This window comes from Mustela lutreola, chromosome 2 (genome assembly GCF_030435805.1).
Source record: "Mustela lutreola isolate mMusLut2 chromosome 2, mMusLut2.pri, whole genome shotgun sequence".
Classification (NCBI taxonomy): Eukaryota; Metazoa; Chordata; class Mammalia; order Carnivora; family Mustelidae; genus Mustela; species Mustela lutreola.
In genome coordinates, this window is record NC_081291.1 from 26,954,235 (window position 1) to 27,081,133 (window position 126,899).

The 126,899-nt window shown below is 43.7% G+C and overlaps 4 protein-coding genes and 1 pseudogene across 19 annotated transcripts; 4 read left to right on the top strand and 1 right to left on the bottom strand.

Annotated features, from left to right (window-relative positions):
- The first annotated feature begins 3,353 nt into the window (after positions 1-3,353).
- Positions 3,354-14,245, top strand: RPP14 (ribonuclease P/MRP subunit p14). 3 transcript variants are annotated; one of them, XM_059161319.1, is made up of 6 exons: positions 3,354-3,434; positions 7,785-7,882; positions 7,980-8,064; positions 12,552-12,628; positions 13,108-13,186; positions 14,108-14,245. In XM_059161319.1, exons 2-6 carry the CDS (start codon positions 7,785-7,787, stop codon positions 14,162-14,164), a joined length of 396 nt encoding a protein of 131 aa, XP_059017302.1. In that variant the 5' UTR covers positions 3,354-3,434; the 3' UTR covers positions 14,165-14,245. The 3 variants fall into 3 exon arrangements, with proteins under 3 accessions (XP_059017302.1, XP_059017301.1, XP_059017300.1); XM_059161318.1 differs by having other exon boundaries at positions 3,419-3,557; XM_059161317.1 differs by lacking the exon at positions 3,354-3,434 and adding an exon at positions 3,632-3,846.
- Positions 14,246-14,283: 38 nt separating this feature from the next.
- Positions 14,284-15,022, top strand: HTD2 (hydroxyacyl-thioester dehydratase type 2). The gene has a single exon (XM_059161316.1). The coding sequence runs from the start codon at positions 14,284-14,286 to the stop codon at positions 14,788-14,790; it is 507 nt and encodes a 168-aa protein (XP_059017299.1). The 3' UTR covers positions 14,791-15,022.
- Positions 15,023-23,636: 8,614 nt separating this feature from the next.
- PXK (PX domain containing serine/threonine kinase like) lies at positions 23,637-104,706 on the top strand. 14 transcript variants are annotated; one of them, XM_059161335.1, is made up of 20 exons: positions 23,637-23,848; positions 51,423-51,473; positions 53,738-53,785; positions 63,592-63,778; positions 70,442-70,519; positions 71,066-71,139; positions 71,794-71,868; positions 74,986-75,090; positions 75,633-75,734; positions 77,193-77,354; positions 77,767-77,884; positions 79,151-79,229; positions 82,304-82,352; positions 88,996-89,073; positions 89,608-89,694; positions 90,345-90,414; positions 92,953-93,015; positions 99,615-99,644; positions 102,134-102,161; positions 103,421-103,462. In XM_059161335.1, exons 1-18 carry the CDS (start codon positions 23,747-23,749, stop codon positions 99,629-99,631), a joined length of 1,545 nt encoding a protein of 514 aa, XP_059017318.1. In that variant the 5' UTR covers positions 23,637-23,746; the 3' UTR covers positions 99,632-99,644; positions 102,134-102,161; positions 103,421-103,462. The 14 variants fall into 14 exon arrangements, with proteins under 14 accessions (XP_059017318.1, XP_059017320.1, XP_059017313.1 ...); XM_059161337.1 differs by having other exon boundaries at positions 92,956-93,015; positions 103,421-103,458; XM_059161330.1 differs by having other exon boundaries at positions 99,612-99,644; positions 103,421-103,457.
- A 686-nt stretch (positions 104,707-105,392) lies between these two features.
- On the bottom strand, positions 105,393-111,346 carry PDHB (pyruvate dehydrogenase E1 subunit beta). The gene is made up of 10 exons (XM_059161340.1): positions 111,239-111,346; positions 111,106-111,159; positions 109,086-109,193; positions 108,932-108,994; positions 108,796-108,831; positions 108,370-108,655; positions 107,644-107,754; positions 107,031-107,122; positions 106,234-106,375; positions 105,393-105,934 (listed from the first exon to the last, which is right to left on the bottom strand). Exons 1-10 carry the CDS (start codon positions 111,278-111,280, stop codon positions 105,789-105,791), a joined length of 1,080 nt encoding a protein of 359 aa, XP_059017323.1. The 5' UTR covers positions 111,281-111,346; the 3' UTR covers positions 105,393-105,788.
- A 589-nt stretch (positions 111,347-111,935) lies between these two features.
- Positions 111,936-112,011, top strand: LOC131826078 (small nucleolar RNA U3; annotated as a pseudogene).
- Positions 112,012-126,899: the final 14,888 nt, after the last annotated feature.

Here is a 126,899-nt window from a genome sequence, read left to right on the forward strand (position 1 = left end):
CTCCAGGGGGGTTTCCGGACAAAACACAGGCTGCCCAGCTAAATTTAATTTAGCATAAGGACATCCTATTCACTGTGTATCTGAAATTAAAATTTCACTGGGCAACAGTATTTTTATTTGCTAAATCTGGCGACCCTACAGCTGGCCGTCAATGACAGGGGGTGGGGGTGAGTAAGTATGATGAAGGCTTTCCCCCCTTACCTCCAAGGCTGGATGCTTGCTGGTTATCATTCATGCTCCAGGGCTCCCTGTGGGATCAGCCTGAGGCTGGACTTCAGCTGAACCCACATCTTTGCTTAGCTTCTTCCCCTGCCCATCCTTTCTTCCTCCCTTGCAGGTTTCCCATGAGAGCTGCCCCCAATAAATTACTTCCACGAGGATCCCTGTCTCACGCTCGGCCTCTGGGGACTAAAAAAAAAAAAAAAAAAAAAATGCCTCCCTTTCAATTTCCTTTGAGGGTTGCCTCAAGGAGCAACTTCCAGACTTGCCATCCCATGGGTTCTAGAGCTTCTCACCACCTTAGACAACTCTGTTCTCTTTTTTCATCTGTGAAAGGCAATAATGTGACATTGTGGGGTAGATGGGATAATGTGAGCACGCTCTTCGGCATTTGGCAAGTCTCCCTAAATGGAAACAACAGCTGTCATCCCGTAGCTTTTAGCTCCTGGTCCTTTTCACGCCCTTTGTCCTACCACCTCAATCTGCTGGCATCAGTGGATATGATTCCCATGAGTCTGATGGAGATTTGTGGCTGTAATCCTCCTTACACCCCCCTCTTGCCTTTTCTTCCCAACATTAGGAAAGCACCAGTTTTATCAAAAGCCATTTGGCACCAGTTCACAAGGCCCAGAGGGGAAAGCTGAACACAGCAGGGGTGGGGGGTGGTGGAGCAAGTGTGGACTCAACTCTTTCTTGGCTGCCATAGCTTCCAGGGACATAAAACACTCCCCGACCTGCCCCAACAACTTGGCTCTGAAATGTCAGAAACACAGGGTCTGGAATGGCCATCTTGGGCCAAATGACTCCACCAATGCAATGCTGGGCAACGTCTATAAAGACTGAGGCAGGTTCGTGTGTTGTGTTTTGGAGTGATGTTAAGGTATATGGTTAAGAGGGGCACCTGGGTGGCTCAGTCGTTAAGTTTCTGCCTTCGGCTCAGGTCGTGATCGCAGGGTCCTGGGATGGAGCACTGCATAGAGAGAGAGCACCGCCTGCTCCATTACAATGGAGAGCCTGTTTCTCCCTCTCCCTCTGCCTGCTGCTCCCCTTACTTACGCTCACTCACACTATCTCTGTGTCAAATAAATAAAATCTTTAAAAAAAAAAAAAAAAGAGGATACATTGTTAAGAAGGGAAAGCGCCCCCTACCCTATCTCTGGAAGGACACTTAAGAAACTCCTACCAGTGGATACCCCTCTGGACAAAGGCTGGCTGGGTGAGGATTGGGAGGAAGACTTACTTTTTATTGTTTATCCTGTCCTACATACTATTTGAAATGTAGGCCACATGCCAACAGTATCTTCTAGGAAAATAGATACAATTTAACTGAGAAAAGTCAACTACTATCTTTATCATTCAAAGGCATCTCTTTTATTCTAAATTCTGAATTAATAAGGCAACACTGAGAAAATTCAGGGAACTTGGAAGGCACTTCATTTTCAGGGTTTGGTGCAGAAAAGTGAAAATTACCCAAGTTCTTTGAAGTCTAAAATACATGAGCTGCTCTGGTTTTTCTGGGCTGCAGCCTGGTAGGTGGGTTTGCCAGGTGGCTGGTTTGGGGGGACCTCTCCCATTGCAGAGTGTTTCCTGAGCCCGATACTTCACACCCACCATTTTTTCCTCACAACTCTGGAGTAGATGCTACTAATCTCTCTGTGTGACAGATGAGGAGGATGAATAAGTGGCAGAGGATGTACTTGAAGTGAGTTTGGGCAGTTTCTGAAACCCAACCTCTTTTAAGAAAGAAAATGTCACTGTCTGTGGGGTCTGTGTTGATTTCCTCTACCTCTCCCCCAATATCGAACAAGTCCTGTCTCTTCTGAGGAAAGAAGGAAGGGAAGCAGAGCCACAGAACCAGAGAACATGACTGTAGCCAAGCACAGGTTGCAGGATGATACAGAAGAAAGTGGAACTTCAAGAAAAGACACAAGAGGGGCGCCTGGGTGGCTCATTGGGTTAAAGCCTCTGCCTTTGGCTCAGGTCATGATCTCAGGGTCCTGGGATCGAGCCCCACATCGGGCTCTCTGCTCAGCAGGGAGCCTGCTTCCCTTCCTCTCTCTGCCTGCCTCTCTGCCTCCTTGTGATCTCTGTCTGTCAAATAAATAAATAAAATCTTAAAAAAAAAAAAAAAAAAGGAAAGAAACAAACAAAGAAAAGACACAAGAGAGAAGGTCCCAGCTGACTCAGGCTCATGTGTGCCTGTGCCGGGCAACCCTCTACCTCCAACCCAGGCAGAATCAGCACACCCACCTGGGGACTACTGCATTCACTAACGGTGTGCTGTGTGTTGAGTGCCAGGCACTGGAATGCAACGGTGAGCCAGCACAGACAAGGCTTCATGCTCATGGGGCTTACACTCAAGTTTTAGCAGCCCCAGTGCCTCTCCCCCACACACCCTTGACTCATGCCACACAACTGATGGTAGTATGGGGCAGTATGGACAGCACCATCTAAAGTCAGACCGCCTGCTTCACTGTTTACACCTGGGTGGTCTTGGGCAAGTAACAGTCTCTCAGACCTCAGTCCCTCCCATTGTAAAATGGGGACGATTCATAGTAATAGCTACCTTAAGGTTGTGTGAGTTCCACGACTTAACATAAGAAATTTTTTTTTTCATGACGCCTGGCCCGAAGAAGGTACTAAATAAATATTAGTATTGTTGTTGTTGTTATTATTATATTATTATTATTTACAAACACTATCAGTTTCACGAGTACAGGGCCGTATCTTCTTGTTCTCTGCTGGGTTCCCAGTACCAGCACTAATAGTGAGTCAGCATGAATAAATGCAGAGATGAAACCGAGCTTACATCTGAAGACAGGACCATCTGGAGCTTATGTCAACCCAGATGGATAACCTACTATGGCCTGGGCGCCTCAAGGGACATTAGGAGTGGCTCCAGTCCTTGGGGTGCTTGATGGAAGATGCTCAGCAGAAGAGATGCTACATAGAAAGATGAGTGAATGAATGCATGGAAAAATGCATGACCATGAAAGCGAGCTCCTGGGACGAATAAATACGTCCGGAGTCCAGTACCCCATACACACATTTGGTCACAGAGTTTTCTCTGAAACGGGCACCAGGGGGCACTGAGCTCGGCCAGTCTGAGCTCCTGCAGGATTCACGCCCAGGTTCCAAGGAGGACGCCGCGCGGTGACGTCATATCCGCGCCTAGCCATTACGCTTCCGGGGAGCGAAACAGACAGGAGCCAAACGTAAGTAACCCCGGAGTTTCCTGGGCCCAGGGGTCTGGCCACTGCAGAGGAGCTTCCAGCTTTGGTGGGTTCTTGCAGTGAACAGGAATCAGGGAGGCGCCAGACTAATCTTATCGAAAGCAGGTAAGCAGAAGCCCTTGAAAGAGCGGTTTTTGCCGGGAATGAGCTCAGTCGGCCACACTCGTGACGCATGGCCGTACGCAACAGGTACGCATGCGCAAGCGAAGAGTTACGGCGGCCGGCGCGCGACCATCTGAAATACCTATCTGCTCCGGCCTAGGACGCAGTGGGCTGCTGGCGAGCTCCGGCCTCGCACGTCCCCGGGTATCTGTACAACAGGGTCTCGGCAGCAGATGGTGGCTGCGAGGAGTGAGCGGAATCACGTGTGCAGACCGCATGCGCCCGGCGCCAGGTGGGCGCCAAATAAATGGCGGATGGTCGTTTAAAAAAAAAAAAAAAAAAAAGGTTTAAAACAACTGAAGTGTCCAGCAGTAGGGGACTGAGCATTTTTTTTCCTTTTCTTTTAATATGATTGATTTGGCCCAAAACTTATATATTGGATGCATACTGTGTGTGATGCACTTTTCGATATCTGCGAAACAGTCGTGAACAGGATAGAACTCGGTTTCTTGCGGAGTGTATATTCTGTTGGGTGGGGGAGGGAAGTACAGAGCGAATAAATGAATTACGTAGTTGTGTCAGAAGGTGGTTAAGTGCTGTGGGGGAAAACTAGAACAGGGGCGTGGAGGGGCTGCCGTATTAGAACAGCCACCGGACCAAACCGAGGGGTGCGAGTTGATCAAAGCCGTGAAAGAAACGAGGGAGCGAGCCATCTGGTTACCTGGAGGAGGAGTGTTCCCAGCGTGCGGAAAAGCTGGGAGCGAGGCGCAGAGGCGGGAGGGAAACGGTGTGTGAGGAAGAGCTAGGAGTCTGGTGGAGGGCAGTGAGCAAGGGAGCATGGTCAGAGCTGGGGGAGGAGGCAGCGGTACAGTTCAGGGTAAGGCCTTGCCGGGCCTGTAAGTCCTTTGGGTTTACTCTCAGTAAAACGGGAACCATGGCTAGGTTTTGAGCAGAGGAATGGCGAGGGCTCGAATAGGTTTTAACTGGCTCAGTCTGACTGCTGTAGAGACTAGGTTGGGGGAGAGTGGGCAGCAGGTGGAATTAGGGACACCTATGATTGTAGGTCACTTAATGAGCATCCCTACAGCCATTACAAAGGCTGGCTTCAAAGATGATGATAGCAAGAGCTGTGGAAGTTCTTCCATTGTTACAGTGAGCCTGGCTGTAGGAAGGGTACCCAGGCATGCTCTCCCTTAATCTCGGGACAGCCTGCAGAGGGCAATACTGTCACTGCCTCTGAGGCTGAGGCTGAGGCCTTTGGGGAGGTCACTGCTCAGTAAACACTTGCTCCTTAAGTCTTTTTTGGTCAAATATACATAACTTAAAATGGCCATTTTTAAGGGTACAGCCCATTGATGCAAAGTATGTTAACACTGTTATGGAACCATTATCATCCATTTCCAGAAAAGTCTTCATTGTTATTGGCATCCTGAGCTTCAGGCCAAATCTCATTCCCCTAGCTCAGACAGCCAACTCCATCAAGACTGAGGGTGACTCTTAAAAAAAACACCCTTCGGGTGCCAGACAATGAATGAAGTGATTGAGGGCTCTATTCTCTCTGCCCTTCTAGTCAGGCACAACTCTAATGATTGGGGAAAAAATCATCAGGTGGTTATTTCTGCAGTCTTTCTTTCTTTCTTTTTTTTTTTTTTCTTTAAAGATTTTATTTATTTATTTGAAAGAGATCACAAGCAGGCAGAGAGGCAGGCAGAGAGAGAGGAGGAAGCAGGCTCCCTGCTGAGCAGAGAGCCCAATGTGGGGTTCTATCCCAGGACTCCGAGTTCATAACCTGAGCGGAAGGCAGCAACTTAACCCGCTGAGCCACCCAGGCGCCCCTGCAGTCTTTCTTGAAAGCAAAAGTATCCTCAAACATACAGGCCTAATACTTATCACATTCAGTAAGTTTTATTGAATACCTACTCTGTGCCAGACACAGTAACTATTCATGTTTCTAAGTGGATGCTTGGATGTAGCTCCTTGACCCTAACTTCTCCTTTTCTCTGAGGATATCATCTAGGAGTGGTTGGAACTGAGCCTGGTGCAAAGGTTTTATAAATGCTGGTTTATAGCTATGTGGCCTTGGCTAAGTCCCTTTCTTTGGTTGGCCCTCAGTTTCCTGGTTTCTTTATTGGGGAACCAGATATTGAACAAATAGTATTAAGAGATTGCAAAACAAGTGAATCTAATGTAGAATAAGGTGTCCAAAATATGGCTTTCTTGAGGAGGTAAAGTTCCTGGAAGAGGTGAGCTTTAAGCTAAAATGTAAAGGATGAATAGGGGCTATCCAGAGGGGGAGTGAGGTAGGAGTGGAGCCAGTGACAGATTATCCCCAGGGGACCAGCATGTTCTGAATTCTTGAAGGATCCAGGTCTATTAGAAATGATATTCATTGCCCATTCCAGGAATCCCTCTTCTCAAACCCCTTGCTTTTTAAGCTCAGCCCTTTGTGGGGGGTAGGGGCTGCCAAATAGCTCTGTATACACCTGACCTTCAGACAGAAGAGGCAGATCCAGCATGGGATGGAACAGCAGAGCTACCACTTCTCATTCTCCTCTTCATGTTCTGTGTTGACTGAGGGCAAACAAGAAGATCCTACATTTTATTCCTGTATGCTATTTTTTTTTTTTAAGATTTTATTTATTGGTTAGAGATGATGCACAAGCAGGGGAAGCAGCATGTAGAGGGAGAAGCAGGCTCCCCACAGATCAAGGAGCCCGATGCTCAGGATGTCAGGACCCCGGGATCATGACCTGAGCAGAAGGCAGATGCATAACTGACTGAGCCACCCAGGTGTCGTTTTGTTTGTTTGTTTGTTTTTTAATTAGGAAGCATTGAACCAGAGTGGTCTTGAGGGACTCAGGAGTGTTTGGAATCTGTGTGTCCTTGGGCAAGCGTTACCTCTCTTTGCCAAGCCTCAGTGTCCTCTTCTCAAAAATGGATTGGGGGGAAAGTGGGAATAATAATAGCTTTTCCTCATAGGATCATTTTGAAAACTTATGACTTAAGGCATGTGGGGCTTTTAGCCCAGAGCTAGGTACTTAGTAAAAAAAAGTGTCCATTGGGATTATATTATTAGGATTTGAGAGTACAGCAGTGTGGCATGTCGAAAATCTTTGCGTCTTTATGGGTAAATTTGGTTTAACCAGAAATAAATGAATTACTATACTAGGAGTTCTTTTAAAAATCAAATGGGTTTAAAAAAAAAAAAAAAGAAGAAGAAGAAGAAGAAAGAAAGGGAGAAAGAAAAAAAGAAAGGCAAGGGGTGCCTGGGTCGTTCAGAGGAGCATGTGACTTGAACTCAGGGTCATGAGTTCAAGCCTCACTTTGGATGTAGAGATTACTTAGATAAATAATAAGCTTGAAAAAAAATCAAATGGGTCTGGGATGCCTCTCTGGCTTATTTGGTAGAGCATGCAACTCTTGATCTCAGGGTTGTGAGTTCAAGCCACACACTGGGTGTAGAACTTACTTTAAAAAAAGAAATCAAGGGACGCCTGGGTGGCTCAGTTGGTTAAGCAGCTGCCTTCGGCTCAGGTCATGATCCCAGCGTCCTGGGATCGAGTCCCACATCTGGCTCCTTGCTCAGCAGGGAGCCTGCTTCTCCCTCTGCCTCTGCCTGCCATTCTCTCTGCCTGTGCTTGCTCTCTCCCCCCTTCTCTCTCTGATAAATAAAAAAATTATTAAAAAAAAAAAAGAAAAGAAATCAAGGGGCACCTGGGTGGCTCAGTGGGTTAAATCTCTGCCTTCAGCTCAGGTCATTATCTCAGGGTCCTGGAATTAAGCCCTGAATCAAGCTCTTTGCTCAGCAGGGAGCCTGCTTCCCCCCACCCTCCTGCCAACGCCTGCCTTTCTGCCTACTTGTGATCTCTGTCAAATAAATAAATAAAATCTTTTTAAAAATTTAAAAAAAATTTTAAAATTTAAAAAAATAAAAATGGGTTAAATTCTCATTTAAGGGAAGCCTGAGTGGCTCAGTGGGTTAAAGCCTCTGCCTTTGGCTCAGGTCATGATCCCTGGGTCCTGGGATTGAGTCCCGCATCAGGCTCTCTGCTCAGTGGGGAGCCTGTTTTCTCCTCTCTCTCTCTCTGCCTGCTTCTCTGCCTACTTGTGATATCTGTCAAATAAATAAATAAAACCTTAAAAAAAATTCTCATTTAAAAAATGGGGGGTGGGGAGTGAAAAACAGCTTGTACCTTGCTAATTTGTAGCCCTCTTGCCTTTAATTTCTAGATGTGTTCAGCTTTGGAAAAGATGCCAACCCCAGCCACCACATATGAAAGAATAGTTTACAAAAATCCCTCTGAGTACCATTATATGAAAGTCTCCCTGTAAGTTCAGTCTCTTTAGTTCTATTTGTAATGACATTTTTATGAATCTGGATAGTATGGAATTTAATACATTTTTTTCTTTTTAATGTTTTTGTAGAGAATTTCAGGATCGTGGGGTTGGACTGAATGCTGCACAGTTCAAACAGCTGCTTATTTCAGCCTTGAAGGACCTCTTTGGGGAGGTATGAATCACTTGGTAGATTGAACATTCCCAAGATTTTTGTAAGAAATACCGAAACAGTGCTTTTCCAAATGCTTATTTTAAAACTTTAGAAACATACTTGACACTGCAGAAGCAGACTTTCAGAAATGATGAGTTTTGGGTAGGTCTTTTCTAATATGCCTTTGTGTATTTGACAAGGAATGTGTTAGACAAATGTTTTAGTGCCGTGCTATACACACTGTGGCCCAGACTGACAACCTGCAAATAGTTTTTTGGGGTTTTTTTGTTTTGTTTTGTTTTTTAAGATTTTATTTATTTAAAGAGGGTGTATGTGAGCAGGGGGAGCGGTAGCGGGAGAGGGAAAGAGAACCCCAAGCAGACACCACATTGAGCACAGAGTCCAACCAGGGCTCAGCTCAGGACCCTAGATCACAGTCCGACCTAAAATCAAGAGTCAGACACATAACTGCCTGAGCCACCCAGGCACCCTGTGCAGTTTTTTTGCCCATTGTGAAAATTTGTGATTCACACCAAAATCAGCACACTCCTTCCTTACTGAGAAAGTCTCTGTAAGCAAACCTTGAGGTGAGCTATCAGAAGAGCTTGCAATGCTTGATCTTAGAATCATGAGTTAGAGCCCCACACTGGTGTAGAGATTACTAAAAATAAATAAATAAATAAATAAATAAATAAACTTAAAAAAAACAAACTGAGCTGAACTAAACAATGTACTTAGTGATATTTTTTATTTACATTGTGTTACAGCCTCTTATTTTATCATAGACCAGCGCACTGAGTAGTCCCATGTTAGCATTTACTTGAAAATAAGCAGAATTTTGAGAGAGAACAAAGATGATTTAGGAAATTATTTCCTGATTCATATATTTTATCAAATCAAAATCTGATAAGCATCTCATTAAAATTAAAAACATTTACTCCACAGCAGACTCAGGTAAGAGGATGAAAAGACAAATTATAGACTGGGGGAGACTAATTGTAAACCACATATATAAAATGTAAAAAAGAGGGGCGCCTGGGTGGCTCAGTGGGTTAAAGCCTCTGCCTTCAGCTCAGGACATGATCCCAGGGTCCTGGAATCGAGCCCCACATCGGGCTCTCTGCTCAGCAGGGAGCCTGCTTCCTCCTCTCTCTCTGCCTCCTTCTCTGTGATCTCCGTCTGTCAAATAAATAAATAAAATCTTTTTTTAAAAAATAAAATAAAATGTAAAAAGAACTCTTAGGCGCCTGGGTGGCTCAGTCAGTTAAGCGTCTGCCTTGGGCTCAGGTCACGATGCCAGGGTCCTGGGATTGAGCCCGGAATTGGGCTTCCTTCTCGGCAGGGAGTCTGCTTCTCCTTCTCCTCCCCCCCATGCATGCTTGTTCTCTCTCTGTCTCAAAAATAAATGAAAAATCTTTCAAAAAATAAAAATAAAACAAACTCTAAAAGCTCCATAGTAAAGAAAACCAAACATTTCAACTTGAAAGTGTGTAAAAGATACAAATAGACATTTTAGAAAAAAAGATGTACTGTGGACAGAGAAACACATGAATGAAAAGATATTCAGCATTATTAGCCATTAGGGAAACACACCTTAAAAACACAATAAGCTCAGGGTGTCTGAGTGGCTCAGTTGCTTAAGCAACTGCCTTCAGCTCAGGTCATGATCCTGGAGTCCCAGGATCGAGTTCTGCATTGGGCTCCCAGCTCCAGGGGGAGTCTGCTTCTCCCTCTGACCTTCTGCTTTCTCGTGCTCTCTCTCACTGTCTCTCTCTCTCAAATAAATAAATAAAAATTTAAAAAACAACAACACAATAAGCTCAAAAAAAGCCCCAGAAAACAAAATGGGGGAGGGGCACCTGACTGGCTCAGTTGAAGGAGCATGAGACTCTTGATCTCTTGACTCTTGGTTGTGCATTTGAGCCCCATGTTGGGTGTCAGGATTACTTAACAATAAAATCTTTTTTTTTTTTTTTAAAGATTTTATTTATTTATTTGACAGAGAGAGATCACAGCAGGCAGAGAGAGAAGGAAGGGAAGCAGGCTCCCCACTGAGCAGAGAGCCCGATGCGGGACTCGATCCCAGGACCCTGAGATCATGACCTGAGCCGAAGGCAGCGGCTTAACCCACTGAGCCACCCAGGCGCCCAACAATAAAATCTTTAAAAAAACAAGTAAATAGGGGTGCCTGGGTGGCTCAGTGGGTTAAGCCTCTGCCTTTAGCTCAGGTCATGATCTCAGGATCCTGGGGCCCGTCAGGCAGGGAGCCTGGTTCCTCCTCTCTCTGCCTGCCTCTATGCCTACTTATGATCTCTCTGTCAAATAAATAAATAAAATCTTTTTTTTAAAAAGTAAATTAAAAAAATAATAAAAATTAAAAAAAATTAAAAATAAAAAAATTAAAAAGTAAATAAAAAATTAAAACACAGCGAGCTATCACTACACACCTAACAGAGCAACTGAAAATAAAATTTTAGAAAATGGTGATAATACTAAATGCTGGTGAGGATGTAGAGAAACTGGGTCACTCCTTCATTGCTAATGGGAATGCAGAATGGCATAGACACTTCAGAATACCATTTGACAGTTTCTAAAAACAACTAAACATGCATATGCTCTACTACCCAGCAGTTATACACCTAGGCATTTGTCCTAGAGAAGTGAAAACTTAATGTTCACACAAAACTTTTATGTGAGTGTTCATCGTAGCTTTATTTGTAGGAGCCCAAAAGCAGAAATAAGCCAGATGTCCTTCTGTGAGTGGTTAAACGTTCATGATATATTCATACCGTAGAATATAATCAGTAATAAAAAGGAACAAACTGTAGATACACATAAAAACTTAACTGAATCTCCAGAGAATTATGCTAAGTGAAAAAGCTAATACCAAAAGGTAACATTCCGGGTGATCCCATTTGTATCATGCAGCTGAAGTAAGTAAGTATATAAACTGGAGAAAGATACGTGGTTAGGGGTTGGGGGGAGGAGTGGGTGTGACTAAAACGACGTAGGAGAGCAGCCGTGTGGTGATGATCTAATTCTGGTGATGGTATCTCCCAGATGAGATACCATCTTGGTGGTTATGATAGTGGTTGCATGAAACGCTCTGTGTGGGAAGATTGCAGAGAAGTATGCACACACACACGCACAGACAAATATGAATGCGTGTATGACTGTCAAAATCTGAATAAACTGGTTTATCAATTTTAGGTTTTTGGGTTTGATACTGTATTACCGGGGGTGCATAGAACCTTCCTTTAAAATACATTGTACCTTGTGATTCCAATTTTTCAAAATAAAAAGTTTAAGAGAAAAGTGTGCACCTTTTATCAGGTGTAATACCCGGTTCCAGAATGAAGAATGTTATGAGAGAGGAAGTAGATGGTTTCTGTATGTGAAACAACCTAGCAGGCAGTTGAGCTTAATCCTGGGGATCAGGGATGGAACTTTTTCTTTTTTAACCCTGAGATCGAAAGTCTCCTGCTCAACTAACTGAGCCATCCAGGTGCCCCCAGGGATGGAACGATTTAAACGAAGACTTTTGAAGGGTAAAGAGTCAGGAAGAGTTACAGGAAGAACATTCCAGACAGGGATAATTGTAAATAAGCAGTCCCAATACTCCAGCACCACCAAATAAAATATTGCTTTTTTAGAGGAGAATAGCAGTTGACAGGATTAATTGTAAGACTTTAACACTAGTGATGATGGGGGCTCCTGGGTAGCTCAGTCTGTTAAGCATCTGCCTTCGACTTGGGTCGTGATCCCAGAATCCAGGGATGGAGCCCTGTGTTAGGCTCGCTGTTCAGCAGGGAGTCTGCTCCCTCTGCTCCTGCTTATACTTGCTCTTTCTCTCTCTCTCTAGCTTGCTCTCAAATAAATATAATCTTTTTTTTTTTTTTAAGATTTTATTTATTTATTTATTTGACAGAGAGAGAGATATCGAGAGAGGGAACACAAACAGGGGGAGTGGAAGAGGGAGAAGCAAGTGGGGTTCCCACCAAGCAGAGAGCCCAACGTGGGACTCAATCCCAGGAACCTGGGATCATGACCTGAGCCGAAGGCAGACATTTAATGACTAAGCCACTCTGCTGCCCTCCAAATAAATAAATAAAATCTTTAAAAAAAAAAAAAAAGAACTCAGTGATGGGAGAAGGTACCTTGCTACCTCAATCACTGGAGCATACAACTCTTGATCTCGCAGTTGTGAGTTCAGGCCCCACATTGGGTAGAGATTACCTTAAAAAAATAAATTGCGAGGGGAGCCTAGATGGCTCAGTTGTTAAGCTTCTGTCTTCAGCTTGGGTCATAATCCCAGGGTCCTGGGATCGATCCCCACATCAGGCTCCTTGCTCAGTGGGAAGCCTGCTTCTCCCTCTCCCACTCCGCCCTGCTTATGTTCCCTCTCTCCCTATCTCCCTCTCTCTGTCAAATAAATAAATAAAATTTTAAAAATAATAATAATAAATAGCAACAATAATAGTCTGCTAATAGTATTTTTCCATACTTAGGTTGATGCAGCGTTACCCTTGGACGTCCTAACCTACGAAGAGAAGACCCTGTCAGCCATCTTGAGGATATGTAGCAGGTATGACAGACAGAGGCACCTTTGTAGTATAATAGAGGAGAGACATGGATGGAGAAATAGAGCAAAAATACTCTTCTCTAAGAAGAGGCTTGTCTTATGAACTCTGAGTAGTTTTGGGAATTTTAAACTGGGATGGATATGAACACTTATCCCCCAGGAGCTTAGACATAAAGAACAAAACTCATAATTTGCTTATAGCTGTTGTGTTTCCCAATTGATAGCCATGGTTGCAAACTCAAAAATGTATATTTTAGAAACATTCCTAATTGCAGTTTATTTTATTCTTTGCCTATGAGATACTGTGCTTTTACTTTTAAAGTTTTCTCATTTAGGGCTCTCTTTGGCAGCACATCTACTCAAGTTTTCTCATTTAAATTAGGGTTTTTTAGAACTAATTTAGCTGTCTGGCCCATCACAAAAGTACTAGAGAGATATCGCAGAGACAAATCCTTATGCATTCATTGTTGATCTCTCTACAGTGGTCTTGTCAAGTTGTGGAGCTCTTTGACTCTGTTAGGATCCTATAAAGGCAAGAAATGCGCTTTCAGAGTAATTCAGGTAAAGGCTTCCTTCACATATTCCAAACAAGGCTGAGAAGGGGTCAAACAGCTTTTTCTTTTTTTTCTTTTTTTTTTTTTTTAAGATTTATTTTTGAGAGAGAACGAAGCAGAGTTCGGGCCCCAGCGTGCTGGGCCCATGGAGGGGGGGGATGCTAAGGGAGAGGTGAGGGAAAGAATCTCAAGCAGACTCCATGCTGAGCGAGGAGGCCAACATAGAGCTCAGTCCCAAGACGCCAAGATCATGACCTGAGCTAAAGTCAAAAGTCAGACACCCAACTGACTAAGCCACCTGGGCACCCCTCAAACTGCTTTTTTTTTTAAAGATTTTATTTATTTATTTGAGACAGAGACAGTGAGAGAGAGAACATGAGCGAGGAGAAGGTCAGAGAGAGAAGCAGACTCCCCGCAGAGCTGGGAGCCCGATGCGGGACTCGATCCCAGGACTCCGGGATCATGACCTGAGCCGAAGGCAGTCGTCCTACCAACTGAGCCACCCAGGCGTCCCTCAAACTGCTTTTTTAATACATGTCCCATTTTTTGCTTGCATAAATCTAGTATGGATTAAAATTATCCACGGCGGGCAGGGGGGAGGAATAAGGACTACATTGCTTCTGGAAGTGTGAGAGAAAGCACTTAGATTTTAGATTGTATGGGAGATGTTTGGGGATGAAACTTGGAACTCTTGTGGAAAAGTCTTAACTTTCCATTTGTTGCTTAATACCTAGTGCCTAAAATATTAGAAGACTCTTTGTAAACTTATGATGATGATTTATGTATTTGAGGCTACCTCTAAGTGTGCTCTTTGAGATGCCACTGCGTCAGCCTCACGTACCCTAGGAAACGAGGCACGTTTCCACATGCCCTGTGTTGCAGTGCAATTTCTCCCCAGATTTCCTTAACTTTTTTCTTTCTCTTACAGGTTTCTCCATTTCTGCTTGCCTTATCTGGTAATAGTAGGGAACTAGTATTGGATTGAATAGTTTTCAATTGCAGAAACATTCCTCTGCTCTCAAAAGCACCTTTTGGTGACAATAAGCTGTCTGAAGACTGAAGCCGTTTTAAAGCTCCGATTGCTAGGATTTGACAGTGCTGAAGATGTTCCCAGTAATTTCCCGCCATTATCTGTGGTGGGTTGGGGTTCAGAGGAGAATCTGCCTGAGCCAACCAGTGGTGAATCGGCAGCGCATTGAGCAGACACACGTCAGAGTTGGAGACCGGGCTGAACTCAGCAGGGTCTTCACACAGAGGGACGTGGCTGCCTTCTCAGAATTAACGGGGGATGTTAATCCTTTGCATTTAAATGAAGATTTTGCAAAACACACCAAGTTTGGAAAGACAATTGTACATGGAGTTTTGGTCAATGGACTTATTTCGGCTCTCCTGGGAACTAAAATGCCAGGGCCAGGCTGTGTATTACTTTCACAGGAAATTAGCTTTCCAGCCCCTTTATATGTTGGAGAAGTTGTTTTAGCCTCCGCAGAGGTGAAAAGGCTGAAGCGATTCATTGCCGTTATTGCCGTGTCGTGTTTTGTAACAGAAGGTGAAAAGACTGTTATGGAAGGCTGGGTTAAAGTTATGGTCCCAGAAGCTCCCCAGTCCTGAACTGTGTTTAAAGATGCACTTTCAGGTGCCAGTGGTACTATTCTAGAGCCTTTGAGGAAAAGGGATTGCTGCTCTTCCCCGAGGGATGGCTTATAGACCAAGAAGCCTGTGTTGGGGGAGGGGAGCAGGTAGAGGGGCGTTCCAAGGTCCACTGTCCAGTTTGGCGTTATGCTTCATAGACTTAAGTATATTCATCGTCTGTCTAGGTTTTTGAAATGGAAAAAATAGGGCGCCTGGGTGGCTCAGTGGGTTAAGCCGCTGCCTTCGGCTCAGGTCATGATCTCAGGGTCCTGGGATCGAGTCCCGCATCGGGCTCTCTGCTCAGCAGGGAGCCTGCTTCCTCCTCTCTCTCTCTGCCTGTGTCTCTGCCTACTTGTGATCTCTCTCTGTCAAATAAATAAATAAAATCTTTAAAAAAAAAAAAAAAAAAAAAAAAGAAATGGAAAAAATACCAGGAAGGTTATTTAGCCAAAGGTTCTACTTTTAGGATTTCACATGTAGTTAGATTTGCATTTGAGTAACAAACCTGCCTCTATCTGTGGAGACTAAGTTTGTGACTGAATTTATAACTAGCATTTTTTTTTTTTAAATATAGCTAGCATTTAATTACTGAAGGCAGCAGCAGAAGTCAGGTCATCTCTGAGCACCTACCTTCTACCAGTCCAGGTACTTAGATCCTGTCCTTCAGCAGTTTCTGGGTCAGAGTTGGTCGTAATTTGTTACTATTTACACCACAATGGCACCTTGTTCCATCTTCAGTGACATATGCCTTTCGGATGGTTTCCCTGTGATTAGAGAAGGGCTTATGTGCACGTTTGGACTCATTTATGTAAACTGTCTCAACCTCACTTATACAACAGGGATGACAACACCTACCACACAGGACCGATGGAGATGCTAGGTACAAATAGCTAAGCACAAAGTCCAGCCGCTCATCCATTCTCCCCGTGAATGAGGTTAGACGTTTTCCCAAGTTTAGAGCAAACTAGCCCACAATTAAACAGGTGACAGACTCATTTTTCAAGATGTTAATCAGTCTAAACCTGGAATAGAGTTGGAATGCAAAATTTCTATTTTAGTAATCCAGATTATTTTCTCCCTCCCTTGAAAACACTGTGGATTCTCCCCTGTATAAATAATACATGTTTATTGTAAAGATATTATAAATAAAAAGTATAAGGAATGCTGTGGAGGCCAAGTTTTTAAGAACTGAGGGATATTGAAAATTTAATCAGTATTAAGAAAAAAAAGTTGGACACCGAAGAGGAAATGCGTCTAATGTGTTCGTACTGAGTGGTCATCCCAGCGCAACCAACACTTTCAAGATAATCTATAACAGGGGCACCTGGGTGGCTCAGTGGGTTAAGCCTCTGCTTTCGGCTCAGGTCATGATCCCAGGGTCCTGGCATCAAGCCCCGCATCAGGCTCTCTGCTTGAAAAAAAGATAATCTATAACAGAACATCCAAATCTCTGTGATTTTATTTTTTTTAAAGATTTTATTTATTTATTTGACAGAGATCACAAGCAGGCAGAGAGAGAGGGGAAGCAGGCTCCCCATGGAGCAGAGAGCCCGATGCCGGACTCGATCCCAGAACCCTGAGATCATGACCGAGCTGAAGGCAGAGGCCAGACCCACTGAGCCACCCGGGTGCCCTGCTCTGTGACTTTAGATGGTGGTTCTGATTACAGCTAGATGCTTTGATCAGGAAGATAGAGCAAGAGTCATTGGTGAGATCAACCTCCATTTCCTGGGAAAAGGTTTTTCCACCTGGTGAGTCACTAACTAGATTTTTTTTCTTTTTTTTAATTTTTACGTCAAGGGGATAAATTAAGCAGATTACTAGGAAAAATCACTCTAGGCACTAGAGGGCAATGATGTGTATAAATGGTATTTTTAAACTGTTGACTATTGTACCATATTCTAGTTGGTGATGGTGAGATGAAAATACTAAAATCAATGTGAGAAAAAGGATGCCGTTCTCATGAGTTTCAGAATGGGCAGCTGTGCGGCTCAGATGCACAGGAAGACTTATTCATAGGGGAAGGCTACACAAGCTAAAACTGTTACAGTGTTGGGGAAAGGAATGAAAACTTGAAGCACAAAATACAGACTCCAAGCCATGACTGTCTGTTCCCGTAGAACTCATTCTCTGGCTCTAGTAGCACTCTTGAGAACTAGGTCCATAAATGGAGTATGATATGATCGTTAATAATGGTAGTAGCTACCATTTTTTCTTCAAGTTTCTACCTCCCTCCCTTTTTTAAAAGATTTTATTTATTTATTTGACAGTCACAGCAAGAGAGGGACCGCAGCAGGGGGAGTGGGAGGGGAAAAGCAGGCTTCCTGCCAAGTAGGGAGCCCAATGTAGAGCTTGTGGGGCTCCATTCCAGGATGCTGGGATCATGACCTGAGTCGAAGGCAGGCACTTAACGACTGAGCCACCCAGGTGCCCCCATCCCCCCTTTTCTTTTCTTTTCTTTTAAGATTTTTAGAAAGCGTGAGTAGAGGGGGGGCAGAGGAAGAGAGAATCTCAAAAAGGCTGCACACTGAGCACAGAGCCTGACACAGGGCTCGATCTCCTAATCCTGAGATCATGATCTGAACCGAAGCTAAAACCAAGTGTCAGACACTTAACCAACTGAGTCACCCTAAGTGACCCTAAGATTTTATTTTTAAGTAATCTCTATACCCAACATGGGGCTCAAACTTAAAACCCCGAGATCAAGAGCCACAGGCTCCATCAACTGAGCCAGCCAGGCGTCCCACTGAGCCAGTTTTCTACATTAACTCTAGTCTCTGAAAACTTTGTGAATTAAACTTAATGTCCCATTTTATAGGCAAGGAAACAGACTGATGCTGTGTAACTTGCCCAAGGCTGTACAGCCAGTATGTGGTAGAGCAGGGATGCAAATGGGGACCTTTCTGGTGCCAAAGCATTTCTTTGCTCCATCTCCCTGTGGGTCTCATAACGTTCCCATTACTGGCAGCACTGGCAGCTTCTGTAATAGTATTGCGTCATGTGGCATTACAGTATTTGGAACCACGATTCTATAGAATTCTCTTTATATTCCAAATGTGCTAGATCTCACTTCCTGCTACAGTGCAGCATTTTCCTATATACTATTACTTGATGGCTCCCGTAACCATCACCTACCCTTTTTCTCAGTTGACCTTCAGTGATAACTTGTCTTTAGAGCAGAATCATCAAAAGGGTTATTCTAAAGGTGAAAGGTTATGTGTAGGCCAAGTTTGGTGGGGAAAAGGGGAATGTCAGGCCTGGCTGGTTCCTGATACTGTGTAATTCAAAAGTAGCTTCTCAATATGGCCGTTTTCATTTATAAAATGGTCCCTGAATGCCCTGGTCTCCTTTGATCTCCGTAAATCAGTACAAGGTTGGACTAGAGAAGTAGGCAAGAAGGGATACTTCTCTGTCAATGGTGACTTCTTATTTTTACTCAGAGATGCTCAAGCCACTCATGCTTTGTGAAAGCTGGCTCTAAGGGAAACTGCCTGGTGGTGGTTTTCACGCTGAGCCCTGTGGGAGATGCCAAAAACAATGTGGTTCTTCTGATGAAAGCAGGGGTGACCCTCAAATTAGGAAATTCTCTCCGGGACCACTGAGAGGCGGCCCTGACGGTACGAGGTCACAGGTGGAAGTGAGTATGAAAGTACCGACTAAAACAGCAGGCCAGGGCGCCTGGGTGGCTCAGTGGGTTGGGCCGCTGCCTTCGGCTCGGGTCATGATCTCAGGGTCCTGGGATCGAGTCCCACATCGGGCTCTCTGCTCGGCAGGGAGCCTGCTTCCTCCTCTTTCTCTCTGCCTGCCTCTCTGTCTACTTGTGATCTCTCTCTGTCAAATAAATAAATAAAATCTTTAATAAATAAATAAATAAATAAATAAAACAGCAGGCCAAATTGTACTAGCACTTTCCACATAGGGGCATTGTAAGACTGCAATTTATGTCATGTTTGATTGCTACAGAAAGATATACCCATCTTAAGCAATTTCAGCCTAATGTACTGGAAAATTGCTTAACAGATTTTTATATTCTATTAGAAATATTTCCATATTGGTGAGATGCCACTCATTTCTTTTTCTGAGCAACAAATCTTGAGTAACAGCAGGAAGAAAGCCTCAGCACAGCCTCCATTCATCTTGTGGACCTGACTTGCGTATTCATCTAGAAAAAGAAGAAATTGCTGTATGCACACCGGTACCTCTTAGGTAACCACAGGCCTTCATTTGGTGCTGAATTATTAGTCATTTTTCTTTTTATGTTCTTTGAGTATGATTCAGAGACCAATTTACTCCCAAAGAAAATTGCTATTAAATTATATCTATTAAGTTTTTATATTAAAACATACTCTAGCAAGGGTTGACTGTCATTCTGAACCGCTGGGCCCCTCTGAATGCCTCATGTGTTGGCATAATTTATTACCTGGCTGTATCTGAGCAGAATGGGAGTGCTGTGAAATGACTCTTGGGTTGCAGGATCTCCCGGGTCCCAGATGTTTTACTTTCTTTGTTCTTGGCTTGCCTTCATTTGGATTACAAGCACAGCAGAGACAAGAATTCTCAACATCTTCAGAGAAATGTTGGGTTGGACCAAAATCAACTACAAGAAACTATTTAAGTTCAAAATCCTAAGAGAACCCAAGACTGATGTCGACACTACATAAATAGAACAGTATTAATAGGAGGCCCCACAAACAGTCAATTTCTAGGCCACAATCAATTTCTAGGGTGGCTTTCAGCTGTGTCTGACCTTCTTTCAAACCCTGGGCAAAATTCCTCTGTGATATGATAGCAAACATCAAAGGGAAAGAAAAATGATAAAACGTGAGTGACTTTATTGTTTTCTATCCAGATTATGAATATTTAAAGGAATAAAATAGGGGCACCTGGATGGCTCAGTTGGTTAAGCAACTGCCTTCAGCTCAGATCATGATCCCAGGGTCCTGGGACTGAGCCCCACATCAGGCTTTCTGCTCAGCAGGGAGCAGGCTTTTCCCTCTCCCTCTGCCACTCCCCCTGCCTGTGCTCTCCCGCTCTTTCCCTGTCAGATAACTAAATAAATTCTTTAAAAAGAAAGAAAGAAAGAAAGAGATAATTTTGAGTTGGGAGGCAATGCTGTTTAGGAAGCACTGAATTTTCCACAAGCTTCTGTGATTTGCTTTGTAGAACAGTTGCCAGATCTGGAAGCAACCTCACTAAATCTTCCTCATTATCTTCAGCCTGGCCAAATGCCAAGTGTTAAACAACCTGTGGGCCATCTACACATTTGGCAACATATAGGGATCTAAATATTTTTTTTTTCCCTGCTAGCCTGAGTAGTTGTGTATGTGGCAAAAACCAAGGTATACATAACTCACTCGCTTTGCTGGGTCTGAGGCTGGAAGCAAAGCTGATTGGATTTAGATCGGCTCTGGCCTGGGGAGGGTTTCTCCACATCCAACAGGAGCCACTTCAAAAGCTGTCACAAGTTTTGGGGCCTGGTCTCCAGAAGATTTAGGAGCAGTTAAATTCAGGATCCTCAGGGGATCACTGATAAGGCACTGATTTGGGCAGATGAAAATGAAATGATAAGGCTCGCTGTAGCACTTGTTCTGAGGGCCTACTTCAGTTGAGAATTTCCAGGGAAAGGGAAAGTCTGATTGAGAGCTCGCCTCTGGCTTCATTCCATCCTATATCCGATTTCTCGCTTTCAGTTTCTTTTCCCAAGTGAGGAATACTTAGACAAGGCTGTTATTTTATGACTTCGCAACTTGATTGTATATTGTTTTTTTCATAACCATGCAAGTAAATATCTTCATTAGAGACATTTTGGAAAATGCAGAAAAGCATAAAAATGGAAGGCATTCCTTCCTAGAGACCCTCGATTGATATTTTGGTGTTTTCCCTTGTTTTTCTATATAAACATGTTAAAAACTTGGATCCTACAAGTGCACATACTGCTTTTTCCCACTCATTATTACATCAAGAGCATTTCTCAACATCATAAATATCTTTTGATAATCTGCTTTTTAATCACTGCAAAATATTCTACTTATGATTGTCCCATGATTTGTCCAATTCCCTACTGTTAGATATTCATCATTGCATGCTATTTATTTGCACTGATCTCTATTATTTCTTAAGGCTACCCTTCCAAATGTGTGATTACTGGGTGAGAACATTTTCAAAGTCCTTGATATGTATTGTCAAATCCCAGCTCCTAGCACTGGGTAAGGTAATTATTACGTGGTAAGTACTCTGAAAATTATTTTTGAATAAATGCCTTTCAGAAAGGTGGACCAATTTATACTCCCACCAGCAGTATTTGAGAAGAGCCTTATCTTGGTCGGTCCACATTATGAAAGGAATTATGAATAAAGCAGAATTTTGGTTTCTGTGATTGTGGCAATGAAATAATCAATTTGCTTTAAAGAAATGGAAGTAAAAAGTGGAGGGGCACCTGGGTGGCTCGGTTGGTTGAGCGACCAACTCTTGATTCTGTCTCAGGTCGTGATCTTCAAGGTTGTGAGATTGGGCACCATGGCAGGCTCAGTGCTGGGCAGGGAGCCTGCTTAAGATTCTCCCTCTTCTTCTTCCTCTGTTCCTGCCCCTCCCCCTCAAGAAAATGAAAATGAAAAATTAAAATTATAAAAGAAGAAAAAGTTGAATGATCCCTAAATGATATATGGTTGTGTTTTAGTAGACTGTTGCTTTTAAACACACGGAGACAAAACTGAGTACTAGAATTCTGATTGTATTAGGACTGAATCATGAAGTTCCTTGTTTCCCTTTTCACATGTCGATCTGTTGTGGCTACTTGCCCAACAATCGCTGTAAGCTCAAGATTTGGAGAGGGTATTCTTTGGGTACTGTCTAGGCCTTTGTTGTCATGTCTAATGGTGGTGGAGGGGAGAGTTACCAAGAAACTTTATTCTCTCTTTTTAAAAAATATTTTATTTATTTGACAGAGAGAGAGAGAGACAGCGAGAGAGGGAACACAGGCAGGGGAAGGGGGAGAGGGAGAAGCAGGTTTTCCACTGAGCAGGAAGCCTGATGCAGGGCTCCATCCCAGGACCCTAAGATCATGACCTGAGCAGAAGGCAGACGTTTAATGATTGAGCCACCCAGGTGCCCTGAAACTTTGTTCTCTTGTCTAAAATGCAAAAATCTAGGGGAGACAAATTTAAGAGAAACTCTCCATTCTGTGAACTGTAGGGGAAGGAAGTTAACAAATATTAAGCAAAAATGAGCTAAGCCCCTTCCTGTCCTACTGCATTCCACATCCTAACCTTTCCATACAGGTAGTAGTATCTCCATTTTGCAGATAGGGAGCTGGGGCTCAGAGAGGTTGGGTAAGTTATTCAAGGTCACACAGTTGGTAAATACCAGAGCCCCAATGATCCTGGTCCTCTGATTCCAAGTCTAACTCCGCTGTCCTGGGAGGCAGCCCTTGGAAAGATTGGTGTGGGTGGGATTCCAGGGGTGGGGTGGGGGGAGAGGACTGGGTGGCAGGGGGAGTGCCAGTATTGTGACCTTGGTTTCAGAAAGACTGTGAAGGGCAAACGTGTTGCTGGGAAGTTGATCTCCAAGCTCTGGGGCTCTGGGGTTGAGGTTCTTGGAGCCAGTACAGTGGGGCAGAAGATCCCAAGTCTTCAGGATCTTGGTTGAGAGTTTCCAGGGGTGAAGGCTTTTAAAACAATTCAGCCAACTAAGTCTGAAGATCAAATAGGCATTATTAAGTGATTCATGACTCAGGCAGGATCCCATCTAGCAAGCAGAAAGGACCTCTTAGGTGCTGTACAAAAAGGACGGTTTTTGTTGTTGTTGTTGTTGTTGTTGTTGTTGTTTATAGGAAGGAGGGTGGGGCAAGGAAGTTATTAGCAAAAGAAAGAATTATTTCAGGCGAGGGCAGGGGGTCTTACCATGCAAATTACCTCATCTTCCCTTTGTGGGGGAGGTGTGGGATAGAGAGTCTGTGGGTCAGATTACCTCACTGGGGCTGGCCATTAAATTCCTGACTGACTGTTAAAATTACATTTCTGGGAGAGTTTGAAACCACATTTAGGTTAGATAGTAAGTTCTGGTTTGGTCATGTGGCCTAGCACAAGTGACTCCATTTTGGGTCTAAGGTTTTCTTTTTGACAAGGCTTTTGTGGCTGGGGCCAAGGGTGGAGGTTGGAGTCCTGGACTGAGACCGGTCTTTTAGGATCCCCAGTTCCAAGAACATGGGTCTGAGGGTTCTGGGGTCCGAAGGCACCAATTGTGGGGTTCAATTCTGAGGACCTAGCTCTTAGGTTATTGGGTCTGAAAATCTAGGATCAAGGGTTTAGTAAAACCTGAATCTTAGGGGCTTGTTTTAGAAAGTTTCTGGGTCTGCAGGGCTCGGACTGAGAGTCTCATCCTGAAGGTCCCTTTTCTGGCTGTTAGGCTCCTTGGGCCTGGGAGGTCTGGGTGGGAAAGGTCCAGCTGTAAAACTCTCAAGTCTGTTAGTCCAGGCTTTGAGGGCCTAAAGTGAAAAGCCCAACGTTGCGAGGCTTGGTTTGGCAATCTTTGGGCCAGAGATTTCCTAGATCACAGGGCTCAGGACGCCATGTCTTCGGATCTGAGGATCTCTGGACGTGGTGGCTTGGGGTGGAGTGTCCCAGGTCTGAGGCTGGATGCTGAGGGTATCGGGTCTGCGGGCGGCTGCGAGGAGCTTGGAAACGCGGGTCCAGGGAAGCGGCGACCGCGGTGGTATCGCGCTAGGACCCCGGGGGAGGCGGCGGAGGGAAGGGCGGCCAGTGTTGACAGCGAGGGCGGTGAGACGCCGGCGCTAGGACCCCGCGGGCGCGGCGGGTGGCGGCGGCGCGTGGGGCGGCGCGTGTTGACAGCGGCGGCGGCGGAGCCGGGCGGGCGGCGGGAGTCGGCGCGCCTGGTTCCTGCTCTTGGTGTCGAGGCGGTGGCGGACGGGCGTCCGGGGATGGCCTTCATGGAGAAGCCGCCGGCCGGCAAGGTGCTGCTGGACGACACGGTGCCGCTGACAGCAGCCATCGAGGCGAGCCAGAGCCTGCAGTCCCACACGGTGCGCGGCCCGCCGGTCGGTCGGGCGGCGCGGGGCGGCCCCGGGCGGCGAGAGGGCTTCGGGCGGCCCGGCGCGGGTTGGGCAGGGTCTCCCGGCCGGGGAGCAGGGCCGGGGGTCGGCGGCCCAGGGCGGGAGGGTAGTGCCGTGGCAGTGGCTCTGGGTCAGGGGCCCCGGGGCCCAGGTGAACTCAGGTCTGCAGGGGCCGGGGGTGGGGATCTCAGCCCTCTGGGCCAAGCAGGAGGAGGGGCTCGGTGGTGCGGCTCCGAGTTGTAGGATTCCCGGGCCCACCTTGGCCAGGCGGAGTCAAGGGAACAGCTGGGACCCTCTCCTCCACTTCTGCCCGCCGCCAGCCTTCTCTCTGGGGCCGCGAGTTTTCCTCCCTTCCGCTGGGTAGCTGAGTGGCGGCGATGTGGATGTGCCTGGCCGAATCGAAGTGTGACTTTAGAGCCTACTTCTTGGGATAGCAGAATGTAAATGGCTGGTGTCTGCCGCCCCAGTTGGTGGGCAGTTGCTTGGCCTAGGCGCAGGAAGTGGTGAGGGAGGCAGTCTGGGGTCCTGCTGAGGCAGGTGTATGAGTGTGCTCCTTCCCTCCTCTAACCTGCTCTTTAGTGGGCTGTGGTAGCATTCATTTGAGTTTAAAATCCACCAGAGTAGCATAAAGGAGTAATAGGTCCTCATAGTAAACACAGACAGAGTTCATTTGTTACATATACTGTCTTTTATGGGTCTTTAAAACCAGGATTGTTTTCATTTGCCTGTACCTTTTTTTTTTTTAAACAACACTGTGCATTATAATTTACAAGCAATAAACCTAGAAACCAGTAGAAAAACAGGAGCTGTCAGCCAGTAGGACTTTGTTTGAGAAATAATGAATGGGGAGAGAGAGATTCCTTAAATTGTAATGTTTTGTCAGGCCACCAAATCAGATTCCAGCTCTGAGGCTTGTTTGTTTACCATTGCAGTGTGTTTAGGGTTCATCATCTGGAGGCTAAAGCCCCACAATAGCCTTCTGTCTCTCTTTTTGTTCAAGCTGTTCTGGTGACTTCAAAGAGATCTTTTATTCTGTTGTATTAAAGTGGGACTTTTTTGAACCTCAGTTTCCTCTTCCAATAGCTGTGCTTTGTAGGGCTTGGATTGTTCAAAGTGTTCATTTCCAGTTAGGAAGATGATTATATATTTTAAAAATGTATTTCATTTTCTCATTTATCTTTAATCCTCTTTTACAGACTTGGGAGAAGGCACTGTGTTGGACAGAATTTTTACCCTTTGTAATGTATACCTGTGGGAGTATGGGTTAAAGGTTGAAATTTAGGGCAGGTAGTCAAGAATAAATTCTGATATTAAATTAGATTTTTGACTTGGCTTTTGGCACGTAAATTGTACAAACTTCTGAGGAGAAGAGTTGAGTCTTTTAGGTTTATTTTGTGTTGAAAGTAAAGAGATGCTTATAAGTACTCACAAATCACTTCTTCCAGGAAGCATTCCATGATGGCCACTGCCCAAGCCCTGTGCTCACTTCCACCTTGACCTAGATCAGTTTATTCCGTAATCACGTCTTTAGTTTTCTTCTCTACCAGACTATGAGAGGAGGGACAGACGCTTAATTTTGGGTCCCAAATCCTGGTGTCTGATAGGATTTCATATGTGTTTGTTGAATGAATAAACGAATGAATTGCAACCTTACTTTGCCTCTTTTTTGTTTTGTGTAAAACAGTAGTGGTGAAAATTGGAACAATGTGGCATCTAAGGTGCTAAGTTAAGGGGGTCAGTGCTTCAGAAAGGTAGTGAAAGATGTAATAAGATTCCATTTCTACTGCTGAGCTTTTCTTTAAGAAATAAAATAATTAGAGTAGAGAATGGGAGTCCCTATAATGATGACTGATCACAAAAGATAGTGACTCACAGGAGACCCTTAGAGGCAGATGTGGTGGAGTAAAAAACACTGTAGCATTGTCTTGCGCAATTTTTGACTGTTCTATGTTCTTGTCATTTTAGCTGTAGAATTGGAGAGTGGGAAATGTTGCATCAGCCCTAAACTTTATTGAGAAAATCATATGCTGATGCAGACTTTCTGGATTATTAGCCCCTTATGAGTAAGTCAGTCCCTTTAAAACAGGAACTGTTGGAAATTATTTTGGAAAGAAGTAGTTGTTAATGGTGGCATATGGAAGAAAAGAGCATTGTTTTCTATTGGGAAAACTGAAGGTGACTTTCGTATTTGTCAGCTGAAGGGAGACGGTGTCCCAAAAGTCAGGGCAGTCCTCCCTCTGAAATGCTGAAAAATGGATGTTCTCCTTGGCTGTAGGATAGAAACATAGAGAGAGAGAGTATATAGCCTTTGAGTTGGAAGAGGCAAGATGTTAATATAGTTTTGGGCAGACACTTGCTAGTCTGTGGGCAAGTCATAAGAAGGTTAACTTTTTGATGTGTATTTTGATGTTGTAAAGAGGGTAATAAATGCGTACTCTGCCTGCCTTCCAAGGTTGTTACAAAGATCAGATGCAACAGTCTTTATGAAGTATTCCTAAAGGGCGTTTCTTTTTTCTTCCATCTCTTCACTTCTGGTGAAATAACATCCAAAGCATTAAACATGGTAAAGTGTTATTATCGTAAATAGCTAATTTCTGTCCATGGTTCCTTCCCTTTACCAAGGTTGTTTAGCTTTGGGAAACAGAATTTACAGCAGAAAATCTTAGGTTACATAGGATTTAAAATTTACGGACTTGGGAGGGAAATATTCTGTGGGTTGGAAAATACAGATGCCAGGATGGAGGGAACACAAGGTCACTGCGAGAAAGGCATATTTGCATGAGAAACTGGCAGAGAGGGTACAGATTGGTAGATGATTCTGTTCTTGACTGTGGTTTGAATGATTTTATTTTCACTTTTATGGAGCACAATGAATTTGGCTTCAGGAAATAGACCAGGCCTCTGCTGCAAGGAAATGAAACTTCCATAAAATCCAAAGGGACTATAGTTAGGGAGGATGCTTTCAGCTCCGGTGGGAGGAAAGGGAAGGATTTTCCAAACAAAAGGAATTTGAATAAAAAGCCATACAGGTGAATTGTGGGAAAGTTGGGGCTATTGAAGAGAAGACAAGAGAAATAGAGATGTTCTTGGTGACGTGAAAGGGAAAACTTCTAAAAATCAATAGATTGAAAAAGTGCTTACCTAGCTGAAACAGAAACCAGAGGAAACCGATAGTTTTGGAGAGGGTTGTTATCAAATATGCATATCAGGTTTTTGCTGGTCAGTGTGCTAACGCTTCATCTCCATTTGCTCCTTTTAAAATACTCTTTTGTGGGGCTCATCTGATTCAAGGCCCATTTACTCTGCATTTGATGCATTTTGTTCTTGAGAAACAAAAGATAATTTTAGTGGTATTTGAGGCATAACACAATTTTTTTAAATCTGGAAAGATAATATTACATGTTGAGATCTTTACTGAAAATAGTTCTCTCTTTGAACCTTTGATTTTTGGAAACTGTATTCTTACACAGTTTATTTATTCATGCTGGAGATCTGGTGGTATGCTAGATAGCTCCTGCTTTCATTGAGCTTTTGTTCTGTGGGATTCTGAGGTCTTCTGTTTCCTGAGGTGTTGACAAATCAGTCAGAGTCTTTACCTGTCAAACACAGATGGTTTTGATCTTTCTTTTGTGGCTTGGATTATTGAGCCTCCGCTTATTTTTATTTTATTTTATTTTTTAAAGATTATTTATTTATTTATTTGACAGACAGAGATTACAAGTAGGCAGAGAGGCAGGCAGAGGGGTGGGGAAGCAGGCTCCCCGCTGAGCAGAGAGCCTGATGAAGGGCTCCATCCCAGGACCCTGGGACCATGACCTGAGCCGTAGGCAGAGGCTTTAACCCACTGAGCCAGCCAGGCGCCTGAGCCACCCAGGCGCCCGAGCCTCCGGTTTTTATTCAGTGACCTTTTTTAAGTCTTTTTCTTTTTATATTTTATTTATTTGACAGAGAACGAGAGATCACAAGTAGGCAGAGAGGCAGGCAGGGAGAGAAGGCAAAGCAGGCTCCCTCCCGAGCAGAGAGCCCCATGCATGGCTCCATCCCAGGACCCTGGGATCATGACCTGAGCTGAAGGCAGAGGCTTAACCCACTGAGCCACCCAGGCGCCCCTTTATGTAGTCTATTAAACTCTTTTCATACGTCCTCAGAATAAATCAATCAAATGTGATGCCAAATTAGCAGACCTCATTGCCTTCAGAGCCTGACATTTTAGGCAACCCAGTGCTCAAAATCGGGATCTCTCTGGGCTTCCTTTTGGGATGCTGTTTGGAAGTTTCTTTACAATTCCAAGTTATACTGAATACTTTAACAAAAAAAATTCCTTGAAGATATTTGCATAGGCAAATGCAAATGATAGTTCCTCATTTTATATGAAGATAATAAGTTTTCTTGAAATCTTTTTTTTGTTGTTTTTTTTAAAGATTTTATTTATTTGAGAGAGAGTGAGAGAGAGAGATGAGAGAGCACACACAGAGGGAGAATCAGGCTCCCCGCTGAGCAGGGAGCCTGATGTGAGGCTTGCTTGATCCCAGGACCCTGGGATCATGACCTGAGCCACCCAGGCGCTCCAAGTTTTCTTGAAATCAAACTACTTGTCTTTTATTTGGTTATGTATTTTTCCCGCTTGTTTTTGAAACCTGTGATGGATATAGTTGCAAAAGTCTGAGTTGGAACCTTTTAGATAATGGTAATTAGTTAATTTAGAGATTGTAAGTAAACTGTATGTATTTTTTTTTTTTTTTAAGATTTTATTTATTGGAGCTCCTGGGTGGCTCGGTGGGTTAAAGCCTCTGCCTTTGGCTCAGGGAGCAGGGTGGTGATCTCAGGGTCCTGGGATGGAGCTCTGTATCAGTCTGTCTGCTCGGCAGGGAGCCTGCTTAACCCCTCTCTCTCTCTGCCTGCCTCTCTGCCTACTTGTGATCACTGTCTGTCAAATACATACATAAAATCTTCAAAAAAAAAAAAAGATTTTATGTATGTATTTGACAGAGAGAGACACAGTGAGAGAGGGAACGCAACCAGGGGGAGTGGGAGGCCTCCTGCTGAGCAGAGAGCCTGATGTGGGGCTCGATCCCAGGACCCTGAGATCATGACCAGCCAAAACATGTAAAGATCTTTTCCCCTAAAATAAACCTCAGTCCTAGAATCCTCTGTTTCTTCCAGGTAACTACAGCCAGCTTCTTATTTATATTCCTACTACAAAAAAATCTTCCTAGTGGGATAATCCTCAAAAGAAGTGATGAGGACTAAGAATCATCAGCCCCTAGGGGTATCTGGGTGGCTCAGTTAAGCGTCTGACTCTTGACTTCGGCTAAGGTCAGGATCTCAGGGTTGTGAAATCAGGCTCTGCACTGGGTGGGCATGAAGCCTGCTTAGGGTTCTCTCTCTCTGCTTCTACCCTTCCCACCTCCCCCACCTGCATGCCCTCACTTAAAATTAAAAAAAAAAAAAAAATCACCAGCCAGCCCCTAAGTCAGTCTGCAAAAAATTGACTTCAATAGGTACATGTTTTGCTCCTCAGGGCGATATAAATATTCACCCATGTGTATGTAGCCTCCATGTAGTTTGTGATCGTAATAAGATTGTTCAAAATATAGATTGTTGATTGATGGTCTAAATGGGTTCATTTGGGCCAACTAGAACCAACCTGTTTTCTACTGAGGCTGGTTTAGTTCCTTTTCAAGCTGCTAGAGATTTCTGAGTGGCTTCACATGAAATGAGGCTCCTTTATGTTCCAGCTTTTGGCATCCTGAAGACAGGAGAGCTGGACTTGAACATTGTTTTGGAACTCAGAAGTGCTTGAGTGCTTAGGGGTGTTGTAGAAGGGAGGGTGATAGGTTTTTTCCCATTGTTTTCCCTCTAAAACTGGAAGTCATTCTTGTCAATGACTTCTTTCACAAGTAAGATGCATATGGTAGGGGAGATTAAGGTATGACTGTCTTCAGAGGAGATGACAGAGAACTTCATTTTCAGTTTGAAAATGTTGACTAAGGACTAAGGGACAGGCACTGTATCTGGAGTAAATACTTGTACCCCTCGAGGGGAAGAGTTTATGTGGATTGACCATTTAGTCTCCAGCTGATCTTGCAGACTGTCAAATTTGGGGTGAGTCTGGCCATTTCCATTTGAAAAGCTATCACACATTTCCTCCTGCTTACTAAAAGAGTACATTTTTCCTGTGGTCTTCAGATAATTGAGTAGTTAATTTTTGTTGGGTAAGAAAGTATTCCTATTAGTATAATATTAGTTTGAGGAACCTATTGCAACAGAATTCTTCTAGAATTTTTTTTTCTTAGTAACAACTTTATATATAATTCACATACCATATAATTTACCCATTGACTATACAAGTTAAGTGTATTCACAGAGTTGTATACCTGTCTCCATAATCAGTCTTAAAATTTTATGTATTCATTTCAGAGAGAGAGAGAAAGAGAGAGAAACAGCAAGGGGGGGGGCAGCAGGAAGTGGGAGCGAATGCTCAAGCAGACTCTCCACTGAACACAGAGCCTGACGTGGGGCTCCATCCCTGGATCCTGAGATCATAACCTGAGCCTAAATTAAGAGTTGGCTGCTTAACTGAGCCACCCAGCTGCCCATCCCCCCACTTTTTTAGATTTATTATTTATCATAATGAATTTTAGAGCATTTCATTACCCTGAAAGGAAGCCCCATACCTTTTAGCCGTCACCCTGGGAACTTTATAACATTGCAGGATACTAAACTCGAGACACATTCTTAGCACAAGTTCTTTACGTCTCTGGGTTTACCTCCTTTCACAATCTTTTCAGAGGGACAGATTCTCTGTAAATGCTCATACACATGTTAAGATAACCTCCCAGATCCTCCCTGGCCTGAAGCCTGCTCTTTGGCATTGAATCTTAGGTTAAGAATCACTGCTGGAGAAGGTTTTTCGAACTGCAAAGTTGAAGTAGCTCGTATCTAAACAGTTTGTCTTGCTGCCGTATGAACCCTGCTTTCAGGAAGCTGTGGCTTTGGAACAGTAGATGAATTCTGTCCTGTCAGTGGGAAGGAGTTACTCTGGGTTGTACCTTGCTGAGGGCATTGAGGCGTAGGTGCTGAGATGACTTAGTACAGGAGCCCAGCGGAAGGCACGGGCCTCTGTGTGGGACAGCAGGGTGTTGGCACCCTGGCCACCTTACTCTTTATGACATTTCAACCGGGCTGCCACACTGCTTCCGTGTGGCTCCTCAGAAACTGGTCATCTGTCCGCAGTTCAGTCGAGGCTGTTTTGGGGTGGCGGGAGGAGGGAGTGACTAGAGCGTTGGTAAGGGACAAACCTGGATCTAAGATGCCGCAGCTGTTTCCGAGGTGCAAAGGGAAGGCAGTGTTGTTCCGCATGCCTGCCTTCCAGCCTGCCCTTCGCCCGGTGACCGGGGACTGGTGGGTGGGGACAGGTGCACTTTAGTCCTGCAGGGGGAAATGGAGCCTGAAGCAGGCCTGCTCACACCACACTGAGCGCTCTCACTGTCCCCCCCAGAGCACAGGGAAGGGCTGGCTGACATATCGCTGTGCTCCAGACATCCCCATGTGTCCCCCTGTGCATACCACATTCACTAACAGCCTGCTGCTCTCCACTCCGTGCTGCTTCTCAGGTTCTGGCTCTGGCTCTCCGACGGCCACTGCGGTCGGTGCTGGGGGTGCGGTGGTGACCAGGCCTGACTCCGGGAGCTCTGAGCATGCAGGACTCACTTCTGCCCCTTCCCGCCACTCAGAGAGCAAGGGGCATTTGGGTGGTGCCTGTGGGCAGCTTGTTCTGCCTTCTGCCTCTGTCCATGTCTTTCTCTCTGAGTTTATTCCCCACTCCAAATCCAGCCTTTCATGTCTGTGTATTGTTACTTTGATTCCATTTCAAACTAGCACATTCCTTAGCGTATAATAAATAGACTCAGTCCTGTTTGTTGAGTAAATGGATTTGTTGTATGATTGCCATTATCTGAGCTACAACTCAGGGAACCCTTCCTGGGGACAACTACCTTACCAAGCTTGATATGCTTTTCTTTATTTTTTTAAGAAGATTTTATTTATTCACTTGAGAGAGAGACAGAGAGAGCACAAACAGGGGAAGAGGCAGAGGGAGAGGAAGAAGCAGACTCCCCACTGAGCAGGGAGCCTGAAACAAGGCTCTGTGCCCCATCCTGGGATGATGACTTGAACCTAAGGCAGATGCTTAACCACTGAGCCACCCAGGCGCCCCTGCAGAGCTGGATATGCTTTTCCTTCCTGTGAAACTCCCATTGAGCTTTATTGGTTCCAAACATGCAAGCATTTTACATACCTGTTCTTTCTTTCTTTTTTTTTTTTTAAGATTGTATTTATTTATTTGAGAGAGAGGCAGTGAGAGAGAGCATGAGAGGGCAGAAGGTCAGAGGGAGAAGCAGGCTGTCGGTGGAACTGGGAGCCCGTTGTGGGACTCGATCCCAGGGCCTGGGATCATGACCTGAGCCCTAACCAAGAGTCAGTGCTTAACGGATTATGCCATCCAGGTGCCTCCATACCTGTTATTTCTTACTACTTTGTTTTCTATTTGTAATCTCCCCCTCCCACACACGTGAAAGGGTAAGGCAGGAGCAGAGGGACAATAACCTTAGTGACCTTGGACAAACGGTTTAATCTCTGTTTCTTTGTAAAGTGCAGATGATAAGAGTACGTTAGAGCTGCTGTGAGGTAAATTAACTGAGCTCACACGTGGAACGTTCTCAGCAGAGATCGGCACATAAGTATCAGCTGTTTTGATGTAGTTTATTACCTCTGTATTTGCCAGAACACTGGTAACTAACTTCTCAGGTACTGGTACTTGCTGGGTGCTTAGGTATGTTTAGCAGAAAAAGGAGAATTATTTATTTAAAAGTTTGTTTCACTGTCAGCTGTGACCGCTTTACTACCAAATGGCAAAAAAGAGACCAGTGACCTGTCAAAGAGCAACTCCCCTACCGCCTTTTTCTTTTTCGCTCTGAAGGAACCTGTTTTGATAGCAAGGCTCAGGAGATGCAGCCTGGGGTCCCCTGCCTGGCAGCAGAGCCAGCTTTTGGCATTCAGAGGCGGCGGAAGAGGTGGAAGAGGCAAATGGGCAGGCCACGGGGCTCGGAACTGGCAGATGGGCTCCCAGAGGCCGGGCCTTGGGGCGGGGGGGTTGCCCGGCAAATGCCCATTTCAGCTCTTTACCTCGAAGCTTTTGTGCGTCCCCAACATCGGTGTACACACATTTTCCTGTGGCAGTGGGGTGACAAACAGAAAGCGCTGTGCACTGTTCTTGCCTCTGCCAAGTAGACCGTGCCAACCCATACTTGTGAGGGGGTGGGCTGGGGGGCAGCTGACCTCTTCAGAACACCGCTTCCTGAGACGTGCACTTCTGTTCTCTGGAGCCCCGCTGACTTCCTTTCCCCTAGGCAGGCTGTGGGCACAGACTTTTTGGGTGTCTTTCACTCTGTGAAGCACAGAACTTCTTCCGTGTCAGAAAGTCTCTACGGTTCCGGAACCTTAGCAAGCACCTATGAGGAGTCTCCTGTGAACTGAGCACTGGGCGGTGAATTAAGATAAAAAGATGCACGAAGCAGGGAGCTTCTTTCCTGGTAGAGGTGGCAGATGTCTGAACCAAGGGTGACGGTGTTGAAAGTGCTTGCCTGCCTGGGAGCCCTGAGGGGACAGTGGGAGTGGCTCCAACCCCCCAGGTCCTTCCTGGGGCTTTGACCTCAACAGCTTCTCAGAGAACAGGTTCTAAATTAGCATTCCCCAGGCTTTTGAACTTGCAGACTCCTTTCATCGTACTACTGAATTATAAAAAACTCCCTCTGGAAGTGATTTTGAATTAAAAAAATATTTTATTCAGATCAGTACATTATTGAAAATTATATGAATGTTTGGGATCTGAATTACATTGTTTTTTGAAATACAAGAGGCAGTGAGAATTGTGATAAGATGAACACAGCTTAAGGCTCTCTCTGATAATGCACATCTTCGGACATTTTGCAGAATTACCAATTTTATTATGGTTCTCACTTCTCGTATTTCTCACTAACTTCTCACTTAACTCATATTTTACCATTGGCATTCCTAATAAAAGCCTGTCGTTAGTCATGGTCCATTAATGGGTATAAATGAAACCATGTATGACGCAGAGCAAAATCTATTAAAAAGCAGGCGCCTGGGTGCTTCATTAAGCTTCTGCCTTTGGCTCAGGTCATGATCCCAGGGTCCTGGGATTGAGCCCCAAAACGGGCTCCTTGCTCAATGGAAAGCCTGCCTCTTCTTCTCCCACTACTCTCCCTGCTTATGTTCCCTCTCTCACTGTGTTTTTCTCTGTCAGATAAATAAATAAAATCTTTAAAAAAAAAAAAAAAAAAAAGAGTTAAAAAGCTATGTAGAGGCCCAAACTGTGATAAACCAAATAAACCATGAACACACTCATCTGATTTCTGTGACTGGCCCCATGTTTCCTGTGAGTTCACTTGGAGGCTCTTAGTCTGTTCTGGGCTAAAGGGAGGGAAAAAAAAATTTTTTTTAAGATTTTATTTATTTTTCAGAGAGACAGCGAGAGAGCTCACAAGCCAGGGGAGTGGTAGCAGAGGGAGAAGCAGGCTCCCCTCTGAGCAGGGAACCCAATGAGGGACTTGACTCCAGGAACCTAGGATCATGATGTCAGCTGAAGGCAGATGTTTAACCAGTTGAGCTGTCCAGGGGTCCCAAAGGGAGAAAATATTTAAATAATTATTTTATTGATGTATTTTTTTAAAATTAGAAATGTAAACAGAAGCCTTGTAACCTTTAATACATAAATCCTTCCTGAGACTGTAGCTGTTCATCCTCTTCTAAACTGTTACTAACCCACCCCATAAGGATCTCAGTTTAAAATACTAAAGAATGACTAGCTGTGTTCTCTGAGGCTGGGTTGCATTCGCAGACTTCAGTTAATTCAGCCATGCTGCTGTGAGCGTGCCCTTTGTTCCTGGCACCGTGCTGCACACTTGGGGAGCACATCCGAGCAAGACCCATGCGGTCCCTGCCTTTGTTTGTTCATTCCAAAAGGATCTGTCATGGAGGATTCTGATGGGAAGTAGAAGATGGGAAGGGGAGATTGGGCCAGCTCTGGGGTCCCTTGGAGACCAGGCTCAGGGATCTGAACAGCAGTGAGGGACGTTAGCAGGTTATGTAGCATGTGGAAGTGGTTTTTAGGAAGCTTATTTTGCTGCTGGTGAGTAGGGGTCAGTGCAAAGCATGAAGGGAGGGGAGAAGCGAGTTCAGGGTGGTAGTGAAGCGATGGGTTAGAAAGGCCACATCAGGGGCGCCTGGGTGGCTCAGTGGGTTAATAAGCCGCTGCCTTCGGCTCAGGTCATGATCTCAGGGTCCTGGGATCGAGTCCCGCATCGGGCTCTCTGCTCAGCAGGGAGCCTGCTTCCTCCTCTCTCTGCCTGCCTGCCTCTCTGCCTATTTGTGATCTCTCTCTGTCAAATAAATAAATAAAATCTTTAAAAAAAAAAAAAGAAAGGCCACATCAGGTCAGTGGCAGTGGGGAGAGAAGCACTGGAGAGAGGCAGGAATGCAACAGAGAAGTCTGCTAGGTAGAGGCCACAAGGGAAACAAAGGCACCAGAAAAGAATAGAGAAACGGTCCAGGGTAAGTGAGCAGTAACTGGTTTACCCAGGAAGATTGTGAGTCTGAGTCTGGTTCTAGAAAGTTCGGGCAGTACTGAAGAGGCAGTGGCACTTGCCATGATAACAGCTAGGGCCCAGCCCTGTGCTAAGTTCTCTATGTTACTTATCTCACTTCCTAAGTTGGACAAATGCAGGCGCCTGTGTAACCACTGTAACATTTTCATCAGATATTTCCTTGAGGCCTCTTTGCAGTCAGGATCCTTCCTATGGTCCCTGGCAACTACTGGCCTGCTTCCTGTTACTGTCATTTCACCTTTTCTAGAATGTCGTATATATAAATGGCATCTTTTAAGGTATAATGGTTTGCATCCGGCTTCTTTCACTTAGTGTAAAGCTCTGAGATTCTTTCATGTTGTCGCATGTTTCTTTTTATTGCCGGGTAATATTTCACCTTTTGTTACGCATTCATTAGCTGGTGGACATTTGGCTTGTTTCCACTTTGGGGCTGTTGCGAATAAGAGCTTCTATGAACATTGGGTACCAGTCTTTGTGTGGACAGACTTTCATTTCTCCTGGGCAGATATCTAGGAATGGAATTGCTTAGTCATATGGTGAGCGTATATTTAACTTTAAAAAAGAAATTGCTCAGACTTTTTTGGTTCTTACCTGATTCTCATGACAACTCTGGATTGAGCTATTATCTCCATTTTTCTGTTGGAAGAAAATGAGGTCCAGAGAGGGTAAGTAACGTGTTCCAGGCCATGGGGCTGGGGGCGGCAGAATGGTCTGTAGGCCAGTGGACCTTGAGCCATCCCCAGCCTGGTCTGTTATCAGGGTGCACAGAGCCGTGGACCTGTTTGATGTCTCCCTGAAGCCTGGGCTTAGACGAGGCTGAGTTAGGGGTCCTCCCCTGAGTCACTGAACCGGACAGTGGTTTGGGTTGCCATTTCCTCCGTTCTCCCACCCTGGCTGCAGAGGCCTGGAGTTAGTTCGTTACGTGCCGTGGAGGCTGTAGGGCCGTGCTGTCCAGATCACGCATGTAATTGTAAGTTTTCTCATATCCACATTAGAAAAGTAAAAAGGAAAGGTGAAATGAATTTAGGTGATCTATTCCTAACCCAATATATCCAGAATATTATTTCAATGGATGAGCAGTATAAAAACTATTAATATGTTTTATGTTCTTTATGTCCTACAAAGTTTTTGAAATCTGGTGTGCATTGTACAATTACAACATACTGCAGTTGGAACTAGCCGCATTTCAGATTCACGATAGCTACATCCTGCTTGTGGCTACTACCCTGGACAGGCCAGATGCAGACATTAAAAATAATATCCAGATGTATGGTTGCTAATATAGAAAGAGATTTGTCTTATATATATATATTTTTAAAGATTTATTTATTTATTTGACAGAGATCACAAGTAGGCAGAGAGGCAGGCAGGGCCAGGGGCGGGGGAAGCAGGCTCCCCACTGAGCAGAGAGTCCGATGCAGGGCTCGATCCCAGGACCCTGAGATCATGAACTGAGCCAAAGGCAAAGGCTTAACCCACTGAGCCACCCAGGTGCCCCGAGATTTGTCTTATATTAAGTGGGGGGAGAAAAACAAGTCATAACACAACTATGTTTACTGTGCTTACGTTTTCATAAATATCTCATGTGTATGTTTGCAAACAGTTCATAACTCTACTGTCCAGTGGCTACAGTTAGCCACTTAGACTACTTAAAATTTTTTTTTTTAAGATTTTATTTATTTATCAGAGAGAGGGAGAGTGAGCGAGCACAGGCAGAGTGGCAGGCAGAGGCAGAGGGAGAAGCAGGCTCCCTGCCGAGCAAGGAGCCCGATGTGGGACTCGATCCCAGGACGCTGGGATCATGACCTGAGCCGAAGGCAGCCGCCTAACCAACTAAGCCACCCAGGCGTCCCTAGACTACTTAAATTTAATAAAATTAAATAAAACTTAAACTGCAGTCCCCCAGTCAGTGGCCACTCTGTTGGGCCTCACAGCCTTAGGTCAGGACTCTCTCCAGACTGCTGAATGGAGTGAGAAGACCTGAATGGGAGCACAGGACATGACCACCCTGCAGTGACCACTGAGACCAAGAGCCTAAATGATTTCTGATAGTAAAGCACAGGGAGGATGTGCAGTTGTTGTTGGAGGTGAACAGGAGCATAGTGTGGAAACAGAATGGCCCAGTCAAAGGCTCTGTTGCCTTCTGGGACAGCTGAAGTTAACCACCATTCACATTGCTGGGTGCTCACTCCAGAAGCCTGATACTTGCTTCAGGACATCTAAAAATGTTCCTCTCTGCTCTTTGGAACCTGCCTCGTGTTTGGGGGGTGCTTATTTAATATTGGGAAGAGAAAAGACTTTTCACATTTGTACACAGCTTCTCTACGGTGCCCGGTTACATCCAGCCCACAGTTTGCGAACATGCAGGAGGAGGCAGCTCGCGGAGCGCAGAGGTCCTCAAGCCAGGAGCCCGTGCTGGGAGGTGTGGAGAGCTCTGCAGCTGTTTCAACTCCTGTCCCCCAGGCCTGGGTTCCTGTGGTCCCCAATGTGCCCTCACTCTGGGCTCCTTCCTCACTTGAGCGACTGGTTCTGCCTGTTTCTCTGAGCTCTCCTGCAAAATGAGGGGTGTGTGATGTGGAAGCGTCCTGCCTCAGGCCACGCAGGGTAGGAAGTGCTGTGCCCTGGGTCAGAATGGCCTGGAGTCCGTTCTCCTGACTTCCTAGCTGAGTGCCCTCCTTTAAGGCACCTGCCCTCTGAGAGGTGGGGTTCTTGTGAAATAGATAGTGACATGTACCTCCCAGCACTGCGGGGAAGTGGGATAAGCTGAGGAACCGAAGAGTAAATGCTCCACCAACGTAGCCGTTTCCCCCTTCAGCTCTGAAGAGGCCTATGGCCACACGACTTGTAGAGTCACTACACGGTTATGATTGGAACTGGCGTCTCAGGAGGACACCGGGATGCTTTTAGGCGAGGTAGAGTAAATTTACGTGCAGTCAGCCCTCCCTCATCCTTCGTGATGCTGAGCGGTTCTACTCCTTGGAAACCCCTAGGGACTTCCCGAGCTTGACTTCCCCATAGTTTCAAGCTCCTTTCCCACCAAATATTTTACCACCGCTGAAACTAATAGGAGGGTTAATTTGTTTGGCTTTCATCTTCTGTTTTTCCAATCTCCCCAGCACAGTAAAGGTGCTGGTGAGTCATAAAATGACTGAAAGTTCACTTACCAAGGGAAGAAAGATGATAGCTTGCATTCATCATGGATAAGGTACTGTGCTCTTCTCTGAGCTCAGATAATCTCAGTTCTTATCGCTCAGGATTCTTCTAAAGTAGCATGTTTAAAATTACATGTGTAGCAAACCAAGGAACTTTTGGAAAAATTGTTTTTCCTGATTAGGAAAGTAAAATATGCTCATTGCAGATAACCTAAAAAATATGCAAAAAAAAAAAAATAGCCAGGAGAATTTAGACCACACATAATTTCACCCCAGAGATAACTACTGTTAATATCTATTGTAGTTCCCTCTTCTTATCAATGTTATCAGTTTTTTTAACCCTTTAGGATATTTGACATTATAGCATCCACATTGTCCTGTGTCATGAAAAATTCCTATAATACACCATTCTAAAGGCTTGCATAATCTTTCACTACATGGTCATACCATAAACAACGTAACGTTTCTCTTACTGTTGATATCCGGCTCTTTTTAGGGTGAGGCTTTTAACTTAGCTTCCTTAAAAGTGGATATAGAGGGGCGCCTGGGTGGCTCAGTGGGTTAAGCCGCTGCCTTCGGCTCAGGTCATGATCTCAGGGTCCTGGGATCGAGTCCCGCATCGAGCTCTCTGCTCTGCAGGGAGCCTGCTTCCTCCTCTCCCTCTCTTTGCCTGCCTGTCTGCCTGCTTGTGATCTCTGTCTGTCAAATAAATAAAATCTTAAAAAAAAAAAAAGTGGATATAGACAGGATTCCGGGCTGGCTTGGTTGGTGGAGCGTGTGATTCTTGATCTCCGGGTTGTGAGTTTTAGCCCCACATTGGGTATAGAGATTACTTAAAAATAAAAACCTTTTTTTTTTTTTTAAGATTTTATTTATTTATTTTGACAGAGAGAGAGAGAGCGAGCGCACGAGCGTGCACGCGAGTGAGCGCACAAGCAGCGGGAGTGACCAGGAGAGGGAGAGGGAGAAGCAGGCACCCTGCTGAGAAGGGAGCCCTAAGGAGGGCTCCATTCCAGGACCTCAGGATCAGACCCCAGCCAAAGGCAAACTGAGTCACCCAGGTACCTGTTAAAAATAAAATCTTAAAAACAAATAGGTAGATAAATAAATGTAAGCGTAGAAGCTGGGACAAGAGAAGCTGGAGTAGTGGTGCCTGCTGTCAGCAATCAGAGACTGATACAGTTATTTCCTGTGTTCAGAGAGAATGGCTGCTTTTTGTTTTTCCCTAGGTACTCCTGACAGTGCTGTGGCCATCTCCTGAGCTTGCTGATTGGGGCTCTGGTGTATTCATCTGTACACACCTTGTGTTTGTTTTTTCTTAGCAGGAAAGAAAACTAAGTTATGGAGCTGGCTTCTTGGGCTGGGTGCTGTTAAGTATACGGGTTCCTCTAATATTTACTGCCATCCTGCTGGAAAGGTATGCTTTTGCAGATAAACTGAGGCTCAGAGGCTCAGCAAAGTTAGGTCTCAAAACTAGTAAGTGCCAGCTAGGGTTTGAACTGGGTCTCTGTGACTGGAAAACCAGGCCCTCTCCCTTTGGGGACTTGCAGTGGAGGCATGGGGGAGGCGCGCGCACTGTGGCCCATCAGCATATCAGCCTCCAGAAGGCTTTGGGGCCATGGCACAGAGCGGGAAAGGCCCCAGGAGGAGGAACACTTCCTTCTTAGCTGGTACCCAGGTCATTACTAGCTGTCAGATACCAGAGCCCCCATGAACATCATTATTTCCTACCAGATCAGAGTTTTCTTGTCAGCCAGCTAAATAGTGGTTCTTGTAGGTTATGTTCACTGTGTCTGTTTCTACACTTTTAGGGCACCGGCCCAAGAAATTTGAGGATTATTGGAGGTCATATTTCGTTTTTAATTACTATTTAATTGAGCCCGAGATTTTTGAGGGTTTTTCCCCCTTTGCTTTGACATAAGATGGGATTCATGTCTCATCTTAGCAAATTATGTGATTTGTTTTGGCGTCATTTAAGGGTCCTTGTACCACAGAATGCCACAGAAACTGCTGTTTAAAATGCCATGTTCATTCTCTAGTCATGTCTGTGGCCAAGAGGATTTTTGAGCGCTGCTTTGCAGTGTTGCTCCTAGCTGAACATCGGCTGTCTTTGAAGTCAGGCAGGGAGACCAGCTCCCCCGGCAGGGCAGGAGACTGTCCCGCAGAGGAGAGCTTGGACTTCAAAAGGCCTGGAGAGGGAAGAAGCTTGCTCAGTAAGGTGGTGGCATCTCACTGCAGGCATCAAAGCACATTTATGAACGTGTTCCTTGCCCCTTCTGGGAACACAGAGTAGAAACTGGAGAACTTGCTTTGCATGAAGGTGAAGCACACAGTTCTATGATTCAGTTAGATTTTAAATGAGACTTATTTCACTTGGTCGAAAAGGAGATACAGTTGGCTTCACTCACCTGCCCAATATTTAATTTATTTATTTATTTGAGAGAGCACATCTGCACACAGTGGGGAGGGGCGGAGGAAGAGGGAGAAACAGACTCCCTGCTGAGCAGGAAGCCTGATGCAAGACTTGATCCCAGGACCCCAAGATCATGACCCGAGCTGAAGGCAGACATTTTACTGACTGAGCCACCCAGGTGCCCCCCCTTCAAATGCCTTTTAAAACACTAATGCTGGGGCATCTGGGTGGCTCAGTGGGTTAAAGCCTCTCTGCCTTCGGCTCGGGTCATGATCCCAGGGTCCTGGGATTGAGTCCTGCATCGGGCTGGGGAGCCTGCTTACCCCCCTCTCTCTCTGCCTACTTGTGATCTCTGTCAAATGAATAAAATCTTAAAAAAAAAAAAAATGCTTTCATTGGTTTGGGGGCAGGTTTTGCACATTATTGGAGTACACAGCAATGAGAATAAAGCACTGGTACATTTCAGCACTGAAAATCTACAAATGAAACAGCAATAGTAATGAATATTTAGCAGAGCAAGGAGTCATCATTAATTCTAGGTGAAATATTAAGAATTGTAAGCAGCCGGGCAGGTTGCTTTGAGCTGAGCAGAAGTCCTGCAACTGAGAATTTCCTTCGAGACCTTGTTGTCCTTCGGGATGCTGTTGCCCAATACCTGTGAGCTGTGGCCCTTGTGCTGTGTGATACCATGGGTTTGAATATTAGGTTTATAAAGGGATGATAAATCAGGGCTTGGAAGATCCATGGAGACTTTCTTTTAAAAAAAAAAAATTCTGTTTTATTATTTAAGTAGAGTTGACTTACAACTCTGAGAGCATGAGAAGGGGATTAAGGAGTAGAGGTAGAGAGAGAAGCAGACTCCCCACTAAGCAGAGATCCTGATGTGGGGCTCTCTCTCAGGACCCTGGGAGCATGACCTGAGCCAAAGGCAGGTGCTTAACTGACTGAGCCATCCAGTCGCGTGGCCTATTTATTTTATAACTGGAAGTTTGTACATCTTAACCCCCTTCATCTATTTCAATCTATTTCACCCATGTTCCCACACCCAATGAGATTTTCTTGAGCATGCTGTTTGACTTTTCCTGTATGTAGATGTGCATGAAAAAGCAACATGCTTCCTCCTTTCCAAAGGAGCAATCAGTCAGTTAATTAATTCCCACCAACGAGTATTTGCTGCTATGGGCCTGACCTCGTGCTGGGTGCTGTTTTCAATACAAAGAAATACGTTGATTCTAGCCCTTGAAGAACTTAATTCAGTTGGAGCGAGTCCCTCCTCTCCCTGGACATAGGTAGACATAGGACAGTAATATGATTAAACAGCTGACCTTGCCAGATGTTGACTCGGTAGAACAGAGAAAGAGGGGAATCGGTAGGGGATGTTTAGGACACACAGAATCTGACTGAGCAGAGGCGGGTTTGAGGTGGAGGAAGAGTTAGGACACTTCGGGTGGGTGAGAGCCAAACATGGAAGCTAGGCTAAGAGTTGGGTTTTAGTCTCTGGCCATTGGGAACCCTGGAACGTTCCTGAGCAGGGAAGTAGGATGTTGTTGGATGGCCAGTAAGTTCACCCATGCTCAGCGTTCTTTGCAGGCCTTCCTATGAAGGGAAAGTGCCAGGAGGAAGTGGGTTTGGGAATGAACCCAAGAGAGTGGTGGGGCTAGTAGGTGCTGGAGACCGGGCCTTCCACCTCAAGCTATCACTTTCTTTCTAGTCAACGTATTTGCCTTTTCAGAGATCCCAGCTGCAAAATGAGGGTAATGGTTCCCATCGGCAAGGATGGGCGAGGCTGGGGATGGAGGAGGCTCTGAGGTTTGGTGGGTGCTTGGCTCATTTGTTTCCTTCCTCTCTTGAGAGGGTTTTTATTTTTATAGTGGAAAGCTGCTTCCTTTTTAAGAGGTTTTAGAACCATGGTTCTCGCCCCTGGCTGCACGTTAGAATCACCTGGGGAACTTTTAGGACCTACTAATGCTGTGTTTCAGCCAGACAAGTTAAATCAGAATCTTGGGGAGGGAGGGTCAAACCTTTAGTATCCTTTTATTTTTATTTTAGTTCTCTAGGTGATTATCGAATACAGCAGCATTGGGACCCTCTGCTTTAGAGATGGTGATGTGGGAACACAGACAGGTGAAGTACCTCCAAAAAGCTGCCCTCATCTCTCTGTACTTTGAGTCTTATCTGTGCCAGAAGAGAAGGAAGAATTATGTGGGTTAATCTGGTTTGAAGGTTTGCTTAAGTTTGGGTTTTAGTTCCTTTAACACATTTTTTTCCCAGAGTGATCAGTGTTTGTAGCCTCATTAAGGTAATTTGGGGCCAGACAGATTCAAAATAAGTTTTCCTTCTCATTTTGTTCCTAAAATTTCATCGAACCAAGGCATCTTTGAATGTCACCTATTGTGCAGGGAAATCTTAACTGCGTTTCTGAAAACTTAGGAAACAAAATGCCAATGAGGATGCTTACTGAGCAGGGAAGTAGGATGTTGTGTTGGGAACATTAATCAACAGTTGTGGAAATGACAGCCCCCTCCCCCCCAGTACTGGAGTCAATGGGTCACCATCATTAGAAATGGACCACTTGGGTGCCTGGGTGGCTCAGTGGGTTAAAGCCTCTGCCTTCATCTCAGGTCATGATTCCAGAGTCCTGGGATCATCGAGCTCTCTGCTCAGCGGGGAGCCTGCTTCCCTCTCTCTCTCTCTGCCTGCCTCTCTGCCTACTTGTGAACTCTGTCTGTCAAATAAATAAATAGAATCTTAAGAAAAGAAAAAAAAGAAATAGACCACTTGAGTTGCACCCACTAGTGAGGTCTCTCATCTTTCAGGGTTGCAGAAAGAGCTCAGGGCTCCCCAGGTCACTTAGGGCTGCGAGCCGGGCAGGTGGGAGGGTCTTGGGAATCTGCTACTGAGGTTGCATTTCCCACTCAGCGGCTTCCTAGTTATGTGACCTTAGCTCCCTCAGCGGAGCTGAGATCTAACCTCTTGGCAGCTGTGAGAATTGGAAAGAAGTGCAGAGTAAAGGGCTTAGCAAAGTTCCAGGCACAGGATCGGTGCTTGCTTCTCTCTAACGTCACTTAAGTAAGAAATTCCATGGTCCTGGTGCCTTTCCAGTTTGAAGAACTTCTGCACCAGACCACACAAACTAGCCAAAATGCTAGGGCTTGACAGGATGGCCACTCTGCCCCACCGAGATGGAGGGCATGGTGTCATGGGGGGAGCAAGGAGAAGGCCTGTTGGGGAAGTGGCAGCAGATGGCAGGGTTTGGGGACAGGTGTAGACCTATGAGACTCAGGGCTGCACTACAGAGCCCTTCATTGCCTGATGGGCCTTGGTGGTTTATTGTCTCTTTGATATACATGGCAGTTTCCATTCCGCATTAGAGATGACAGAAAAGATGGGAAAGATTTGCTGGAGGATTCTGGGCTGCTGACCGCGGTGCAGGAGGAGAAGGTATGACTTCAATGTTGGGTTTCTACCAGTCCCCAGGGCACTCTTCTTTCTGCTTTAATAAGAGCTACAGCCTGATTGCCAGCAGTGGACAGCAGTGCTCTGTTTAGTTTGCAGATTGGAAATTTGAGGTGAAAATATCTCCTTTTGGTCAAGTGGATGGTGGTATCAAGCAAAATAAAAAAAAATCAAACATTTTATAGTAAGGGACTAACTTGCCTTATTGAACTGGAGTAAAATTATTTCTGAGTAGGGACACTCAGGTGGGTCAATCGGTAGAGGGACTCTTGATCTTGGGGTTGTGAGTTCGAGCCCCATGTTGGGGTGGAGTTTACTTAAAGGAAATATTTTCGAGCAAAATTACCTTATATTCTCCAGTGTCTTTCTGTATCTGTTACCAGATGGCATATGGGACTTGGGGGCCACAGTGAAGCCTTAATGGGTCCCTGATGTGTTTTTACACAATGGTGGTGCTTTCAGGCCACCAGTAACTAAGTAAGTCTAGGTGGACACAAGTGGTGTTGTATATGAGATACTAGTAGGCTATGGCCAACTACAGATGAAGACAGAGGTAGCCCCCAGCACCACCCTGTAAGCCAAGCCTCCATGGATGGGGATGACTGGTTTAATGATGCGCCTGAACCTGGCTGTCTCAGCCTTAGCACCAAGGACATTCGGTGCCAGGTAGTCCTTCGTGGCGGGGGTGGGCGGGGAGGGCTGTGCTGTCCATTGTAGGTGTTTTGCAGCATCCCTGACCTCTGTCTACTGGATGCCAGTAGCTCCCTCATCCCTTGTGACAACCAGTGATGTCTCCAGACATTGCTAAATGTCACTTGGGTCAGAATCACCCTCTTTTGAAATCACTGGCCTAAATTTAAAGAATGTCTTGGCACAGACATTAATGGCGATGTCATTTTGGCTATCACCGTCTGACAACATGACCCAGGCATTATCTTGTAGTTACTGCTTCCCTCTGTCACATGCTTTTCCCAGTCATTATTGCTTTATAGACAGGGTCTTTTTTAAGACAGTGTAATAATCATAATCACAATAATAGACAACTTTATAGGGTATCAATGAAGAGACTTCAGGAATACCTTAGTGAGAATTATTAGCCTGATAGTCCTGCAATCCTGGAGTAGAGACAATGGTAAAGGCTCATGGAAGACTAGAGCACATAGTGGTTACTGTCAGTTGCGGGGAGGGGAGAGGAATAAAGGGCAAAGAACATATAGAAAGGAGTAAGGTGAGAAGATGTTTGCCAGTTGACCAAATAGTGTAGACATAACCGACTCTGGCACAAATGTGTGTTCAAGAAGTTCTAAATTTTATTAAGTTGAAAGACCCGCGGATCCCCTTACCCAAGAATCCAACACTGCCACTGGATGCAATCAGCAAGAGGTTCTTTATTGTTACGCAGGCGCCTGCGGGTGGTCAGCAGCTCTTGCTAGCTGAGCACACCCGGCTGGGGTGGTGCCGGGTTTTTATAGACAGGTACAAACAAGTTTTGGGTGGGGCGCAACTGATTGGTTGACAGTTAGAACTTTTGAAAAAGGCCTTAGTGGAGTTTGCTGATTGGCTTTGGGGACCCGCACGCGCGAAGAGAGAGGCGGGAAGGGGGAACAGGCTGATTGGTTCTGAGGGCCCGCGCGCGGGAGGAGAGAGGCGGGAAGGGGGAACAAGAAGGGGGAAGGTAGGAATGCCATCATGGCGTCCCTATTATTTCTATAAGCCAAGCAGTTACAGAAGGGCAAGAGAGCAATTAATCACGCAATTAATAACCTAATCTACGCCTAAAAGCCAGCGGTTCACAGAAAAGCAAACAAGCGGTTAGTTATCCTATCTATCTTCTAGGGGTGGGGTCTTTCAAAGTAAACTCTGCTCTCAATCTGGGTCTCAAACTCACGGCTTTGAGATCAAGAGTCCTGTGTTTATAGACAAGTTTTTGTTTTTGTTTTGTTTTAATCTAAATTGTGTGTCTACGAAGGAAGGAATGGAATCAGACTGTACCTTTCTGTTCAGACTTCCACCCCAGCATGAATGAAGTACAAGGGATTGGAACGTTATGGGTGCATTAGTGGATATTTACAGTTGGCAGCAATGTCTTTGTAAAGCACAGGTCTGAACTTTAAACTCAACATATGTAAAGCGCGACAACTCTGTTTTTACTCAGTACCTACAAAGTGCCCAACACTGAACTGGAATTTTTAAAATTAGTATTATTCGAGGGGCGCCAGGCAGCTCAGTCGTTAAGTGTCTGCCTTTGGCTCAGGTTATCATCCCAGGGTCCTGGGATCCAGCCCCACGTTGGGCTCCCTGCTCAGCAGGAAGCCTGCTTCTCCCTCTCCCAATCAATCTCCCTGCTTGTGTTCCTCTCTTGCTGTTTCTCTAGCAAATAAGTAAATAAAATCTTTTAAAAAAATGAATTAAATTAATATTATTCCTCTGATAAATCGTAGTGAAATAATAGATGCTAAAAGTGGTTTTTGAGAATCAACATTTTCCCTCAATTTTAGACATCAGAAGAGCTTGTCTTTTCAATGTGTGGTTGTTTGGAAGTACTCCATGATATATGCTAATTTCAGCTTGACTCTGAGAATGTAAAAGCCCAGAAAATTTGCCTGGAAAAAAGAAAATTTTCACCATAAAGGATTGATCCCCCAAATTTAAGAATGTCAGAAGTTTTCAGCATTTTATCTGTATGGATTTAGAAATAATTGCATTAGCATATTGCTTAAGAGATTTGCCACACTACACGAATCAGTCTTTTTTTTTTTTTTTAAAGATTTTATTTATTTGACAGAGAAAGATCACAAGTAGGCAGAGAGAGAGAGAGAGAGGGAAGCAGGCTCCCCGCTGAGCAGAGAGCCCGAAGCGGGACTCGATCCCAGGACCCCGAGATCATGACCTGAGCCGAAGGCAGTGGCTTAACCCACTGAGCCACCCAGGCGTCCCACGAATTAGTCTTAAAATATTTATTTTATGGGATGCCTGGGTGGCTCAGTCATTAAGCATCTGCCTTCTGCCTTCTGCTCAGGTCATGTTCCTGGGGTCCTGGGATTGAGCCCTATATTGGGCTTCTTGCTCAGTGGGAATCCTGCTTCTCCCTCTCCCACTTTCCCTGCATTCCCTCACTTGCTGTCTCTCTGTCCAATAGATAGATAAAATCTTAAAATATATATATATGCACATATATTTTTATATTTATATTTATATAAATTTATTATTTATTATTTTATTTTATTTTATACCCCCATATGAACCCAACTCAGCATGGCTGCCAGGTACACAACTGATTCATTCATAATTGAGTGGATATTGTTGAATTGCCATCCTTAACATATTCCTGAGAAGGCGGGAATTCCTGCTTTGAGAACTTTATACACTTTTCTTAAATACACGGAGTGGAAATGAAAGATAGCGCAATAACATCTATTTTAAAATTCAGTCACCAGGTTAACAGTGCTTATTTGGCTTTGTTTTCTAAATCACCTATTTAAATGAGAATTCAGTAGAAAGGATTTGTTGAATACCTTGTTGATAAGCATTTGTTGAGTAGTGATTGTCGGTAATGCCTAAATCATACCATCCAAGGAGATTAAAACAATTCTGAGCCTTTGAGGAAAGAATGTCAACATTCTTAAATGATTTAATCTATACCTTCATCATGAATCCCCCTGTATATAGACAGAAGGCTGGACTAGATCTGTGTTTCCTGCTTACTGTCTTCGTAAGAATTATGCGGGGAGGGGCCCCTGGGTGGCTCAGTTGTTAAGCGTCTGCCTTTAAAATCTTAAAAAAAAAAAAAAAGGGAGGCTGTTAACACATGTAATTCTAGGGTTCTATCTCAGAGATTCTAATTCAGCATTTCTGGTGCAAAGCCTGATAATGTGTTTTTTTTTTGTTTTTTTTTGTTTTAAGATTTTATTTGTCAGGGGGAGAGAGAGAGCATAAGCAGGGGAAGCTGCAGGCAGAGGGAGAAGCAAACCCCCTGCTGAGCTGAGCAGATAGCCTGACTGGGGACTGGGTCCCAGGACCCTGGGATCATGACCTGAGCCTAAGGCAGCCGCTTAACCACTGAGCAACCCAGACGTCCCAAGAATATGTTTTTTTTTTTTTTATAAAGATTTTATTTATTTATTTGACAGACAGAGATCACAAGCAGGCAGAGAGGCAGGCAGAGAGAGAGAGAGAGGAGGAAGCAGGCTCGCTGCTGAGCAGAGAGCCCAATGCGGGACTCGATCCCAGGACCCTGGGATCATGACCGGAGCCGAAGGCAGAGGCTTAACCCTCTGAGCCACCCAGGCGCCCCAAAAATATGTATTTTTAATACCCTCTCCTCTCTCTCCTCCTCAGGAGCAGAGAGATGTTAATGATCAAGCAGGTAGGGGGTTTGGTCACTGGATTTGGTTTCTTTGGAAAATGCCATCACTGCCTCTCTATTCTAACCTTTCACTTGCTTCCCTAATCTGGGCCTTCTCTAGCTGGGGATGCATATAGAATGCAAACTCTGAACACCCAAAATCGTGGATCTTAGTCTTCCGATTGCTACCACTCCTTGTTTGAATACCTAAGTTTAAACTTTTTATTTTAGGTAATTACAGATTTACATGCTGTTGTAAGAAATAACACAGAGAGATCCCATATGTCCATCATCCAGTTTGTTTCAGTGGTACTGTCTTGTGAAACTGTGGTTCAGTATCACAGTCAGCACATTGACTTTGATACAGTCTAGATCCAGAACATTCCCATCAATCCAAGCATCCCTCAGGCAGGTGTGGATGGCTGATGCACTACAGAAACTTATTTTTCACAGTTCCAGATGTTGAAAGTCCGAGATCAGGGAGCCAGCGTGGTTGCCTTCTGGGGAGAGTCCTCTTCCTCATTCATCACTGGTACTTTCTCAAAGTATCCTCTTGGTAGAAGGGGCAAGGGATCCTTCTGGAGCCTCCTTTACTTGGCACTAAACACATTCATGAGGGTTTCACTTCCATGACCTAAGAACTTCTCACAGGTCCTGCCTCCTAATACCATTATCTTTGGGGTTCGTATTCAGCATGAATTTGGGGGGGGAGGGACACAAACATTGAAAGCATAGCCCCTCACTTTGGCTTTCTATAGCCACACCTGCATCCCTACCCCCCACACCCTACCAATCCAGCCTTAACTCCTACAACACTAATTTGTTCTCCGTATCTATCATGTTGTCATTTCATGAATGTTAAATAAATGGAGTCATACAGTTTATAATCTTTTGGGACCAACTTTTTCACCCAGCATAACCCTGGAGATTCATCCAAGTTGTTACGTGAACCAGTAGTTTATTCCTCTTTGTAACTGAGTATTGCTGTGTGATACGGATGCAGCAGAGTTTAACCCCTCACCTGTTGATGGACATCTGGTTGGTTTCTAATTTTGGGCTGTTACTAATGAAGCTGCTACCAACACTGGAACAGAACATTCCTGTACAAGTTTTGTGTGATCATAAATGCTCATTTCTCTAGGGTAATGCCCAGGAGTACAATTGCTGGGTCACATAATAGTTGCATGTTTACTCTTTTAAGAAACTGCTAAACCGGGGCGCCTCGATGGCTTAGTGGGTTAAAGCCTCTGCCTTCGGCTCAGGTCATGATCCCAGGGTCCTAGGATCGAGCCCCACATCGGGCTCTCTGCTCAGTAGGGAGCCTGCTTCCTCCTCTCTCTCTCTGCCTGCCTCTCTGCCTACTTGTGATCTCTGTCAAATAAATAAATAAAATCTTAAAAAAAAAAAAAAAAAAAGAAACTGCTAAACCATATTCCAGAGTGAGGGTCCGTTTTACATGCCCACTGGCAGTATATGTGTGATCCAGTTTCTCTGTGACTTAGCCAGCATTTGGTATTATTTTTTGTTTGTTTTAGTCATTGTGGCAGGTGTGTAATAATATTTCATTGCGGTCTTTGTATGTGTTTTCCAGATGACTAGTAATGTTGAACATCTTTTTCTGTGCTTATTGCCATCTGTATGTCCTCTTGAAAGGAATGTGTATTCTACTGGAGTGTTCTGGCTGGAGTGTCCACAAATCCTCATTAAAAATGTTGGTTGATGGGGCGCCTGGGTGGCTCAGTGGGTTAAGCCGCTGCCTTCGTCTCAGGTCATGATCTCAGGGTCCTGGGATCGAGTCCCGCATCGGGCTCTCTGCTCAGCAGGGAGCCTGCTTCCCTTCCTTTCTCTCTGCCTGCCTCTCCATCTGCTTGTGATTTCTCTCTGTCAAATAAATAAATAAATAAATAAATAAATAAATCTTTAAAAAAAAAAAAAAATGTTGGTTGAGGGGCGCCTGGGTGGCTCAGTGGGTTAAAGCCTCTGCCTTTGGCTCAGGTCATGATCCCAGGGTCCTGGGATCAAGCCCCACATCAGGCTGTCTGCTCAGCAGGGAGCCTGCTTCCTCCTCTCTCTCTGCCTCTCTGCCTACTTATGATCTCACTCTCTGTCAAATAAATAAATAAATAATCTTAAAAAAAAATGTTGGTTGATGTATTGTTGAGTTCTTCTGTGTCCTTCCTGTCTAATAGTTCTATTAATTACTGAAAGAAGGGTGTGGAAGTCTCCATCCATAACCATGAATTTGCCCATTTCTTCTTTCAGTTCCGTCAGTTTTTGCCTCCCGTATTTTACATCTCTGGTGTTTGGTATATACACATTTCAGATTGCTGTGTCTTGCTGGTTGATTACTGTTTTATCTTGATGCAATATCCTCTATCTCTAGTACTTTTCTTTGCTCTGAAGTCTACTTTATCTGATATTTTCAATTAATTTTGATTCTCTGATTTGGGTGTCTTATAACAGCCTCTTTCTTTCCCCTCTCTTTTTTTAGGAGTATATCATTCGGGTGCAAAGAGGAATTTCAGCAGAAAACAGTTGGCAGGTAGGCATTTTTTTTTTTTTTTTTTGTCCCTAGAAAAATGTTTAACTGTTTAAATAAAAATCTGACTCAGGTTATCCAAAACTGTGGGAAAACCAAAACATGCATAAATATGAATCCTGCTTCTTTTAGATATAAACCTTCCAGCTTTAAGATTTATATCCAAAGGGTTTTCTGTTCCCATTTGTTTGGTTTAATTGGTATATGATGTTACCACAGAGAGTATCTAGGAATTTGTTGTCTAGTTTGACCCAGAGTAAGATAGATAGTAGGTAGATGACTTGTTTTGTTCTTAGTAATTCATACTTCTCCCCTGCAGCCATGTGTAAGTGGGGCCCGTTAGAGTGAGGTCCCTCGGATGGAAAGCCTAGAGGGGACCCTGGACATTGTACAGCTCAGAGCCTGTGCATTTCATGGACTCCCCATGGACTTGCCCTATAGCCCGAGGGTCTGTGCTCTTCCGTAGTGGAAAGAGAGTAAAAACTGCCTACTTAGATCCAGAAGTCCTTCCTGTGTCGGTTGACTTGCAGAGGGTGGGTGACTTCTCTCTAGGGGCCATTTTTTCTTGCTTTTGTAATTATAACCCCCCCCCCCCTTACAAAGCAGCGTATGTACCTTGTCCTTCAGGCCTGAATCTTAGCTCTCACCCTGAGCAGTCTTGGACCACAGTGGTCCACACTTGGTCTTCTCTTTGCCTGAATTTTCAAACTGGTTTTTTTTTTTTTTTTTAAAGATTTTATTTATTTATTTGACAGAGAGAGATCACAAGTAGGCAGAGAGGCAGGCAGAGAGAGAAAGGGGGAAGCAGGCTCTCCACCGAGCAGAGAGCCCGATGTGGGGCTTGATACCAGGACCCTGGGATCATGACCTGAGGCAAAGGCAGAGGCTTTAACCCACTGAGCCACCCAGGCGCCCCTCAAACTGGTTTTTTAAAAATTATTATTTTTTGTTTATTTGAGGGAGAGAGAGAGTGAGAGAGAGCACGAGGGGGGAGAAGGCCAGAGGGAGAAGGACACTCCCTGCAGAGCTGGGATCCTGATGCAGGACTTGATCCTGGGACTCCAGGATCATGACCTGAGCTGAAGGCAGTGGCTTAACTAGCTGAGCCACCTAGCACCCTCAAACTGCTTTCTGCGTGAATAGTTACACTATTTAACATCTCTTGAACATTTGTTGTCAGGCACTGATTCAGGCACATTAATTCACTCAACCCTTTAAAAATACGTATGCATGATTGGAGCTCCTTGTTTTACATTCAAGGGTTTCTAACTAGGCAATGGTCACACACAAATCAGCGACAGAATAGGGTTGGAATCTGTGTATTTGCCATGATTCACTGCTGTGTACCTTTCGCTCCTTTGCACTTATGAGGGATGGCCTTCTATTTTAACTCTTGTATTTGACAAGCAGGGCAAGAACATTGTCCTACCAGGGAAATCAATCCTTGGGGTAGTTTTCCAGATACAAGGCATTAGAATCCTGGGGATACTTCCCCAAAACGTGGACTCTTGGGCCCCATTGTGGACCTACTGGGGGAGATTCTCCGAGGGCAGAGTCCTAGAAGATGATAGGTAATTCTGCTCACTATTATTTTGGAGTCCTCAACAAGCGTTGCAGTCAAATCATTCAAAAGCAAAATAATTTCCTTGCCCAGAGCCTGAAGAGCTAGTGGAATTTGACTCTGGCCTAATCAGTGCCATCAGCATAACTAAGAAAGAATGTGTAGACAGTGGAAAGTGGACTGTCTACCAAGAGGGGAAACACAGGGAATTGGGAAAGGTGTGGCCTCTCTGCCTGCAGGTACAGTCCTATCTCTAGAACGGTGGGTTCTCAACTGGGGGAAGTTTTATCCAGGGCAAGGATGAAAGGGCCTCAAAACTGTTCACTTCCCTTTACTTTGATTTCATGTTCAGTAAAACTTTTTTGGGTGGGAGCATAAATCATTAATTCATCTTTCCAGGTGCCTGGTTAATGAGAAAGATATTTAAAGGGCTATTCACCCTAAAAACAAATACATCATCATTCTCTTTTACCTATTGGCATCTTGTGTGTTTGACTGGTGTTAACCGGTTTCCCATGGGCCTAGCTAGCTCTGGGCACTGATAAGTCTGTTTTCTGGGCCTGTCAGTTAAGCAATTTAAGCACCTGGTGTAAGCCCTACTACCTTTAGTTCAAGTGCCTCAGCCCTAGAATGCTAATAAATATTAAATAAGGAAATGAAAGAGGTGGTCTTTACTGAATGAAAACACCGCTCTCTTTTCTTACAGATCGTTAGGAGGTACAGCGACTTTGATTTGCTGAACAACAGCTTGCAGGTAAATACTTGAAAACACTAATGACACATGGTCATTGCTTGGGGTGTCCTAGAAACTGGTTGGAAAGGGCAGTATCAAGAACAAAAAACTAGCAGATCTTTCTGGTGGAAGATATAGACTTATACTTTAAACAGATGATGTGTGGCTCTAAAAATACACTTTGGGAAATAAACATCTGATTTACAATAGTCACAGGCAAGTGAGTCCCTGTGTGCGAGATGATATCCTTACCACAGTCATGGGATGCTGTGTGTCCTCTCTTCTGCACAGATAAGGAATGACTGGCAGGGTTGCTGGAGTCATTCACTTAGAGCTGGGACTGTCTCAGACTCTCACCGCTGAGCTAGACTGCATAGTCAGCCTTGCAGATCAATACTCAGCAGGAGCTAGAGATAGCCTTTTTCAGTGTAACTTTTTTCCTCTTAAATACCTATTGCTAACTCCCTTTGATTTAAATGTTCCTAACTTGGTGGCCACAATGGAAAGAGGGATGAGCTGCAGAATCTTTCTGGAAATAGCTGTGCTTGCTGGTCATGATGGAAGGGTCTTAGAGGGGCGTTAGCACCATAGTAAGTTATGGCAGTAGCATCCACATCCCCATTCAGCAGATTGGTCTTCAAGTGCCATGGGTGATTGCAGACCACTGGGCCTGGGTCATATCTCAGATGATTGATAACGTAAACCCTGAGCAGGTGTGCTTGGTTTATGACCAGTTCGGCCGAAAGGTGAAGCACTGCTCTCCCTTCATTGATGAGCTTGTCATCACTTATTACCTAGTCTGAGTGACCACTGGTCCTGTCCACGAAGGTCAGGAGGACTTCTGGCTGAGAGTGAGCACATGCTTCCTTTCCTTCAAAACACCATGGTTATTGATCAGGCTTTGGAAAACAGCATATGTAGAGTCCAAACTACAACATTATTTACAACCCTGCTGAAAACAGAAATGCCTAACTTGGTCTCTGATAGAATTGGCCTGAGTGTCTGTAGACCTTTATATAATTGACAGATGGTTGTGCATTTGACAAATTGTGTCTCTTTAAATTTTAATTATAGTATGACCAATTTAAATCTTCAGATAAAATATTGGGAGAGATCATGGGACGCCTGGGTGGCTCAATTGGTTGGACGACTGCCTTCGGCTCAGGTCATGATCCCGGAGTCCCGGGATCGAGTCCCACATCGGGCTCCCAGCTGCATGGAGAGTCTGCTTCTCCCTCTGACCTTCTCCTCACTCATGCTCTCTCGCTCACTGTCTCTCTCTCAAATAAATAAATAAAATCTTTAAAAAAAAAAAAATATTGGGAGAGATCAAATTCTCCTTATTGATGGGTTTAATTGGTTTCATTTATGGATTTTTTTCTTTTTAAAGATTATTTATTTATGTATTTGACAGAGAGAGATCACAAGTAGATAGAGAGGCAGGCAGAGAGAGAGAGAGAGAGAGGGAAGCAGGCTCCATGCTGAGCAGAGAGCCCGATGTGAGGCTCAATCCCAGGACCCTGAGATCATGACCTGAGCTGAAGGCAGCGGCTTAACCCACTGAGCCACCCAGGCGCCCTCATTTATTGATTTTCATAGCATATTCTTTCCACTTAGACAAAAGCTGGGTCTCTGATGATGTGGATAAGGCACCGATGTGTAGTTCATTCCAGCAGTGGATTTTCTCCACAAGTCTCTCTAGACGTTCCCAGGCAGCATTTCCACAATGGCATTTGGGAGTTAACATTGAGCCTACTACGTGTTTTCACCTTGATGCACAAGAGAACCTTTGCCCACCGATCTTCATACAGTGTCATTCAGCTGGGACTGAGGAGGGCTCATGGGAGGAAGGGCTCTGAAATTGAAATTGTAGGCCTAGCCCCCAAGAATGGGTCGGTGGGGGGGAGAGGGTTTTTTTCCCTATTTGTTTTTGCTTAGGGGATGTAAGGTTGGATCTCTATGGCGATTCAGTTATGGCCTTTTTAATATAATAGAATTTTATTTTTGCTTCAGTATAATTTTCCCTTTGAAAATAGGCACTTTCACTGTGCATTTTATTTCAAATGCAAATATCCACGTGTATTGATGTTGGCTTATGCTGGGCAGGATATGGCCAGACATCATTTCAGTGGGAGGTTTTTCTAGATCCAAGTAAACAAACAGAAGAAAGTACATACAGCTTTTTGGCAAGAAAATAATTTCAAAACAACCTCCATAAAACAGACCAAAAAGACTCTAAAAACCACAGAATAAAACTGTGACCATGCTTTTTAGTGTCTGATTACCCTTTCTGATGGATAAATGAGTTCCTGCTGAAGAAAGAGAAATATAATACATATACGCAGAGTTGTCTGTCTCCAGTAGGAGAGATGCCAAAGTGGGGGAAAAAAAAGCAGAATGTAAAATTATACATGCAATATAATAGAATTACATGAAATGTTTAGAAAGAAAGATTGGAGGGAGATATGCCAAACTGTTAACAATGGTAATCTCCAGGTGGCAGGACTGTGGGTTTTATGGTTTTTTTCCTGGCTCTTTATAGTGTTTCGTACTTCCCAAGTTCTCTATAAACAAGCAGATATAAGCCAAATAAGCAAAGCTAAGGTAGGTGCGTTTTCATAACTTTATATAATGAGTGTATTTTGTCTTAAAGAAGAATCACCACCTTATTTTAAAGATTTATTTATTTACTTTAGAGTGGGAGAGAGAGTGCATGTGAGTGGGCGGGAGGCAGAGAGATGGGAACAAGCAGACTCCCTGCTGAGCGGGGGGAGCCTGCCAGGGCAGGCAGGGGGGTTGCTGATCCCACGACCCTGAAGTCATGACCTGAGCCAAAACCAAGAGTCAGTTGCCCAACTGACTGAACCACTCAGGCGTCCCTGAATCACTAACTTATTTTAAAGGCAACATGAAATGAGTAACCATCCAGGGAGACCACATACAGCAAAACAAAAGAGAGGACCAGGAGCTGAAATGATGGGAAATGAGCTAGGAATGCTCATGTTGGGAAGGAGCCCAGACCCTGCCCCTTTCAGCGGGGAGACCTTGGGTCATTTATTTTCCCTCTCCATCCTCACTTTCCCCATCTGAAACAAGGGGTTGAACCAGGTGACTTCTCTGTTGTAGCATGGATGCTTTGTGATTTGAATTTCATTGCCCACTGTTGAACTAGGAGAGACTCTGTGGTACACTGGGGGGATATTGGAACAAATTAAGGGTTCATTGAAAACTTAGAACTCCCTAGAATACTCATTGGAATATGGTTGAAGGCAATTTGTAGACCACTGAGATCTGATCATGAAAATGAAAGATTAAATCCTTGGGGCACCTGGGTGGCTCAGTGGGTTAAGCCTCTGCCTTCAGCTCAGGTCATGATCCCAGTGTCCTGGGATCAAGCCCCACATCGGGCTCCTGCTCAACAGGGAGGCTGCTTCTCCCTCTCTCTCTGCCTGCCTCTCTGCCTACTTCTGCCTATTTGTGAACTCTGTGTGTGTGTGTATGTGTGTGTGTGTGTGTGAAATAAATAAATAATCTTAAAAAAAAAAAGAAGATTAAATCCTTTAAAGGATTAATCCTTTGAAGGTTCCTCCTCCAGACAGAACTAGTTTTCTTGAAACTACAGTATAGTTTGTCATGTACTTTAGAGGCCTCTATGAGCGGGTCAGATTATGGGATCTAGACCTCACTTTGGCAATTATTCCCCTTCGTCTTATCACTCTGCAGGTAAAATGGATGTGTCTTTGGGGACTTCTCCACTGACTTTCTTATTCCCTTCCCCATACACAGGGAACTCAAGAAGGGAATCCATAGGACATGTTAAAGAGGAAAGCTCTCAAAAATGGGAGGGTGAGGGGTGCCTGGATGGCTCAGTAGGTTAAGGCTCTGCCTTCAGCTCAGGTCATGATCCCAGGGTCCTGGGATCGGGCCCCGCATCAGGCTCTCTGCTCCGCCGGGAATCTGCTTCCCCCTCTCTCTGCCTACCTCTCTGCCTGCTTGTGATCTCTGTCAAATAAATAAATAAAATCTTTTAAATAAATAAATAAATGGGATGGTGAGCTGTCATGGTTTGAAGCCATCAGTGTGGAGGTGTCTAGGAAATCATTGCCTAGAGACTTGATTGCTCTCTGTACTAATATTCTCTTTCCCTCCCTCCTAATGAGTCATTGGACTTGTAGACTTTATATTCTATAATTGGCAAACATTTTAGAAATTTTGGGAGAAAGCTGAAAGAGTAAGTATCTCTCAAATGCTAGTCTTTTTTAAAAGGCAAGCTTTTAAAGTAACACACATATTACATACTAGTAATGCTTGTAGAAATATTTATTGTGAGATCTTCAGGCAGAGTAGGAAACAACCTCCAGTCTGTCCAGCTGACCAGCGTAGTAAACATAGCAGAGATACTATAATTGCAGCTGTTGGCAAAGAATACTTTGTTTCATCTGATGATTTGGATCAGGTGATGGGATGAGCTGCTGGGATGTCTGGGCAGATCAATATATTTTCCTAAAGTGAAATGAAGCTTGAACGTATAGATTGATGGAAGCTTGAAGGCCACAAAGTTCAAAACAAATACCTTATCGAACTCATTTTCATATCCTCACCATGAATGAGAAATAGCCCTGTTGGGGTTTGAGTCTGATGATATAGATGTGACTCTCCATCCTGTTAATTTTTAAAAAAAGATTTTTTTTATTTATTTGACAGAGATCACAAGTAGGCAGAGAGGCAGACAGAGAGAGAGAGGGGTAGGCTCCCTGCTGAGCAGAGAGCCTGACTCAGGGCTTGATCCCAGGACTCTGGGATCATGACCCGAGCCGAAGGCAGAGGCTTTAACCCACTGAGCCACTCAGGTGCCTCAGCTCTCCATTCTGAGTCATGTGGATCTCATCTGGGTGTGCTGTCAGGCGGGTAGTGTAGGCAAAAGGGCTGATATTGGTACATGTGTATACACACACACACACACATATATATATATGTATGTATATATAAAAATACATAATATAAATACATATACATATGTAATATACACACATGCATATAAATATATATGTGAAGTATATATATACATATATATATATTTAAGATTTATTTATTTGAAAGAGAGAGAGACAGAGCATGGGGAGGAGGGACAGGGAGAGGGAAAGAGAATCTCAAGGAGCTGTCCTGAGCAGAGTCTGATGCGGAGCTCAATGACAGGACACTTTTAAGACTTTATTTATTTATGGGGCGCCTGGGTGGCTCAGTGGGTTAAGCCGCTGCCTTCAGCTCAGGTCATGATCTCAGGGTCCTGGGATCGAGTCCCGCATCGAGCTCTCTGCTCAGCAGGGAGCCTGCTTTCTCCTCTCTCTCTCTCTCTGCCTGCCTCTCTGCCTACTTGTGATCTCTGTCTGTCAAATAAATAAATAAAATCTTAAAAAAAAAAAAAAAGACTTTATTTATTTATTTATTTGAGAGAATGAGAGAGCACACAAAGGAAGGGGAAGGGACAGAGGAAGAGGAAGAGGGACAAGCAGACCCCCAGCTGAACAGAGAGCCTGACTCAGGGCTTGATCCCAGACCCTGAGATCGTGACCTGAGCTGAAGTTACTTAACTGACTGAGACACCCAGGTGTGCCACCCCACCCCACAAGAGTTGTATACTTAACCAACTATGCTTTTTCATGGTAATTTTTAAGAATCCTTGCTGTGTATATGGTCAGTTTGATAAGCATGAATTTTTCTTTCCTTTTTAATTAAAAATGGTAAATGAGAAATGTAAACATTTCATAGTATAGAAAATTTATTTATTTTTAAAAGATTTTATCGATCTATTTGTCAGAGAGAGGGAGAGAGAGCACAAGCAGAGGGAGAGGCAGGCAGAGGGAGAAGCAGGCTCCCCGCTGAGCAGGGAGCCTCATGTGGGACTTGATCCCAGGACTCTGCAATCACAGCTTGAGCCAAATGCAGATGCCTAACCAACTGAGTCTCCCAGATGCCCATCGAAAAATTTATTGACCAACCCACTCCCAGAGTTAACTGTTCTCAAGGAGGTAGTGTGAGTCCTTTTAGACATTTTTTTTCGTGCATATATAACCATGTCCATGGGCTTAAACACACACATATATGTATGCACACACACAAATGAGATTGTATTCTGCAACTTAAGAAAATAATTTTTATTTTTTAGTTTTTGTTTTGTTTTGATTTTTTAAGATTTTATTTAGTGGTACCTGGGAGGCTGACGGTTAAACGTCTGCGTTGGGCTCAGGTAATGATTCCAGGTTCTGGGATAGAGTCCTGTGTCAGGCTCCCTGCTCAGCCCCACTCCCTTCTCCCTCTCCCTCTGTGTGTTCTCTCTCTCTGAAATAAATAAGTAAATCTTAAAAAAATAAAATAAAGAATTTATTTATAAAGAGCAAGAGTGCATGCAAGGTGGGTGGGGGGAGGGATTGTAGGGTAGGGAGCTGACTCCCAGCTGAGCAGGGAGCCTGATGAGCAGGTCTTGATCCCAGGACCCTGGGATCATGACCCAAGCCCAAGGCAGATGTTTAACTGAGCCACCCAGTCACCCCAGTAAAAGAACTTTTAAAAGAAATATCAGTTGTGTTTTTAGTAGTACCCTTGATTACTCTATATTACGCAATGCTCTGGAACAACAACAAAATAATAATAAAGTGATTCACTTGGATATGTACTAGCTGAGTGATGTGCTTTCTTCTTAAGTATGCTTTTTATTTAGTTAATAAAGAAACTGCTATTTGGTAAAGCCTAATTGTATGAATGAGGAAGATGACTTGAAATACATGTCTTATCTGGCAGTGAATTATGCCATGATAGAAAATTCATTTTAAGTATGCTCTGACACATTTTCATAATTATGTTGGAGAAATAGGCAATTTAGAATTGTCAGCCAACCTTTTCGTCTTGTCCAATGTTGAGTTCAAGGTCTTCACTGTTTGACAGATATAGAGTGGAATAGCTAAGTTAGGTTTGCCCTCATGGGTGGTTTAGATTACATCTTTTCCTGAATTAAAGATGCCCTTCTCTAGAGACCTTCCCATCAATCAATATGCATGTCTCACTTGGGCTATTCTAATATAAGCATAAGTATAGAGTACAACTGCTCTTTGAAAGTGATTTTGCTCATTAAATTAAGATACCAATCTACCAATCTGATACTTTTTTTAAAAAAAGATTTTGTTTGTCAGAGAGAGCGCGTGAGTGCACACAAGCAGGGGGAGCAACAGGCGGAGGGCGAAGCAGGTTCCCTGCTGAGCATGGAGCCTGATGTGGGACTTGAACCCAGGACCTTGAGATCATGACCTGAGCCAAAGGCAGGCACTTAATAAACTGAGCCACTCAGCTGCCCCCTAAGGAACACTTACTTATTTTTTATTTTTTAAAAGATTTTTAAATTTATTTATTTTTGATACAGAGAAAGAGTATGAGCAGGGGGAGGGGCAGAGGGAGAAGCAGGTTTCCTGCTGAGCAGAGAGTCTGATGTGGGGCTCAGTGCCAGAACCCTGGGATCATGACCTGAGCCAAAGGCTGATGTGTAACCGACTGAGCCACCCCAGCTCTTAGGAACACTTAAAAAAAATTTTTTTTTTAAATTTTATTTACTTATTTGATAGACAGAGATCATAAGGAGGCAGAGAGGCAGACAGAGGGGGAGGCAGGCTCCCAGCTGAGCAGAAAGCCCCATACGGGCCTCAATCCCTGGACCCTGGGATCATGACCTGACCCGAAGGCAGAGGCTTTAACCTACTGAGCTACACAGGCACCCCTCAGGAACACTTTTTTAACATAAAACATAACAGTGAAAACAAACAGGAAAAAAAGAAAAGAACCTTCAGGAAGCAGAATATATGCATTAAGAGGAACATCTCAGGCTCTTCAAAAGAATTATATTTTATGATCTCAGAGAGATAAGAAATTGCATTACATTCAGGATGCTATTAAAGAAAAGAAAGACTAATCAGAAATTTAAAAAAAAGATAATAGAAGTGAAACCTCTGGGGTGCCTGGGTGGCTCAATGGGTTAAGCTTCTGCCTTCAGCTCAGGTCATGATCTCAGGGTCCAGGGATTGAGGCCCGCATGGGGCTTTCTGCTCAGCTGGGAGCCTGCTTCCACCTTTCTCTCTGCCTGCTTGTGATCTATCTCTACCTGTCAAATAAATAAGTGAAATATTAAAAAAAAAAAAAAAGAAAGAAATGAAACCTCTTTAGAAGAGCTGAATGATAAAGGTACTATTCCTGAAGATTTTTTCAGTAGGAAAAAAATATTGTCTAATAAAGGTGGAAAATAGGAGAGAAAAGGTGAGAATAGAGGACCAGTCCAGAAGACCGAACACTGGAATAAGAGTTCCAGGAAAAGAAAGCAAAGGGTACAGACGGGAAGAAATAATGACCTAATACCAGAAAATACCAAAGAACAGAAGGATGTTTGTTTCCAGATAGAAAGGGCTCAGTACACAACGCAGAGGGTGAAAATATATCTGCAGAGAGGCCCATGGAATTCACAAACTGGGGTCAAGGAGAAGACCCTAGAAGCTTATAGGGGGTGTAGTGGGGGCACGGAACAAAAATGGAAGCAAAAATCTACTGCTAATAGCACCAGAAGCTAGAAGACAATAAAGTCGTTCTTAAAGACTCGGGAGGAAAAATATTTCCAACTTAGAATTCTACATCAAGATTCTCTATTATTCAAGTGTGAGGGTAAAGTGAAGACTTTCACACATGCAACTTTTCAAAAAAAAAAAAAAAAAAAAGGATCTCCCTGGCTCTCTTTTTAGGAAGCTGGCAGAGGGTATCCTCACTAAAAATCAGGGATTCTTCTACAAAAAAGGAATGTATGGATCTAGAAGGGGGTGCTCAGCAGGAGACAGGCAAGAGCATCCCTAGAGTAATTTGCCAGGATGCCAGCCCGTGGGGGGAGGGACCACCAGTCCTGCTTGGAGCAGGCAGTCCTCAAGAAGATGAAACTGATGCATCTTTGTGTCTGAATATGTTGAGAAAATTCTTAGATGGAGAGTTTAGAGTTGAACAGAAAACTAAAACAAACAAAAAAGACCAGTTGATAAAAAGGAATTGTAAGCATGGCTTTCTGGCTCTGTGATACAGATCACCTAATGTAAATAGGAATATTGCACTAAATAAAATTATAACTATACTGGAGGGATTAGGAATAGATTGCATGTGGGGTGAGAAGAGGATTGTGAAAGAGAACTTAATCCAGAATGGGAAATTAATAGATTAATACCTAACAGTGAAAATCAATTCATAATGAACCCTGTGCCAAAAAGATGGGCTGAGAGAATTCAATGTGGCTGTCTCTGGGGAATGGATAATGGCTTGGTCACCTGTTGGCAGAGGTGGTTGTGGGGGGAGTGTCGCAGGGATGCTAATAATAAAAAGACTCTTTGAAATTATGTTCATATATAAGTTTGATAGAAAAACTTTTAAAAAATTAAATTTGGGGGCCCCTGGGTTGCTCAGTGGGCTAAGCCTCTGCCTTCGGCTTAGGTCATGATCCCAGGGTCCTGGGATTGAACCCCGTGCTGGGCTCCCTCCCTGCTCAGTAGGAAGCCTGCTTCTCCCTCTGCTTATGTTCCTTCTCTCACTGTGTTTTTGTCAAATAAATAAATAAAATATTTTTTAAAAATGACATTTTAAAGTTGCTATGCTTTATATAGCATTTTATGAATTCTGAGTGGTAGTTTTTTCACATTTTTATCATAGCACTGAAATCAGTATGCATCTCAATGATGTGTAGTGGTTCAGGATTCTGATATTATATCTTCTGTGGGGATGACAGGAGCATAATACTTTTTCTCTTCTAATTAAAGATTGCAGGCCTCAGTCTACCTCTTCCTCCCAAAAAATTGATTGGTAACATGGACCGTGAATTCATAGCTGAGAGGCAGAAAGGTCTGCAGAACTATCTCAACGTTATCACCACAAATCATATCTTGTCTAATTGCGAGCTGGTTAAGAAGTTTTTAGACCCAAACAACTACTCTGCAAACTACACTGGTAAGCAAAGTGATCTCTGAGGTATGGTTGCATAACTGTAGAGACACTGTTCTTTGCTGGTGACAACATGTGGGAGAAGTTATTTCCAAATGGGGCTGTGTATATATTTGTTATAGGGCATTATCTGCTTATTAATACTTTACCCAATTGTAATTTACTGTAAGAGGGTAAGAAGTAATTTACTGTAAGAGTGTAAGAAGAAGATAATTACTTCTAAAATGTTTATGATGTCTGCACAGAAGAATATGAAAGAGAAGTTATTGAGTCCTATACTTAGTCTTGTCTTTCTTATCTTCCCTGACAGAAAAGAAAGTAAATAATCCACCATAATCTGTACCATACTCTCAATTTGATTTTTATTTGGGTTTGTTTCTGTATTTACAACATACAGTATGGTTTTTCTGGGTATTTCTTTATACCAAGTGGTTCCAAAGGGTCCTTTCTGTGTCTTCCCTTTTGCCCCCAAGGCAAAGCCTGAGGAGGAGCTAGTTTCTTCCAGACTTTCCCTGGATCAGTCAGGGGATTGAGGTGGAAAGGGTGCCAGTTACACACAAAGCTAGCGTCAATGACCTAAGCCTCTTGTTAGCAGAACGAGTGATTAAACATTCAGTGTTCCCTGGGGTGGCCTTGAAGAGACCAATGGAAACCATCATAGAACTGAACCAGTGACTAGAATTCGACTGATTTGTTAAAGCTAAGCCATGCTTAAAGTCTTAGTGGAACTCTGGGTATTTTTAATAAGCTGATTTCCTTGCTGAGAGAATAGGTTGTGTACACGTTACATTTCAGGTCCTCGAAACACTACTTATGAAGTAATTAAAGGAAGGCGCTTTTATAACTGTTTCAGAGAGAGGGAAATAGGGGACTGCTTGTCCTCTCTCAAGAGAGGGTCAGGATCTGAGTTTATCAAAGTCGCCACGTGATTTGAGTGCACACTAAAGGCTGAGAAGCCTTGCTATAGAATGTACCTCCTGTCTTCTAATGGAAGTACCTGCAGAGGTAAGAAAAATGCCTTCTAGAATGCAACCAAGTGAAGGAAAGTTTCGTTCAAACTCACATTTACTCTAAGTGACAAAATGGAGCATTACGTTACTACAAGGCTGTCATTCTTGCCCCCGGTTGTTTCTTGGTTCACCTAGGAGAAAAGATATCACAGGCCAGGGGCCCCCAGGAGAGCGTAACTCCTTCCAGAGTAGCATCTCTCGTGGCCTGCAGTCACCATGCTTCACCTCCGTTGTTCCCCACAGTGTCTGATGGCGAGCTGTCGGGACCGCTGCTATCAGATCAGCCCTAACCTAGCCCCGTCCATTGGTCTGTCCCTGTATTTCCCGAGAGTGTCTGCCATGTGTTCCCTCAGGGTACAGTGCGCACAGGCTGATGCGGCCCGATCTGGAGACCTTCCCCGTCTGTGCCGGGTACAGCCCTGGCTGGTGGGGGCGCGGGTGCAAGGAAGACATGCTTGGTGAACACTAAGTTACGTGGGGTCAGAGCTAGGGGAGATTTGGGAACAGGCATACCCAAACTAACCCTTTCATTCCATAGGCAGGAGGTCACCTGAGAGGAAAGGCCTTACCTTGCTAGGGTTGCACATGCATTGGACTGTGCAAGTATACAATGTCTGAGTGTTTTCCAATTAAAATGCTGCTTTGCCCCTGGAAGATGATCTGATCCCTGTATTTCCTGCTGTACCCCCTCACAGGCTGCTGTTATACTTGATCTTTTCTGTTCCCCTGCTTCCGCTCCTGGCATGGCAGACAGTCAAGAGTCCAAAGCAGATGTGGGCAGAGATCCAAGAAGGCTGCCAGGAGCTCCCACTGGGATCCAAATGCTCAAGAAGCTGCTGCTATTTAGAGGACTCAGCCCCGTAATGAAACAATAGGGGATGGATGCTGTTTTCAGAGAGATGCTGATATATAATTCAGAGATTGCCCCCTTTGAATGAAACATCAGAACTTGCCTTGCCTCTAGGCTGACTCACTAGCAGCCTCAGGAAAGGGAAGCCCAGGCAGCCTCCTCTGCACCAGCTTGACTGAGCCAAATCCCTGAAAAACCAGGCGGACTTGTCCAGCTTCCCGCAACTCAAAGTTTGGCCTCTGGTTCCCAAGGGCATTCTGCGTACCGCCACCCTGTGGCTCCTCTCTGGGCAAGGCCTCTGCCCCCTTCATATGGATAAGGTCGCCACCTCTTTCCTAGTGGTCCGTGGTCACTACCTACTCCACTTCAGCACAATCTGAGATCTGTGCTCATGTGACCGAAGTCACCAAGGCCGCTTTTCCTGCCTCTTGCTCTGAGGTTGAAGATGCCTGGTTGGAGGGGGACTGTGACGCCAGCCCCGTCCCCAGGGGTGGGTAACTAGGAGCTTCAGGGCATCAGCAGCTGCCTCCTCTCTCCCTGGGGCTCCAGCCTGGGATTTCTGATCTTTTCTTTCTTTTCCTGATATTCTCCAGATGACCAAGGAAATAGAGGTCCCTGGCGCTCTGTGGGGGAGTTAGGAGGTGCCCATTACCAAGTCTGATGGAGGGCCAGCTTTTGTTACAGGGAGAGCAGGTGTCTCCTAGTCATGAGGGCTTCATATTGGAAAACACACGTGCACACGTTCCCCACCCCCACACACCTCACTTATTCATCTTATTGACGGGGTACTTCTATCATTTAAAAGCGTCGGCGCACTATAGCCCATCTTCCCACTTCAGACCTCAGACCCCTCAGAAAAGGGGATTTTAATGTCCATACAGAAGTCACTTGGACCAGAAATGAGGAGGTTTGGCTCCTGGGCCCCAGCTTTGTCATCAGCAGCATTTTTCCTCTGTGAACCTCTGGTCCCGGCCTAGAAAACAAGAGGAGAGGGAGCGGGGGTGGACAGGGAGTGTACAGGCTGTCTTCTAGTCCTGAAACCCCAGGAACCCTGTGAGTTGGTCAGGTAGTAGTGGGCTCAAGGATCCAAGGAGGGAAGGAGGGAGGGAGGGATGGGACGGGAATGGGGATTATATTCAGAATCAGGGCAGGGCGCTCTGGAGAGGTGGTAGGCCCAAGTCAACTGTGTGAGCCTCTATGGCGCCACCTGCTGGAGCAGATCGGAGAGTTGAAGACCAGTTGCAGGGCTGGGGTCTGTCTGTTCTCTCTTTTTTTTTTAAAGATTTTATTTATTTATTTTACAGAGAGAGAGATCACAAGTAGACAGAGAGGCAGGCAGAGAGAGAGAGGGAAGCAGGCTCCTCGCTGAGCAGAGAGCCCGATACGGGACTCGATCCCAGGACCCTGAGATCATGACCTGAGCTGAAGGCAGTGGCTCAACCCACTGAGCCACCCAGGCACCCCGGAGTCTATTCTCTTGTCACGGTGATGGGGCTGGGACCTGGGATCTCAGAGGCTGCACACAGTGGGGGCAGCTGGTATGTTGAGAGCTGACAAGTCAGAGCTCTTCGGGAAGCACAGGGTGGGCCTGAAGGCCTCACTCTGCATTTCCTGTCTGGAAATGTTGTTTCTCAGCATTTTCCTGAGCATGCAGTTTTCCCCCATGTGTCTGTCAGTATTAAGGAAATAGAGGGCAGATGACTTTCTTTTCATGGATTTCATGTTCTAGTGGAAGAGAGTGTCCACATCCATTGAACATGTACTGAACCTTTAGTTCTTGCTGCGTCTAGTATTTATTGAGTGCCTGCTCTGTGTCAGGTGCTGCAGATAGAGCATTAAGGAAAGCGTAGCCCCCTACCCCCACTGTTCTGCAGGGGGATTGACAGGTGAAAGCTATGGCTGAGTAGACATGACCCAGCAACTTGAGGGTGGGAGTAGGGGATTTGAAGGTGGCAGAAGGCTTCCAGAAGAGTTGATGCCTACATGGAGATTTAAGGATATGTAGAAGTTAGTCACGCTAAGAGGCAAGGGCCAGTGCTCCAGGAGAGGACAGAATATTTCCATGGTTCTGTGGGATTTTACCCAGATTAAGACGTAGCCTTCACAGGGTGCCTGGGTGGCTCAGTGGGTTAAGCTGCTGCTTTCGGCTCAGGTCATGATCTCAGGGTCCTGGGATCGAGTCCTGCATCGGGCTCTGCTCAGCGGGGAGCCTGCTTCCTCCTCTCTCTCTCTCTGCCTACTTGTGATCTCTCTCTGTCAAATAAATAAATAAAATCTTTAAAAAAAAAAAAAAAAAGAAAAGACGTAGCCTTCACAGCCAGAGTTCACAGTCTAGTGGAAGAGAGTAGCCCTAACACAGGACAGACCTTGGGTGAATCCCATGGGAGAAGGGCACACAGAGCTCTGGGAGTGTAGAGGATGGAGGGCTGGGAGAGAGCTGGCTCGAGGAGTGGCAGCTTTGGGCTGAGCCTTGTGGGATAGGTAGACAGGAACAGAAAATGTGGAGGGGTGGAGTTGGGCCTATCTTCAGGAGTCAAGGCAGGTAAATCTAGGCATTGCACCACTTGTGTGGAGGGGTAAAGACAGAAAGTCAAGGTAAAGCCAGATCTGGGGTAGCACTAGGTTTAGAAATTTGGACTTGATCTTGTAAAGAGGTGGATGTGGTAAATGCTTCTAAGCAGAGGAGGAAATGCTTAGGATTGAAATGTGTGGCCTGAAGCTTGGGAAGGAGGAGATTCATGTTGGAAATATGCTCATCATGGGATTTACTTGACAATAAATCATAGTTCATGGGAAAGAAAATGTCCTTTCTACAATTACCCGATTCCCCAAGGTAAAAAAAAAAAAAGCTATTTCCCAGTCCTCAGTTTATCAGTAACAAATCTAGCATGTTCCGTTTGTTGACAGCCATCTCCACATTCCTAGAACAATGTATGGTACCTAGTAGAATACGATAAATGTTACGGTAAATGTTGTCAAATAATGATTTGGTGGGGAATTACGAGTCACTTTGAGTTATGAACCAACTGTCCTTTACTCTCTCTTAGAATGACACTGTACTGTATTTAGAAAATTATTTTTCATGATCCTTCCCAAAGTTGATATGATCTTAACTGAAAATGATGCCTTTTTAAGCTGTTTATGTTCAAGATTTTTAATGCTTATTTTTGTTCAAGTTGTTTTGGAAAAGCTAAAAATATTTTATATCAACCTTATGTTAACATTAACTCAACAGAGTTTCCAGCATTGATTAGGAACATTTTATATGCTTCTGTGACACCTGATCCCTCCAAGTGTTTTGTCCCTTTGGGGTAGTTAGAACAAATGTAAATAGAGTCAGTTTTGTATCTGGTCATCCCAGGTTTTCTTCTGCGTGGACAGCATCCACAATTTACGTGTCAAGTCAGTAAACCACTAGTTAGTAGATTATTTTCTTCCCTCAATGTCTTAACTCATAATGTACTGTAAAATATATCAAAATCACATTGCCTGCCAAGCACTAGCCATGGTAATTCCAGACGAGGTCAGTCTGACATAGGGAGAGCATTTCTGCCAAATCTCCCATTCCTCACCGGTCGGCCTGGAATACCGCCGATGCTAGGCGGAGGTGAAATCCCACAATGAATTTGCAGTATTGCTGTTTGCTCTAAGGGATCTAGAGTGGCTTCCTTTTTCCATTGTGTTGAGGGAAAATAGCAAATTACAGATGTCTCTTTTTGCAGGAAATGTAAAAGCACAGTTATTCTGATAATTTCTTAATGCAGTGAACTTTAAAGAACTTCCTCTTCTCATTGTCTTCTTAAAAAGGGGAAACGTTCTCATGATAAATGAACACAAAAAGGGGGATGGATTTTTTTCCAGTAAACAGGGCTATGGTAACGTCCCACAATAGAACTGTGTTGTTGCTGTACATAGATGTTTTTCTAAAACACTGGCTTTTATTTCCAATATATATTTAAGGCTAATCGCTTCTTTGTTGGTGAAAGCTTTAATTCCATGAGGAATGAAGACAGGATAAATATCAGTTAGAGCAGCATAAATACTGTTCTGAGCTGACCTCAGAACACATTTTGAGTTTTGTGCTTGGGCTGTAGCCTGACGCATATATTGAATTCTTGGCTCAGGCCACCTAATTTATTTACATATTTTAAATCTTTCAGTTTAAAAAAAATACACATCTATTTTTTTCACATCATTAGTAATTACTCTTCCTTTTTTTTTTAAGATTTTATTTTATTTATTTGACAGACAAAGATCACAAGTAGGCAGAGAGACAGGCAGAGAGAGAAGAAGCAGGCTCCCTGCTGAGCAGAGAGCCCTACATGGGGCTCGATCCCAGGACCCTGAGATCATGACCTGAGCTGGAGGCAGAGGCTTAACCCACTGAGCCACTCAGGCGCCCCAGTAATTACTCTTCTTAATAAACCTTTTACTTTGGAATTATTTTAGACTTACAGAAAAACAGCAATGATAGTACAAATAGGTTCCCTATACCATCGCTCACCAAATTTCCCCTAATGTTAACATTGTAAGTAACCATGGCATATTTATCAAAACTAAGAAGTCAACTTTGGTGTGTTACTATTAACTACAGATTTTATTCAAATTTCACTTGTTTTTCCACTACTGCCCTTTTTCTGTTCCAGGATCCAATCTAGAATCCTTCTTTTGTTTTTTTTTTTCTTCTTGTAATTAAGCTTTTTAAGAAGGTCCTAGACTTATCAAGATTTCATTTGCAAGAATAACATCTTAAGCATGTGTTACTTTGCTGATAGGTTGGACTGATGAGTTTCTAAAATGTCTTTGCAGAGATTGCCTTACAGCAAGTTTCCATGTTCTTCCGATCAGAACCAAAGTGGGAGGTGGTAGAACCGTTGAAAGACATAGGTGAGAAACTGGCACGTGCCTGGTCTGTTCAAACAGATCACAGAACTGGACTCTTTGTCACGCTTTCCTATCTGTAGCCCAAGAAAGCTCTTCCACGCAGGTGATTTCTTTTTCTTTTTGCCTTCCTACTGCTTGAAGACGCAGTCCGTAACTTGTATACTTAATGAATCTTGGGTAATGTGCCACCTGGAGACTTGGGGGGTAGTAATGTGTATTTTCAGAGCCGTCCGTCATTCTTCATCTCTCTTTCTTACTACATCTTAAGTGAAGTGCCCATTTTCCTGTGCCCATGAATAGTTTCTTCGTTTGCAGTTGTTTTGGTGTTTTCTGTGGGTGGTTTTTTTTTTGGGGGGTGGGGGGTTTGTTTTGTTTTTCTTAAATACCATCTTTCCCATGTCAACATTACCAAGTGGTGGTTTTACTGGTGCCAGTATTGCAGCGGGTAAGATTGCCAGCCTTGATTTTTTAAAAATTACTTAGTTGGTGAAACTTTTTTCTGTTGGTGTAAAAATTATTTGCTATGACTGCATCTCTGCTTTTATGCAGGTTGGAGGATAAGGAAGAAATATTTCTTGATGAAGATTAAAAATCAGCCAAAGGAACGGCTAGTGTTAAGCTGGGTGAGCTGGTTTTTTGCTTTGGTCTCCTTTCATGTACTTGAGATGGGTTTATAAAAGCAGATACTGAAAAAGGATAATTAAGAAATTGCACTGTTCTTCTGAGTGATGTTGTAAAGGCCTCTTCAGTCCTACATCAAAGGAGAGTAATTTTGAGTCACTTTGCTTATTCACTTGGTTATATCCATGTGATTGTATTTGATTAATTAGTAAACATCTGGAAAGAAACAGAACAGCTTAAAATAGTTCTGGAACCTCTTTAGGATTGGGAATTTTACAGTTTGTTTTAAAGAAAAAATACACATTGCTTTATGTTCTCTCTTGCTTCGGGAGCTCTAGTGGTTTGGCTAATGGAATTTGATAAAAGCATAGTTTTTTGGTTTTTTAAAAAATCTTTTTGCTTTTTTTTTTTTTTTTTAAATTTTAGGCAGTTAACATATGGTGCAATATTGGCATTCAGTGACAAATCACTTATACATAACACCCAGTGGTCATGATAACAAGTGCCCTCCTTAATGCCCATCACCCGACTTTGTGTGGGTTGCACCTTTGGTTTACAGTCATATTTGGACAAATGAAATAAAGGGAAAGTTTTACAAGGAATTTTTCTTTTGGTAACTTAAGGCAACACCCTGATATTTTCCCCCATGTTTCCAGGCTGATCTTGGTCCCGACAAGTTTCTGTCAGATAAAGATTTTCAGTGTCTAATCAAACTTCTGCCTTCCTGTTCGGTGAGTACGAGCCCTTCTATTCTTTCTCTTTTTTTTTTTAGTCTTTTATTTTTAAATAATCTCTACAGCCAGTGTAAGGCCCAAATGCACAAGCCCAGCATCAAGAGTCACATGCTCTACTGACTCAGCCAGCCAGGCACCCCAAGGCCTTCTGTTTTTCTAGGTGCTACTGACAGATTCAGAGTGTTTTCTTGTAGGTGGCCGTGGACAGAAGAGCTGGAAATGCTCTGTAGGCTCAACAGTGTGGAGAGGTATAGTGGATTTCAGTCCACGCTAAAATTGCTCAGGGCTGCTCCTGTAGCTCAGAGACGAATTTTTTTTTTTTTTTTAAGATTTTATTTATTTATTTGACTGAGAGAGAGCGCACAAATAGGGGGAGCGGCAGCCAGAAGGTAAGGGAACAGCAGCCTCCCCACTAAGCAGGGAGCCCCACGTGGGGCTCAATCCCAGGACCTGGGATCAACACCTGAGCCAAAGGCAGACACCTCACTGACTGAGCCACCCAGGCACCCCCAGAGGCCATATAAATGGCATTCATGACATTGGCACAACCCATGAAACTTGACAATTGTTTTAAGCAAATATCCGAGTAAGAAAGTACCCACTTTGTTCTCAGTAAGGATGTTTGTATCAGTGGAATTGAAAGATCTAGGGGCGCCTGGGTGGCTAAGTGGGTTAAAGCCTCTGGCTCCGGTCGTGATCCCATGGTCCTGGGATCAAGCCCCGCATCAGGCTCTCTGCTCAGCAGGGAGCCTGCTTCCTCCTTTCTCTCTGCCTGCCTCTCTGCCTACTTGTGATCTCTGTCAAATAAATAATAAATCTTAAAAAAAAAAAAAAAGAAAGAAAGAAAGATCTGTTTCTAGTCTGAGAAAACAGAACTAGTTTGGATTTAGATAAGCTGGGTGAGGGAAGGCACAAAGAGCCCTTTTGCTATCTGAATCACTATTCTCACAGGCCAGCTAGTTGGCCTTTAGGAGTGCCGGGCATTATTTATGCTAATGTACAGTTCTGATCCAAGGCTGTTACTGGAAAGAAAATACATCACTGTATTTCAGAATATATGCAGAATGTCTTCAGGAAAAGACTAATCTGGCCAGAAAAGCAAGTTAATACTGATGTTCTTTATCTGTGGTTCGCATGAGGATGTAGGACCCTAGAATGAGTCATTCTTGAGCACAATTATGCTGACCTATCCAGTTGGGTAGGCAGGTTCAGTTTTGAAGATAGAGTGTCTTGTCAAGCTAGCAAAACCAAGCTTCTAATAAGGTGTGCAGTTTAGCCAAGAAAAATGCCATGGTCTTTGTGTGTGATTAGTTGTGTGCCACAGGCTGTCAGCATTCAATTCCAAATTTCCTTTAAAGGTTGTGCTTTAAAAAAAAGAAGGTGGCACAGATAAGTGGTGCATATTAATTGTAGAAAAGTTAGAAAATATGGATAAGCAAAAATAAGAAAAGAAAACTCATCTGCAGTCCCAAGCAAACCAAAATGTCTAGAACTTTATATGTTATTTTTTTTTGAAAAATTGCACATACACTCTTTTAAAACCTGATTTTTTGGTTAATGGTATATCATGCACATCTTTTATGGAATAAATATAGTATAACATCATTATTATTGGTTGCATAGACTATCGTTGGCCTTACCTTCATTTATTCAACTAATCTTCTGTGAGACATTTGGACCACTTCCAGTTTATTCTTCTTATTTAAAAGGGAAAAAAGCCACAGTGAACAATTCAGGCTAAATATTTGTACCCATCCTTAATTATCTTCATCAAATAAATAATAAGAATTAATAAGGGAGATATTTTGAGACTGTATAAATATCCTGTTCTTACCAAAGCCCTACTAGCTTTAGCTTCATTGAGATTTTCCAACCCCATCATTCCTCTTAGGTTTATCAGTTGGCATACTGTAAGGGTGAGCTTCCTATTCTCTCTTCTTGTTCTGTTTATATCAGTATGGACTCAACAATTTTTATTTTATTCACTGGGTTCCTTTTTGGGGTGATGAAAGTGTTCTAAAATTAGATTGTGTGGTAGTTTATATAGCTCGGAATATACTGAAAACCATTGAATTGTATACTACAAATAGGTGAATTATAATGGTATATGAATTATATAGATATGAATATATATGATATTAACATACAACATATATTCATATGAATATATATGAATATATGTTGTATGTTAATATCATATATATTCATATATAGAAGAATTATATTTTAATACAGCTGTTACAGGATCAATAATAATCATTTTGATGTGATAGTCAGAAGAAACTTCATGATCAAGGACTATATTTTCCTGGGCATACCTTTCCATCTCCCAGCCCACTCAGTCCGAACCTTCCCAAACCTTTGCACAGCTCAGCTCCTATGGTTTAAATTATGATGGTGCTCGTTTGAGCAAATGGACATGTAACACCTGTTTGAACCAGTTGGTTCATACAACCAAAATTCCAGGTCATATGAGGACTTTCAGTCATTAAATAATTAGTCTTACTCTCCACCCCACTTGGTTGACGTCAGTGGCCCCTTCTCAGGAAGACCCCGTGAGTCATCACACTGCACCCTGCAGGAGATGGATGGGAAGATTCACGCTAGCTGCTTTGGATAGGGCCAGGATGCCAAAAGCTGTGGCTTTTTTGCTTGTTTTCTGGCTTTTACGCTCCCTGGCTTGGCCCCAAACAGCAGTGTGAAATGTTACGCAGCGCTGTAAGAAGACACATTTGTCCTGGTCCTCACTTGGCTGTGCTAGGGTTTGACTGTATTCTCTACCAGTGTACAGAGGCAGAATATTAAAGCCATTATCCCCCAGACCTCTGCCTGAGCTCTGAGCATGTGTATCCCCAGGCACGTACCTTCACGTGAGAGCTCGCCGTGCCAGCTGTCCATGTCCCTTTGTCTGTATAGTTTAGGTTCCTTCTCTCATTTTAAGAACGATCTGCTTGTTGATCATCTGATAAGAAAATGCCACATGTTCAGGGAATATCCCGTTTATGTGTAACTAAAGTGCTGTGATGGTACTTAAGTCTACGTAACCAGATTCTTGATCTCAAAGGACCCAGATGTTGATGCAAATAAATGTGAATTTCTTTTTTGTTTTGGCAGCACCCTTATATCTATCGGGTCACCTTTGCCACAGCTAACGAATCCTCTGCATTGCTTATTAGGATGTTTAATGAAAAAGGAACTTTGAAGGACCTGATCTACAAGGTACTTGTGGTGCAAGTTCATGGTCATAAAGAGGTTCTCAAGTCCCTTCAGAACCTATCACAGATTCTTGATCCCTCAGGTTCCAGAAGTTAGGCCCTGGGGGTTTTATTTTAATTTTGATTTGATTTGGAATTTATTTTGATTTTAGCAGTAAAACTACCCCATCTGGTTAAAGAACATTCCTTTCCCCAAATGAAAGAAGGTTGAATAGGTAATGGTTATGTACATGACATTGTAGGCTGCTCTCTCAAGTGCCTTTCACTTAACGAGCAATATTGAACTATCTTAGTAAAGTTGGAAAATAAGACTGGGGTCTGCTAAGGCCAAGACCGGGCCCATCTTCACTGGACCAGAGAAGGGATGCAACTCAGGTCAGCCTCTTTCTATCAACTGTACAGACTCTTGTACTTTAAAAACCCACATCCTGTGAGCTGACCTCATCTGGCACCCCCAGCTGCTTAGAGCCCTGCCTGTTCCAGGAGGCTACGTGTGGTATTCAGACCTGCTGCTGTTCTCTTACATGCTCTTTGTGCTTTTCCAAGGCAAAACCAAAAGACCCATTCCTAAAGAAGTACTGCAACCCTAAGAAAATTCAGGGCCTTGAACTCCAGCAAATAAAAACATACGGACGGCAAATATTAGAGGTAAGAGGTATTTAATATTTGCTTAGTTTGCATTGGGATTTCACTCAGATTACTGTATTCCTTTGGGAAAGTTCTTGGGATTGCTTATAAACAGATGGCATTGTCCTATTTTATCCCCAAAAGCAAGTATTTGAGACTAAGGCAGCCAATTCAGATCTACAAAAATTCCAAAAGCTTAGCTATTAGAATTTAGTATCTGATTTTTAAGAACCTCACTGTGCAGATACCAACTTTTGGGTTTAGTTGATCTTTATCTTTGTGCCAGGATTGTTGATTTTGTTATATCAATATATAACCATCTGGCTCCCTTGCAGAAGTGAAACTAGCATGAAAAGCCTTTCCCATATTACTCTCTAGAGCCTTGTTCTCCAGGCTTCTTGGATTGTCCGACCTTATCAGTGAAAACAGTTTAAGCATAACCTCCCCCAATAATAACTTATATGTATGCACTACTACTAATATATGTTGTGTATTATAAGTTAAGTTAGGAAAGAAGGAGTTCTGGAGCCCCAGAAAGAAGGAGATTAAAAACAAGCAAATAGAAAGAGAAGTTATATTTTCTTCCAGTCCTCAGTACATTGTTGTGGGTATCCCCTTTGGCTAGCACTGCTCTGGTTCATGAGGTTGTTATGGGTGTATCTCCAGGCATCTCCCTTTGTAGGTGAGCCTCTGTTTAATAAATGCCAGCTGAAATGTTTGCTTCTTTCTGTGGGAGCCTGTCATGTGTTCCTCTTAATAAACAGCCTAATATATTCTTTTTTTTTTAAGATTTTATTTATTTTTTTGACACAGAGACAACAGCAAGAGAGGGAATACAAGCAGGGGAAGTGAGAGAGGGAGAAGCAGAGAGAGACACAGCGAGAGAGGAAACACAAGCAGGGAGAGTGGGAGAGGGAAAAGCAAACTCCCTGCTGAGCAGGGAGACTATGGGGCTTGATCCCAGGACCCTGGGGTCATGACCTGAGCCAAAGGCAGATGCCTAACAACTGAGCCACCCAGGCACCCCAGCACAATATACTCTGAGAAGAGATTGGACTAGGGATATTTTTCACTCAACCCCCTTTCCTGAACAACTAACTGGCTGATGCCCTGGCTGATGTTAGCTGATGTTAGCCTTACTCATCTGTGCGGGAGGGTCAAGACTTTGGTCTGCAAGGAGCTGGCCTGTTGAGATCGGAAAGTGCTGGAAGTCGAACATTAACCCCCAGCTTTGGGTTAATAGAAGCTGCATCTCTGTTCTTTGGAAATGAGGGAGCTTGGAGTTGGGTCTCATAGCTAGAAAGCATTCAGCATCACCCCTTTTTCCAAAGAAATGGATGGAGAGGGCATTTTTCTTTAGGAATCTCCTCAGTAACCAGTTTTGTTTCAAAATATAGTGACTTTAAAAACGAAGTTTAACCTGTCTCATAATTGAATGAGTTGGGGGGGGAATTTAACCTCTACATATTTTTTTAATAGGTACTGAAGTTTCTACATGACAAGGGATTCCCTTATGGGCATCTTCACGCCTCTAATGTGATGCTCGATGGTGACACTTGCCGGCTGCTAGACCTTGAAAATTCCTTATTAGGCCTCCCTTCCTTCTACCGATCCTATTTCTCACAGTTCAGGAAAATCAACGTAAGTTGCTAGAAGTAACAAAAACAGAAAATTAATTTTTTGGTATAAATGATCCCCCTGGCAGGACCCATGATCTGCCCATGTAAGAAATATGCAGGGTAGGCCATGCCTATTGACTCTGTTCTCTCACAGAGTGTCACTCTATCTTTAAGTGCCTTGTTGAAATGGTAGATGAGATAAGGAGGGACATAGAATCATGGCCTGGAAAATAATGGGGAGTAGGACCAGGACCTTGGGTCAGAGCAGTGCCCTGTGAGCTTTTGCAAAAGGCCTTGGAGTTGTGTTTTCACTACCAGTAATGAGTGGGGATGCCCCTGGGCCATGTTTTTCTTGGTGAAAGCCTAGGGAAGGAACATTGGGATTCACAAAGCCAAACTGAAAGATAACCACCCTGCTCTCTTGTCTTCCACAGACATTGGAAAGCGTGGATGTCCACTGCTTTGGCCACTTACTATATGAAATGACTTATGGAAGACCGCCAGACTCAGTGCCTATAGATTCCTTCCCTCCTGCACCGTCTATGGCTGTGGGTCAGTACAGGCTTTGAAAGAGTCTAATGGGCCCCGGTAGTCCACAGAGCTACTCACCCCCTTTCCAAAGTCCAGGAAGGACCCAGAGGAAGTTGCCATGTTCCATAGCCAGCCAAATCCAGTTTATAAAAGTAAACCAGGTCTGAGTGATTTATTTAAATTAACCTCATTAAAAATTCAGATGGTTTGTCCATTTGTCGAGCTATCTAAAACCTCAGGAAACATACTATAACTGCATTCAAATTTTGGAACCAGGAGGTTGTAAAGAGAAATCTGCCCAGATCGAGTCTGACATAGAAGCAGAAGCTAGGAGCAGGCAAATTGAAGCCAGCCTTTCAACTGGGACAGGTGTCAAGGGCCAGACCAAGGCTTGAGTGGGACCTGCAAGGGACAAGAGAGCCACGGGCTGGACATCTGGTAGATAAAAGGCTGGCAGGCCGAGAGCAAGGAAAGGGAGGCAGGAATATAGACACCTGGCAGATTGGATCCTGGCGTTCCTCCAGCCTTACTTAGGGGACTGAGAAGGGCCAGAGGACAGGTGAGAGACACTTTTGGGAGCGGGACATGGGGACTGATGCAGACTTATCCAGGGACCCTTTCATCCCATCTATAGCCTGCCCAGAACTCACTGTTAGAGCAACACCAAGAGTGGAGGGCAGGGTAGCTCTTGGACCACTGAGCCTCTGAGATGTGCAAGTTAACCCCCTACCAAATGCTAGTTTTGTGTCAAATTAGTGGTTCAAGAGTACAGGCCCCAAAACTACTGGGCCTGTGTTGAGTGCGAACAGCTGAAACTGAACAGTGACCTGTGAGTAGAAAAATCTGGCTGCTTTTGTTTATATCATCCAAGGTGTTGGATGATGAGACATCAACAATTGGCATTTTGTGTGCCAGTTTTGATTAAAAAGAAAGCAAGCAGCAAAATGTTTTCCAAGTTTATAATTTTCTGTGCAGTGTTTACTCTCCTTTTAAGAGAGCAAACACTTCTATGAATGATATCTGGAATCCTTCCTCCAATTATCTCTGAAATATATTTAGCTTTCTATCAGCATGTGGTTTCTGAACCATTTATTTTGAGCCATCGGTAACATGGTGTTGCCAACATTCCCCTCCCCCATGTATGCCATCTGTCTGTGCGTGAAGAGTTTTGACACCGTCCTGATCAGCCTGCAGACAGTTGTTGCGAAGTGGTGTCAAACTTTTCATCACCAAGCGGATTTGCCAGCATGTTCTGTGGAACTAAAATGTGAATCTGTTCATTTCAAGTGGCCGTGTTGGAGTCCACGCTGTCTTGTGAAGCCTGTAAAAATGGTATGCCTGCCGTCTCCCGGCTCTTACAGATGCCGTAAGTCAATCACACGCCTTGTTTGTCACCTTCCTAACTGTGTAGAACGCTGGACCACGAAGCCAGGGACCTGGCGCCATAGTAGACTCAGGTGTGGTCCTTGTGGAGTCGAAGGGACATGCTTGTTTTTGGTTACTTACAGCATGATATCGTGAGCTGTCCGCTGCCATGGTCTGATTGCTGTCCCTTGACGTCCGCATCTTCACGTGTGTCTCTCCCTGTTGATGTTAGCGTCATGTGTGTGCACATGTGCCCCCCCTGCCCACCCCCACTTAGAACACTCTGACAGACAGCCCGCTGGAGCACTGTCCTTCGTGACCCTGTTCCGCTCACCACCTGGCCCTCAGCTGTGGCTGCTTGTGCCCTCCAGGAGGAGGGCTGCGGGTTTCTGCCCCCCCCCCCACCACCTTTGTTCCTCTTCTCCCTGGGTAACATGGGTTACACATCTAACTTGTACCAGGCATTGTGTTAGGGGCTTGGAACGCAGAAGACGTTCTCCCTTAGACTGGGTTATTCTCCCTTAGACTAGGTTATGACTAGTTCATCAGGACCATCAAAATAGTGCTGCAGGGCCTTGCCTGTAGCTATGCTTTCTGTCCCTTCTTGGAGAGCACAGCAGCCTTGCTGAGAACGGTGTGTCTGAGGTTAGACAGAGCTGGGGGTGCACACAGCCCGCCCACTTCTGGGTGGGGAGGGTGACCTGGGGCAGCTTTCCTGCTTCTAGAAGCTGAAGCTCCCCATCTGGGAAATAGGACTGGTAGTGGGCCCCACCAGAGAGGATCGTTGGGAGGAGTGAATGAAGCGATTCCTGGTGTAGTGCTTCGCGAATGTTAGTCATGATGACTGTTGATTCAGCATCTATTTTGTGAGTGGCACATATCCGCGGCACACCCAGTGCGTCATCTGTGCCAGCTTGCCACATAGCAGATGTTCGCAGGAAACAGTGATGCGGGGAAGCAGGGCAGGGCTTAGCTTGAATGCGTAAGGCCAGAGCTCAGGGGAGCTCCATGCCGTTAGAGAGTGTGGGAGCTGCCCGAACCCCTGACGCTGCCCCCGCCCCGCCCCTGCCCATGGATATGATCTTTTAAAGTTCAGCTGACACCGGTGTGTTCCTCTCCCAAGCAGCCACCTTTAATAAGTGTGAATATGGAAGAATAGACCCAATTAGGGAAATGAAACAATTTTTGCACAAACTCATTTTAAAAGAAAATGCCTTTGGGGCGCCTGGGTGGCTCAGTGGGTTAAAGCCTCTGCCTTCACAGCTCAGGTCATGATCCCAGGGTCCAGGAATCCAGCCTTGCATTGAGCTCTCTGCTCAGCAGGGAACCTGCTTCTGCCTCTCTGTCTGCCTCCCTCTGTGCCTACTTGTGATCTCTGTCTGTCAAATAAATAAATAAAATCTTTAAAAAATAAATAAAAGAAAATGCCTTTGTAGTTGGGGAACAACCCGATTCGCGCTGCTGTACCTGGGTTTGCATTTGTAGCCGCCATGGTCCAGACCTCTTCCATGCTCCTCCCAGCCATCTAAGTCTAAAGGGAAGCCACATTGTTTTTTCCTCACTGAGGTCTTTCTACCCTGCGGCCTTCAGTCTTGAGAAGAATACTTGAAGAGGCGTGAACTCTGTTCAGTTAAAATGCTTTTTCTGGAAGTAAATGGGCCTGTGCCCTTGATGGGGAGAGTTCTGTCTCTACTACCAGAGGTGCCCAGGGAGCACTGTGGGGAAAAGTTAACTGTATCATTTCTACTTGTGAAGTATTTCCTGTTTTTTAAAAAGGGGACTCCGCAAGGCAAGGCTCCTGCAGAGCCATGGGGGCACTGCCCAAGCAGCCATGTAAATTCCCCAAACTGTCTTAGCCGAAGTAGCTCAGAATTCCTCATGTTGTTGTTTCTAGTCACATAATTTTGGAAGAGAGAATTGATATACTCTAAAAGCTGCCTTTTTAAAAGAAGATTTTATTTATTTATTTATTTTGTTTATTTATTTGACAGAGAGAGGGAACACAAGCAGGGGGAATGGGAGAGGGAGAAGCAGGCTTCCCGCTGAGCAGAGCTTGATGTGGGGCTTGATCCTAGGACCGTGGGATCATGATCTGAGCTGAAGGCAGACACTTAACAACAGCCACCCAGAGCCCCCTGGTTTGTTGTTGTTTTAAGATTTTATTTATTTATTTGACAGAGAGAGATCACAAGTGGCAGAGAGGCAGGCGGGGAGAGAGGGGGAAGCAGGGTCCCTGCTGAGCAGAGATCCTGATACAGGGCTTGATCCTAGGCACCCCAGGTTGTTTTTTTGTTTTTTTTTTTGTTTTTTTTTGTTTTTTTAAAGAGAATATAAGAAATACTTCTCAGAAGAAAATTATTTTCTTGTTAGATTCCAATCAGAACAGTGTCTTTCTACTTAACGTTTTAATTTTACTGAGCTCTAGAATAATTTTTTTAAAGATTTATTTATTTAAGAGAGAGAGAGCGCGCGAGAGCAGGGGGGAGGGGCAGAGGACAAGGGAGACCGAGAGAGAGCATCTTAAGCAGACTCCACACTGAGCATGGAGCCTAGTATAGGGCTTAATCTCACGACCTGGAGATCATGACCTGAGCTGAAACCAAGAGTCAGACACTTAACTGACTGTGCCCCCACAGAATAAATTTTATCCTTTTCTTGGGTTTAATAAAAAAGGGGGAAAATCGGTTATTCTGTTTAGAAATATCTACTGCATAATTATTTGCAATGTAATAACTTACAAAACTAATTTTTAAAAGTATTTATTAGTGTATTCTACAGCATAAGAGGACCGTTGCCCTGCCATGTGGGGAAATAGTCTTCAGTACAGGGCTGACCCAGTCTCTCCTTGGTACCACCTCTGATACTGGGGGGCAGTGAGGAGGTGCTGAGCTTTTTCTGTGGTCACATTGGGTGGCCCGTAAACTTTGAGTGTGTCGATCAGCATGAAATGGTGGACTGGGCCAGGGCTGGGGGACGTGGGAACCTCATGGCCTAAAGATATCTCGTCCTGTTTTGATCCTGTTCTGAGAGGACATCTGGCTTAAGAAAGATTTTGTTTGTTTCTTTTCTTAACAGATTATTCAGTGATGTTTTACTAACCACTTCTGAAAAGCCACAGTTTAAGGTAAAGCAAATCATACCATTTTTTTTTTGGTTTGTGACATATATAAGTTGATGTTGAAACTTAGTGCTTTTAAAAAAATTATTGAAGTAGAATTGACATGCCACATTATGTTAGTCTCAGATGTCCAACAACATAATGACTTGATATTCGTGTACATTATGAAGTCATCTCCACAATAAGTCTAGTTAACATCTGTCACTATATATAGTTAAAATTCTTTACTTCTTGTGGTGAGAATTTTTAAGATTTACTTTCTTAGCAACTTTAAAGTATACAATATAGTATCTTTTTTTTTTTTTTTTTTTTAAAGATTTTATTTATTTATTTGACAGAGAGAAATCACAAGTAGATAGAGAGGCAGGCAGAGAGAGAGAGAGGGAAGCAGGCTCCCTGCTGAGAGCCTGATGCGGGACTCGATCCCAGGACTCTGAGATCATGACCCGAGCCGAAAGCAGCGGCTTAACCCACTGAGCCACCCAGGCGCCCTACAATATAGTATCTTAATAATAGTCACCATGCTGTACATTATGTCCCTATGACTTAACTTATTTTGGGACTGGAAGTTTGTACCTTTTGCCCCCTACACCTGTTTCATCTGCCCCACCCTCCTGACCTGGCAACCACCATTCTGTTCTCTGTGAACAGTGTGTTCTCTATGAGTTCAGGTTTGGTTTTGTTTTTAGAGCCCACATATAAATGAGATCATATGGTATTCGTCTTTCTCTCTCTAACTTACTTCACTTAGCATAATGCCCCCAAGCTCCATTCATGTTGTTGCAAATGGAAGGATATCCTTTTTCTTTTTTTTAAGATTTTATTTATTTATTTGAGAGAGAGTGCAAGTGAGCAGGAGCAGGGGGAGAGTCAGAAGAAGAGGGAGAAGCAGGCTGCACACTGAGCAAGGAGCCCGATGTGGGACTCGATCCCAGGACCCTGGGACCCAGACCCGAGCGGAAGGCAGCTGCCTAACCAACTGAGCCACCCAGGCGTCCCAGGACTTCCTTTTTATGGCCAAGTAATATTCCATTGTGTATACCCACATTTTCTTAATCTATTCATCCACTGATAGACACTTAGACAACCATTGTTTCCATTTCGTGGTATAAATAATACTGCAGTGAACATGGAAGTGCATATCTTTTTTTTTTTTAAGATTTTATTTATTTATTTGACAGACAGAGATCACAGTAGGCAGAGAGAGGAGGAAGCCGGCTCCCTGCTGAGCAGAGAGCCCGATGCAGGGGCTTGATCCCAGGACCCTGGGATCATGACCTGAGCTGAAGGCAGAGTCTTTTCTTTTTTTTTTTAAAGATTTTATTTTATTTATTTGACAGAGATCACAAGTAGGCAGAGAGGGAGAGAGAGAGAGGAGGAAGCAGGCTCCCTGCTGAGCAGAGAGCCTGATGCGGGACTCGATCTCAGGACCCTGAGATCATGACATGAGCCAAAGGCAGCGGCTTAACCCACTGAGCCGCCCAGGCGCCCCCGAAGGCAGAGTCTTTAACCCACTGAGACACCCAGGCACCCCAGTGCATATCTTTTTGATTCAGTGTTTTCATATCCTTCAGATAAATAGCCAGAAGTGGAATTGCTGGATCATTTGGTAGTTCTATTTTTAATTTTTTGAGGAGCCTTCATACTATTTTCCCAATTTACATCTCCACCTATAGTATAAAGGTTTCTTTTTTCTCCACATCCTCGCCAGCAGTTGTTATCTTGTCTTTGTGATACTAGCTGTTGCAACAGATGTTAGGTGATACCTCCTGTGGTTTTGATTTGCATTTCCGTGATTAGTGATGTTGAGCACCTTCTCATTAGATGTTGGCCATCTGTGTGTCAAGTTAGTGCTTTTTTTAATCAAACAAGAGAAGATACAGTATTTCTTTTAATTGACATACAGATAACATGCAATATCCCCTTAGTTTGTGTACCTCAAAGTGATTTGATATTTTTTATATATTATGAAATGATCCCAACAATAACTCTAGTTACCATCTGTCACCACACAAAGTCATTAAAATATCGACTATATCCTCTATGTTGTAATGAATGTAGATTATTAATTTTATAATAGAAGTTTAGGTACAGAGTTTATAATAGTGAAAATTTGAAAACATTCTAGTATCTGTGCTGCCAAAGCGAGCACTTGAAAACAATCTAAATATTCTAAAATGAGGGACTAATTTAAGAATTTATGGTGTATCTGTTTGACAAAATGTTTTATATCTAATGAAAGCAAAATTTTTAAAGACATTATAGTAGCATGGAAAACGACTATTTGGGCTAAGGTGGAAAGACAAGCAAGATAAAAATACAATGTGTAAAAAGAATACCTTGTCTAGCAGAAAGTCAGCAAGGAAAATCCTGGGAAGTAGCAGTGTCGTGTGGTATCATGGGACGAGTAGGGGCTTTAGAACCCAAAAAAACTCAGGATGATGCCTTACTTTGCTTTTTTTGTACTAGCCATTTATCTATCGCTGCTTTTCTCAGACATGACATTTTTTTAAAGATTTTATTTATTTGTCAGAGAGAAAGCACAAGCAGGGAGAACAGCAGGGAGAGGGAAAGGCAGACTCCCCACTGAGCAGGAAGCCCCATGGGGAGCTTGATCCCAGAACTCTGGGATCCTGTCGTGAGCCAAAGGCAGATGCTTAAACGACTAAGCCACCCAGGTGTCCCATCATACACGACATTTGACATTTTGGATCGGATAGTTGTATGTTGTGGGGGCGGTCTTGTGCATTGTCAGACATTAAACAACTTCCCTGGCCTGTACCCACTAGATGCAAACAGCACTTCCCTTCCACCCCAGACATTGTGATGATAAAAAATGTCTCCAAAAATTGGCAAGTGTTCCCTAGAGAGGGAAGGGAGCAAAACAACCCTTATTTGAGATCTCTCATCTGTGGGCCTGGTCTTTGAGTTGATATTTACTCAGTGTGTACAACTGGTGAGTAACACCTGTTTATTGTTCTTGGTCAACTGAGATGAATAGAGACAGGGGTACCTGGGCGGCGTCGGGGGGCAGGACTGGCTCTCCTCAGGGCTCAAGGTCAGTTCTGTTCTGGGCAGTAGGATGAAGGAGGATTCTTCCTCCTCTCCATATTCCAGAAGAAAGTGTGATATTATTATGATGAAATTCTGTTTAGGAAAAACAAAAACAAGGTGGGGTCAGAAGATTGTACAGGAGAGGAAAACATTTTCCTTTGTCCTGTTTTTGCCAGTCCGAGGAGTTTGACAAAAATAGCTTGTTTGAATCTGAAGTAGGAAAGAAAAACATTTAAATCCATCTCTTCTTCACTGAAACTCCCCAGGAAATACATTTGGCCTTGTAAATAAATATGCTCTCCCCAACCCTGTCCAGCCTAGGAATTATTACTAGACCTTGTTCTTTCTCTGAACCAGAGAGTCTGTGCAACAATGACAACATGATTTAAGAATCAAGGTTAATTTCTTGTGTATGTACATTCTTTCTGGAAAGATACACAAGAAACTGGTGACATTGATTGCCTCCATGAAGGAGAACACATTGGCAGACTCGTTACTGTATATGTATCCTTTCATATCTTTGAATTTTGAACCATATTACCTATTCAAAGGTTTTTAAATTTTAATTTTTAAAAGAATAATAGAGACAGGGGCACCTGGGTGGCTCAGTGGGTTCAAGCCTCTGCCTTTGGCTCAGGTCATGATCTCAGGGTCCTGGGATCAAGCCCCAAATCGGGCTCTCTGCTCAGCAGGGAGCCTGCTTCCTCCTCTCTCTCTGCCTGCCTCTCTGCCTACTTGTGATGTCTGTCTGTCAAATAAATAAAATCTTAAAAAAAAGAAGAAGAAGAAGAAGAATAGAGACAGAAAGTTCAACATGATCCAGCTGTCTGTTTCCCAGGCCTGAAACAACAGGTCAGAAGCATACCAGGTACCAGGCTAGAAGAGTATCTTCCGGAAGAGTATCTTCTGGCAGGGGGCGCCTTCGAGGCTCAGTCCATTGAGCATCCAATTCTTGATTTCAGCTCAGCTCATCATATCAGGGTTGTGGGATCAAGCCCCACATCGGGCTCTGTGCTGAAGCCTGCTTAGGATTCTCTCTCTCCCTCTGCTCCACCCTCTAGCTCTCCAAAAGAAAAAAAAAAAAAGAATGTCTTCTGGCAGGAAAAAGCTTAAGTTTATGAAATACAGAAAATAAAACTTTCACAGAGAAAATTTCTCTGAAGTTATAAAATACGACAATTAATTGAATTGGTTTGTGTGTGTTCCAATAAGCTGTATATATTTTTTATTTTCATTATGATAAAAAAAACATAAAAGTTATCCTATTAACCATTTTTTAAAAAGGTTTTATTTATTTATTTGACAGAGAGAGATCACAAGTAGGCAGAGAGGCAGTCAGAGAGAGGGGGGAAGAAGGCTCCCTGCTGAGCAGAGAGCCCCACATGGGGCTGGATCCCAGGGCCCTGAGACCATGACCTGAGCCGAAGGCAGAGGCTTAACCCACTGAGCCACCCAGGCGCCCCCCTCTTAACCATTTTTAAGTGTACACTTTAGTAGTGTTAACTGTGTTCACATTTGTTGTGTAACATACTCCTAGAACGTTTTTATATCAGTAACTGAAACTCAAGACCCATCAGACAACTCTCCCATTAACCCACCCTCAGCCCTTGGCAAATACACTTCTTTCTGCTTCCATAACTTTGACTATTTCAGATGGCTTATATACCCGGAAGCTTACAGTATTTGTTCTTTTGTGACTGGCTCATTTCACTCAGTGTAATGTCCTCTGTGTTCATGTGTTCCTTTTTTTTTTTCCTAAGATTTTATTTATTTATTTGAGAGAGAGGGAGAGAGCAAAGAGAGAGGGAGAAGCAAGTTCCCTGCTGAGCAGGAAGCCTGATGTGGGGCTCGATCCCAGGACCGGGGATCATGATCTAACCAAAAGCAGACACTTAACCCACTGAGCCATTCATGTTCCCCAGGATTTCTTTTCTTTTCTTTTTGAAGACTGAATACTATTCCACTGTATGCACATACCACATTTTGTTTATCCATTCCTCTGTCAATGGACATTTGGGCTTTTTTCACCTCTCAGCCATTGTGAATAATGCAGTGAACTTGGGTGTGCACATATCTCTTCATCACCCTGCTTTCCAGTCTTTGGGATATGTACCCAGAAGTGAGGTTGCTGGATCATGAGGTATTTCTATTTTTAACCTTTCAAGAAACTTTGTGGTGTCTTCCACAGTAGCCACACCATTTTACGTTCCCACTGTCAGTGCACGAGGGCTCCAATTTCTCCCTTTCCTCGCCAACACTTGTTATTTTCTGTTTTTGCAATAATGACCATCCTAATGTGTGTGAGGTAGTATCTCAGCATGGTTTCGATTTACATTCCTCTAATGAGAGATGTTGATTAATCTTTTCATACACTTGTTGCCCATTGTTAAATCTTCTTTGAGGAAATGTCTCTTCAGGTCCTTTGCCTGTTTTTTGTTTTATTTTCCTCTTAGATTTTCTAATCTTTTTTTTTCAAGCTTTATTCTGGTATCATCTATTTTTTTGTGACACATCGGTTTTTTTTTTTTCCATCAGGTTATTTATTTTCTTTTGTCAGGTTATAAGAGTTCTTTGTATATTTTGGCTCTTACCCCTTGTATGATTCCCAATTATTTCCTCCCGTACCATAGGTTCCTTTTTACTCTATTGATCATTTCCTTTGCTATGCAGAAGTTTCCAGAAAGTTCTCTCTGTCTGTTTTTGCTTTTCTTGCCTGTGCTTTTGGGGTCTTATCCAAAATCATTGTTAGATCCAATATCTTAAAGCTTCTGTTGTGTTCTAGGAGTTTTATAGTTTCAGGTCTTCCGTCCAGTTTTGAGTTAATATTTGCACATGGCATAAGGTGAGGGTCCAGCTTCATTCTTTCACATTCAATTTTCCTAGCACCGTTTATTGAAGACACTGTCCTTTCTCTACCATGTATTTTTGGCACCCTGCTCAAATATCATTTCACCTTCTACCACATGAGAGTTTTATTTCTAGGCTCTCTATTCTGTCTTCTTGGTCCATGTATCTGTTTGTATGCCAATAGGACATTATTTTGATTATTGTAATTTTGTAATATATTTTGAAATCGAGAAGTGTGATGCCTCCGATTTTGATCTTCTGTTTCAAGATTGTTTTGCCATTTGAGGCCCCTTGAGTTATTTGAGTTACTTGGAACATGTCATGTTTATTTACATGTTTCATATATTCATTACGAAAAAATGGTACTGCGGTGAGCATGGAGGGGATGGATAATATTCGAGTGGGTACCTGTGACTGGTTCTTTTTTTTTTTTTTTTTTAAGATTTTATTTATTTATTTGACAGACAGAGATCACAAATAGGCAGAGAGGCAGGCAGAGTGAGAGGAAGGGAAGCAGGCTCCCGGCTGAGCAGAAAGCCCAATGCGGGGTTTGATTCCAGGACCCTGAGACGATGACCTGAGTTGAAGGCAGAGGCTTTAACCTGCTGAGCCACTCAGGCGTCCCCTGGCTCTATTGCAGACTCCCTCCTTTGTGATAACCAACCAGTTAAGTCCTGTATTAAAACCAGGGCTTAAGAAAATCTCTGACCATTTTATTCAGTGGGTTATGTACTTTCTTTTCTTTCAGATCCCCACGAAGTTAAAAGAGGCATTGAGAATCGCCAAAGAATGTATAGAGAAAAGACTAATTGAAGAACAGAAACAGGTACATGTTACTAGCTCCTTAATGGCATTTGATCTTTTAGTGTCCCCATCCTTTGCCGCCGTATTCCCAGTGACTTACCTTTGACTGGTTGTTCATTCCATAAACGTTTCTTGCATCCTTGCTCTGAACCAGGCTGCATGCTCAATGCTGTGAGGTAGCCAATTACTTCACAGTCCTACCCTCAAGGTGCCGAGCCTGTGGAGGGAGACAAGCACATCCATTAACACATGGTCTTCCTTTATGATTGAGGCAGGCAGGGTAGAGGTGGGGGCACACGTGGTCCTTGCTCTGAAGGTGCTGGGAGCCACACTTGTCTTCCATAGAGGAGCAAAGGGCAGGAAGGAACAGGGGGAAAGGAGAAAGGTCTTCAGCTTCTGGCAGACTCTTCTCAGACATCCAGACCCAGGCTTGGAGGCAACAGGCTGAGGAAGGACAAAATTTTCATCCAAAATAACTTGATTTGGCAAAACATGTTAGAGATTTTCACTGATATAGGATACACTTACATTTGTGATGAATTGTGGTCTCTTAAAGATTCACCAGCATCGAAGACTGACAAGAGCTCAGTCTCACCATGGATCTGAAGAAGAAAGGAAAAAGAGAAAGATTTTAGCTCGAAAGGTAAGCGTGGTGTCTCTGGATTCTCTGTGAATTCTTTTTTTTTTTTTTAAAGATTTTTTTTATTTATGAGAGAAAGAGAGAAAGCATGAGCGGGGGAGAGGGAGAAGCAGGCTCCCCCCTGAGGAGGGAGCCAGATGGCCAGGCTTGATCCCAGGACGCTGAGATCATGACCTGAGCCGAAGGCAGATGCTTAACCAACTGAGCCACCCAGGCATCCCCTCGTTGCGAATTCTTGGCTACATGTGAAGAAAGCTGTAGGTTAATAGTGCACATTTAGTTAATGACAAGATTTTGTGCTATATCTCCTTGAAAGCTAAAACTATTTCCAGATGACTGATGCAGCTTTTAAAAAAGAGCCACATAATATCAGTGGAGAAATGGACTGTATAGTTTCTTGGCTTGCTGGGATGATTACAGCCTAATGTAAGTGGGGAGAATGACTGGCCTGAGATAGGAAACTCAGCGTTCTTGGTTTTATTCCCCTTTTTGGTTGTGGCTCGTGGCTTCTTAACTGTATTAAATTATGAGGCCAAATATGACCTCGTGTGTAGCTAGTTTCACTGTGTGCCTGGAAAATATTTGTGTTCTAACTCTCGGCTTCAGTGTGTTTATCCTTTGCTGCCCTCCGTCTCTCTCTCTTATTTTTAAAGAAGTCAAAACGATCTGCTGTTGAGAACAGTGAAGAGCATTCAGCAAAATACAGCAACTCCAATAATTCAGGTAACTGGTTATAGATTGTAGTGGGGCCTCCGGGCCCACGGGTCAGGATGAGGAGTCAAGAGTTTTTGGCTTCTAGTGGCCAGACACTGAGCAGTGTAGGGAACAAGAGAACCCTGCCCCTAGTAAAGAATTGTGACAGCATTCACGGGCTCACAGGACTCATGTGCTGAAGAATCCTCAGAGGTTATGGGGTAACCCGGCCTCTGCACTAATGGTGAGATTTGATCAAAGATGGGCTTGAGGCATGGATGAAAAACCACCCCAACTAACAACACGAGGCCTCCTGTTTGTTAGTAGAACCTTCTTGAATAGAAACGACCCTGAGTCTTGCCCTCTACTCTGGTCCCTACATGGTGGGAGGAAGTGCCCTTATACGTGGGTTGAGGAAAGCACTGAACAGTGTGTGGGTGTGGTGGGGGGGGGGTGGCAAAGAGCATCATTCCAGAAGGGCTGGGGTGGCACAGAGCATGGTCCGCTCCTGGCTGCCCCTCGCCCAGCCCCGGTGGCTGTGGACCTTAGTATTTCCATCTTCGGAAATCAAGGCCAGATTGAAAGATCCTTCAGTTTTTCCACCTTATGCATCCTATGAATCGTTTTTTTTCTTCCCCCTTATGAATCTGTGAGGTAGAGTTCCACATAGAGAGGGCATGGCTTCATTCGAACCTGCACAGGAGAAGGGGAGGTTTTGTTAGGTTGAGGGATAGCTGCGTATACTTTGAGACAGGAGAAGGGCTGAGCAGAGAGGGAGAAGCTGAAGATGTGCAAGAGAGAGCGACCGGAAGGCCAAGAGGTTAGGCTCAGGAGCCCAGCTGTCAGCCTCACCAAAGAGGAAGCCCGTCCATCTCTTCCTGGGAGGCAGGAGCCAGGAGAACTGGATGAAGAGGCAGAAGCATTTAAAAGTGGAAGGAAGGGAGGACATGGAGGGTGTTCATAGCTCGTGCCTGCTCGGGTCTTCCCCGCATAGTCAGTGAAGAGATGCCTGCCAGGGCACACAGGACTCGAGTCCTGGATGGGCTGCAGCCAGAGGTAGCAGGCGGTGCGGGTGAGGCTGGAAGTCTGGAGCGGGGCTCTCGGGGAGGGTCATCGACTTCAGGAAGAGGCGGGAATGTGCTGACACCACTGCCTGCAGACTTGAGCTGCAGAAGGGAGAGAGGTGGGGAGGCCCCCAGTGAAGACCAAGGCCGGCTCCTCAGGGATAGTCGCTGCTGTGGCCAGTGGGCAGTTCCAGAGTTGGAGGTCTCCTTTCTCCACAGTTGATGAAATGGATATGGGTCAGTCATCATCAGTGTTAGGCTGAGACTCATGTCTCCGCCCAGCATGTCGGGCAGATTCTGTCCAGTGGCTCATTCCTTAGAAGGCAGAGAAAGCCTGGCTCAGTGTTCTCCACCTTCCCGAGGCCCTGCCTGCCTGCAAGGCTCTGGGCCCCATGCACCCGGATGAGACTCCACAGACTCCCAGGACCCCGCCACACCCTCAAGAAGTTCAGGAAAGCCATGTAGCCATTGGTGGAAATGGACAGATCATCTCCAGACCCCACTGGAATCACACGTGCCATCTTCTCCCCTTTACATATCTCCGTCAGGATGTGTTGGGTTTTACCTCATTTTTCAGTAAAACGCCTCTCCTGTTTATAGGGAGGTGAGAGAATAAGGCGAACAGGGAAAAGCTACTCCGCTTGAGGGAGATGTGGTTTAACTGGGATGTTTCTCCTCACGCCCAGTGTCGGTGCTGTGCCCAGCCTGTCCTGTGGGTGGTAGGTGAGGTGATGGTTGGAGGCTTCTCAGAGGCCTGATTGAGGGCCTCCCTCGAGCTTCGGTCACTCACTCCAGAGGACCTCTGTGGTGGGGAGGGGGCTTCCCATGGCCACAGAAAGGCTTGTGTAGGAACCTCTCTGCTCGTTGGCCTGCTGTCAGGCTAGCAGGATGTTCTCTGGGGACTCCTGAGCAAAGGGGGGATGCTGAGAATATGGGAATATGCAGGCTGTTTTAATGGAAAAAAAGGTTCTTACTGGATTTCATCTAAGAAGAGGCCTGGGAGATCCACAAACCAAACAGACTGACCCTATCTAGTTGAACGTAGCTGCTGATTAAATGGAACTTCTACAGAGAGCACTGTCAGTTGGATGCTGTGGAGAATTCTTGCTTCCTCTAGAGTGGCCTCCCTGGATGGCTTTGTCCCCTGTACCACTTGTGGCCACTGTCGTTTGTCATTCATTATGCAGGGGCAGAGGCTGTGTCAGGAGCCAATTGCACAAGCCGTCGACAGCTCAGAGTTTGTTTCAACCCAGGCAGGGTGTAGAAGGCAGCGGGTAGCAGGGAGCCCTTAGTGGCCTGGGGACGAAGCATACCCTGCACCCTGGGGGAAACCTGTGGTCACTGGGTCCAGGCTCTGAATTCTCTGTCCCTCCCCACCTTTTACCACAAGACCCACCCACTCAGCCAAGTGCAGATCCTCAGACAACAGTGGGTACCCAGCTCAGGCCAGATTCTAGATGTCTGTCTTTGGTCCCCAGGAGGGTTTGTCTGTGTTTTCTCTTAGCAGGATCTGGGGCCAGCTCACCTCTCACATCCCCGTCGTCACCGACTCCACCCTCTACAGCAGGTGAGTGATGAAGCCGCAGTCCCTGCCACCCTCCTCTCACCCAGCAGGAGGAGGAGTGCGGCCCTTTGCCTTCTGGCCCAGGCACAAGCGTTGCAGGGGTCAGCCTTCTCCAGGGAACCCCTGGGGAGTGCACACTGGGAGAGCTGAGGGTCTCTCTGTCCCAAGTCCCACTTCATGAGGAGTGGAGTATTTGGTTTCAGAGGCAGCAGCCACCCTCTACCTCCAGCCTGCTCTCGTGCTAAAAGGCATCATGCTGGGCTCCTCAGATCAGATCTTGCCCTGGTATGTGCTGAGCTGATCTGAGCCAATCGAAACAGTTGTGCTGCTGCTGGGGTGCCTTGTCCTGCCAGAGCTCTCCCCTTGGGGAGCCCAGGCACAATGTCATTTTGTCACCAAGCAGCACTGGTGAAATGCCCAGGTGTGGGAGCAATGGAACCGCCTAGCTTCTGCTTTCCTGATGACTATTCATGCAGTGACTAGCCTTTGTTTTGCCCTTGCGAATTCAGTCAGATTACCATGAGTTTGGTTTGAAAAAAAAAAAAAAAGCATTGATGGGATGGCCCCAGTTCCCCAAACCAGTGAGGTTGTGGAGCAACAGGGGCTGTCACTCGGCGCGGCTGAGAACACGAAACAGCATGACCACTCTGGAAGAATCGGGCGGTTCATTTCTAAAACTAAACACAGAACTATCATAGGATCCAGCATTCCTGCTCCTAGGTCTTTATCCTAATGAGCTTGAAACTCACGTTCACACAGAAACTTACACACAAATGCTTATAGAAGCTTTGTTCCTAATCACTAAAAGCTGGAAGCCACCAAGATGTCCTCCAGTAAGTAAACTGTGGTACATCCATACGGTGGAATATTATTAACATTAAAAAGAAATGAGTTAAAACTGGCATATTGCTAAGTGAAAGAAGCCAATCTGAGAAGACTGTATACTCTATGATTTCAGCTATATAATATTCTATAAGAGGCAGAACTGTAGAAACAGCAAAAAAATCAGTGGTTTTTAAAAGAGTGGAACCATAGGGAACTTCTGTAACTATCAGGTCAACTTTCTATAAACCCAAAACTGCACTCAAAAATAAAACAATAATTTTTTTTAAATGAAAAAAAAAAAAGAAAAAGAAAAAATGGGAAGAATATATCTTGGGGAATATTTATAAGAATAGTCTCTAATTCTTTCCCTCTTTCTTTTTTGAATTAGTATCTCTTTTCTGACCATTTTGCATGCCTCAGAAAAACACTGGTGGACCAGTATTTCTTTTCACTTCTTAAGGGAACCAGATGCTCTCAACATCAGAGGAGCTGGTTCTGGCTTTCAGAGCTTGTCAGCTGTGCTTGGAAGAGTTGCTGCAGCTCTCTGGAGGGAGGGTCACTGCCTGGGGCTGATTTATGAGTTGACAGTTCCATATTCATCAAGGCCTAAGGCAGCACCAAGGAGCTATCAAGAACTTTTTACCCATCTGCTCTCAAATCTTCTAACTGACCTTTCTGAGAAAATGACAAGCAAGTGTAAAGGGAATAGTTTGCACAGCTTACTTCTGGCTGGTGGTATCTCCTCTTGCTGACTGAGGGTGGTTCCTGGTGGCTTGCTGCCGAGCGTTCTGGGCCAGGACTCGTTTTGAGGATCCAAGTACCTGGTTCATGGGAATGATATTCTTTTCCCTGGCCGACTTTATGAGCAGCTTTTACAAGAAAGCCCCCAAATACTGTTCAAGAAAGAATATAGTCTTCTTTCTCTTGTGTAGGGGTGACTTGTATAGACTAGTCAGAAATTTCTGGAACTCCACTGCCCAGATCATGTTCAGCCATTTAATGGAAGAAAGGATATTAATTTCACACCACTTAGACATTTGAAGGAAATTGAATGAAGAGTGAGAATCCATAAATGCTTCTTTAATGCACGAGATGTCTCTTTAGTTACACAGAGCACCTACTGGTTGTGGGACGTTAACTTCCAGTTCTCATTTTTAAATGCCTTGGGGAATTATCAATCTATTTGGATTTTTTCGAGAACCCTCTGATTTTACCTGTGTTTTGAATTCGAGCTATCTCATACTGTAGCAGGTTTACGTGAGATGAGGACATTTTTAGAATGAGAGAAGAAGGGATCTTTTGTAATTGGAGGCAATGTTGGAAAAACGTTGAGGTGAGTGGGAGCGGCAGGGGGCTTTACTGTGAATTTGATCAGACCTGTTCTGAAAGGGAGTTGTAAGGATTGAGCTGGAAAACATGTGAAGACCCAAGCACAGAGCCTGGCAGAGGTGGTAGGTTCCCAGCAATTATTGGCTCCTTTCCTTTATCTCCTCTCATGATTTGTTGATGAACGGTCTCGGCCCTGAAGACTCTACTCTGACCTCTGCTGGGCACTTACTGTAATGCATCTCTTAAAAATGATAAGCATTCGCTTGTCAACCCAGCATTTCAGGCCTTAAACGGTGAGTTTATTCATTCAGTTACTCAGGATGCGTTGAATGAGAGCTTGCAATGTGCTGGACACCGTGGTTGGTCCTGGGTTACAGAGATGAATAGGGCCCTAGTTCGTGTGGAGTTCTTTTTCCAGTGCCTCTCAAGAACTCCAAGAAATAGACATTATTAAACAAGTGCTTTCCTTGGGGTCCAACTCTGGTAATTTTTCTACTCCCAGTATTTCCCCTCTTTCAGTAGAGAATCTCTACCTGGAAAACTACTGCACCAGCTTCTGTTCTGTGCAAGGCAGAAGGGAGCCACAGACAGGTAGTGGTTTGGTGCTGCCGTGCCCGTTTGCTGCTCGGTAAATCCTTGTTGCTGGTTTGCCTGGGCTTGCCCTGCCTTCAAGGCCACTGCTGGGTGAGAGCAGACGCCCAGCCTACGGGTGGCATCTTCTGGCTGGTCGGTCCCTGCCTAGACTGATCCTCCTTCTAAGACAGGAGGCCAAGCTTCTCAGTGGGCTCATCTTTCTCACTGCTTCTTTGCACGCTGCCCATCTTGTTGCTGGAATCACATTTACTCCAATTTATGTCTTTATTTCTAGGTCAAGTTTATCATTTTAAAAAAAAAAAAAAGGCATGCTTATCTGGGAACCAAGTGAAGAATAGTGTCTTCTAGCTTTATGATAAAAGGCAGTTTTCTCAATAAAGGAAGGAAGAATCTTCACTTTCAAGGAAAGTATTCAACTAACAATTCCTGCTCAAGGTAGCTTCTCAAACACAACTCAATCTGGGAGCCCTTGGGAACTATGCTTTGGGCCAGGGAACCTAAACTTGAGGATGAACACTTGCTAGTTCTGGGACCTTGGGCAAGACAGTTGGCCTCCCTAATTCTGTTTTCTCATTTGTCAGTGAGGATAGTAACAGTGCTTGCCTACAGGAGTTTTTATGAGGATCCAGCACATTCCACGTGTATGGGGTTAGAACAGCACCTGGCATACACAAGCCCTCACTACACTGTTCCTTATCAGGAGACCTTGATGAATCACTTTACATGTCTGGGTGTTGGCTCCCTCCTCTGTCAAAGGCAAAAAGGTCAGAATTAAGGGGAGACTGTCTCATTGTCCCTTCTAATCAAGCATACTGTAAATCCACTGGGGATCCCGTTTGCTCAGCAAGAGATCAACTTAGGCAAGTTCCGTTGGCCACATTGTCTTCCTCCCGAAAAATGTCAGCCTTAAGCCCGTTTGTGGTAGCTGATGGTGGTCTTAGGCTCCGTGACTTTTAGTATGGGGCAGAAGGACATACGATGATAAGCTAAGCGGTCTGCCTCTCATGAGCTCTCTCCAGCAAGCAGGTAAGGGCTGGGGCCTCCCACATTCCTTACCGCCCCTCCTGCCATGGCTCCTCTTCCTGAGGTCCTTACCAGATTGATGGAAGAAATGCCATTTCCCTAGGTCTGCTGGTCATTCCTTTGGGAGGAGTGAGATTCTCTAAAACTTCTGCTTCAATTCTTATATTTTCAGTGAGACCATTCCTTTCTTTTCTGCTGAAGGTTATACTTCCTGCCTCTGGAAAGTCACTCTTTCAAGAGCTTTAAAATTCTTTGTCCTGACTTATTTCATGGTAAATATCCCCAACTTGTGTTTACACTTTGTATTCCTAGAACTGAGTAGTTTAGAAGGTCCCAGTTTATACACACACACACACACACACACACACACACACACACACACACACCACCCTGGCACTCTCTTTGGGAGTAGATAGGCCTGACATCTTGCTATTGGGTGTGTGTGTAGTTTCTTTTTAAAACAGGTGTGCAAAAGAGTGTTTTGGGAAAGCTAACTGAGAAAAGACCCTCAACGATTGTTGTTGTTTTTAATAAGCATATCTAACATATTTTAGGCATTTACTTTGTGCAAGGCACTGTTCTATGTAATTTAAAGTCATGGTTTGATTTGATCCCCATGAATACCTTCCTTTCCAGTGAGAGTAGTTCCTACTAAAGCTCCATTTTAAAGGCAAAGAAAATGGAGGCCCTAGTGAGGTTAAGGGATTTTGACCAAGGTCACACAAGTGGGGGATGCTAGAGCCAGGATCCAAACTTGGTTCCGACCTTGAACATTTACAGGGTTGGTTTTTTTTTTTTTTTTAAGATTTTATTTATTTATATGACAGACAGAGATCACTAGTAGGCAGAGAGAGAGGAGGAAGCAGGCTCCCTGCTGAGCAGAGAGCCCCATGTGGGACTCAATCCCAGGACCCTGGGATCATGACCTGAGCCACCCAGGCGCCCCTACCTGGTTGGTTTTGATGGAGTGCCTGTTCTCTAGGGTGCACAGTAGGGTGTGTGCTGTTAAACACTGCTCTGTGGCCTGAAAAGAGCCCTGAAGGTAGAGTCGGAGCACTCTGGGCCAGAGTCCTAGCTCTGCCACTTTACAGCTGAGACCTTGGACAAGTAATTTCCATTCTCTGAAGCTGACTTCTAAAAGAATTCCTGGTCTTTATTAGGTTGTGTACACCACATAGCTTTATAAGCAGCGATGTGCTATAAAGTGGAAGCCATGAATGACCCGCAAGAGAACTCTAGCCCTTTTGCTTGCAGCTAATAATTTAAAGGAAGTCATTTTGGAGAGAAAGCTGGCAATTCATAGAAAACTCAGGTGTCAGAATGAGTGGGGAGAGAGGGAAGTTTCAAATCTAGAGAGCTGACGAGGGAAAACAGAGCCTTATGGGCACAGAGTGACTAAAAGCTTGAATAATAGGAAGGATGATTGAGAATAAGTAAGACACAAAAAAGAGATATATTTATTTAGAATGTTGGGAATTTCCCGACTCTGTCTGGCCAGGTGAAAGTCTGAAACCCATTCTTGGCTCAGAATCCGTGTCTCCGGCCATATGAATTGCTTCTTTTTCTCGAAACCTCTACACACATACAAAGCAGTTGCCATCTTTGGGATGAGCAGGTCGGCCTTCAGTGTTTCTCTGAAGAGTGTGTTGGCTCTGCTCTCCTGCCCTCTTTCAGCCCTCCTTCCCCACCTCCACGCCCAAGGGGGTAAGGCTGGTGTGGGTAGAGGTGGCACAGGGCAGAGTGTCCCCAGCATCCTCCCAGAGCTGTCCCTGGGGAGTGGTCAGCCTGCCCAGCCCCTCGTGGGCCTCATTTCTCAGCCCCTCTGCAGACAAAGCGATTCTCCCCGTTCATCAGGAACTCTGGGATTCTGTCAGGAAGAGCATTATCCTTCACATTTACCCTGGAATCTAGTCAGTTAAAAGGAAGACAAGAGCCATGTTTGCCTGGCTTGTTTTCTCTTTAATAGTTTTATAGCCACAAGTAAGCAAATGTCACTCCCTGCCCAAATTCAGCCTGTAGAAGGTGGCCTTGGGGGAGGTGTGACTTGCCCCTGCCCAGGAACTCCGCCTTCGACCTTCCCTGTGCTCGTGCTCTTCCCAGCTTTAAAAAGGCAGGTCTCCATTTTAGATTATAGAAGATTTGAGGAAAAGTGATGAGTTCTAGTTTTTCTCCCTTCTTGATAAGCTGTCCTTATTTAGCAGTAGAACTAATTGCACTTCCTGTACTCACTCCACTTTGGTGGGGGGCGGGGATTAAAACCTTCACAGGTCTTCTGAAGTAAGTGTTGTGCTTATAAACAAATAAAAATCCCATCTAGGGGCACCTGGGTGGCTCAGTGGGTTAAGCCTCTGCCTTCGGCTCGGGTCATGGTCTCAGGGTCCTGGGATCGAGCCCCACGTCGGGCTGTCTGCTTGGCGGGGAGTCTGCTTCCCCCTTTCTCTCTGCCTGCCTCTCTGCCTACTTGTGATCTCTCTCTGTCAAATAAATAAATAAAATCTTAAAAAAAAAATCCCATCTAAATGGCTCCAGGGGCAGGGACACAGAAAAAAAGTATGAAGAGGAAAGCGATTATCTGGCAACTCTGTTAGCACGTTGACTCGCTGATTACTGTCTGAGCCTATTTTCCGTGTTCTAAAATAGTCACCGTCTTGTTTACAAACCAGTGCATTTTGCAGTGAAGTGGGTCTTAGCTTGGCAGTGAGAAGAATCAGCATGTGGTGCAGACTAATATTTTGCTGTCTCTTACTATTTGCTTAACAGACACTGAAATCTGAATAATGACATGTGTCCCCTCTCTCTCTCTCTTTCTCTTTCTTTGCTGTTTTCAGTAGAGCATGCACCATTTTGAACGTGAATTTTCGGTAAAGTAAGCTATACTGATTTCTCTAACTTTAAAGATGCTCTGTTTCTGGATGTGAAATGGGGCCCAGTGTGTGGAGATCGCAGAAGTGATGAACAAATGGGAAAGCAGATTTGGGACGATTTCCTTATCTGAACATCTAAACGAAATACAGCATCTTTAAAAAGCACCCAAATGACTTCATCTACATTCATTTCATTTTCACCATGACCTTCAAAATCTTCATTTCCACTCTGATTGTAGTTTTAAAACACAGCTCAAAACCTGCAAATCAACTGCATGGCATTTTGTTATATTTTCATTTTGGAAAGCAGGATCCCACAGTGTTGGTGCAGCAAAAATATTGGTTCCCTGTTACTCTGATGCAGGGAAAGAGTGTTAGCTGGCTGAGTTCTTGATTTTAGGAAGACAGTTCACCGGCTTTTATAACGGACAGTAGGGAAAAACAGTTCTCTAGAATATCCCTACTAATTCTTGCGTTGGGACAAGAGTGCAGCCTTCTCATCTACCTGAGGAAAAATACAAAGGCAGTTGCCAAGAGCTGGGAGCGCAGTCTGCTTCCAGGGGTCACTGCTATCTGCTCCCTCTCGAGGTTGGCTAGCAGGTCTGGTGTTGGTCTGGTGGCCCTGTGGTCTCCCTGCTTCTATTCGCAGACCACAAAGACAGACCTGCAGAGACTTGTAGATGGCCCACTGCTAAAACTGGCCCCAAAGAAAGGGCAGTCCCCAGACGTTCTTTCGCCAAGGCTGGTGAGGGTCTTTCTGGCAAGGCTTTCCACCCTAGATCTAACTGAGGCTCTGGATTGCCAGGTTCTCAGTTTGGTGAATGAGATTCTGGGGAGGATAGAGTAGCTGGCTTTGGGATTTTTGACTAGGAGTAGGTAGGATGGAAGAGAACTGTTTCGGAGCATCCCTCATCCTGGGTTTGGAAGCCAGTATTTTTCAAAGCTGCGTGAATTCAGTTAGCAACCAACATCCCCCCCTTTAAATTTTTAATTTAAATTCTAATTAACCACCAATGTAACAGAATCTGTCTGGTCTTGTCTGTGGCCTGGGGGTAAGGGCTGTTGGGACCTGTTGGCGGGGAGGAGTCGGTGGCTGTCAGGCCTGCCTCAGGCCACATAGCCAGTTCTGAATTTGACCCCTATCAGTATTGCCAACTGTTAGAACGTGTTGTAGCTTAAGCCCCCACAAACTTTAAAGGAAGCTTGTGGACTATAGAGAAGGTAAAAAGAAAAGGCCAAAAAATCTTGGTGTTGGGCCTGCAGTCAGTGGCTGAGTCCCTGGGTCTGTTCTTGCTTCTTCTACTCCTGGTCTTCTAACCGTGGACTTCCTCCCCACTTCCAGAGTGTTCTGAGCTGGCAAGATGAGGTCTGGCCTTGCCCTTGTTGTACACCTGAATATCAGCCCTCATTGTCTCAGGCCCAGTAAGGAAAGTGGGCCTCGTGGGACCGTTAGGCCCTTTGGGTCTGGTCCGGCCTCCTGGGGACAGATGCCAGGGTTACTTTGTTCCTTACCCTTGGATGAACAGCCTCTCTTTTGGCACAGACCTTCAACGTCTCATTTGCTTTATAAGCACAGGTTACTCTTTGACACTTGGGACCGTCTATTTATTTATGCTACCTACTTATTCAAGGAGATTCATTTAAAGCCATAACAATCTCAAACTTTATGTGGAAAAATACAGATCCAGGTACTAAATATCACCCCCAGAGTATGGGAATACTCTGAGATAGTCAATTTGCACTTTTAATTTTGAGTGGCTGGTAATGCAGCCAAAGTTGAGGTTGGGCTCCTCATGAGGGCCAAGCAGATTTATTCTGTGCCAAGAGGCAACCTAGATCCAGGTCCAGCAGCTGAGACCCACTCTAGCTAGCCTACCAGAGTCCCAGGCTGAAGGGGTAGCAGGTCTCTGAATGGCTCTTCTGTGCCTTTAGCACAAAACCAGTGCTATTGCAGCCCAGAGCCTGTCTTCCCTCTTGGAACCTGCAGTGCCTCTTCTCTCCGAAAATTCTGGAGCCCCTTCTGATACACGGCAGGCACTGAATGTCAAACCCAGATGCTGGCCAGTGGGCGGCACTGCGGAGTCACCTGCTGGCTCCTTGGGGCACTCTTGGTGCTGCTGTTGAGTCCCAAGAGCCTTCAGAGACACCCCCTTCCTCCTGGGATTTCACTGGCCACTCTCCAAAACCCTCTTCTAGCATGCTTATTCTCTCTGCTCTTCTCACCTCAGCAAACATTGTGGGTTTAAAGTCCTTTTTATCTTTGTAACCCTGTAACACACAGCTGCGAACATTTTTCCCCAAGTCATCCTGGCAGAGAACATACTAGGACTTCATTCATTGGTTGTTCCTATGTAGTACCAGTGAGAATTACATTTTGTTCATTTGTCTGTATTTAGTGTTTATTCATATTGCTGTATTTTCACCGTTTGAGAATTCTAAGATTGCAGAGCATGAATGTATGTGTCTGTGTGATTCTTTAATTGCAGCTGGCTTAGGTTTGAGTAAGAGATGAAGGTAAGTGGTCTTCCATGAAATACAAGACTTTGAACTGTTATGTGTCACGCTCGGTGAAAAGGATGCTCTTAGCTAAATACTTGGTGATCCTGAACCACTTAACCATAGACACTCAGGTGGTGAAGGGTGTGTTTACTTGTTACCAGCACAGCTGGGCAGCAGGTTAGAGGGGAGGGACACCTAACAGGATGTGTTGCTGTGTAGACCTAGGAGGGGCTGAGACTAAGGCCAGAAACAGGGGAGTTACCGAGAGCTGCAGGATTCCCAGATGACAGGACACGTAACTCTGCCGCACCAGCAAGTTCTTTAAAGCAGGTCTTTGGATGTATTCAGCTTTTATTTTGTCCTAGGAGAGTAACTCATTCATCGATTCAAAACTGTAACTGCCACGTGTTGGCATGCCTGGACGCTAAGGGAAGCTTTAGATATGTGTCCAGTTCCCTTCTCTTTGTCCACTTGGGCGGAGTCGCTCCTGATGCTCAGCGAAGGTGTAGGGTTATTGCAGCTCCGTTCTGTTCCGGGGTGAAGCCCCGTGGAAGGAAGGTCCCGAGGAAGACTCCTCGAGAAGACTGTTGCCAGGGAGAGAGCCTTCTGCCCCCTGCTTTGCGCTGCTAACAGTTACTAGCATTTTATATTTCTTTAATGCAGCCTAATAGAAAATGATTATTCAAGACACACGCCCCTGGGGAACCCTCAAACCCAGCAGGCACTGTTCTTTGCCTAGCATCCTGAGTGGCTTGTCATTTTCTGTTAAATCACATCCTTCAAATATTGTGTGTGTTGGGGCAGCTAAAGAAATGTTCGTCCTTTGTCAGTGATTGATACTCAGGTAGCCCAACTCTGTGCATACAAATGTCTGTCTTGACTTACTGGCTCAGTAGGTGCCCCGGACCTGCCTGAAGCAGCCGATGGAACTTTTCTTTGGGGACCACTGCTAAAATTTGGAAATGGAGTTAGAGCCTCACCTATGCAGGGAGAATGTCACTGTGTAGAGTTTCATATCATCTATGATATTCAGTCTTAGATGACTTATTACCTGGGGGAAATGGCAACCTTTAATTAATTCCCCTTTGATGCTTCTAGTTTTCTTGTTCAGCATTTAAAAAAAACCACATAGAACTGGGTATCTTGGTCCCTCTGCAGGAAAACATTGGCAGGCTCGTCGAAGTCCCTTCTACCTAGGACTGAGCAGTAGCATGTGTGCCGGGGGGGTTGGTAGAGATGATACTGACTGTCCCCTTTCTCTGTCCCCCACCCAGGGATGTCTGCATTACCTCCACCTCCTCCACCTCCGCCTCCACCACCAGCAGCTCCCTTGCTTCCTGCGAGCACAGAGGCGCCTACACAGCTCCTGCCCCAGGCTGTGAATGGTGTGAGCCGCGGGGCCTTACTCAGCTCCATCCAGAATTTCCAAAAGGGAACTTTGAGGAAAGCCGAAACCTGTGATCATAGTGCTCCTAAGATCGGCTAAAGCTTCGTGTTTACATTTGGAGGGAAAAGTTCTTTGTTTTTTCCTCCCACCTCCAGTCCCTGAAGTACTCTCTCCGGATGAATGAGCCAGGACAGCCACTTGCTGTCTTGCAGATGCTTGTACAAGAAGCTTCTCAAGAGGGGAATATTCAAATAGAATAAAGTCAGGCTGGCATTTCTGCCTTAAGAAATATTTATTTTGCTCCTTTATTGCCATTTTAAAGGAGTCTGGTTCATCCTCTAATGGGCATCTTTCGGGGGCAGCAGCATTTTGGAGTCAGCCTTTTCACTCACTGAAGGAAAGGGACACAAAAGCAATGACCACGTCCAGTCACAGCAGTGAATGACCTTTGTGTTGCAATCCCTCCTCTCCCATCAGACAGCTCCCAGAAACGTTCCTCTCATTTCTCTATAAAGCATTTTCTGGTTATTTCTTAGACAACTCCCATTTTTGCTACCTTATTTCATCTTAGACATTATTAACACTGTAGTCTGAAGCCTAGTTATGTCGTGGAGTGAGAGAAGCAACTGAGTTCTTCCTTTTCCATTCGGATAGACAGGCAAGTCAAGTCCGGAACCCTCTCTAGGTTCTAACAGGAATACCATTGTGGTTATAGAACTCAGGGCTGTGAAAGCAACCACTCGACTCATAGTTCCTTTTAGTTAGAGTATATTGGACAGGCAGAAAATGTTAAGATCAGGAAAAGCGCTTTCCGGATTAGAGGATCTCCTTAATCCTCAGCAATAAAGTCAAGTTTGTGGTTTGGGGGGGGTGGGTTATTATTACAACACAAGTAAATTTGGCATCCACAGAAATCAGTTCTGATTTTTGAAAGATTTATCCAAATACATCATCTTTCTAATGTTACTCATTTATTAGATCCTTTATCCTATTATTTGTTTAAACCCTTAAATAAATTGCACTTTAAAGGATTATCAGTAATCCATTTAAAAATTCAAATACACACATCAGTGTTGGTTACTATGCAGAGAGAATGTCATTGTGTATAGTTTCATTTAATCTGTGATAAATGTTCAGCTGTATTTTTTATTAAAATAAACTATGTCAAGAAAATGTGTCTGTAGCTTGGCTAGGCATTTGAAGTGGGGATTTTTTGTGGGAATTTTTATAAAAAAATAGATCCATACAGTATTTCTGGTTTCCTTCTTACCTACCTGATGTCTCCTTTTTGTCATATTTTCCCTCTTAATTACTAAAAGCTAACAATCCTGTCTTGCTATTTAAATTAGGCACCCTTTGTATGCTTCTATAACTAATTGTGTTTTCTGTCTCAACTTTTTTTTTTTTTTTTTAAAGATTTTATTTATTTACTTGACAGAGAGAAATCACAAGTAGACGGAGAGGCAGGCAGAGAGAGAGGGAAGCAGGCTCCCCGCTGAGCGGAGAGCCTGATACGGGACTCGATCCCAGGATCCTGAGATCATGACCTGAGCCGAAGGCAGCGGCCTAACCCACTGAGCCACCCAGGCGCCCTCTGTCTCAACTTCTAAAGAGGACAGCATATGGTAGAATGTCTTTTTTGGCAATGGGAAAAATATTTGACATGAATTTTGGTTTATTTGGAGGGGAACCCGATTACAATTGGGCATTTGAAGAGTCTGTGGACAAGTTCCTGTTACAAATGTGATGGCAGTTTAGGTGATTAGTGTTGCTCATTTCTTAACAGAAATTCTTAGCAGAATTTTAAGACCTCCACCCACCCCATGTTTATTACTTCAAGAATATAAAATTACAATTAGTCATATTAGGAATTCTTTTATTCCTTATCAAAACAATTTAATAGTAAATGTAGATGATAGCTTTTACCTTTACATACAGGTTGTCCTTTTTGGATACATATTTCTGCAAAACTCTGCCACATTCATACCTGTCCTTATGAGAGGTTAAAATTTTACATTAGCCTTATTCAAAGAATGTGGTGATTGTAACAGACCAGAAAAAAACCCCATGGAGTCTAGGGCAGGAGAGGAGTTTTTTCCACATACAAGCACATTTAAATTCTTCCAAGTACAAAAACATACGTGTTGTTGCTTTAGAGATAACTTTATGAATCATAAGGTCTTACAGTACAATCCAGGTCAAGTAGACAGCAAGTATTTTAAGTAAATCCCAACGACTTGAAATTCAAGTCCAAATTAAATATTTAATGTTTTCTTTATTGCAAATATGATGTCTTTAACCTGAGGTATAGAGTTGTCTTCTAGAATCTTTGCATAAGGCATGGGGACGTCAGCACCAGTGACACGAACTGCAGGAGCATCCAGGAAATTGAATGCAGGGCCTAGGAGAGAAGGAGGCTAACTGAGAGGCAAGAAAAGCCACTGAGCACCACTACCTTCCCATAGGAGGTATGGCTCTCCAAAAGAGAGAAAATTCTAAAGGAATACTCATTACCAGGACTGTTTCTGGCTTTTTAAAAAACATTTACTCCTCCCCCACCAAAAACACCCATCGACCCAAATGAAAAATGCCAAGGTGACAAGTTAAGACTATTGGCCTAGCTTCTAATCTCTGTCCAGTATCAAGGTACACACTATTTATTACAGTTTGAGTATTCTAGAACCAGTTTCTCTGAAATACCTTCCATGATCCTGGCACAAACTTCAGCTCCTACTCCAAACTGTGGCCAGCCTCCTTCCACAGTTACAAGATGATTGGTCTTCATGACACTGGCTTCTATTGTTTCAATGTCCATTGGTCTGATGGTTCGCATATTTATCACCTAAACAGACAACATAGATATGATTTGTAGAGCCACTGCACCACAAATGTAGTCTCATCCCCGTAATACCACTCCCTCTCTTACTTCCTGTTAATCTCTGGGTCTAGGAAGATCGAATCTGCCTATCCAAGAACAAAATGTAAAACGGGAAATTGTAATTAAAATGAAAATCTTTATCTCTACCACAAGTGGTTAAGAATTCACTTATCCTCCTTTGCTAACTTACTTCTTGTCAAAACAACTAATAACTACCAACTGACTGCTCACTGTGCACCAGGTGCTACACTGTGTGATTCCCACAACCACCCCAAGGGGACAGTAAGTGTATTCTCCTCAGTTTACAGCTGATGTGGCTGAGATTAAGAGTACAGATCTTGCCCAAGTGTAACCAGCAAGTGGCAGGTCCTGACGTGAAGGAGTTAGACCCTGATTTCTAAGTCTGCCCCTCTCCTGAACTCCAGCTCCAAGGCTGGATTCCAACTTGAAAAAGCAGGTAATACTGTAACAGATCTAGAACCTACACAATAAAAAGCTAGGTATTTGCAAAGCAAGATTTTACACTCAGTTAACCTGTTAAAGAATTCAAACTCTTATTTCTGGGTCTTAATTTTAAAAGGAAACTTTCTGATTTTTCCAGAAGTGAATGTCCACATACCTCACATTCAATTCCCTCTTTGGATAGCACTGTTGCAGCTTCTAAGCAGTGGCCCACAGGTCTTGAATGGGCAACTACAGTTATGTGTGTCCCTGAAACAAAGTGGTCACAGATCAGAGGCCAGGTTGAAACCAAAGATGCTGTACTGCCCCACAGCCACTGTGGCTCTTGCTCATTTGTAAAATCTTCAACTCAACTCCATTCCAGGGAGGTGAGATGAAATACAAATCTACTGGACTGAGAATTAGGAAGCATAAATGTATAAGCAAAACAGGACACATTTTCTTAACTTGATCTCATCCTATAATTTCCTAATCAAAGTAAAAGGCAAGTAACTTCAAGAATGAATTTGACTAGGTGCGTCTGGCAGGCTCAGTCAGTTAAGCATCCAACTGTTGGACTTAAGCTTAAGTCATGATCTTAGGGTAATGAGATTAAGCCCTAGTCAAGCTCTGGGCTGGGCATAGAGCCTGCTTAAGATTCTCCCCCCTATCTCTAGCCTGCCACTGCTGACCTTCCCCCACCTCTAAAAAAACAAAAAAAAAGAATTTGACCAACATAAATACAGGGGCTAGATTACAAATAATATTTAAGATGTACTAAGTGCTCTTACCTTGTCTTTCTATTTTGGCTTTTCCAATGGGAATCAGAAAATCTTTTGACTGAGCTTCTGAGGGTAATTCAAAAGGAACTCCATACATCAGTTCATTCTCTAGCACCACCACTGAAAAATACAAATATTTAACAGAAGTAACTACATGACCAAATGTATATACAACACTATGACTCATTTTGCAAAAAGTTTCACTGTGAAAGTAGGAAGCCTCACAACTATTGTGTCTAGTAGCCTTGAGAGGATGGTTTAGGTACCAACATTTATATTCTGGTCAATCCTAATTTTATCTATTGTAGTTAAATCAGCATTGTAGGTACCTAGCAGGCCCCTTTACAGTCAGAAAAGCAAAAACAAAACAACCTTTTTGAAAACAGTCTTTACCATATCTCTAAATCATTAATTGACTTTTTTTTTTTTTAAAGATTTTATTTATTTGACAGAGAGAGATCACAAGTAGGCAGAGAGGCAGGCAGAGAGAGAGAGGAGGAAGCAGGCTCCCCACTGAGCAGAAAGCCCGATGCGGGACTTGATCCCAGGACCCTGAGATCATGACCCGAGCCGAAGGCAGCGGCTTAACCCATTGAGCCACCCAGGCGCCCCATTAATTGACATTTTATATGATATATCTAAGCCTAACTAGAAGCTTTAACGGCTTCCCTCCAGGCAAAGATTGCGACTTAGTTCTTTAAGGTTCAAAAGAGACCCAAGGGTCATTCTACTGACCTGGATTATTATCCCGAATGGCTGATTTAATAAGTCCTTTTGCATCCTCTGAATTCCAGGGGCTGACGACCTTTAGGCCTGGGCAGTGCCCATACCAGGCAGCAAAGCACTGTGAGTGCTGGGCAGCCACTCCTGCTGAGGCGCCATTGGGCCCCCTGAAGACTATGGGCACAGGCTGAAGGCCCCCCGACATGTAGTAGGTCTTGGCAGCTGAGTTTATAACCTGGTCAATGGCTTGCATAGAGAAATTGAAGGTCATAAATTCACAAATGGGCCTCAACCCAGCCTGTCAAATCAGAAACAAAGATCTTTGAAAAACTGAAAAGTGATAAAAAGTGGCAACCACTCCAAAATTCAAACGATATTTTTAAAAGGTCATGTTAAAAGAAGTATCTTTGGATGAGATTCATAAAGAGGATTCCATACCATAGCTGCACCCACGGCAATTCCAGCAAAGCCCATCTATAAGTAAAATATAAACACAAGTGAAAATGCATAAAAATCAGAACAGCGTACACTTTAACATGCCCCTGAAAGGTCCGCTTCCTGATGGAAGACTTACTTCAGATATGGGAGTGTCTATGATCCTCTTATCTCCGTATTTCTTCCACAGGCCTCGACTAACCTAAAATTACACGATGATCTCATTACTTTTAAGTGTATATGGGGGCCAAAAGCCACCTCAATGTATATTGCTTTATTGTATTTTGGGTTACCTTATATGCCCCATCATACTGGGCAACTTCTTCCCCAAGCAGAAATACCTTCTCATCTCTTTCCAGCTCCTCATCCATACCTTGGTTTATAGCATCACGAACTGTCACCTGTCACAGGTATGGGGAAAACAATCAACAAGGATTACTGCAGAATTATCTCAGATACTACTGAGGTTCTCTCCTTTTATAATTACCTAGGTTGCCTACAGCACATAATATAAAAACTATCGCTAGAACAGGCTTCTCTTTAAAAGTTCAAAGAATTAGAAAAGTAACATTTTTATCATACAGCCTCACTGGATTTGTTAGTGAGTTTACTGAACTTTTTTTTTTTTAAAGATTTTATTTATTTATTTGACAGACAGAGATCACAAGTATGCAGAGAGGCAGAGAAAGAGAGAGAGGGGAAAGCAGGCTTCCTGCTGAGCAGAGAGCCTGATGTGGGGCTCAATCCCAGGACCCCGGGGATCATGACCTGAGCCAAAGGCAGAGGCTTTAACCCACTGAGCCACCCAGGCACCCCCCGAACACTTTTTTCTTTTTCTTTTCTTTTTTTTTTTTTTTTAAAGATTTTATTTATTTATTTGACAGAGAGAAACCACAAGTAGATGGAGAGGCAGGCAGAGAGAGAGAGGGAAGCAGGCTCCCTGCTGAGCAGAGAGCCCGATGTGGGGCTCGATCCCAGGACCCTGGGATCACGACCCGAGCCGAAGGCAGCGGCTTAACCCACTGAGCCACCCAGGCGCCCCCCGAACACTTTTTTCTTGATGTGCCTCTAAACTTAACAAAAATCTCTTTATTGGCCAGACCAGCTCATAAGTAGTTTCCTAAGTAGAAATTATACTGGGTTGTTTATTTCCACACTTGGTATAGCGTGGGACAGAGAACTGTTAAGGACGCCCATATAAAACTATGTTTTGAGCACTCACTAGGTACCAGGCACTTCCAAACACTACCTTCAGAATCTACAAGTTATTTTACTAAACAGACTGGCAGAATCCTCTAATAAAAAAAAAAAGGGGAGAGTGGGAAATTCCTCAAAGAGTTGAACACAGAATTACTATATGATCCAACAATTCCAATTCTAGATGGATGCTCAAAAGAAATAAAAGCAGGGACTCAGACACTTGCACACCAATGTTCTCAGCAGCATTATTCACAAATCCAAAAGGTGAAAACACCCAAATATCCATCAACAGATGAATGGATGAACAAGATGTGGTATATGCATAAGACAGAATATTAGCCTTAAAAAAAGAAATGAAGGGCGCCTGGGTGGTTCAGTGGGTTAAGCCTCTGCCTTCGGCTGGGGTCATGATCTCAGGGTCCTGGGATGGAGCCCGGGCTCTTTGCTCAGCGGGGAGCCTGCCTCCCTGCCTACTTGTGATCTGTCAAATAAATAAATAAAATCTTTTAAAAAAATGAAATTCTGACACATGCTGTAACATACGTGAACCTTGAAAACAACCATGCAAAGTGAAATAAAGCAGACCTAAAGAACAATGTAGGATTCCACTTACAGGACGTACCTAGAATAGATAAATTCACAGGCCCAGAAAGTGCAATAGAGGTTACCAGGAGCTGGGGGATATGGGAAGTTCCTGTTTAAGGGGTAGAGTTTCTGATTGTGATGGTGACAAAGTTCTAAAGACGGATGGTGGTGACGGTCTCACAACGCAGTAATTGGACTTAGTGCCGCTGAATATACACTTCAAAATGGGAACATTGGATTTATGTATTTTAGTACAGTAAAGATTTAAAAGGCGGGTGAGGGAAGAAGCGTCAAGTCTAGTGTAGTCAGACCGCCCCACAGATTCCCAATGAGCCTGGCGGGGGTGATATGCTGGTGTGTCCGGTGCTGGGTCCCAACAGAAGCACGACGAATCCCAGGCTGGACGTCGGAATCCGTAGACTCCAGGGCCCGCTGCTGTCCCTCTCCCCATGGCGCAGGCGCGTCCCCCGCCTCCGCCCGGAGATGGACGGCCCCCTCCCTGCCCCGGCGGGCGTCCAGGCCACTTACCTGCAGCGCCGCCGGCGCCGTCCGGTGGAAGCGCCTCCTCAGCAGCCCGGAGACCTGGCGGGGAGAGAGAAGACGCTGAGAGGGGACGCAAGGTAGGCAGGAATCGCGCGCAGGCACGCGTGCCGCTGTGTACCTGTTCAAGGGGTCTCCGCATCAGGCCAGACACTGCCGCCATCTTGACTGTGTCCTCTAGCCGTCGCCGAATGACAACACAGCAGGACCGCAGTCTAGTCAGGCCCCGCCTCCCCCGCCAGCTCGAGCCAATGGCAGGGCGCGGCGCCTGCGTGCTCTGCCCATCCCCTCAGGGGTGAGGGGCCGAGGGGCGGGGCTGAGGTGGCGCGTGGGGTGGTTCCACAGCTGTTTCTCGGGTGGACTCTCCGAACTTCCTCGAGAGCGGAGGTTGCTGCATTGCGGGCTGCGTGTCGGGGACGCTTTCATAAGTGGTGGTGCTTGAAGCACGGAGACGGAAAGTCAGACTCTAAGGAACATAACTTGAGGCTGTTAGGTCAGCCTTTTGAGGGCACTGAAACCCTCAGGGCACCAGAGGTCGCTTGCGCACTCTAGTGACAGGGAACTTAACCACATTAGGAGCGAGTCCGGTCTTCCGCGACCGCGCTCAGTCTGTTCCCTGGAATGCGAACCAGAGCTTTCACTGATGCATTAAGCACCTACTGTGTGCCAAGCATTGTGGTAAGCGCTTTACAGCTCCTTTAATTCTCACAGGAACCCTCTCAGGTGATTGCTGTTACCTCCAGTTGTCCTCAAGTCACTTTGGGTTGTCAGTCCTCACAAAGTCTCAGAAAGTCCTTCATCCAAAATTTTCAACCTTCAAGACTATACTTTCAGGGATCATTTCTATAGTTTGTTACTAGAGAAGTTTCTCTGAATGTGTAGAGTACCCAAAATTTTCAACCTTCTATGGGCTTGACCAAATTATTGATTGATTGATTGATTGATTTATGGCTTGGGCATTTCAAACGAGATTTATTAAGAGGGATTTTTCACTCACCCTCCCTTTTCAGACATAATTTAAACACAGTAAAATGCGCATTCCTACCACCTCAAAGTTCCCTCCATGTTTCCTCCCAGTCATTCCCCACACATCACCTGCACAGGGAACCACAGATCTAATTTCCATCATTGTAACTTAATTTGCCTGTTCTCGAACTTGAAATAAAGGCAATTATAAGACGCGTACTCTTGTGTCTGGCTCAGCAAAGTGTTTTTGAGATTTATCCATGTTGAGTGTATCAGTAGTTTACTAATTTTTTTTTTTTTTTTTTTAATAATCTTTACACTCAGCATGGTGTTGGAACTCATGAACCCCCTGAGATCGAGAACTGCAAGCTCTTCTGACTGAGCCGGCCACTTGCCCCTCCTCCATTTGTTTCTGATTTAACATATCTAAGAAATCATTCCTAAATTCAATATCGTGAAGCGTTTTTCCTATATTTTCTTCTAGGAGTTTTATAGTATTAGCTCTTATGTTTAGGTCTTTGACCCCTTTTGAGTTAATTTTTGTATTCCATATAAAGTCGGGCCCAATTTCATTCTTTTGCATGTAGATATCCAGTTTTCCCAATACCATTTGTTGAAAACACTGTCCTTTCCATGTTGACTGTCATGGTACCCTTGTTGAAAATGATTTGGCCATATATGGGAGAGTTTTCTTTTGACCTTTCTAGTTTATTTTTTGGTTTCCATGCCTATATTTATGTCAGTACCACACAGGTTTGTTTTGTTTTGTTTTTAAAGATTTTATATATTTATTTGACAGAGAGAGAGAAGGAGGAGCAGCAAAGGGAAAAGAATAAGCAGATTCCCTGCTAAGTGGGGAGCCCAATGCAGGGCTCAATCCCAGGACCCTGAGATCATAACTGGAGCCAAAACCAAGGGTTAGACGCCCCACTGACTGACCCACCCAGGCGCCCCAGTACCACACTGTTTTGATTACTATAGCTTGGTAGTAAGTTTTGAAATCAGAAGTTGAGTCCTCCAGCTTTGTTATTCTTTTTCAAGATTATTTTGTCTAGTTGAGGTTCCTTGAGATTCCATGTGAACTTTAGGATGGGTTTTACTATTTCTGTAAACACTGTCATTAGGATTTTGATAGAGATTGCACTAGATCTGTAGATTGCTTTGGGTGGTGTTGACATCTTAACAATATAAAGCCTTCCAGTCTATGAACACAGGATATCTTTTATGTATTTGTGTTGTCTTCAGTTTCCTTTAACAGTGTCTTATAGTTTCCAGTGTTTAAGTCTTTAGCCTCCTTGGTTAAGTTAATTCCTAATTATTATGTTCTTTTGGATGCTATTATGAGTGGAATGCTTTTCTTTTTTTCTTTTTTTTAAGATTTTATTTATTTATTTGACAGAGAGAGATCACAAGTAGGCAGAGAGGCAGGCAGAGAGAGAGGAAAGGAAGCGGGCTCCCTGCTGAGCAGAGAGCCCGATGCGGGACTCGATCCCAGGACCCCGGGATCATGACCTGAGCCGAAGGCAGCAGCTCAACACACTGAGCCACCCAGGCGCCCCCTTGGAATGCTTTTCTTAATCCCCTTTTCATCTTATCCATTGTCAGTGTATAGAAATGCACCTGATTTTTGAGTGCTGATTTCATATCCTTGCTGAATTTTATTCTAACAGGTGTGTGTGTGTGTGTGTGTGTAATCTTTGGGATCAGGCTCCCCACTGAGCAGGGAGCCCAATGTGGAACTCGATCCCAGGACCCTGAGATCATGACCTGAGCCGAAGGCAGAGGCTTAACCCACTGAGCCACCCAGGTGCCCCTTTGGGATTTTCTATGTATAAGTTCATGCCATCTGTAAAAAGAAATAATTTTGTGTCTTCCTTTCCAGTTTGGATTTTATTTTATTTTTCTTGCCTAATTGCTCTGACTAGAGCTTCCAATACTATATTGAGTAGAAGTATCAAAAGCAGGCATCTTTGTCTGCTTCCTGATCTTAGAGGAAAAATGTTCAGCTTTTCACCATTGAGCTAGCTGATTTTAACTATAGGTTTTTTATATATGGGCTTTATTATGTTGAGGTGGTTTCTTTCTATTTCTAGCCCAACAAATGTTTTTAACATGAAAGGGTGTTGAATTTTGGCATATACTTTTTCTGTATCCAGGAAGTTTTCCCCCCTTCATTCTGTTTATGTGATCTATTTCATTGATTGATTTTTGCATAATAAGATTATTTTCTTACTATTGTCTTCAGAGCACTGTTTATGGATTCCGTATACAAGTCTTTTGTCAGATATGTGATAGGCAAACATGTTCTTCAGTTTATGGGTTGTCTTTTCATCCTGTAAAGATACTTCACAGGCAAGAGTTTTTAATTTTGATGAAGTCCAATTTTTCAACTTTTTTCTTTTATGGATTATGCTTTTATTGGTGTCATATATGAGAAATTTTTATCTAACACCAGCATAACAAAGATTTTTCTTCTTTTTTATAAAAGTACTATGGTTTTGTTGTGCTCGCTTCGGCAGCACATATACTAAAAAGTACTATGGTTTTGTTTTCCATTTAGATCTATGATCTATTTTAATTTTTGTATAATATTTAGGTTTAGGTTGACATCTTTGTTTTTTTTCCTCAAGTATGTCCAATTATTCCAATACCATTTGTTGAGAGAACTACTTTTTCGATTGAATTGTTTTTGCATATTTGTCAAAAATCATTTAGCCAAACTTGTGTAGATGTATTTCTAGAGTCTATCCTGTGCCATTGTTCTGTAGCTCTGTCCCTTCTCCTCCAGTACCATACTGTCTTGATAGCTATAGCTATATTGTAATGCCTAAAATCAGGTAGTGTGATTCCTATTACATTTTTCTTCTTCAAAATCATTTTGGTTATTTTAGTTTTTTACCCTATAATATAAATTTTAGAATCAGCTTGACTGCAGTTCACTCCTTTGTGTTGTTGCTTACCCATTTCTTTGATGGATACCTAGGCTGTTCCCAGTTTGAGGCTATTATGGATAAAGCTGCTATGAATATACATATTAAAGTCATTATGAGGCCTATGTTTCTGTTTCTCTTGGAGTAAAATTCTGGGTCATAGATAGAGCAGGTATATGTTCAGTTTTACAAGAAATGCCAAATAATGGGGGTCCTGGGTGGCTCAGTGGGTTAGGCCTCTGCCTTTGGCTCAGGTCATGATCTCAGGGTCCTGGGATAGAGCCCCACATCGGGCTCTCCGCTCTGCAGGGAGCCTGCTTCTCCCTCCCACTCTGTCTGCCTCTCTGCCTACTTGTGATCTCTCCCTGCAAATAAATAAATCTTTTTAAAAAAGGAAAAAAGAAAGAAATGCCAAATAATTCTCCAAAGTGGTGGTACTATTTTATATTCCTTCCACCAAGATGAGCACATTTCAGTTACTCCAAATATATATTTTTTAAGATTTGTGTTTATTTATTTGAGAGAAAGCAGGAGAGTGGGGTGAGGGGTCTAGGGAGGAGATTCCCTGCTGAGCAGTGAGCACGATTCAGGGCTTGATCTCCGGAGTCCAGGATCATGACTAGAGCCTAAGGCAACCTCTTAACTAAGGTGCTCCAAATCTTTACCAACATAGGATGATATCAGTTTTTAAGATTTTGCTATCCTGTTGGGTATGGGTTTATATCTCATGTTGTTTTAATTTTTGTTTCCTTGATTATCAACAGTGTTGAGCACCTTTCCATGTGCTTAATGTCTGTCAACCTCTTTTAAGAAAGTGACCACAGCAGAATTTAAACTTCACACGAAAAGCCTCAGTGAATGAATGTCTCCTTTTGTTCCCTCAGGATGAATCAGAGAAGACATGCTTTGTATTCAGGGACAGGTGGCATATTAGTGATTATTCTTATTTTATCAACAACAATGCCTCTGGTTTCTTTTTCTTTTTCTTTTTTAGATTTTATTTATTTATTTATTTGAGAGAGAGAGAATGAGAGAGAGAAAGCATGAGAGGGGAGAGGTCATCGGGAGAAGCAGACTCCCCGCTCAGCAGGGAGCCGGATGTGGGACTCAATCCTGGGACTCCAGATTCATGACCTGAGCTGAAGGCAGCTGCCCAACCAACTGAGCCACCCAAGCACCCAATGCCTCTGGTTTCTATGATACGTTATAAATACATTTTTATGAAAGTGATCTTATCTTTCCTCACAGGTTAAAAAAGTGGGAAACCCTGTACCAAATTCATATATAAATGAATATTGGATAAGGAAATTTTTAAAAAGTAGAAATAGGGAAAAACTAGAAGCATTTGCATATCCATCAGTTGGGAACTGGTTTAATGAAGCATGTTACATCCCTTCCATGGAATATCACTCTTCTGTTAATAAAAATGGGAGAATGAAGCAGACCTACATGTACAGATCTCTACATATATACCATATGTGCTTATTGGAAACAATCTCCAAACAAGATGAGATATGAACTGAAAAAAATGCAATCCTGGGCACTTGAATGTCTCAGTTGGTTAAGTGACTGCCTTAGGCTCAGGTCATGATCCTGGGGTCCTGGGATGGAGTCCCACATTGGGCTTCCCCTGCTCTGCTGGGAGCCTCTTTCTGCCTGTCCTCCTGCTTAGGCTCTCTCTCTGTGTCAAATAAATAGAAAAATGGAATCCCATTTGTGTAATAAAATACAGGAATAAAAATATTTACTCATAAAAAAAGTGTTTTGAAAGAATTCATAAGAAATTGTGAAGAGAGGCTAAACAGTTGAGGGGTAGAATTTGACTAATAGAGATCAAGAAATGTTTTACTTGTCTTTTTTTTTAATTTTTAAAATTTTTATTATTTATTTATTTATTTTTAAAAATATTTTATTTATTTGACAGAGATCATAAGTAGGCAGAGAGGCAGGCAGAGAGAGAGAGAAGGAAGCAGGCTCCCCACTGAGCAGAGAGCCCAACTTGGGGCTTGATCCCAGGACCCTGGGATCATGACCTGAGCCAAAGGCAGAGGTTTTAAACCACTGAGCCACCCAGGCGCCCCTTTTTTAAAAAAATATTTTATTTATTTATTTGACAGAGAGAGAGAGAGATCACAAGTAGGCAAAGAGACAGACAGAGAGAGGGGGGAAGCAGGTTCCCTGATGAGCAGAGAGCCTGATGCGGGACTTGATCCCAGGGCCCTGAGATCATGACCTGAGCCGAAGGCAGAGGCTTAATCCACTGAGCCACCCAGGCACCGCTTACTTTTCTTTTTATACCTTTTATATAGTATTTTTTTTAATAGTGAGAATATTTTTCTTTAATTTATTGTTAATTAGCATACACAATTCATAAAATTACAGACCAAATAATATACTGGGAAATCTTTGTCACAGACATGGCAATATATTTATATAAATACTTAATACATAAAGAATTCCTAAGGAGTAAGGAGAAACCACTAAAATCCCAATAGAAAATGGGCAAAGAGCATGAAGAGGACACTTTCACAAAGTAGTAGAAACGATAGCAAACATGAATTATGTAAAAAAAAAAACAAAACAACAAAACATGAATTATGTCTGACTTCACTCATACCCAAAGGATAGAATTTAAAACATCAATGAGACCCCATTTTTTGGTCCTTCAAATTATTAAATATTTGACAAAGTTTATCCATATTTATAAGGGTTCAGGGAAATGGACACTCATACACAGTATTAATTGTTCGAGTGTTTCTGAAAAGCATTTTGTTAATCAATCCTTAAGAACCTTCAAATAAATATGTTCATCCATATAAATAAATGTGTTTATATTTTATAATATATACATATTCCTTTGGCCTAGCTATTCTACTTGTAAGGATTTATCCTCTTAAATCTTGGTTGCTTCTGATTAATTTATGTGAAAATATTCATATAGTAGGACAGTTTTTCAACTATTTAAATATCTGGAAAAATACTTAGATAAATTAGGATATATCCAGATGTTGAAATATTACATAATACCTGAAATTCTATTTTTAAAGAATTAATATGCAAAAGTATTTATGAAATAATATTAAAGGAAAAAAGCAGGATAAAAATAGTTTGAAATATAATCTGAATTTTATCTAGAAGTATGTATGCATAGAAAAATGCTTGGAAGGGATAATATGTAATAGCTTAACAGATTTAAAAATAAAAGGAAGATTTTTAATTATGATCAAAATATGATTTATTATTTTTACATATTTTTCATCTATTAATTTGCCTTTATGTTTTATATTTTATTTTTAATTCCAAAAATATTTTTGAGTAGGAGATTTTTTTCATTATAGGAAAAAAAAATTCAAGTACAGAAAGTTAAAAAGTGGGGCACCTCGGTGGCTCAGTGGGTTAAGCCTCTGCCTTAGGCTTGGGTCATGATCTCAGGGTCCTGGGATTGAGCCTCGCATTGGGCTCCCTGCTCAGCAGGGAGCCTACTTCCCTCTCTATCTCTGCCTGACTCTCTGCCTACTTGTGTTCTCTGTCTGTCAGATGAATAAATAAAATCTTAAAAATGTATATAAAAAAAAAAGTTAAAAAGTACTTGCCCTACCCTCCCCCAACCTTCGTTACCTTGCTTCCTCTCCCCACTTCGCCAGCCACTATGACTCATTTCTTCTGTGTATTTACAAGAAGGACCATTTGTGTATAAGCATGTATATCTGGATCTCTCTTTGTTTACACGAAGATTAGCTTTTTGAAAACATATTTTTAAGTGAGCATACAGTAAAGTTCTGTGTGTGTGTGTGTCCAGCTTGAAGAGTTTTGAAGCTGACAACCACAGTGAGGATACAGAACAGTCCTATGATCCCCAAAACTCCCTCCTTCTCTTCTCACAAAGCCCACTCCTTGCTCCCATCCCCAATAACCACTAATCTGTGTTATTGCCATACTACTGCCTTTTCCAGAATGTTATATAAATGAAATCATACAGTATATAACTTTGGAGTCTGACTTCTTTCACTCACATAATACTTTTGAGATTCATCCAAGTTGTCATGTGTATCAGTAGTTCATTGTTTGTTCTTGCTGAGTAGTACTCAACTGTATGCATGTACCACAACTGGTTTATCCATTTGCTTGTTGAGGGACATTTGAATTGTTCCCAGTTTTTGGCAATGCTGAATAGAGCAAATTCAAAAAAATTTTTATAGGGTTTTATGTAAATGTATGTTTGTATTTCTCTATGGTGTGGGATTGGGATTGCTGGGTCATATGGTGCATGTATTTAACTTTTTTTTTTTTTTTTTTGACAGACAGAGATCACAGGTAGGCAGAGAGGCAGGCAGGGGGTAGGGGGGAAGCAGAGAGCCCAATGTGGGGCTCGATCCCAGGACCCTGAGATCATGACCTGAGCCGAAGGCAGAGACTTTAACCCATTGAGCCACCCAGGCACCCCACATGTATTTAACTTCTAAGAAAGTGTCAAACTGCTTTCTAGAGTGGCTGTACCATTTTTTATTCTCACCACCAGTGTATGAGAGTTCCAGCTGCTCCATATCCTCTCCAACATTTGGTAGTATAATTTGTTTGTTCTTTTTGCTTTTTTGCCATTCTGTTAGGTGTTTAGTAATATCATCATGGTGATTTTTTAAAAAGATTTTATTTATTTATTTATTTATTTTAAGATTTAATTTATTTATTTGACAGAGATCACAGGTAGGCAGAGAGAGAGAGAGGAAGGGAAGCAGGCTCCCTGCCGAGCAGAGAGCCTGATGGAGGGCTCCATCCCAGGACGCTGGGATCATGACCCGAGCCGAAGGCAGAGGCTTAACCCACTGAGCCATCCAGGTGCCCCAAGATTTTATTTACTTATTTGAGAGAGAGACAGTGAGAGAGAGCATGAGAGGGGAGAAGGTCAGAGGGAGAAGCTGACTCCCAATGGAGCTAGGAGCCTGATGCGGGATTCAATCCCAGGAGTCCAGGATCATGACCTGAGCCAAAGGCAGTTGCTTAACCAACTGAGCCACCTAGCGCCCCATTATCACCGTGGTTTTAATTTGCATTTCCTAATGGCTAATGATGTTGAACATCTCTTCAACAACTCATTGGCCACTTCTATGTCATCTTTGGTGAAATACCTGTTTAAATCCCTTGCCCATTTTTTATTAGGTCATTTGAAAGTTTCTCACAGTTGAGTTATATATATATATATATATATATATATATATATATATATATATTCTGGATACAAGTTCTGTGTTGAATATCTAACTTTCAAATATTTTCTCACAGTCTGTGGCATATCTTTTCATTTTCTTAACAGTGTCTTTTGTAGAGAAAAAGTCTTAAAATTATATGAAATTCAATTCCCCAAATTTGTCTTTTATGGGTCACATTTTGGTATCTTATCTCAGAACTCTTTGCCTAACACCAGATTGCAAAGGTTTTCTTTGATGTTTCCTTCTAAAGTTTTATAGTTTTACATTTAGATCTATAATCCATTTTGAGTTAATTTGTATTTTTTTAAGATTTTATTTATTTGACAGACAGAGGTCATAAGTAGAGAGAGGCACACAGAGAGAGTGGGGAAGCAGGCTCCCCGCCGAGCAGAGAGCCCGATGGGGGGCTCGATCCTAGGACCCTGGGATCATGACCTAAGCTGAAGGCAGAGACTTAACCCACTGAGCCACCCAGGTGCCTGGAGTTAATTTGTATTTAATGTGTGAGGTTTAGGTCCTGAATTTTCTTTTTTTGCAGATGGTGTCCATTTGTTTCAACATCATTTGGTAAAAAGACCATCTTTTCTCCATTGAGTTACCTTTGCACCTTAGTTGACTGTTTTGTGTGGGTCTATAGTTGGACTGCCTGTTCTGTTCCATTGATCTCTATGTTTATCCCTTCAATATTATACTGCCTTAATTACTTTAGCTGTGTCAAGTAGTATAAGTCTTCCAACATTACTCTTCTTTTTCAAAATTGTTTTTATAATCAGCTTATCTCCACCTACAAAAAAAATAGAATTTCGATTGAAATAGTGAGGAAACTAGAACATTTTTGGATGAACTATATCCTAACTATACTATCTTCCAACCACTTTCACAACATGTCTCTCCCTTAACTTTGTTTTCTTTGATTTCTTTCATTGGACTATTGTAGTTTTCAACTTTCAGGACTTGCACATATTTTATTAGATTTATGTCTAAGTATTTCTGTCCTTTTAGACTATTGTAAATGATGTGTAAAACTTTTTCAGTTTCCAGTTTTTTACTGCTAATATATCAAAATATAGTGGTTTCCAGTGGTTGGACATTTAATCTGCAACCTTGCTGGGGTGCCTGGGTGGCTCAGTGGGCTAAAGCCTCTGCCTTCGGCTCAGGTCATGATCCCAGGGTCCTGGGATCAAGCCCCGAATTGGGCTCTCTGCTTAGCAGGGAGCCTGCTTCCCCTCTCTCTCTGTCTGCCTCTCTGCCTGCCTCTCTGCCTACTTGTAATGGCTCTGTCAAATAAATAAATAAAATCTTAAAAAAAAAAAATCTGCAACCTTGCTATATTCATTTATTATTTCTGGAAGCTTTTTTGTAGGTTCCATAGGATTGCCCACATAGGCAATTATGTTGTCTGTGAAAGAGATGATTTTTCATGTGGGTCTTTTTTTTTTTTTTTTAAAGATTTATTTATTTATTTATTTGACACAGAGAGATTACAAGTAGGCAGAGAGGCAGGCAGAGAGAGAGAGGAGGAAGCAGGCTCCCTGCCGAGCAGAGAGCCCGATGCGGGACTCGATCCCAGGACCCTGAGATCATGACCTGAGCCGAAGGCAGCGGCCCAACCCACTGAGCCACCCAGGCGCCCTCATGTGGGTCTTTAATCCTATATTTCAGGCAAACAAATATAGAGCTAAAGCAAATGTGACAAATGACAAGAGCTGTGGCATCTAAGTGGTATGTGGAAATTCATTGCAGTATTCTTTCACCTGTTCTGTATGTTTGAAAGTTTTTCATGATAAATTTGGGGGGGAAGGGAAAGTGAGTGTTCCACCTGTCCCTGTCTCTTTTGCGATGTCTCCCCCCACCCCCAACCCAGGGGCAAGCACCCTTAGTGGTTTCCTGCTTCTTTTTAGGGGTTCTGAAGGGGATATTATGGGTGTGTACACATGCACGCGCTCGTACGCACACGCATCGGTCCATAGGATTATTTCTGATACTGCTGATAGAATTTAGTTTCTGTAAGTTCTAGAAGCAGAGCTGTTGAGGAAAAGCCGTCCGGGTGAATTCCCCCAGTCCCTTCCCCAGGAGGCGGTGACTATTTCAGTACCCAGGCTCAGCCCTAGAGGGCGCCCGCTCCCCTTGAGTGGCCGTAGCAAGCCGCAGAAGGCGCGGAAGCCACTGTGTCAGGCCAGCCATGTGACTCGTGAAACGTGAGGCCTCCAAAAGTGTAAATACGTCTGTTTTCCGGCCTTAGCCACATTTTCTGTGGGTTGCAAAACTCAGACTATGAGCCCACATTTTGGCTTCGCCGCAGCAAAGGCTGAAAGAGGGGAAGGTTGCCCAGAAAGCTTCACCCACATGCTGTACCGTGAACTTTTAAAGGATGGATACGGCGCCCCATTTCCAGGAGCTGTGTAGCATCCTAAACATTTTGACGCTGATTACTTGACTAGATTAAAAAGATGTTTTTTGGCTGAAGGAAAGCCATTTTGTTCAATACGTTAGCACCTATTTATAATACTGTGTTGGAAGATGTCTCTGAATTAATAACACCAGTCTTATTCTATGTGTAGTTGTTATTTTTAGGTGGACAGAATTTCACATTTTCTCTGGATCTGTGTAAAAATGAACTGTATTATAATAGTGAGTGTATAACTTTAAAACTGCACTTAAGTCGGGGTGCTTGACTGGTTCAGTCCCTAGAGCATGAGACTCTTGATCTGGAGGTTGTTGGGTCAAGCCACCCATTGGTGTAGAGATTACTTAAATTCTTTAAAAAAAAAATCTATTTAAGGGGCGCCTGGGTGGCTCTGTCAGTTAAGCGTCTGCCTTCAGCTTAGGTTGTGATCCCTGGGTCCTGCGATCAGGTTCTTCCAGCCACGGAGGGCTCCTTGCTCAGAGAGAGCCCGCTTTGCCTCCCCACCTCTACCCTTCCCACTTGTGCTCACTCTCTCTCACTCTCTCTATCCCTAATAAATGACTATTTTTTTTTAAAGGATATTTATTTAGGGTGATATTTATTTGACAGAGAGAGATCACAAGTAGGCAGAGAGGCAGGCAGAGAGAGAGAGAGGAGGAGGCAGGCTCCCTGCCGAGCAGAGAGCCCGATGCGGGACTCGATCCCGGGACACGAGATCATGACCCGAGCTGAAGGCAGCGGCTCAACCCACTGAGCCACCCAGGTGCCCCAATAAATGACTATTTTTAAAAAATTTAAGAATGTATTTAAATCAATACCAATACATAAATAACGAGCTTAAGTTAATAAAATAGAAATGTTTTATTTATTTATTTACTGCTCAGAAAGGTTTGCTGACTGAATGTAACAGCTCAGTTCCAGGTAATGAAAGAACAATTATTAGTTGCAGTGTCTTTCTAGGTATTTACAGTAGAATTATCGTGGCTCTGTTCTAATTGTTGCTTTGACTTAAAAAGTGCTATAGTACTCCCCTCATGGTAAAGGAATGAATGTAACAGTCTTTCCTTTTTTTTGTTTGTTATTTTGTTTTTAATTTTTAGCTGTTACTGCTTTTATCTTAAAAAAAAAAAGATTTTATTTATTTATTTGACAGACAGAGATCACAAGCAGGCAGAGCAACAGGCAGAGAGAGGGGGGAAATAGGCTCCCCACTGAGCAGAGAGCCCGATGTGGGGCTCGATCCCAAGACCCTGAGATCATGACCTGAGCTGAAGGCAGAGACTTAACCCATTGAGCCACCCAGGCACCCCTGCTTTTATCTTTTTTTAATGTTGAATATGTACAACTTGAAGTAGACTAAAAACTTTTGCCATTAAGAATGTGTGCATAAAGATCTATTTTCAGAAATGAAGCTTCTTGAAAACAATTTATATGTTGCTTAAAAAACAGAATAATATAGCAATACAGTATAATTGTTAAGAAAACCAGTTTGGGGGGCACCTGAGTGGCTCAGTTGGTTAAGCGACTGCCTTCTGCTGAGGTCATGATCCCAGAGTCACAGGATCGAGTCCCACATCGGGCTCCCTGCTCAACAGGGAGTCTGCTTCTCCCTCTGACCCTTTCCCCTCTCATGCTGTCTTTCTTAGTCTCTAAGTAAATAAACAAAATCTTAAAAAAAAGAAAAGAAAAGAAAAGAAAACCAGTTTTGCCACTTCAAAGACTTTGTATTACAAACATAGTCATAAAGGGAATGGATGAAATTTATGTATAAGGTGATATGTGGATATTTAGAATAATGACAATTTACAATGGCAAAAGATGGAAATAAACATTCAGGGCTTAGATGAGAAAATAGATATGGTACAGACATGAAACGGAATATTATGAAGCTGTAAAAGGCATAAAGAAGACTTCTCCATATGAGAGGCATAAGCATCCTTCTACTTGACTAGAATTTTTTTCAGACCAGTATAGAAGGGAAATTTGAGAAATCAGGTGATGCTTTCAACCATAATTTTCTTTTTTTAAAAACTTTCTATTTTGAAATAATTATATATTCACAGGAAGTTGCAAAGATAGTACAGAGAGATCCTTGAACCCTTCAAGTTTCGCTCAATGGTTACGGCTCTGGGAACTATAGCACAGTATCAAACCCAGGACCTGACGTTGGTAAGATGTGTGCATATGCTGCTTTATCAAGTGTGCAGAGTTGAGTAACCACCAAAACTCTTGTGTCACTGCAGAGATCTCCCTGGTACTACCCTGTAATAGTCACATGCCCACCCTTCCCTGTGCCTGGTAGCTACTAATCAGGTCTCCTTTTCTAAAGTTTTGTCATTTTGAGAATTTTATATAAATGGAGTCACAGCAGTAGATTGGAAGTTTGTTTGTTTGTTTGTTTTACTTAAGCACAATGCCCCTGAGATCCATTCAAGTTATTGCCTGTATCAGTAGTTTGTTCTTTTTGCAGGTAAATATTATTGCACGCAGTATGGGTGTACCATAGTTGGTTTAATCATTCACCTACTGTAGGACATTTTAGCTGTTTCCAGTTTGGGGCTATGACAAATAAAGCTACTATGTACAATCATGTACAGGTTTTTGTGTGAACATAAGTTTTCATTCCTCTGGGATAAATGCCCAGGACTGCAACTGCTGGGTTGTAGGATAAGTGTGTGCTTAGTTTTCTAGAAACTGCCAAATCATTTTCTAGAGTGCTGTACCATTTTACATTCCACAGTTTTGTTATACAAAATGCTATTGAGGGGCACCTGGATGGCTCAGTGGGTTAAAGCCTCTGCCTTCGGCTCAAGTCATGATCCCAGGATCCTGGGATCGAGCCCCACATCGGGCTCTCTGCTCAGCAGGAAGCCTGCTTCCCCCTCTCTCTCTACCTACTTGTGATTTCTCTCTCTGTGTGTCAAATAAATAAAATCTTTTAAAAAAACAAACAAACAAACATAGGATTATTCTGAATATAATACCTTGAATATCAGATTCAGTAAGGGTCTCTTGCTGTGAGCACACAACTTTGAAGAGTCTATACCCACTTGTAAATAAGTCCCTTACAGTTGTTGAAAGGTTCATATACTATTAAAAGACTCCCACAACAGTGAATGACTTTATTGTTTATAAAAGGTGACACATTTCTTAAATACTTAATCAGAAATACAAGATTTACAAGGTGCCTGGCTGGCTCAGTTGGTAGAGTATGCACTCTTGATCTTGGGGTCATGAGTTCAACCCCCACATTGGGTGTAGAGCTCTCTCTCTCCCTTTCTCTCTCTCTCACACACACACACAAATGCAAAATTTAGCAGGGGGAAAAAACCCTTAGAGGAAATTAAGTTTTTAAATCTGTAAAAATGCCAAAAAAGGTGCCCCCCTCAACAACCCAAAACATGGCAGCCAGATGAATGCAAAAATACTCAAAAGAGGCTTGAATTTTAAGTAAACTGTTCATAATGCAAATTGGTCAGTGAGTGAACTGATCACCAGGTAAATTTATCATTAAGGTATATGGCTCTGCTCAAAGTGGTCTGTTCTTGGGGCAGAACCAAATGGCAGAACCAACTTGCCGTAGGCAAGTTGGACATTATCATAGGGCTGGGTGAGAGTGAGCTTAGGTTATCTTCCTGCTTCCAGAAAGTGGGAGAGGGATTTGTGGCCTCTCTGACTTCCATAAGAGAAGTCGAGGCCTGTTCCATCTGTGACTCACACAACAAAAACAGTTGACCCTTGAACAACATGAACGGCACGTGCAGGTTCAATTTTACTTATATATGGATTTTTTTCTGTAAAAAGAGTACAAGACTATAAATATATCCTCTCTTATGATTTTCTTAACATTTTCTTTTCTGTAGCCTACTTTATTATAAGAATATATATGTTATATTATAAGAATATATATGTTATATATATATATATATATATATATATGTATTTATATAACATAATGTGTTGATTGGCTTTCTGTTACCAGTAAGAATTATGTCATCAGTAGGCTATTAGTAGTTAAATTTGGAGGGAGTCAAAAGTCACACTCAGATTGTCCACTGTATGGGAAGCAGTGCCTCTAACCCATGCACCGCTCAAGGGTCAAGTGTAGTAACCAACAAATGTTCATTATAGTGAATGAATAGTCAGGTAACATGATTTCCAGTCATGGTTCATTGACCATCCAGTAATGTGACTTTGCAAAAAGTTCTGGAAACCGCGCCCCTCTCCCCAGCTTGAGATTGCTCATGCATAAGGTGCCGGAGTGGAATTTAG

Excerpts from the sequence above, each read along its gene's own strand:
- RPP14 (XM_059161319.1), top strand. The coding sequence starts at position 7,785 with ATGTGTTCAGCTTTGGAAAAGATGCCAACCCCAGCCACCACATATGAA. Across the intron at positions 7,883-7,979 it reads CATTATATGAAAGTCTCCCT|AGAATTTCAGGATCGTGGGG; the intron begins GTAAGTTCAGTC and ends ATGTTTTTGTAG. Across the intron at positions 13,187-14,107 it reads GCGCTTTCAGAGTAATTCAG|GTTTCTCCATTTCTGCTTGC; the intron begins GTAAAGGCTTCC and ends TTTCTCTTACAG.
- PDHB (XM_059161340.1), bottom strand. The coding sequence starts at position 111,280 with ATGGCGGCAGTGTCTGGCCTGATGCGGAGACCCCTTGAACAG. Across the intron at positions 108,656-108,795 it reads TTGCCGTGGGTGCAGCTATG|GCTGGGTTGAGGCCCATTTG; the intron begins GTATGGAATCCT and ends CTGATTTGACAG. Across the intron at positions 105,935-106,233 it reads TTGTGCCAGGATCATGGAAG|GCCCTGCATTCAATTTCCTG; the intron begins GTATTTCAGAGA and ends CTTCTCTCCTAG.
- HTD2 (XM_059161316.1), top strand. The coding sequence starts at position 14,284 with ATGTTCCCAGTAATTTCCCGCCATTATCTGTGGTGGGTTGGGGTTCAG.
- PXK (XM_059161338.1), top strand. The coding sequence starts at position 23,747 with ATGGCCTTCATGGAGAAGCCGCCGGCCGGCAAGGTGCTGCTGGACGAC. Across the intron at positions 71,869-74,985 it reads AACTTCTGCCTTCCTGTTCG|CACCCTTATATCTATCGGGT; the intron begins GTGAGTACGAGC and ends TTGTTTTGGCAG. Across the intron at positions 89,074-89,607 it reads TAATTGAAGAACAGAAACAG|ATTCACCAGCATCGAAGACT; the intron begins GTACATGTTACT and ends GGTCTCTTAAAG.